This window comes from Choloepus didactylus, chromosome 4, assembly GCF_015220235.1.
Source record: "Choloepus didactylus isolate mChoDid1 chromosome 4, mChoDid1.pri, whole genome shotgun sequence".
Taxonomy (NCBI): Eukaryota; Metazoa; Chordata; class Mammalia; order Pilosa; family Megalonychidae; genus Choloepus; species Choloepus didactylus.
Genome location: NC_051310.1, coordinates 186,814,058 through 186,935,953, shown reverse-complemented (window position 1 = coordinate 186,935,953; position 121,896 = coordinate 186,814,058). Strand labels below are relative to the sequence as shown.

At 36.6% G+C, this 121,896-nt stretch overlaps 2 protein-coding genes and 1 pseudogene across 5 annotated transcripts; 2 read left to right on the top strand and 1 right to left on the bottom strand.

Moving 5' to 3' along the window:
• The first annotated feature begins 2,811 nt into the window (after nucleotides 1-2,811).
• On the top strand, nucleotides 2,812-17,611 carry KLHDC2 (kelch domain containing 2). Of its 3 annotated transcripts, none has more exons than XM_037834938.1 (13): nucleotides 2,812-3,360; nucleotides 6,080-6,159; nucleotides 7,525-7,642; nucleotides 9,494-9,609; nucleotides 13,039-13,120; nucleotides 13,297-13,380; nucleotides 13,898-14,017; nucleotides 14,631-14,689; nucleotides 15,111-15,220; nucleotides 15,585-15,657; nucleotides 16,782-16,869; nucleotides 16,976-17,028; nucleotides 17,275-17,611. In XM_037834938.1, the coding sequence occupies exons 1-13, from the start codon at nucleotides 3,208-3,210 to the stop codon at nucleotides 17,396-17,398; spliced, it is 1,260 nt and encodes a 419-aa protein (XP_037690866.1). In that variant the 5' UTR covers nucleotides 2,812-3,207; the 3' UTR covers nucleotides 17,399-17,611. The 3 variants fall into 3 exon arrangements, with proteins under 3 accessions (XP_037690866.1, XP_037690867.1, XP_037690868.1); XM_037834939.1 differs by having other exon boundaries at nucleotides 2,814-3,360; nucleotides 13,937-14,017; XM_037834940.1 differs by lacking the exon at nucleotides 2,812-3,360 and adding an exon at nucleotides 3,385-5,603.
• On the bottom strand, nucleotides 14,380-94,358 carry NEMF (nuclear export mediator factor). 2 transcript variants are annotated; one of them, XM_037834936.1, is made up of 33 exons: nucleotides 94,234-94,358; nucleotides 93,334-93,402; nucleotides 93,082-93,184; nucleotides 87,368-87,493; nucleotides 53,245-53,393; nucleotides 52,200-52,267; nucleotides 50,313-50,399; nucleotides 49,078-49,151; nucleotides 48,224-48,294; nucleotides 48,068-48,143; nucleotides 47,626-47,688; nucleotides 46,104-46,181; nucleotides 45,810-46,018; nucleotides 45,364-45,552; nucleotides 45,032-45,095; nucleotides 43,200-43,288; nucleotides 38,044-38,147; nucleotides 37,656-37,718; nucleotides 35,735-35,847; nucleotides 34,427-34,484; nucleotides 33,894-33,952; nucleotides 33,686-33,806; nucleotides 32,183-32,462; nucleotides 30,571-30,610; nucleotides 30,377-30,426; nucleotides 28,674-28,827; nucleotides 22,065-22,142; nucleotides 21,767-21,967; nucleotides 20,602-20,634; nucleotides 19,451-19,551; nucleotides 19,313-19,356; nucleotides 19,147-19,226; nucleotides 14,380-18,861 (listed from the first exon to the last, which is right to left on the bottom strand). In XM_037834936.1, the coding sequence occupies exons 1-33, from the start codon at nucleotides 94,290-94,292 to the stop codon at nucleotides 18,784-18,786; spliced, it is 3,231 nt and encodes a 1,076-aa protein (XP_037690864.1). In that variant the 5' UTR covers nucleotides 94,293-94,358; the 3' UTR covers nucleotides 14,380-18,783. The 2 variants fall into 2 exon arrangements, with proteins under 2 accessions (XP_037690864.1, XP_037690865.1); XM_037834937.1 differs by having other exon boundaries at nucleotides 94,220-94,333.
• Nucleotides 63,545-64,394, top strand: LOC119532477 (annotated as a pseudogene).
• Nucleotides 94,359-121,896: the final 27,538 nt, after the last annotated feature.

Genomic DNA, 121,896 nt, shown 5'->3' with positions numbered 1-121,896 from the left:
TTCCAGTCTGGTCTTCAAAGAAAAAGAATTTCTAGCCATCCTTATTATATTTTCAGGATCTTCTTCAGTTGTGAGGAAGGATTCTTTTGAGGTATTGTCATTTTTAATATAATAGCACATTAAAATTGGTATAAAAATTTTCCCAAATAGTATCTTTGTACACACATACAGTTTTTAAAAATAATTAGCCTCTTACATCTAGAAAATTTAAAGTATTATATAGAATTTAGTACTGTCAGTCCAGGCACAAAGTGATATGTGTATATGTGGGTAAGAGAAAGAATATATGGTAAACTCACTAAGACAGAATAAGTTACAGTAGTGTAAATGCTGTCTGACAAATTATAATTTTGATTTCAGAACATTTATAAGGAAAAGAAGCATTTTTAAGAGACAAATGTGCCCCCTGCTTACCCTTTTTTTGGTGCCTATCTTTCCATTGTATTAATGTGAGTCTGTGGGAATTTCCCATTTGATGACATTACCATACAGTCCAGCATTTGGGTACAGCAAGAGGACTTGTTTAGAAGAGATTTTTGTGCAGACATTCTTTGATGGAAAAAGTTTTGTAGCACTCCTGTCGTTTAAATTTCAAATGACCTATAGTGAATATTTTTTTATTTTGATTATCTTCATGAAAAGAATCTTACTATTAAATTAATTTCAATTTTACTCCTTTATTTTTGTTGGCTATAAGGTCAGCAACTTATAAGCATTGATTAAAAGTTTTGAGGTCTTTTATGTTCAGATAATAGAGATTAAATAAGGGCATTATACAGAGTAGGATAAAAAAAAGTGTAATATTTTACACTCCATGAGTGTAAAAGACCAGGGAATTTTTGGATTCTGTACCATTTAGTTCCAAAGAAAATGAAAAGATGTCTCTCAAAAGAAAGTGGTTAATCTAAAAATAAAGCTTTATTTTTTGAAGTTGCTGATTGTATGACAACCATTATCAGAGATTCTCTGTCAGAGATTAGAGACCTATAGCAGGAAGCTTTTAACTCTCAGGAACCTTTTACACTCTTACAAACTAAGTTTCTTAAAGAGCTTTTGTTTATGTGACTGTATCTATTGGTAGGTGCTGTATTATAAATTAAAACAGAAATTTAGAAATGTTTAATTCACTGAAAAATAATAATAAACCCATTAAGTGTTAACATAAATAATATTATTAATGAACAATATCTGTACTCCCCCCCCCCCCACCAAATACAAACAGGAGTGACACTGATTTGTATCTTTGCAAATCTCTTTAATCACTGGCTTAATGCAAGACAACTAGATTCTCACATCTGCTTTTGCATTAAATTTGTTGCTATATATTATTCTGATTGATTAATGTGAAAAAATCTGGAATTACACTGATATGTAGTTAGAAAAGAGAGTTCCTTGAGGAACCCCTGAAAAGGTCTTGGGCTGTAACTGGGGCCCGGGACCACACTTTGAGAAAGTTTGTTTGTAGTACAACTAATTAATGTTTCCATTTTTTTCCCTCATAAGTAGAAAGGTATGGTTTGATACATGAAAAGTAAATTAACGTGAGTATTTGGCAAAGTGTTTTATCAAATGGCAGGACACTATATATAAATACAATTGGCTCCAAGTAAATATGTCTTGATTCATGGATCCAGAAGTTTTATGTTGCTGGGATTGAATCCTCTAGAAGCTGTGGCCCCTTATGTTCCTGGGGGAAAAACGTAGAAGGTAGAAGCAGGAGACATTAGTGATCTTTATTGTATCTGTAATGTCCATAGGAATCAAGCAATGACCTGGCTCAAAGAGGGACTCTCACAAGGATTTTATAAGTACAATATTAGAAAACATTCCTTCGTCTATTCCTGATTCCACTTTTCTCCCATTACCATAGCAACCCACTCACAGATATTTTCTGATTGCTTACTCTGTATCAGGCACTATGCCAGGTGGTGGGGATTCAGTGTTAAATGATAGATGAAGCCCCTCCCCTCTTGAAGCTTACAATCTAACAGTGGAGATTGACAACAGACAACCATTATAGGATGGTTTTATTAAGAACAATCGAGAAGTACAGAGTCTGCTAACAGTGTCTGACAAGGGACCTAAAAGTGGCCTAGGGGTCTAGAAAGGTTTCCCTGAGTCCTGAGGAAGTTCTAACTAAGCTGAGAGGTGAGGGATGAGTTAGACTTCCAGGCTGAGAGAACAGCAAGTTCAAAGGCCCTGGTGCTAAAAAGAACCTAGATGTGTTGGAAGAACAGAGAGAATGCATTAGGGGAGCAACCAAGAGACAGACAGAAATGGAAGCTGGAAAGCAAAGCTGGGGCCAGATTTGCTGAGCCTTGTACATCACTACGATAAGAATTTCGGACTCTATCCTGAGAGCAATGGAATCCTTGCTCAAGGTTTTTAAGTGACTTAATCAGATTTACATTCCAGGTTCAAACCCTGGTGTCCGCAAGAAAACAGACCATTTACTCTATATTCGAGAAGCTGAAACCAGAACCTTAGTAACTGGGCAATTTCGGTGTCCCTATGCAGGCTGTGAACTCTTGGAGGACGTCCCTCAATCAAGCAAGGAATAATTTTCGGGCAAAATATACTTTTTGCGAGAATCTGGCTAAAATTCATATCCTTGAAGTTCCCTCAATAAAAGGAGTGTGTTTTGAATTCCTTCGGTTACAGTTTCCGGTCCCAGGCCTTAAACTGAGAAGCGAGTGTCACGTAAGTTTCGGGACCTCCCGCTGCCCGGGACTCCAGCGACCGGGAGGACCCAACGCAGGGGGCGCTGAGCTCTCGCCGCGCCGGAAGAGCCAGGTGGGCGGTGTCAGCCGAGCAGGCGGCTTCCGGTTTCAGCGTAAACAAGGGCCGACGGCGGCGACAGGCAAGCTGGAGGCGGGGTAGAGGGGCTGGAAATCTGTGTCGGCTGGAGGCAGACTCCTTCACCCCCTGCTCCCTGGTCCTGGGCTCTGGTCCTCGCCGCCGCCCTCTGTCTTTGCCCACGACTACTGCCCGCAGATGTGCCCAGGCGACCGAGAGGCCGTTCCCGGCTGAGGGTCGGGAAGAAGTGAGCGCAGGCGGCGAAGGAGCGGTATTAGCACCGCCCCCTTTCGCCGCAGCCGCCTTTTCCTCTGGCCTAGCTCGGCTGTGCATTTCTTTTTTTCTTTTCCTTTGTCTTTTCCTCCCTTGTGGGTGTGGGGACTGTTGGTGAACGAAAAGTGCAGTCTCAAAATGGCTGATGGCAACGAGGATATGCGGGCGGACGACTTGCCAGGGCCAGCTTTCGAGAGCTATGAGTCCATGGAGCTCGCCTGCCCCGCGGAGCGCAGTGGCCACGTAGCCGTCAGTGACGGGCGTCACATGTTCGTCTGGGGAGGCTACAAGGTCAGTGGGTGGCCGGGCCGCTGGGGGCGTCGCGGTGGCTATCCGGGCTGGGTCCACCGCACAAGCTAAGGGTCCCGAGCGGGACGCGAAGGGCGATGCTGCGGACCCCGGCATCTCCCCGCGGCCACCGGGAGCGGACGCCGACCGCGTCCCCGACCCCGCGACTCATCCGTTGGTTCGTTTTCCTGCGAGTGGGATTCTTCCCCCGAGTTCCCTAGCCAGTCTCAAGTCACCAGGGTTGTGCTCACTCTTGGAGCCGGGTCATCACTCCAACCTTCCCCTTATCAAGACTGCTCTCCTGTCCACCCTGTTCGCGGCGGTTCTATGCGCGATTCTTGACACTGGAGTATTATTTGGAAGGCACTATGCTAATGTTGGTTGGGTGGTGCACAAATACGAAACTTTTTTAATTTAAGAGGGTTGGGGTGTGTGTAGGAGATGCGACAATGTGTGTGATGTCACGCTGTCCCTTTTTCGGGCCTAGTTCGAAAGACTTGACCCTTTGGAGCAGGGCCAGTTGGCCTCTATAGTTGACCTCTATGGGGTGGTCGTGGTGTAGCTTAAGTCCCCTGGAATTCCAAAAGGCCCTAGGAATCGCTTTACCCTGCTTTCCCTTTTTTGCAGGAGTCCCAGTCACCCCTGTGCAGATGGCCGTCAGACCACTGTTTGAACATTTCAGGGCCACTTGCCTTTCGGTTATAGCTAAGAAAGGGCTAAAAATTTTCAGAAGAAACCCATATTCAGGAAATTATTGGAAAAGCTCCATCAATAAGAAAACAACAAAAAAAGCAACCCAGCAGTAAACGTGATTGCAGTGTGCTCTTTGACCCCTAATTATAAGCAACGTGATCAGTTGCCAGTAGGATATAAACAATGTGATCAGTTTAGAACCAGTTGCATTTCTTCTCCTTACTCTTAACAGCTATTTCACATGTTCTTTTAGATTTTAGAGTTTCCCAATAACACTCTACATTCTAAAAGTGTCTCATTTTGTTTTCTGAGGTGGCTCTGATCCATTCCTACCTCAAGATATTTTCTTTAGTCCTTTTTGGTCTTAAAAATGATATCCCCTCCCCAATTTGCTTGAAATCTAGCCTACTACACTTGTGCTCTGGGTATCTTGCTTTGTTACTCTGTTAACAGGTTTATAGTTTGTGATGTAGTTGACCTGATCATAATTCACTATTTTTGAAATGGCCCTCAAAAGACAGATGTGATAAACTGTTACAGCTGTCTTTGATTTCTTCATTTGATGTAATCACAAAAGTATTTTTTTGGGAATTCTAATCTGTCAATGCTTTCTCCAGTCTCATATGAACAGGTGTTTAGAGGAGGCTATGGAACTGCAAGGAGGTAAGGACAGGTAGATGGTAGCTATTAAAATGTAGATCCCCTTTGAGAAAGACAAACCTGTGGGTCAATGGCAGTTCAGTCTGAACTCCATTAAAAATAATTCTGTTTCTAACAGTCAACAGCATTGAGAGTATGGAACTTTTCTTTTGAAGGAGGATGCAGGGAGACCTGTCAGGGTAGATTTCTGATGTAAGGTTTATGAGGGCCTGCAGGCCTGGATTGAAGCTGAGGGGAGAGGCATAATCACTGAAGGCTTTCCTTCACATTTCACCTAGGACTCTGAGACCCTGAGAATACGTACAAGAAGCCCGCTGAGATTGTTACAAATGTAGTAAACCTTGGCCTTCACAGTTGTCAATTTTCCTCCCCACGCCAAGCTGGTCCACTTCTGGTCAGCCCCCTGCCTAATTCACCTGGGCCTTTCCCTCCTTAAGGGTGGAATGGTGAGAGTGGAAAGAGATGTTTACATGCCAACCGCTCTATTTCTGTATGTATAATGCTCAAGGTTATTGGACTGTAACCCCATTCTCAGTTAATTATTGTTTACTGTAAGTTGCCATTCTTCAGAAAGGGACCCAAGAAGATCAAAGGATGCAAAGTTTAGGCACCTGTCAGAGTTGCAAATTGAGGGAAAGGGGGCTGGGATCTTGGCTCAACCGTTACTTGCTAAGTAACCTTGGACATATTAACCTCTCTAAAACTTCAGTTTTCTTGTCATATTAATGACTTTTTAGGACTGCTGTGAGGATTAAATAAAGCAATCTGTGGATAGCACTCAGTCAATTTTGGTATATGGTAAACTCAGTCTGTGTGTTAGGAATTATTACCAGAAGGGAAATGGTGCAGAACAAGGCAGATTTTGCATGCAGACTTCATACTTGCATTCTGAGGTAAGAAGTCAGTTTCACCCTTTCTCCTTCTTGGTAGAGAACAAATGGATGAAAGGAAAGTGGCTAGAAAACCTTATGTTGTCTATTAGCATGAGACGGACACTTTCTTTGCAGACTGTTCTTTTGTCTGTTGACCATGGCACAGATAATCTCCTGAAGTCAAGCAACTGAAGTTTGGTGCAGGGTCAATTCAGGATAAAGTGGCTTGGCCTTACAAATTTCCAGGAGATCGCTTAACTTCCTGCTCCACTGTACCTGCTGTACTAAAATGTGAATTAAGGGCTGTCTGTATTAAGCCTTACCTTGAATATGTGGCATGGGGTGGGGAGCATTTTGCACTGGATATAATCGTAAGACCTATTTAACTTTTCATAACTCTTATTAGTATCAAATAAGTTAGATATGAAAAATATACGATAGTGCTTCTTTAAAAATATCACTTTTTTTTACATTTGCAATTTTTTGGTTCTTCTTAGAGTAATCAAGTCAGAGGATTATATGACTTTTATCTGCCTAGAGAAGAAATATGGATCTACAACATGGAGACTGGAAGATGGTAACTCTAGATATTATGAAGGGGGAATAAAATATTCAAATAAGTTGGAAGAAAAAGAAACTTTGTAAATTCAATGAATAAAAATATTTTAATTAAGGACGCTAAGCTGTATATACATTACAAAAACAGTGTTCTGCCAGTGTATCTTAGCAGCCAAGGTTATATACTTTAGCATCCTTTATTTATTTAGGCCTCTTTCTTTAGAAATGGTTAATAATTACTAGATGCTTTTTTTTGAGCTTTGAAGAAATTTCTATTCAAGGGTCTATAACTAAAATATCAGAATAATACTGAACTAAGATAATGATATTGCAATGGAAATATAATAAAAAGTTCCACATATATATAATCAAGATGTTAAAACTCTTCTGTTTTATGGTTTCTTGAATGAGAAAGGAATTTCTAGCATCCTCTAGAAATAAAGCTGGCATCTTATTTTAATGAGCACGAAAATTAAAATTTTTATGCAAATCTCTTTAAAATAGAATGTTTTATTTAATAAACAAAACTAACTTAAAGGTGTCTTCTATACAAACTGGGAATATTCTGAAAGGATCTTTTGCCAGTTCTTAGTAACATTCAAGATCATGTCTTTGGTAGAATTAATATTTTCTCAAAATGCTGACTTAGCCATGGTTGGGGATTTACAAAGTTTTTCCCAAGGTTTGCTTTGTGAGAACTTTGTGCTTTGGATTATTTTGCTTATTATAGATCTCAGAACTAAGAGAATAGTAATCCCATTTGCATTTAAGACGAACTAAAAATGAGTCCGGATTATTTCTGTACATAGCACATAGAACTGTTTGCTAATCTTTTTCTAGAAAATTGGAAATTTATTACAGTATTCCCTGAAGAGGGGAATTCTGCTTAAGTTTTTAATTCAGCCCCATAAAGAATTTTTTAAAAATAAGCCTACCAGAACTTCAAGCTTAGCAAAGATAAAATGATAACGTATCTGACTGTGAGTCCTTATTGGTATTCTGAATATAAGACTTCTTGAGGTTTTGATTCAGATTCCTTTGTAGATTCATAATGAATTCATACATGCAAAGCACTCAGGAGTACCTGGCACACGTGTCTAGTAGTATGTAAGGGTCCGAATTAGAGTTATTTGTATGGCTAAAAGGTAGGTAACTGAATGAAAAACACCTATTAAGTTTAATCTGATAGAAGCAAGATGTTGAATAAACAAAAACAAAACCATTTATGGCCATATAAATAAAAAGCAGCTAGCATAGTTTCTAGTCAGCTCTCTTATTTTATTATTTTCCTTTATTGTGGGGATATATATGTAGAAGAAAAAATAGATTTTTGCATTTCTTCCTTTTGGGGAAATTGGTTTACATTCAGTTTTTTCACCCTCAGGAAGAAAATTAACACTGAAGGTGATGTTCCTCCTTCTATGTCTGGGAGCTGTGCTGTGTGTGTAGATAGAGTACTGTACTTGTTTGGAGGACACCATTCAAGAGGCAATACAAATAAGGTTAGTGTTTCTAAGGATTATGGTTCAAGGTCATTTTATTCTTATTCTTTTTCAAACAACCTCAGATTTCTAAGATTAGCCCCATACTTATTCTTGTTCCAGTTAAATATATGTACTTGATTATAATATGAATGTGCATTTTAGTGTTTTGTCTACCAGTCCATATGTAAATCAACTTTTGATTAACTCTGCAAAAACTCCCTAGGTTGTTTTTGTGCTCTTTGAAGCTACTTGTTCTTTGAGAACGCTGAGTGATAAACAAACCAAAAGGAAGACAAGATGTAATCATGAAGGGATGGGTAAAAATTAACAGAACACCACTCAGAAAGCCATCAGGATAAATTAAATTTATCCTGACAAAATTTCATACACTAACATTCCTATAAGGTGCCATAAGATACTGCTGTTCAGTCTTTGTCTATGCTGTTTTCTAAATAGGAAAAAAAAAGGTGTCAGTTCTGTCAGTAAGAGACAGATGAAGTCTGAAAGTTTCATGATATAGGCAAACTGTATTAATTTCATTTATTTCGCTGCACAGTAAGCATCTTATCTGCTAAGCACTTGGTTGGACATTGGAGACACAGAGACAAATAATGCAATCCCCACCTCTAAAAGCTCACAATCTAGAATGGACACAGATAAGCAGTTGCAGTAGCATATGATAGGGAGAACAGTCGGTCCTTAACATTGTATGTGGTAGGATAGGGAAATGGAATAAGGGGAAGTCTTTATCCAAAAAATGATGCTTGAATTGAATCATAAAATTGAAAGAGGTAGCCAAGATATGGGTACTGAGATGCAGAAGTATAAGCAAATTATGTCTTGTCCATGGAAATGCCAAGTGGTGTGGTGTAGATGGAACATACAGCTAAAATGATTTCAAACTGTGCTCCTAGGAACTCTAGGGATTTCTTTGAGCTGCCTTGGGACACCGATGGGAAAGGAACATATGTTGTTACGTGGTCTTTGGACAGCTCCTTCCACTCCACTTTAACAAGTGTTGATCCATGTTTGTTTTTGTATTGGGCTTCTCCTTGAGAATTTGTTAGAAGAAAGAGTTTTGTGCCTAAAGATTTTGTGAGGCGCTGCTACAGGCTGTAGTTGAGCCATGTATTTTTCAGAGCCAAGGATGAGAAAAATAAGATTTGACACAATGCGAGGAAGCTTGAGAAGAAGAGAAACTGTGATCTTAGGTAAACTTAGGTAAATCTTAGGGGGGGGGTCAGAGAGATTGTAGTAGCAGTATGTGATGTGGCTAGTATTGAGTGTTTTAGTTTAACTGGAATGAAGATTGAGTGGCTTAGAAAAATTAAAAAAAAAAAAAAGTTTCAGTTATCAGGATGTAAACTCTTTGAAGGATAGATCCAACACTTAACCTTTTAAATAATTATCTTTAGCTCTTGGAGTTAAGTAGGCACTTAAGACATAGTTTCTAAATTGAATTTGAAGGTAAAATTGGTAAATCTGATTTTTTTGATAATTCCATCCTGACACCCATAAATTAGATTATTACAACTTAAAGTGCCTGTCTAAGACAAGATAAGGAGCTTGTGCTAGAATGTAAATCAACACACTGCTGCATCCTTCATCAAAAAGTCTTGCTATGGAAAAAAAATGATCTGAACTAAACATTGAGCTTAGTGACTTAGATAATTTACATTCTGGCACAATTTCGTTATCTAGACTCAGACCAGTAACAGTTTGCAGAGTGGCAGCCAGTCTCAAGTCCATACTTACAGGAGCACTGAATTAGATGACATTCTTATTATAAATCACAGTAAAATGAAATGACAAAGTTGAATATGTTTTTTGCATATAACCAAATCTAACTGAAATCATTGCTTCTGACAGTTCTACATGCTGGATTCAAGGTCTACAGACAGAGTGTTACAATGGGAAAGAATTGATTGCCAAGGAATTCCTCCATCATCAAAGGACAAACTTGGTGTCTGGGTATATAAAAACAAGTGAGTTGGCAGCACTATAGGTTTGAGTTTTTATGTAGAAGTGATTTAGCCAATAATTGTTGTAATCAGAGAACATACCTTACAGGGCTGTTATGAGGATTAAGCAGCTTAATACATGAAAGTACTTAACATAGTACCTAAGACATAGTTAAGTGTTTAACAAATGTTAGCCATTTTTTTTCCTTTGAACTTTGCAGAGCCCCCTTAGGCTCTTTTTTTTTTTTTTTTAAATTTTTATTGTGAAAATGTATACAACATAAAATTTCCCATTTTAATCACTTTCAAATATATAATTCTTTGGTATTAATTACATTCACAATATTATGCAACCATCACCACCATCCATTACCCAAACTTTTTCAATACCCCAAAGTGAAATTCTGTACCAATTAAGCAATAACTCCCTGTCCACCCTCCAACTCCCTGCCACAACCTGAACTCCCTGCTGCAACCTGTAATCTTTCTACATCTGTGAATTTGTATATTCTGGTATTTCATAAAAGTGGAATCAACAATATTTGTCCTTTTGTATCTGGCTTTTTTCACTCAACAGTGATGTCTACAAGGCTTATCCATGTTGTAGCATGTATCAGGGCTCCATTCCTTTTTATGGCATATATACACCACATTTTGTTTATCCATTCATCTGTTAATGCACTCAGGTTGTTTCTACCTTTTGGCTATTGTTAACAATGATGCTATGAATGTTGGTGTACAAGGATCTGTTTGAGTCTTTGCTTTCAGCTTTTTGGGGTATATATCTAGAAGTGGATATGCCACAGCAATATGGTAATTCTATATTTAACTTTCTAAGGAACTGCCAAACTGTTTTCCACAGAGGCACCATTTTACATTCCCACCAGAATTACCTGAGGGTTCCTATTTTTCCGCATCCTTGTCATCACTTATTTTCCTTCTTTTTTTTTTAATAGCTATTCCATGCTTGTGGACGTAGTATATATCTCATTGTGATTTGCATTTCCTAATGGCTAATGATGTTGAGCATCTTTTGTGTGGTTATCTTCTTTGGAAAAATGTCTTTCCATTCTGTAGGCTGTCTTTTCACTTTCATGATAATGTCCTTCGATGCCCAAGTTTTTTTTTTTTTTTTTTTTTTTTTTTTTTTTTCAGGGAAGATAATATTTTTAATTAGTTTCAGAGGCAGTTCCTTACTCCCATCTATGATCTGACCGTAGCTGGGTAAGAGGTTCACACAGAAGGAAAGTTAATATTTTCCTTGAAATTCCTAATAATGTCAAAGTGTGTAGGTACTGAGTGAACACTAAGGTACTGATGTTTTTTACATAGATGCCTTTCCCGATACACACACACATAAGAAATGCCACTTTTAGTATAGGTTTTTGGGGATCTATACACTGATAGATCTTTCAAGCAATAGAATGGGAAAATATGTTCAGGCTTTCATAAGATAGACACTAATAAATCTAACATCAAATTTAAAATTTCCATCATCAAGAGACTTGTAGGATACATCGATGCCCAAGTTTTAAATTTGGATAAGTCAAATTTAACTAATTTTGTTGTTGTTACTAGTACTTTTATCTAAGAATCCATTGCCAAATACAAGGTCCTGAAGAGTTTTCTTATGTTTTCTTCTAAGAGTTTATTGTTTTAGTTCTTATATTTTGGTTATTGATCCATTATGTAATTTTTTATGTTTGAGATAAGAGTCACTTTCATTTTCCTGCATATGGATATACAGTTTTCCCAGCATCATTTGTTGGAGACTATTCTTTCCCTGTTTTCCACTTGGCACCCTTGTCAAAAATGTCAGCCATAGATGAGTTTATTTCTGAACTCTAAATTATATTTCATTGTTCTATATGCCTGTCCTTATGCCAGCACCACACAGTTTTGGTTACTGTAGCTATGTAGTAAGTTTTGAAATTGAGAAGTGTGAGTCCTCCAACTTTGTTCTTTTTCAAGATGAATTTCGCTATTTGGGGCCCCTTGTAATTACTTACGAATTTGATAATTGACTTTTCCATTTCTGCAAAAAAGGCTACTGGGGTTTTGATTGGGATTATGTTGAATCTGTAAGTCACTTTGAGTACTATTGACATCTTAATAATATTAAGTTCTCTGATCCTTGAGCATGGGATTTCTTTCCATTTATTTAAGTCTTAATTTCTTTCAGTAATATTTTACAGTTTTCCATGTACAAGGTTTTACATTCTTGGTTAAATTTATTCCTAGCTATTACTACTTTTCTTGCTATTGTAAATGGGATTGTTTTCCTGAATTCATTTTCAGATTGTTCATTGGTGGTGTACAGAAAAAAAGACTGATTTTTTGTGTGTGTTGATCTTGTAGCCTTTCACTTTGTTGAATTCATTTATTACCTCTAGTAGCTTTCAGACTCTGGGATTTTCTATAAATAGGATCATGTTACCTTCAAATAGAGATAGTTTAACTTCTTTTGCAATTTGGATGCCTTTTCTTTCTTTTTCTTGTCTAATCACTCTGGCTAGAACTCTAGTACAGTGGCAACAGCAGACATCTTTGTCTTGTACCTCATGTTAGGGGAAAAGGTTTCAGACTTTCACTGAAGTTGTGGGTTTTTCATATATACCCTTTGTCATACTGAGGAAGTTCCCTTCTAGTTTTCTGTATCATGAAAGGATGTTAGATTTTTGTTAAATCCCTTTTCTCTATCAGTGGAGATGATCATGTTTTCTTCCTTTTCATTCTGTTAATGTGGTGTATTACATTACTTTTCTTATGATGAACCACTCTCGCATTCCTAGGATAAATCCCACTTGGCCATATTGTATAATCCTTTTAATGTGCTGTTGGAATTGGTTTGCTGGCATTTCATAAGTATGCTATTAGATTTGGTTTGCTATTATTTCATTGAGGATTTCTGCATCTATATACATGAAGGACAGTGTTCTGTAATTTTCTTTTTTTGTGATATCTTTGGCTTTGGAATTAGTATGAGGGTGATGCTGGCTTCACAGAATGAGTTAGGAAGTTCTCTCCTCTTCAGTATTTTGGAAGAATTGAGAAGGATTGGTGTTCATTTTTCTTTAAATGTTTGCTAAAATTTACCAGGAAAGCCATTTGGTCCTGGCCTTTTTTCTGTTGGGAAGTTTTGGTTATAAAGTCAATCTTTTTACTTCTTATTGGTTTGTTGAGAGCTTTTATTTCTTCCTGAGTCAGTTCAGGTAATCTGTGTGTTTCTAGTAATTTGCCCATTTACTCTAGATTATCTAGTATTTATGGCTTTTTAAAGGGTAAATGTTATCTAATTTGTTGGCACAGTCATTATTATTTTAATAAGTATTTTCATGTGTTAAACTATATCTTCTCAACTCACAGCATATGGCAAGGAGAGAAGAAAAATATCTTGTATCCTAGCCTGTGGATGTTTGAAATTTTATGTTGTCTTGGTTTTCTTTCAAATAGGTTAATATTTTTTGGAGGGTATGGATATTTACCTGAAGATAAAGTACTGGGAACTTTTGAATTTGATGAAACATCATTTTGGGTAAGTAAAATTTCATAATTACATTTGGTCTATATTTAGTTTGTTGAAATAATACATTTAACATTTGCTAGTAGTTTTGTTCATTTTGCTTTGTTAATAAATCAGACAAGGAGCTACATAATTTCACAAGCATTAGTAAAATAACTCAAAGGCATTCTTAATTTTATCTTCTATAGAATTCAAGTCATCCAAGAGGATGGAATGATCATGTACATATTTTAGACACTGAAACATATACCTGGAGCCAGCCTATTACTACCGTGAGTTAATGAAGACTTAACGAATCATTAAGGCAAGGATACTCAGGAAAGGGAGCAACACCAGAATGGAAGATGGTGTGAAACTGACAGTACATTTTTCTTTCTTGGAGAGAGAAGATCTATAATTCACTATTCTCCAAAGAGTCCAGAACCCCAAAAATTTAATTTATAAAGAGAATAACCAAGCATCTATTATCTAATAGATTTTAAGTGCTAGTAATTGTTTGTAATTAAATGACCCAGTTACTCATATGTAACTTAATATCTGATGCAAATATTATATAATATGCTAGTCTTTATTTTAAGGAATAAAAAATAAAGCATTTGATTATATTATTCAGTAATACATCTCAAAAATATAAAATTAAAATCCTCAGTTTTGATAGTCAAGTGTTTAATACCACTGTTGATTAGAAGTCTGTGCTTCAACTTAAAAGCTCAAGTGCCTTGCATATATTCTTACCCCACATCCAGAAAAGACCATTTCTTTCTGGTATTTTCTCTCTTTTATAAAAAGGTCACTTACTTATTAAATTGGATTTGTGGCTTTTTAAAGGGTAAAGCACCCTCACCTCGTGCTGCCCACGCCTGTGCAACTGTTGGAAACAAAGGCTTTGTGTTTGGAGGCAGGTATCGAGTAAGTATATACAGTTTCCATGACTTGCTTTTGATTTACTCAGAACAATAACCTTTTAAGGTAGCTGTACATCGGTGTTTCATAGCAGCATTATTCACTGTAGCCAAAAGGTGTAAACAACCCAAGTGTACAACAACAGATGAACAGATGAATAAATTGTGGTATATCCATACAACGGAATATTATTCATAAAGCCATAAAAAGGAATGAAGTTCTGATGCATGCTGCAACATGAATGAACCTTGAAGACATCAGTTTGAATGAAACAAGCTAGACACAAAAGGACAAATATTATGATTCTCCTTATATGAAATATCTAAAATAAGCAAATACATAGAGACAGAAAGTAGATTAGAGGTTGTTAGGGGTGGGGCTGAGGTGGATAAAGGGGAGTTATTGCTTAATAAGTATAGAGTTTCTGTTTGGGATCATGAAAAAGTCTTGGTAATGGAGGTAGCACAGTACTGTAAATGTAATAAATACCACTGATGTGTACATTTAAAAATGGTAAAAATGGGAACTTTTCTGGTTCCCACACATACATACAAAATCCCACAGGTAAGGGTGGTGACATACCAAAAAGGGGGAAAAAATTATTTATCCTTTTTTTTAGGATGCTCGAATGAATGACCTTCACCATCTTAATCTGGATACGTGGGAATGGAATGAATTGTAGGTATTGCTTTAGATTTATTTTAGAAACACTTTTAAAAAGAAAACTCAGATTTTTACCTATTTCTATGATTAGGACTTACATTTTCTTAAGGTAATTTAAATATGATCACTAGATCAGTAAGGAAGAAATTTTATCTTTATTTTTGTATTTCCAGTTCCCATAAGTATGTGCCTGGCACAGAGAACATGTTCAATGTTTACTGAAAAGATCTCAAGTTGACTCTGCTTTCAAAGAAAATAATTCAGTACAAAGCACTGTAGTTGTTAATACCAAGAAGCCTTTTTAAAGACCTAAAGGGTGTTTTGTCATAACAATTCCATATAAATTTTAAAAGAAAATTTCTTAGACCAGTGTTTCTCTGCATCGAATACAGTAGTTGCTTTTAAATGTAAATATTGTAACAACTATTATTTTCAGAATTCCACAAGGCATATGCCCAGTTGGCCGTTCTTGGCACTCGCTAACACCAGTTTCTTCAGATCATCTTTTTCTCTTTGGAGGATTTACCACTGATAAACAGCCACTAAGTAAGTCCTTTTAAAATATGATAATAAAATCATAATATTATACAGCTGAAAAAAATCTATTGTAGATGTATCAGAGGGTTAGAGTTAGTAGGAAGGTTTGCTATTAGCTTTGATCCTATGAAATGACATACATTCATTCTGTCCAGTAAAGAAATGACCCAGCACACTTAAAAGCACCCCTGAGAGGCTGTAACATGCAGAGGGCTTAGTTAATTATAGAGGGAAAAAAAAGGAAATATACTTCCTGTAGTTACTCACAATGTGATTTATTACCTTCCTTGCTAAAGCAGTGCTCTTTAAATGCCAACATCACCTTGACAGAATAACATACTTCATAGCTCTTTTTTTCCTTTGCTTCAATCAGGTGATGCCTGGACTTACTGCATCAGTAAAAATGAATGGATCAAGTTTAATCATCCCTATACTGAAAAACCAAGGTATGAACTATTTAAAAGGTAATTCTTATTGTGAATTTAATGAGGTCCTTAGAACTGCAAGACTGGTAAAAATTTGGATGTTTGACTGCATTAAGTCCACTGTTCTTATAAAATCCCCTTACATCCATTCTTCTATAAAATTCTAGCATTCACTAAGGGTCGAGATCATACATTTCAAAGAAAAGAAAACCAGTGTTATCTTAGTATCACATGCTTTCCTTTCCATTATCTGTGTATGGATAGATAGGACTGAAGATTTGATTTTTGCTTCTTCCTTCTCCATAAAATTATTGATACAGTTACAATTTATAATCAAGCTCTTTTCCCAATTAAGTTAAACTTCATCTAGGTTTGTCATTAGGAACAAAAAATGGAACTGGAGAAGGAAGGATTTCAAAACCATGAAGAATGTACATGGAAAAAACAAACCAAGAACTTCTATTAGATTTGCAATAATGCTTTCTTAGAAAAAAATTAAGAATTCAAATCACCCCAAAAGAGCCTATTAAGAAATATTTCATCCTAATTGATAATTATTTTTCTTTTTAATTATAATGAAACAGATTTGTTATAAAGTCTGCCAAAGAAGGTGACATAGTCAAAATTGGTGTTCAAATCACATTAGGTATGTCATCGTGCATTTTTTCCAAACCTTAAGTAACCTAAGTACAATCATGCCATTAAGTCTTCATCTGACACAACTATTCTTTCCATAGAATTTTCAGATACTTTCATAGCTTTAGTTAAGCAGGGCTTTCAGCCTCCCTCAGATGTTTTGTTTAAGGCCAGTTGGCCTGCCTATGGGAAGGGGACAGAGAGGAAGATAGCTTATGTGATTCCTCTCCATAAGGAACACCTAAAAAACAGACCATTCAGTTCAAACCCCTCACTGCATAAATAAGGATTAGACCAGAAAGATAAAATAACATCCAAATAAAATACACATTCATTTTTTTAGCTTTAGTTACTTGGCTTGAAGATTTTACTTTTTACCATTATGTTTTGATCTGAACTACCTTGAGAAAGGTCTCTAGTCTTATTTCATCACCTTTATTCTATATTGTAAACTGTCAATTTGGTGTTTTGGATGACTTTTCAAACTGTAGTTTTTGTTTTAAATGTAGGTTATGGCATACAGCTTGTGCCAGTGATGAAGGAGAAGTAATTGTTTTCGGTGGATGTGCCAACAACCTACTTGTCCATCACAGAGCTGTAAGTATAGTGCCTATGTTAAAGGACACTTTGTAATGTTGTCTGTTATTCAAGCTTATTTGGAAAGCACTTGCTTTTTAATGTGTTTTTCAAATCTGTTATTCAGGCACACAGCAATGAAATACTGATATTTTCAGTTCAACCAAAATCTCTTGTACGGTGAGTAACTTTTTACTTGGTGTTTAGACTACTTGAAATGGCATGTCTTAACATTTTAAATGAGCACTACTGAAAACCCAGGTGTATGGATTATTTAAGAGCAATAATGAGTCTTTAATGATATAATTAGCCAGTTCCTATAAAAATTTTTTAGGAAAGAGAGTTTGTTTTGTTTTAAGAGTTCTTCAAATGAATGTACTTCCAAATTTAAAATGAAATTTTTTCTCTTTCCTTGTCCACTTTCAGGCTAAGTTTAGAAGCGGTCATTTGCTTTAAAGAAATGTTAGCCAATTCATGGAACTGCCTTCCAAAACACTTACTTCACAGTGTTAATCAGAGGTTTGGTAGTAACAATACTTCTGGATCTTAAGGCTTCATAGATAATACCTTTGATCACATTGCATGGACAGCAATTCTGTAAACATCACAGATCGGGCAGAACGGGACCGTTTGTATTATTATATGCGTTGTTGTAATCCCTAACTTTTTAATTTTAATGTGCATATTTTAATTTTAATGTGAATAGCCTAGAGAACCTATTTTTGTGTCTGAAGATGCTTGCAATAAATGTATTTACCAGTAACTGACCTCTAGTAAAGACAAAGAAAAAAAAAATTTAACACGGGCTTTTTACCCCAAGTAATGGTTAATTATATTTCCTTTTTGGTAACTTCAGGATATGTATCTTTGGAAAATTATGGTAAATATTATTGCCACTATGAAATAGTGACATTATTTTTCAAAAAATTAGCATTTTAGAAACTTTACAAAAATGGCAAGAATAGACTATAATTATGTGTTGTAAACACAACAAAATAAAGTTGTTGTTTACATTAATTTCAAATGGAGAAACAGTCTCAACCAGACTAAGTTGATAAAAGAAATTGTAGAATGACAACAGTTAGTTAGTACTTAGACCTTATGCTTTGATGTAGGGGCTGGGGAAAGTGATCATGTGAACTCTCCACACTGCTGTTCAATGAATTAAAAGGAAAGTTCTGAGTTTTGTAGCTCATGAAACAATGGAAATAATGTGAGACTGTTTTTCATGAGTCTTCTTAGAAGGCAGAAGAAACAAGCTGGGTCAGGAGTCTTCAATGGTAAGCCGAATATGCACTTTTGATATTATAGGTTAAGATAAATCTGTGACATGCTACTGATAATAACTACAGGTTGAAAATATGGATGATCAACACCAATTTCTTCTAGGTGTTAATTCTTAAGCTGGAATTATTCTTTGTATTATAAATCTGGTCTAATATATTTTTTGACTGGTGTAGGTGAAGACAGAAGGAAATCTACTCCTTCAATAATTAGTGTTTTCAAGACAGTAATCCTAAATTTAATTGCATACCTCCACAACACCACTATCTAAAAACCACACTGTTATTGATAATCTTGTAATATATATTAAGACTTCATATACAGTAGAATAGCAAGTAAATAAGCCTAAGCAACTGAGCCACTTCACTAGTCAGCATGAAAGGAATACTTAGTATTAACCTCCCAAATTTCAAGAAATGAAGGAGAATAACTACAGATTATAGCATTTACCTGTCCACAAATATTTTAGGAAATCCTACCATAGACAGTGTTTCCTCTATATAAAACTGGAAAAAACAAGTCCTTTTGGCAAATACAACAAGGCAATGTTTAGTGAAATATGGAAGTCTTGTCACATGGTCTTTTCACCTTTTTAACTTCCCAAAAGCTATAAAATTGGCTCTTCTCAAATACTTTACAATTGCATTTCAGCTATTTCCTTTTTACGTTCAGAAGATTGGGTGCAGACACTTTCACTTTGCCAGGAATGTTTCTTGATAAATCTGTGTCCTACAAAAAGAAAATTGCTGAGTATCTTCACATTCTATGTGGTCAAGCATTTTCTTTTTATGACAGCTATGTATAATCTGCTCTCAAAGGCAAGTCACTTCCAAAATCTTTAGCTGAAATGATTTTCAGACTTATTTTACCAGTTTTAGAAAGGCAGCATTTTCTACCAAAACAATAGCTGAAGCTTATATCTACTACATGAAGAGCAAAAAACAGAAAACAATTAATTGTTAACATTTTTCATTGTACTACCAACCTTCACAGAGTTGTAGAGAAAAATCTTACCTTTACACTGCGGAATAAGTCTTTTTCTCGTGCTGTTGCATCTTTGGAATGCATGAAACTGTTCAAGGCTGTTTTTGCAGCTGTGCATAGAAAACAGAAGAATCTATTATTTCTGTTCAGTCACTGGACAGTTTAAAACTATAATTCAAAAAAAATTTTTAAATACCTTTTCCCTTTTTCTGAACTCCAGGAGTAAGTTTCACTTTATACCTTAAAAAAAATTATGTGTTACTAAATAGAGATTATGAAAAGATTCATAAAAGTCATTGTATTAACTGATTTGTGTAAACTAATGATGACTTACTTATAGTTTGTCATGGTGGTGTAAGGGGCACATATTGGAATGGCAAACAGTAGTACATCTTCAGGATGTGGCTGCCCTGTCAAAGAATCAAACAGATTTTCCTAAAAAAGGAAAATAAAAACATTATAAAAGTAATTTGTACCAGTCCTAAAAAAAAATTAGAAAACTCTAAACCACTGTCAAATTAATACCTCAACATATTTTGTCCTTTTATGTTGGACACAGAATTTAAGTAGGAACAGCAGTAATTAAATTCTGCTTTATATCTCCAAAGAGTTGAAGATTAAAGATGTTTAAATGTATATTTTACTACTTTAAACTTTTGCCTAGTATAAGAACTAATGAAAACAACAATTTTCAAAATACTATGTAGACATGAATTTAAATGAAATGGAGAAAAACTTGTTCAGTATACTCAAGTTGCAGAAAACCACTGTGGATTAAAACAGTACACTACAATGATCACAACTAAATTTAAGTCCATTCCATGGAACTGGAACTGATACTTCAACTGGACCAGTGGTTCTCCACTAGGAAGAATACTGTCCCCCCAGGAGACATCTAGCAGTTTCTGGAGGCATTTCTGGTTGTCATATTTGAGAGCAGGGTTGCTACTGGCTAGAGGGGCCAAGGATGTTGCTAAGCATCCTACAAGGCATGCAATATCCCCCCCGGTCCCAAAATGGCAGTAGTACTGAAGCTGAGAAACCCTAGGCCTACAGCAACCTTCTCTCTGCCTGTTCTTAGGGAGAAATCCTACAGGTTCTTAAATTCTTGTAGGCAGCCTGCAAGATTGCTCATGTTTATCTAACAACACTAAGAATACACTTAGATGTAGGAAATTAATAAGAGTGTTTACTATGTACTAAGAGCTGTTCTAAATGCTTTATATGTTAGTTTTCAAAACAACTCTTTTCTAGTAGGTCTAATTAAAATCCCCCATTTTTTAGATGAAGAAACTGAAGCACAAAGAATGTTTCTAAGGTTGCATAGTTACATGTAGTGGAATTAGGTTTCAAACTCATAAAGTTTGACTTCAGAGCCCACAGTCTTAGCCTTTTAAGTTGCACAAGTTTTGTGTAAAATACTCTGGGAACTTATTGCAATGAGAGTGTTAGAGTAGGAACACCCAACACAGTAGAAAATCATACCTCATTTCCCTGTTGATCCAGATCTTGTTCTTCCTGCTCCAAACATATAAAAACAAAAAAAGTCAGCTGTAACTTAAGTTTTAACATTCAAAAGAGAAAAAGGATAGTTCTCTGTAGTTTAAAGAAGCAGGTGCTAAAGCAGAGGATGTTACAAAGAAGAGTTTAAAATGACATCTAAGCTGGATATGTTTGCCAGGGGAAAAGAAACTGGATAATCCTTATGCAAGAAAAAACTTTTTATTAAATCTTGGTTCAACAGATTTAGGAGAAATTTTTCATTACTAAAATAAGCTTAATATTGTTTGCTTACTGCATAAGAAAAATACACCTACAGATAACCTACCCTTGAAAGAACATTCAGTCAATACCTCATGAATATTTATGATCTAGCATTTACAAAATAAATTTTCTAATATAGGAATGAAGTAAGAATTCAAGAGCCAAAATGAGTTTTACTATTAATGAACAACAACCCTTCCCCAGGGAAAAGGGAAACCAGTTAATACAAAATCGTAAGCATTACCTTAATTATAACTCAACGTTTCACTCCCCTAACTAAAAAAACAATGCTGGTCAAAAAACTAAAAATTTTTTTCAGCCTGTATTTTAAACAAATTTTTTTTATATATATATTATTTGAAAAAATTCCCTTTGCTCCGAAAAAACATAAGACAAGATTCAATCAAGATACCCTCAAGGCTTATTGAATTCAGTTGACAAAACAATCAGGAAATCATCTGAACTGGGAAAATATTAACATCTCACTGATTTTTCACCCAAGGTACTTGGCACTTAACTGTGTCACTTTCAACATTATGAAACAATATAGCATATATTCCTAAAGAAAAATCTAAAGAAATGAAAATTTATATTTCACTCTTCAACCCTTAATTTTGTATTGCCTTATTTAAATCACTTGCCACCAGAATGAAAGCCTCTCCATAAAATTTATTATTTTCTAAAAGCATGTGATTAACTTTTTATCAGTTATCAAAACTGTCTTTTTTATGCCTAGATACTACAATTTTAGTCTTACTGAAGGTATTTCTATGACTTTCTGTTGAGAATATGGTTACAAACTCATCCTGGTCTCATGTCTTGAGAAAACTGGGATGATTGGTCACCATAATTAAGAAGCAAAAGGCCACACATGAGGTAGCCTTACCTTGTCATCATGTGGCTCATCTACACCCAAGTCTTGCAAGTCATGAGTTATAACCTCAACGGAGGGAGTTTCTTTCTTAATATTCTCAGAAACCCTTGGTTCCCCTTTAGGTTTCTGGGGCTGTTTCTTCACAGGTTCATCTTTTGTTTTTCCTTTCTTTCCTTTCTTCCCTTTTTCTTCTTTGTTTGATGAACCTGCAGACTTTAATTCATATAGAGAGAAAAACAGTTAAGATATTTTAACAAATATGGAGTCCACTGAAAAGTGAAAGAAGAAAATGTTTTTAGCTATTACTTACACCCAGCAATTTCATGATAAGTTCACGTTCTTCTTCATCCTGATCTTTGTATTTTTCCTTCATTTTTTTCATTTTACTCTACAAAAATTAGATTTGGGTTAGAAAAATTAAGCAGTAAAAAATGTCCATGACTATGTCTGTAATGAAAAGGTACATTAATTCTGTCAAAATACTTACTGAGCAAGGCATCATTCTAACAAACAATATGGATGCTACAAAGATGGATGAACCATAGTCCTTACCTAACTCAAGGCATTTACTTTCAGGTGAAAAGAGAAGATACATATAAAGATAAGGGTAAATTAATGCCATGTACTTCAAATATTATAGAAGAGGTATAAAAAATTATTTCTAAGAGAATTTAGAGTAGGAGATAGTCCTTTCAGCTTGGGCAAGAACTGTGAGGAAGAAATAAAGCAAAACTTAGTAAAATTTACTTCTTTTTAAAGACTAACTAATAACTGGGAATACAAAACAAAACAAAACAAAAAAACCGCTAACCATAAAAGAAAGCATTGATAAAGCAGTCTTTATTAAAATGAATTTTTAATGCTCATAAAAGCACCATTAAGAAAATGAAAAGAGTATGAAAAGACATCTGCAATGCCTATATATCCAAGGAAGGACTAGTCATCAAAATTACAAAGAGCTCCTCCTATACATCAATGAGAAAGAAAGACAACCCAGTTTAAAAAATGGGCACTTCAAAAAGAGGACATTCAAAGGTCTCATAAACCTATGAAAAGTTACTCAACAACATTGCTCATCAGGGATATGTAAATTAAAGTTAAAATCATATCAAGATATAAACACCTGAATGGCTTAAAATAAAAAAAAGCCACTGCCAAATGTTGGTGAGGATGTGGAAACTGAAATTATTATAAACTCCTTGTTGGGAAACTGGTGCAAGTACTCCGGAATACAGTTTTACAGTATCCACTAAAGCTGAACACAAAACGTATGCTAAAACCCAGCAGTTCCACTCATAGGTATACCCAAGAGAAATGCAGACGTGTGGGCCCCAAAGTCATGTGTAAAAATGTTCATCAACAGTATAGTGGGTGAATTGTGTTAGAGTGATACCAATGGAATGCTATTCAGCATTGTGAACAAACCACTGTAACATACACAACATGGATGACTCAGTCCAATATTGAGTGAAAGAAGCTAGATGCAAAAGCATATATACCATGTGATTCCTTTCAAGTTCAAAAACAGGCAAAATATTCTACAGTGGTTAAAGTTGGAAAAATGGTTATTTACGGAGGGAATACTATTTGGGAAGGGGCAAGAGTGAGCCTTCTGAGGTGCTGAAAATGTTCAACTATCTTGATCTGGGTGTTGATATCACAGATATGTAATGTGAGTATATAAAAATTAACTGAGCTGTTTAAAAACATTTAATATTTGGGTATATATAATATTATACCTCAAAAAATATTAAGAGAATAATATGACCAATGTTACCAATAAACTGAACCAAAAAATGGAAAACCTGATGAACAGAGTTCCCTGAAAAACATAACATATGAAAACCAACTTTGAAAAAACAATACCTAAATGGACCATAATCTCTAAAGAAACTGAATTAGTACTTAAATCTACCCACAAAATCCAAAATATCAGGAACAGTTTTAAAAGTGAATGCTATCAAACTACAAGGAAAAAGTAATTTCCATTTTACACAAAGTTCCAGAAAGCAAAGAAAAAGGAAAAGGTTTCAAACTTATTTTACGAAGCTGGTACGACCTAGTTGATAGCAAAACAAGGCACGAGTAAAATTATAGACCAATTAGTACATTTTCTCGAGTAATCTGCCACATCAACAGACTAAAGGAGAAAAACAGTCATCAACAGATGCTGAAAAAGGATTCAATAAAATCCCGTTATTTTAAAAATTAACTTCATAAAGAGTGTCCACTACCAACTCACAGGAAACATCTACAATGATAAAAATCTTATAGTGTCTTTTAATGTAATTAACATGACAAAGAAGCATTGTTACTACTTCTAAGCAAATAGTAAGTAATTATACTGACCTATGAGCCAGTGCCCCCCAAAATGGGAAAAATAAAGATATATGGATTAAAAGGAAAGCAACCAAGGCCATATATGCAAGCACTACAACTACCTACATATGAAGTATTAATGTGTTTAATAAATTGTCTTCCCACACACCAGAAACTAAGTTAGAAAATGAAAGTTAAAAAAATATGCCATTTACAAAATGCAATAAAAACTGCATGAAAAATTACAAGGTTCCTAGGAATAGAAAAGATACTTCTATGAGAAAATACATCTTTATCAAAGAAGGAAAATATGACCATGAAGATGCATGTGGTTAAGAGAACAATTACTCCACAAAAAAATCTAAAAATCGAAGCATTTTAATAAAAACTCCATCAGGATTTGTCTTGGAACTTAAACTATTGCAGAATATTCTGCTGCATAAATGCACCATATTATTTATTTGAGCAATTCCATATTGGGCATTTATGTTATTTTCAGGGTTTTTTGCTATTACAAATATCAACTTGATGTACATCCTTTATACATACCATGACCTTTTTTTTTTTAGGATAAATTCTTATAAGTGGAATTGCTGATTCCCAGGGTAGATGCACTGTTAAGACTTTTGACAGGAATTCCCCTGGGGTGCCCTCAAACATTTACTGAACACATAGTTATCTACTTTTTTTTTCAGATTTGCCATTTGCCTTTCAATTTTATTTATGGTTCTTTCATACATCTGCAATCTTTTTTGTAGTGTTTTTCACACGATCAGCCACTAATTTCCAAATATGTCACATGATATTTTATCCCATACTAAATTTTTAATTATATAGTTTGTGGTCCTGTATAGAGATTTTACTGTTTCACTTTTCTATCTGATTATTCCAGTGTTAATGCTAATTTTGTTTTAATATAATTCTAACATTAAATGTTTTACTACCTGGTAGGGAAATCCTTCCACTAATCTTTTTCAAGATTTCCTTGGCAATTCTCTAGTGTTTACTCTTTCAAATGAACTTTTGAATTATTTATCACGTTAATGAAAACCTCACTTAATTCTGATTTAAGTCATATTGAATTTACAGATTAATATGGAAGAGCTGAACTTCTATTACATTGAGTCTTCCTTTCCATATGCGTAATATGTCCCTATTTGCGTAATATGTCCCTGTTTACTTGAGGCTCACTGGAAAAAGCATTTAAGAAATTCTGACCACGATGGATGGAGGAAAGATGATAAAAGCTAATCTTTGTAAGACTTCAGAAAAACTTAATTTAAAAAGATGCACTGATGTATTAGCCCACAATCCCTTCTTTTTTACACTACATTTTAAAAAGTATATTCTATATCCACTACCTAGTCTTTTATAACCCACCTTTAATAAAATCCAGAAGAACTCTGACCAAAGTCATGTCAATTGAAAAAGAAACTTCTAGGCTAAGTTATCAATAAAGACTTAGGAATACTCCACCTCAGTCACTCACCAGCTGGATGACTCTGGCAAGTCACAATTTCCTATTCCTCTTCTACATAAAATGAGTGCTTCTTTCTATATGATCTTAAAGGTATAATGAACATATAACATCAATCTCCATGTTCCCTAAATGCTGTTATCTTTCAACTAAATTTCAAAGGAAGTCACACGAGTCTTTTTTGCCTGTACCTCCTGTATCACTATCACTTCAACTTTAAAAAATTAAGAGGAACCGAAGATTGCAGCTAGGTGAGACAGGGCAAAAAAACACCTCCGTGAAAAATACTAGATAGAAAACAGAAGGTGACCCAGAACACCAATTCCAGCGATGCACCAGCTGGACAAGGTCTGCTAAAACCACAGGGACTGTGCACTTGGTGAAACCGGGAGTCTGCATTCTGAAATGAGTAAGCCGGCTGAAAGTCCTGAGGCCATGCTGTGGTGTGGGGAAACTGTGGGTTGGCATTTGGAGACTGACTAGTTCATTTAACAAAAAAATACAAAAAAAACCCGAGAGCAGCTGCAGATACGGCAGTGAGAACTGCGCAGTGAAGCACTGCAGGAGTGGGCTGTAGCCAATGCCTCGGTGTCTGGCATGGAGGACAGCCCTCCCCACACCTGCTGCTGATTGTCCCGGGGCCAGAGGGACAGAGGGGAGAGCCAAAAGGAGAAAGAAACTGCGCCCCCTGCAGCTGGCTTCCTGGTGTGCTGGCGACACTCCTGCCCGGGGCCAGACCCACAGCCCAGAGCCACACCAGGAAACTCAGTCTGACAGGGAGTGTATCCCACGGCACCCCACACACGTGACATTATTGGCCATGGACAGTGGCCTTGCGTGCAACCACAGCTAGTTGTCTCAGAGTGGGAAGGCGAAGCTGTGCGAAGGGGGGTGGGGCAGTTGAGACGCCCCATTCAGCCATTTTTGCATCAGGCTGGGCGCGCCCCTGCACAGCCAAGAAGCCAAAAACAACAGAAAATCTTAAAGCATTTGATAAAACCAGACAATATGGAGAACCCAATCCCAAACACCCAAATCAAACGATCAGAAGAGACACAGTACTTGGCGTAGTTAATCAAAGGACTACAGTCAAAGAATGAGAGCATGGCACAGGATATAAAGGACAAAGAAGAAATAGCAAGAGTAAATAAAAAAATAGAAGATCTTATGGAAATAAACTGTTGGCCAAATTAAAAAGACTGGATATTCACAATACAAGATTAGAGGAAGTTGAACAATGACTCAGTGTCCTAAAGGACCACAGAAAGAAAATGAAAGAACAAAAGAAAGAATGGAGAAAAGAAATCAAAAAAATCAAAATGGATCTCAGGGATATGACCGATAAAATAAAACGTCCAAATTTAAGACTCACTGGTGTCCTAGAAGGGGAAGAGAAGGGTAAAGGTCTAGAAAAGTATTCAAAGAAATTGTTGGGGAAAACTTCCCAAATCTTCTACACAATATAAATACACAAAGCATAAATGCCCAGTGAACTCCAAATAGAATAAATCCAAATAAACCCACTCCAAGACATATTCTGATCAGACTCTCAAATACTGAAGAGAAGGAGCAAGTTCTGAAAGCAGCAAGAGAAAAGCAATTCACCACATACAAAGGAAACAACATAAGACTAAGTAGTGACTACTCAGCGGCCACCATGGAGGCGAGAAAGCAGTGGCATGACATATTTAAAATTCTCAGAGAGAAAAATTTCCAACCAAGAATACTTTATCCAGCAAAACTCTCCTTCAAATTTGAGGGAGAGCTTAAATTTTTCACAAACAAATGCTGAGAGATTTTGCCAATAAAAGACCTGCCCTACTTCAGATACTAAAGTGAGCCCTACTGACAGAGAAACAAAGAAAGGAGAGAGAGAGAGAGAATTTTAACAGACATATATAGAGCCTTACATCCCAAATCACTAGGACACACATTTTTCTCTAGTGATCACGGATCTTTCTCCAGAATTGACCATATGCTGAGACATAAAACAAGCCTCTATAAATTTAAAAAAAAAACAAACAATTGAATATATTCAAAGTACATTCTCTGACCACAATGGAATACAAATAGAAGTCAATAATTTTTGATTTGTTAACTCCACTATTTACTTCCTATGGGATATAAAATACATAAACTAATGACAAATCAGTGGTTTTGGACTCAATGTAAAATATGTAATTTTTGACAAGAACTATATAAAGGCGGGGGAATGGAGGAGTATAGGAACATAGTTTATGGGTCCTATTGAAGTTAAGTTGGTATCAAAGAAAATCAAGATTGTTATGGAATTAAGAGGTTAAATTTAAGCCCCACAGTAAACACAAAGAAATTATCAGAGAATATGACCATAGAGATGAAAAGTAGAGTATGGGTTATGAGAAGTGGGGGAAGGGGCAATGGGGAGTTAAGAAATGAGTGTAGGGTTGCTGTTTGAGGTGAAGGGAAATTGCTAGTAATGGATGGTGGGAAGGTGATAGCATTACAACATTCTAAATGTGATTAATCCCACTAACGGAATGCTAGGGAGGAGGTGGAATGGGAAGATTTAGGCTGTATATCTGTTTCCACAATTGGAAAAAAAAAAAAAAAAGTCTAAATAGATGACAATTGAATGCCAAGGATGAGGATGGGATCTGAGGATGGAGGACAGGAGGCTCAAAGGGACACAGTTGGGACATTAAAAAAAAAGGAAATATAGAATGTAAGCTTTGTATCAATGTTGAATTTCTTGAACTTCTTAGCTGTGCTTAATGGGATTGCATAAAAGAATGTTCTTGTTCATGGGAATTGTATATGTGAATTATAGTGTTTATTCAAGGATGTGTGCTGCTTGCTCTCATATGTTCAGAAGACAGAGCAACAGATGATGGATGATAGGGAGGGAGGGAGGGAGGGAAAGAAAGAAATGGTGGTGTGACAGCATGTTAAAGTTGATGGATTGGGGTATCGGGGGAGGGGGGTCAGGGTATACTATGTATGGGTTTTGTATTGTTTTTGCAACTCTTCCTGTAGCTTTGAATTTATTTCAAAATAAAATTAAGAGGAACCTTGCAGTTTCACTTGTGAATCATACTGTACTAGCTTTAACAGTCCAACCTAAAGTTTATTAAATCTTATTACCTTTTGTCCTCGTTTCACTGGTTGCACGTTTGGAACATTTCTGCTTGTGTTCTGAGAAGTCTCAATGTGTAGAGCACTTTCTTTTTCTTTGTCCTTTCCCTCTATCATATCTAAATCTTCTAAGTCATTTGGAAGCTTTTTCTTCTTCATTTCCCTATAAATAAATGAAATGGGAAACATCTGCTTCTTAGAATTTCAAATTTTTTGTGCCCTAAAAAATTACATGGGGAGGGGAACATGTACAATAAACAAAATCATGGTTTCTGATTAACTTGACAAGCACCAAACTACAGTATACAAAGAGGCTCAAATCACACACAAAAAAGCTGAAAAAATTTCATCTATTGTGGGTTTTTTCATTTCTATCATCCAGGCTCAACACACAGTTAGCTTTCATTTATCCTTATTCACTAGCCTCATTCAGTCCTTGAATGCCTTTATGACCAGCCACTGGGATCTATGACCTTATAGATCTTAGGCATTCAACAAAATATTTGTTGATTGGCTGGTTGAATGAATAAATGATTGAAAAAAAGATTTAAAAATTTTACTGATTTTATTTATGTGATATTTTTCAGGTACTACAGTCTTCTTCCTATGCCCAGTTCCATTGTTCTCATCCACGTCCTCATCACTTCCCACCCAGAGTTCCTCCAGTGCTTCCCTATAATCCATTCTGCATATAATCTTCCTTAATTGTTCACCTATGTCACATTTCCATTCAAAATCTTCCAAAGGTCCTTCTCATACCACTTTTAGGGTAATGTCCAAAATCCTTAGCTTGTCATTCAGAGTTTTCCACTTCTGGTCCAATTTCATTTCTTCAATCTTATCTACCAGTTCATAAACATAAGTTTTCTCTTCCTTTTACCTCAGTCCATTTATCATCTTCTCAAAGCACTATGCTTATTACTTCCAAACCTCATTTTGTTCATGCTAATTCTCCTAGGAGTCCTTGTCCTTATCTTTATTTATACCGTTTCTAATGGTATTTCCCAAAACACCTGAACTCAGAGCAACCTGTCACCCCTTCAACTACTTTATCGCTTTTAGAAAACACTATATATTTATGGTTGTTTCCTGAATCCAGGACTTAAATAAAAGCTTCTTGAAAGCACAAACTTTTTATTTTACCTCTTTGTATACTCAGTGTCTAGCATGGTGTCACATATCCAGAGAGTGTTCTATAACTGTAAAATGATTATCTTCCTCAAACAAAAAAGCCTCATTGTCCATTCCAATCTAGAGCCTCTTCCTGGAATCCTTTACTATTCCTAGTCTTTCCTGCCCTACAGCAATTGTCCTAGTTGTCCCCCGCTTTCTGTCACTGCGTTTCTACTTGCCTCTCACGACTTGCTATACCAAAAAAAAAAAAAAAAAGAAAAAGAAAAATCAAGTCTCTTACATAAAAGTTCCCTAATTAATTTCAAGCATCCCTGTTTATTCTTGTCAACATTATTCCTAAAATTAGTTTGTCTAGTCTATAGCCATCATTATTGTACATGTTTTTGTAATAAACGGTTTACTTTGTATTACTTGGCCTGTCTCAATAATTATATAAGGTCCTACAACAAAAATGCTAAATCCTGGTGGTTTTAATAAAGGAGGTCTTTAGACTAGCCAAGTGATCTGTCACAGCTGGGTTGTCAATAAAAAAAAATTAACATGCTGTATAGTTATTTAGACAATACAAATATGTTTACCTTCTTTCCTTGGCTGACAAATGTCTCCGGCTCTGTAATTTACTGTCATTCTATTAAAATTAAAACAAAACATAAGCAGATACAAACAATAACACTGCTACTATTCATTTTCAGAAAGTCAAATTAAAAAGTAGAAAATGAGTCTCTTCATTGAGAAGGACATGATGTTTTTCATAAAACTGAAAATAGCTTACCAAACTAGATTCTTCTTTTGAAGCCAGTTTCTGGAGAGACCTATGAAAACAAGAGAGAGAGGAAGGAATCCACAAACCATTAAAAAAAAGCACTCAAAGTGCCAAACATGCTACCCTATTGGCTACTCTACAATTTTTCAAATCTGATACAATTAGAAATATTTAATCAAATTGCACATTTTCCTACATTTATATATATATTCTCAAATAGCTGACATGTATTGACTACTTTACATGCATTTAATCTTCAGCAAAATCCTATCGAAAGGGATACCACTCCATTTTCACTAAGAAGGAAACTGAAGCTTAGATGGTAGAGTAACTTGCCCAAGGACATATCCTAGAATGCAATTCTGGTCTGCCTGATGCCTAAGCCATTCCTTTCCCCCCTTTGTATTTTTTTTTTCAATTTTATTGTGGTAACACATAAAACTTGCCAATTTAACCATTTTTAAATGTACAATTCAGTGGCATTAACATTTACATTGTTGTGCTACCATCACTTTCATCCATCACCAAAACTTTTTCATCAACTTAAACAAAAACTCTGTACCCATTAAGTAGTAACTTCCCGTTCCCTCTTCCCCTCCAGTCTCTGGTAACCTCTCATCTACTTTCTGTCTCTATGAGTTTGCTTATTCTAGATATTTCTTATTAATGGAGTCATAAAATACTTGTCCTTTCGTATCTAACTTATTTCACTTAAAATCATGTTTTCAAGGTTTATCTATGCTGTAGCAAGTATCAGAACGGCATTTTTTTTTTTTTTTTTTTGCACTTTCAGGATGTTTTTATTGATAAGGGAAGCTTAAAAGGAAAAAATTCATTCCTTTTTATGACTGAATAATATCTCCTTGTATGTATGTAGCACATTTTGTTTATCCATTCACCTGTTGACACACACAGATTGGTTCCACCTTTTGGCTTTGTAAACAATGCCGCTATAAACATTGGTGTAAAGGATGTGTTAAGAGTCCCTGTTTTCAATTCTTTTGTATATATACCTAGGAGTAGAATTACCGGGTTATAAGTTTAATGTTTTGAGGAACAAACAAACTGTTTTCCACATGGTTACACCATTTTCCATCCCCATCAGCAATGCACAAGGGTTTTGATTTCTCCACATTCTTGCCAACATTTCATTTTCCTTTTTTAAATAACTATTTTAGTGGGTATGAAGTGTTATCTCATTGTGGTTTTGATTTGCCTTTTCCTAATCACTACTACACCATTCTTAACTACCCCAATAAAAATGCTTTGATAACTATGGTATTTTTTCACTTGACAATCATTAAGATATTAATTTCACTTGAAATTTCCTTTGTGCTATATTCTTAGCACTTACAACCAGTTATTTGTTTCTAACTTTGACCTAGTTTGGTCACTTTTATATTTACTGTATTTTTCTAACCTGGGTCCTGGGATTTTCTACCCTGGGTCCTGAGAATTTCTTTAGAGAAATTTAAGCACCCTCAATCCCCAACCCCTTCCCAGCCAAATGGTGAGAAAATAAGACTGTAGGACAATGGAAGATAAAAGTACTGAAGTCAATGTTGGTATTGTATTTGTCAGAATTAACTCATCATCATTCCCAGTATGGCTTTTTAATTACCTTTGGGATTGAAGGTGGGACAAGTCAATTGTAGTATCAGGATAATGTAATGTCTCTTCCCCTTCATCCTTCATTTCACCAGTAGGCTCCTGATCTTTTACCACCTCTTCAGATTCTCCTTCATCTTCAGAGCTTTCTTCCTGAATTAGTTCCTCATTTAGTTCGTTTCTACCACTCTGAATAGTAATATCCTCTTGGTCAACCTGAGTCATGAGTGCCACTTCTGTAGGAGTTTCATGTAATTCCTCTTTATCCTCCTCACTGCTACTATCACCTCCATCTGGAGAATCACCATAAGCAATGTCAATGTGGGACTACCAAGACAAAGATAGATAGATGATGTCCTTGAAAACTTCAAAAAATATTCTACTGATTCCCTGTTTCCCCACAAGATCAGCAAGAGAAATGCCTGATCATCTTCATCTACTGAAGTCATCAAGTAAAGAATAATGTGTATTGTGAATAGGTCAGACTCAATGATCTCCAAGATCCTCTTTCACAATGAATTTCTTGGACATCGCAATCATTTCTGCAATGTAAACTGTAACTTGCCTTCATTGGGTATTTCCAAAAAGTGGGACGGGACAATAAAAGTAGTTCTATAAATCCTGCTGCTGCATTTACTACAATTTGCACATGAGAAATGAAATGAAATAATAGATGTTATACAATAGGCACCTAGCAGATACACATACTTTTACAGAAGGGAGACTGTCTGGTATTAATAATATCATCCTTGGAACCATGGATACTTGGAGCTGAACTAAACCATTAACCACCTTGATGACCCTGAACAAGTTACTTCTCTGACGTTCAGTTGCCTCCCCTGTAAAATGACATGCCACTGCCCATCTGACAAGGATAGTTGTGAGAATTAAATAAAAAATAATATAAACATGACAATTCATACAGTGTCAGGGACACGACGGACATTCAATAAACGAAATGTTGAAGTACTAATCATAGATATAAATGAAAACACTGCAATATTACCCCTAAAAAGCAATAACCCTAAGAGAGAAAATAACTGAAAAATAAGTTTAGAGGGCATAAGATCCCTAGTTCCCTTAGATACGTAGGTAAATCTTTTCAGCATCTGTAGCTGCTCTCTGTTTGAGGCAAATGTATTATTAAATCAAGCCAAATTCTCACATCTGAGAAACTGCACTTGATATAAATTCATTTTTGTATCACTTCTAATTTATAAACCTAAAAGTAGTGTTAATCCAAATACACCTGACTCTATATGTGTTAAACACATTTATGCATTATCCATTACTCATAGAAACAATACACCCAAGTATATCATCATATCTCCAATTATATATTTTATAATTTACTAGGAATATATTTGACATTTCCAAAAACAAAATTCAGTCAAGACAGCCAGTGTTGTTTTGAAATTTCAATGATCTCAACTGAGATATCTTCTAAGTTAGAACTTAGAAGCACAACTAGACAATAGAAAACATGTAAGCTAATTCATTAAAATCCATAAAATACCTAGTTGTTCCATTTCTTCTGATATGAGTTCACTTGTGCAACTCGCCAGTGTCTCCATGTCTTCATCCTGCACTCTGACTTTTCGTTCACCTCGGTGTCTCCAAACACAAAACTCATCTACCTAAAGAAATAGTTCTTTTTCACTAATGAAGCTTTTTGTAAGATTAATGAAAACCAGAAGAAAAGTAACCAAGAAGCTGAAGAGTACCTTAAAAAGGAAGCTAAATCCCATCATTAGGTATGATGGAGGAAGGAAATTCTTTTTTCCTATAAAAGATAACACACATAAATGTTTTTAAAATAAGTTTCCTCCAGTTTTTGCTTGCACAGTATCTGACATCATTGGTCAAATCTGTTTGTCCTTTACTCTGTCATGAAAGAACATTTCCCATTTACAGAATTTTGCATTATATATAAGAACAGTAACTGAGAAGAAAAAAACATGCATGCTTGCTCTTTGAGTTGGTCAGACCCTGAATAATCTATTTTTAGAAAAAGGTCAGGGTACTTTTTTTACCCTTGAATTTTTAAACTATGTGAAACTACAATGTCATTAATAAGATTATATATGAAAATAATAAATTTGCTACACTCAAGCAAAAATGTCCATATTTCCTAAGAGACTTCATATATGCAATCAGAGTAATCAGTTTCTATTCTGACAATATAGTAAATGGTCTTCAAACCTGTCTCCAAAATCTACTGACAAGTTTAGAGAAAATCTGCCTATCAAGCCATTACCTCTTATCATGAAGCTTCCTGTGGTCAAATATTCTCCAGTTGGTGCTGTTTTAGATACCTGAAGTATACAGAATATGTTAGACCCCTGTCTTAAGGAGTACTTAGTTTGTTTTTTTTTTTTTTCACTCAAAAAGAAAAAATAAATTCAAGTAAGCAGCACTGTATCCTGAAACGTTTGTATAACGTAGCAAAAATTTTCAATACTGAAGGGACAGAAAATCACTTCAACAACAAATTACCTCTGATAGTAACAAAGAATCCACTATATTAATAATTTGCAAATGCTATAGACTAGAGCTAGAGCTAGTCCACATATTTCCTCCAGTGTGAGATGTAATAAGAAAAATAACAATAATTTAAAAGCCTATCACAAAGCTATATTTATTAAATACAATCCTTTCCTGGGATACTTTTTTTGGTATTAAAACATTATTTTAGGAAGCAATGAATGGTGTTAGCAGACTTTAAAAAATATATTCTAATTTTGCAAAAAAGAAAGTGAGAGCAGTTATTCTACAATTCTCTTTTATATAACTGTGGAACCCCCAAATCTGAGAACATCTTTATTAGTCATAGACAGTTGTTATAAAAGTGAAGGATAAAAAGTACTCTCTTTATAAGAGAATTAAAACCACTTTTATAACAGTACTGAGGCAGAAAATATTATAATCCTAGAAGTAATATTAATTCCCAAAAAACACAATTATCAGAGCACAGAAGGTAATAATGAATATAAACAGATAGAAAATGCAACTAAATATAGGGGAGGGTAATGGTATTGAACTCTTATCCTTCTGCATAGCTTTAGAACCTTGTAAAAGCAGTTACATTGTTATCAATTTTAATCCTTAAAATCATGAAATCAGTAGAAATGTGAAGTCATATATAGAATGAGCTATCCAATAAAAATAGCATTAACCACAAAGGGAGGCAATTACCAAAACCAAATGAATTTAAAAACCACTGGATATACCTACTTTTCTGGGAGGGCCACAGAGATTTCAGAGAACTCCAACAAAAATGAACAGGAGAAAGACCTTTTAGGTCAGTATGCTAGTGATACTTGGTGTACTCTTTATCCAGCATATTCTGCATGATCGCTATCTCCCTTCAGTTAGGCCTTCCTTAAAACTTCAATAAAAATGGTAGCCCCTAACATTCTCTATCTCCTTACTCCACTTTTCTTTATCTTTATAGCACGTGTAACCTAACATTAAATATGTTGTTGTGTTACCATCAGGACAGGTACCTTGTCTGCCTTCTATACCCTGAACACAACAGCTTTTAAAGGACAACAGTCCTTATTACCTGATGATGGTACACCCACCAAGCACTAGTGATAACTCGTGCATCCCAAGCAGCACTGTAGCAAAGAGCCATTGTGCCAGCTTCAGTCAAAGTCCGAGGGGGGATTGGTTCTCCTGCAATTAACAATGCTGTTATTATTCAGATAACAAAGTACAGAAACTTTCTATAGAATAAAATATGAAAATGACAGGCGCTGCCATGACAGGTTCAATCCTTGTCTATATTAAATACTAATATCACATTTTTATTTCAACATTACAAAAACTTACTATTTTTACAAAATGCCATTGCATGTTATATTTATGATTCCAACTATATGACATTCTGGAAAGCAAAACTATGGAAACAGTAAAAAGATCAGAGGCTGTCAGGGGTTGGGAGAAAGATGGCTGAATAGGTGGAGCACAAGGCAATTTTAGGATAGTGAAACTATTCTGTATGATACCTTAAAGGATACGTGACATTATACATTTGCCAAAACCCACAGGACTGTATGATACAAAGAATGAAGCCCAAGGTAAACTACAGACTTTGTTAATAATAAACGTATCAGTATTGGTTCATCAACTGTAATAAATGAACCACACTAATGCAAGATGCTAATCTTCTATGTTTTCCAAGAGTTTGTGAAAAACTGCTGTTAATTCTTCTTTAAAACTTTGGGAGAATTTGCCAGTGAAGCCATCTGAGCTTGAGCTTCTCTTTGTGGGTAGTTTTTTGATTATTAATTCAATCTCTTTATTTGTTATAGGTCTTTTTAGATTTTCCATTTCTTCTTGAGTTAGTTTTGGTAGTTTCTGTCTCTAGGAATCTGTCCATATCATCTAGGTTACCTAATTTGATAACATGGAATTGTTCATAATATTCCCCTACAATCTTTTTTATTTCTGTAAAGTAAGTAGTAACACCCTCTTTTATTCTGATTTTTGGAATCGGAATCTTTTATTTTCTTGGTAAGTCTAATTAAAGTTTTGTCAATCTTGTTGATCTTTTCAAAGAACCAACTTTTTGATTTGTTTATTACTCTCTATTCTCTGTTTCATTTATGTCCACTCTAATTGTTGTAGCTTTGGGTTGTTTGCTCTTCTTTTTTGAATTCTTAAAGTAGAAGATGAGGTTAGTGTTTTGAGATCTTCCTTCTTTTTTTCTCCCCATTCAGCCTTCCTGTTATGCATCCCTTTCTTTCAGACTCTTTCTTCTTTTTTAACATAAGCATGTACAGATAAAAATCTTCTTCTAAGTAGTGTTTAGCTGCATCTCCTAAGTTTTGTTATATTGTATTTTTTTAATTCATCTTAAATGTATTTTCTAATACCTTATGTTATTTCTTCTCTGATCCATTCATTATTTATGAGTGTCTTCTTTAAATTCCACATATTTATGAATTTCCCAAATTTCCTTCTGTTCTTATTTTCTAGTTTCATTCCATTATGGTCAAAGAACATACTCTGTATGATTTCAATTGTTTTAAATTTGAGACCTGTTTTGTTGACTAACGTATGGTCTACCCTGGAGAATATTCCATGAACACTTGAGAAGAATGTGTATTTTGCTATTGTTAGGTGGAGTGTTCTACAGATGTCTATTAGGTTTAATTAATTTATAGTATTGTTCAAGTTTTCTGTTTCCTTATTAATCTTCTGTCTAGTTGTTCTCATTATTGAAAGTGGGGTATTAAAATCTCCAAATATTATAGATAAATTGTCTATTACTCCCTTCAATTCTGTCATTTTTTGTATATAATATTTCATATGTTTGGGGGTGCTACTGTTAGGCACACATGTGTTTGTAATTGTGGTATCTTCTTCATGGATTGATTCTTTTATCATTGTTAAATGTCCTTAACAATTTTTGTCCTATAGTTAGTCTAAAAATATTTTTAAAGAAAGAACTAAAGCTCTGAATAATAGAAATATGTTACCTGTTGGATTCTTAATTACACAGCTAGTTGCACCATGAAGATCAGCATGTACATAAATGTCCCCTTAAAAAAAGACAAATAAGATATGATATTTTAAGTCCTATACCTAAATGTGAAGAAACGGTTTCAAATTTTAGCACTGATATACAGTGACTTTGGAGGATTGAGAGTATGTACATTAGCAAAATTGGCTCAGCATTATTGCTTTAGGAATATTCACTTAAAATAGCAATTAAGTGTCAAAATATATAAATCATCAAGCACCAAACTTTTTCTACCAATTACATCTATCATACAAAAGAGTATAAAATGAAAATCAGGACCTATTTTTGAAATAATTGATTCAATCATTTAAGAAAAAATTCTTCAGAACTTTAATCTTACTTACCTGGTGTCAAGTATCTTTTCACAATTATTTCATTCTGTTGCTGATCTCGTCCACCAATAATTAGATAATTCTCTGAGCTAATGAACCACAGAAATTTCTCAAACCTACCAATCAAAAGGAAAAAAGTCAACATTTCTTTTCCTTTCAAAGAAAAAACCAGGAAGCTTTTCTGCTTTGTAGGTTAAAGCAACCTAACAGTTTAATTTCTATTCTTAAGGCATCAAGCTGAATTTTTTTTTTTTAATTTTTTAACTTCACTTATTGAAAAATTTAAAAAAAACCAAACAACAAAAAAACCCACAACATTTCAAACAAAACAAAGGATTAAGAAAAACAAATAACCTAAAATAACTACTTTGCTTCCAACATGTTCCTACCACACCCCAAGAAAATTAATAAACCATATCCAAACAAAGGAATAAGAAGAACAAATAATCTAAAATAACTGCATTGCTTCCAACATGATCCTACCAAACCCAATAAAGTTTACAAACCATAGTCATTCCTGACACGCTGAATATTATCACTAAAACTCTGTAACACAAATTGCCCTAGAATACGCTCAGTTTTAGAAGCAATTAAATTTTTTTTTTTAAACAATGTTACTGTCTTACCCCACATATACAGACTTGTGTTATCAAAGAATTACACAGAGGAAAAGAATAAAATGTCACACAGTCCCTAGGATTAGCTTTCTTTTAGTGAGACACCGACAAGCTCTGGCCTACTGGTAACAGAGAAAAATTGCTACTTCTCTCTGTTCTCAGTAAATCAACTAAATGTTCACATATATATTCTCTACACTTTTTTTTTTTTATGCAGAAGATGAAAAATTGCCTTTGGTGGTTAAAACTTTAACTTTTCTTAAGGGACAAAGTAAGTGGGGTTTTCATGATTAAAACATACTTCTCAGATAAAAAGTAGAGGGTATATGTTTTATAATATTTAGAATACAAAAACATGCAAATAGATGAATATACATATTTCTTTTGGTACATATGAGTAAAGAGATAATCTTTATGATTTAATCTACAAATAAAAAACTTCTGGTTAAAGATGGTACATTGAGCACAGGCATTAAACTATACTCCCTCAAATCCTCAATAAATAATTAACAAGAGTTTTATTGCTATTAATTAATTTGAATGTTGACTGGGTAATATATGTACATGGTTCAAAACTTTAGAAAAAATTTTAAAAGGTATTCTGAAAGATCTCCCTCCTACCCCTGTCCCACATCCCTTCAGTTCTTCCCTTCACTACCAAATGGGGAGCTATTTTCATTAGATTCTGGCATATCCCTCTCCTGGATTTCTTTATGCATATGAAAGCTAAAATAAAATGTTTATTCTTACCCTTCATTCTATTCTGAGACACAACAAACACTGTTCTGAACATTGCTTTTCCTTTCCCTGAAAAACAGATCTTCCTCATTGCTGACTGGATATACTATAATTATTTATTTCCCTACTGCTAGTAAAGAGGTTCATTAAAAGACAGAAACTCACAAAGAAAATAGGAAAGATACACCTAGGATGTTATGTTGTAATCCTAGTAAAGGAATGTATAATTAGCCAGCTTTTGAAAAACAACCAACTAAAAGCAAGCAAAAAGGAAAACAAGAACAAATAAGACAAATAGAAAACAAATACGAAGATGGGATGTAAACCCAAATATATCAGAAATTACATTAAATGTGAATGTACTACAGATTCTGGGTAAAGAGCAACGACTGTCAAATTGGCAAACAGTAACGATATGCTCTTTTAAAATATGAGAATATAGAAAGGCTGAAATACAATGATGGAAAAAGATGTGCCATGAAAACACGAACCAAAAGAAAGCTGATTTAGTTATAATATTTGACAAAGCACACTTTAGGGTAAAAATTGTTACAAGTTAGGAGGATATTTCATTTAAAAAGTTGATAAAAGGCTCAAATCAACAGGAAGATATAACAATTCTATATTTTTATCAACTAATTACATGGCCTCAAAATATATAAAGCAAAAATGTGTCAAAGTTAACGGAGAAACAGACAATTCAACAATCATGATGTGATGTTTAACACACCTAAGTAACTGAGAAAAAATCATGAAAATAAAAATTAGTAAACATGACAAAAATTTTGATGATTAATAAATTTGACCTTATTGGCATAGTTAGAAAAAGGCACCCAAAAATGATAAAATAGTCACTCATGTCAATTACACATGGAATTGTTTATAAATAAAACTGACCATAAATCTGTTGGGCCATAAAGCAAGTCTCAACAACAAATGTGAAAGAATTGAGGTGATTCAGAATAACACCTAACCATTATTCAAATTAAGCTAGAAATCAAGAACAAAAAGATAACCAAAAAAGCCCCAAATATTTAGAAATTAATACATACACTTTTAATAATGTATGGGTGAAAGAAGAAATCACAATGTAAATCAGAAGATATTTCAAAATGAATGACAATAAAAATGCTACCTAACAAAACTTTGGGATGCAGTTTAAAAGCCACGCTTAGAAAGAAATATATTGCCTTAAATATATATTAGAAAAGAAAAAAAGCTGGGTAAAAAATCAGTGAATTAAGCATCCTTCTCAGAAAACTGGAGAGGGAACCCAAAGAAAAGTAGAAGGATGAAACTAATAAAGAATAGAAACTAATGAATAGAGGAGATCGAAGTCAAAAAGTGGTTCTTTACAGATATTAATAAAACTGAAAAACCTCTGGTCAAGAAAAATCGAGGACACAATTAACAAATAGCAGGAATGAAAGAGGGGACATCACATGATCACAGGGATATTAAAAAGTTCATAAGCACAATATTATAAATAACTTTTTGTGAATATATTTCACAATTTAGACAAAAATAGATAAAGTCTTAGAAAAATACTACATACCCAAACTAGAAAATCTGAGTAGTCCTTATTAAAGAATTTTAATCTGTAATCAAAGACTTTCCCACAGAGAAAACTCCAGGACCACTCAGCTTCACAGGTGAATTCCATCAAATATTTAAGGATAATTTTAAAACGCATACTTCCCAACTTGTTTTATAAGGCAGCATGACCTTGATATGAATACCTGACAAGAACATTACAAGAAACGAATATTACAGGCCAATCCTATTCGAGAATAGAGCTATCAAAAATTAAAAAAAAAAATTTTTTTTAAAGATAGAGGGAGAGTAAACAAAAGCAACAAAATTTTGAAAGCTAGAAAATAAATGGACAAGTAATCAAACTTAAGAAGCTAAATCTTAATCTGACCAATTCAATTTACGCTGTAAAACCCATTAAAAAACTCAAAACTTAAGATACTTCTGGAAACAGCTGTTAAGTGGGGGCACCATAGGTAAAATACATGTAAAACACGGCAATTAAATAAATGTATGTATTACTGGATATTAAAAAACCCAGCCTTTTATTGCCACTGGGCTCCCAAAAGGCTGGCAGTCAGATATTCATGTTCCAAGCATGAGTGACCAGCTCAAGAGTAAAGATCTAAAGAAAATGACACCAAAGTTTTCACACAAAATGGCACACACAGATCATCTTACAAGCCTACCCACATACAGAGAACTTCCAATCAGTATTTTAATGCCCTACTATAAAATGTAAGCAGACAATCAAGGATCACTAGACATTAATGAATATCTCAAACATTAAAGTTGGAGGCAAAACCAACAAGTAGAAAAAACTTGAAGGAAACAGAGACCTGAGAAAGAAGAGACTAATAAAATTTTAATACATTGTAACTATTCTCAGAGATTTAAGAGGAACTAGAACAGGAAATTATAAAAAGGGAACAAAGAAACAAAAGAGAGCTTTTAAAATTAAAAACATGATAGAAAGAAAAAAATTTCAGTAGCAGAATTGAAAGAAAGTTGAGGAAATCTCTCAGAATGTAGAACAGAAGTCAGAGTTGAAAAATAGAAAATACAAGAAAACTAGGAGACTAGTCAGGAGGTCCCATATCTAAACAATAAGACTTTCTGGAAAAAGATAATTGAGGGCATGAAATTTTCCAAGAAATATTTTAAAATATTTAGATATTTTCTAAATTAAGAGACCATAAAGTATCCAGCATAATGGATGAAAACCTTCTCACCAACCCACATCATTGTAGAATCTCAGAAAATTGAAAGGACAAAAAAACAGAAGAGTCTATAAGCTCACAGAAAGGCAAAAATAAGTTTCTCAAAACATCAAAAATCAAAATGGCATCAAACATTTCAAGATCAACTTTGGAAGCTATGACAACAGAATAATGCCTTTCAAAGTCTGAAGAACACATATTTTTAAACTAGAATTCTACACCCAGCCAAACATAGGAGAGAAAAATAATTTTTTGCACATTCAAAATCTTAAGAATTGTACCTCCTGTGCTCCTCTTTTCATGAAGCTTTTGGATGAGACACTCCTTCAATCAAGAAAGAAGTAAGAGATCTAGGACAGGTAATACAACAGAGAGAGTACGTAAACAGCATCCATGACAATAAAGTGAGATCTTAAGATGTGAAGAAAGCAACCATTCTAGAATAAAGTAGGTCAAAAAGCTACAACAGAGACTCCTGAATGATGTCCAGATGAAACTGACAGATTTCCAATGTATTTGAACACCTTCAGAGAAGAATTTGAAGATGAATTAGTGATAAGAACACAAATAAAAACAAACAATAATTAACACCAGGGAAGACAAAACAATGAGCAGGAAAGAAAACACAGAATATACCACATGGTTCAGCTATGACTAGAATTTTAATATTCATAAAAATTTTAATGCTGAATACTGAGCTTGACAAAATTATACTATAACTGAAGTGGGAGTCTGGGCAGTTGTGTGTGTATGTAATGGAGTACAGGTGAAGTGAGAGTGAAATCCTCATCTTCCATAGTGGGATGTCAATAGATGGGGTCTAAAATAGAAAAATCAAGAAGCAGCAATACAAGCATAATAGTAAGAAAAATGGAAGTAAACACCAAAAGAGTCAGCTAAAAAGTTAAAGCCGTTTCCTTAGGAGAGCAGGCAACAGGAGTGGGGATGCAGGTTGATGGTTTTGGTAACAGGCTTTATAGAACTGCTTGATGTTTTAAATAACATGCATGTATAATTCTGATAAAATAAAAACTAAATATAAAAAAAGTAGAACACTTACCAATATACTTTTCTTGCTTTCTGAATAGAGGTAACCGTTTGGACTTCTTTTAGGGTTTGCTTTGTTTTCTTTTCTGCTGATTTGAATGCCTATTTATAAGAAATAAGTTTTTAAAATAATATCTTTCATTGAGAATTTATTTACATAACACCAAAGTAAATCATAGGGCAAAACACAGTTTTTATAATGTTACAAAATGGCACTATCTACAAACACAAACATACATACACACACACACGTGAAAAAAATGAAGAAATGAAAAAATGAAAAATGAAGAAAAAAATGATTTTTTATTAAAATATTTAAAATAACTTAAGCCTAAGATTTACTGTATGCAACTATTTGATGAAGACCTGCAAATTAAGAAGAGCTTTGTTCATTTGCCAGATATGTACTGAGTGCCTTCCTTGTACCATGCTCTGGGCTAGATGTCACAGATACAATAATGAACAAGATGTCATCCCCACCCCACTGAGATCATACTCTAGGAGAAAAGACAAATACTAAACACCTAATAATTCAAATAAACTTATGGCAAGTGCTTCGAAGGATGCTGAGAATATTAACAAGGGAACCTAATTTATACTGGATTTTATGGTCAAAGAAGGTATCTCTGAGGATATGGCTTTCAACTAAAGACTGAAGAATTAATGGAGTCATCAAGGCAAACAACAGGAAGAAGAGATAAGAAGAAAGAAAAGGCCAGCTTGACCAGCACTTAGTGATTACAGAGAAAAATGTCAAGAAATGAGGTTGGAGAGGTAGATAAAAGCCAAATCATGAAGCCCACTCATTTAACATATATTAACATATATTAGTATTACTCTGTTCCAGGCAATATTCTAGGGCTGGGCCAATGCACTGAACAAAACAGACAAAGAGTCTACTTTCTACTTTCACGCAACTACATTCTGGAGGGAAGACAGACAAATATTTGAATAAATAGATTTGGCAGGGGTAGGGGCTGTGTTTAAGAAGAAACACAAAGCAAAGAGAGAGTGATTAAGGGTATTCCTATTTCAGAAAGAGTGATCAAGAAAGGCCTCTCTGGTAAGGTCTCATTTGCATAGACATGTGAATAAAGGGAGGGACCAGACTGTAAAACTTTCTACTGGAAGAGGATTTCAGGTAGAAAGAGCAGTGCAAAGGCTCTGAGAGGACAGCATGCTTCACTGTTTCAGGAACAGCTAAAATCCTAGTACAGCAGGAAAAGAGTACGCAAGAGGAGGAGCCTAGACAATGAGATCAGAGCAGAACAAATCATGTAAGACACCTTGTAATCCAGGGGAAGGGCTATGAATTTTATTGGTAAGATGGGAAGCTACCAGAAGATTTCGAGCAGAGGAGTAAAATGACTTTGCTTTGACTTAAACAGATAACATAGCTACTGTGTGAAGAACAAACTGTAATGGGAAAAGGGTAGAAGAAGAGAGACCTAATAATAGGCTATTGTTATAGACTGTGTGAAGGCAGAGATGATAGCAAACACAACCAGTGGAAAAAATGAGACTGGCCAGATTCTGGATATATATTAAAAGAGCCAAAAGAATTTGCTGATGATTTGGATATGGTTTATAAAGAAGAGTCCAGAATGACGCCAATGTTTTCAGTATAAGCAAGAAGAATGAAGGTACTATTTACAAAGAGTGGGGAACACTGGGGAGCAGGTTTGAGAAAGGAAAGAAATATTGGAAATACACACATTTTACGTAAAATTAAGTTTCAAAGTAATTTCTGGATTAGAAAACGTATCTTAGTAGCAAAAATACTTAAGCCCGTTAAATTAAAACAGTGAAAAACAACTAACATTTGTTCTAAGAAATATTAAGTACCTTCTCGGCAGCTTCAACAGTCTTTTGTGTTTTCTTAGCAGCATATCTCTTGTGATCATAATACCTAGAAAAACATTTCTCTTAAATTTTAAGTAATATCTTTATTCTTTGGTTCTCTATTTAGGTTATTTCAAATTTTATAGGCTCTTAAAATCACCATACACTTTATTCTGTATGAAAACAGAGTTGTATAATGCACAAAACTAGATAAAAAAATGTTTCACCCAAAAGAAGTATATACAGGCAAAATACAGATTTTCTTAACATCCTTTATATCTTAACTGATTGATTGCAGATAACATTTTACCTAAAGTTTGAACTTATTTACTTACTTTTTAGCATTAGCATATGCTGACAAGCTGAGATCAACATCAACAAGTAATGGCTTATTTTTCTGAGGTTTCTGCAACTGTTTGTTCTTTTGCTTTTTCTTTTTTCCTTTTGGAGGTTCAGTTTTATTTTTTTCAACACTGATGCCACCATCAACATCATCTTCCTCCTCTGATAACAAGTATGGATTTCTATTAAAAATATTCAATAGTATTTCACTAACGTCAATGACGTCACTTTTATATTTTCAATTTTTCCTCTATAAAATTATAAATGGTTTACAGTACTTAAGGAGTTTCAATATTTATTTTAATGTAAATTAAGTTAATTTTTTTCTTTATCTTCAAGGATAAGTTTCCAAGTATAAGGCAAGAAAAAAGTGAACAGAGAACAATTAAACAGCAAAATAAATACAAGCATTAACTACTTAACTAGAAGTGCAACGTACCTTAGCAGCATTGTAACATGATTTGTTTGTAGCTTTAATTCTTTGATTGCATTTGCGACGGGGTCTCCTTGAGCTTGGGCTTCTTTCACAATTAACCCAATTTCTGTCCAATCTATTTGGTTGGCTAAAGCACTTCGAACTACCTGAATTGCTCTGTCAACTATCTGTAGGTTAATTTCTATGAGCTCTCCTTTAAGTTTATCTATTTCCTTAAGAAATAAACAAAAACATTTTTACCACAATGCCAGTTAAAGTTATTTTTGAAAAAGCATGTGAAAAATCAAAACATAATACCTGAGCCTGCTGAAGAGCTTCTAATCTGTTTTCATGATCCTTTCGGACATTATCTAACTTCTTCAATGCTTGTTTTTCCTTTTATTGACAGAACAGATTTTTAAAAAATTAGATTTCTACTTCCTGGCACTACTTTCTCTTCTCTCCTGAAACTCAGTATCCCACACTCACCTCTACTCCCTCGATGTTATCTACTTAATTAAAGTTCCCCATAAATTTCCCCAAAGCCTATCTAATCCCAAAGTATTTCATGCTCCAAAATTACCTCTCCTGTCTACCTATCTTCCATTCTTTATACAGAAAGGACCTTAAATACAGGCAACATTTTCTGTAAGATATGCATCCCTAAAGCCCTTGTATTATTGAAACAAGTAGAATTCAGGATATTTTTCTATAGCAGCATAAATGCTAAAGTTTGGGGGAATGCATTCTTGGAGTGCGTAAATTACCAAAACAGCTTCTTATCTCACGCTTTTTATTTTCTCAGCAGTATTTTTAGTGTTTTACAAGGTACTCTTTTTTCCCTAAATTAACAGCACATGATAGTTATTTGACCTTCCACATAACATTTTATCATACATAATTTACATTTCAAAGTTATTGATTTTGGGGGAAATTTTGTAATACAAGTAACAGCATCACCAATTACTCAGTGTTTGAATGATGAGTGAAATTACTATCAAATATTAGAAAGATTTAAATCATAAGAACAGTAACTATTAAAAGAACCCAAAATAAGTGCCAAAATAATTCAAAGATATGCCAATGCACATAAAAACATGGGGCTCAAATTTTACTGCAAAATGTTTGTTTAACAGCTTAAGTGCTGCCACCATGTGGCAATCACAATATGCAATTCATTCAAACCATATGCTCTGAAATGATGTTACTATTTACTTTTTAAAATGGGGAGGAGAAGGCAACTCATATGATTTCAAATTTTTGCATACAAATTTTTAAGACTTTATTACTACTTTTGAAAAATCAAACCCCCTTCAAATTAAGAGCAAAAGCTCTAAAAACATGGTTAAATGTGCTTAAAAAAACACTGCATATTAAACTCTCCTGATAAAACGTAAAACACATTAAATGACTAGTTCAAAAACCTAGTTTAAAAAAATACAAATATACCTATTAAAAACCTAGTTAAAAAAATACAAATATACCAATTTGTAAAGGAAAAAAGCTTCTTCCCCCTCTCTGGAATATCTAAAATAAGAACAGTATTCCCTTAACAGTAGTTTGAGAAATAGTGGGTTGTTTTATTAAAGCAAATAATACTAGGATATAAGCAGGTAATAGGCCTCACATTGTAATTTCCTTTTTAGAGAATATCTGATATACTGATGGAATAAATAAGGACATATTTGTCAACAATGAGACCTCCCCTGGACCTTTATCCAAAGAGATTAGGGAGTTTCTATGCTACTGAAAGGTTGCTCATTCCTACATGAAAACATCATCCACCCTCTGAACTACACAAAGGCTAGTTGGTATAATATAAGTGTTTTTAATACCATACCTGTTGTAAAGCTTTTAAGTCTATTTTCTGACCTTCTATCTTGGAATAAAATTCATCCACAGCCTTATTAAAAAAAGACAAACAAAAACTAGTTGAAAAAAGTATGGTGCCTATTTCTCCTTACATACTCAGATTTTTTATATTTATTTTGTTTCATAACACCACTCAAAACACTTGAACAGATTTCCAGTAAATGTATTACACAGTTAACAGTATAAAGAATCAACTTAACTTCAAATCTTTAATCTTTCATCTTAAAACAAATGGCAACAAGGATGTTTCTAACAGCTATATCTGTGACTGCATTGATTTTTAATTCTAGATTCATAGCTAATTGTGAAGCAAGACTATTTTCAATTTCTCATTCAAAGTAAGTTTAAATTAATTTAGAAACTTGTATCATGCTATTTAACTGGTCAAAGAAAAGAAATGGAAAACCTACCTTGTCAAATGATTCAAATTCTATATATGGACATTGTGAATGTTGTGAAAACAAGAAAGGATGAAATTCCTCATACCTGTAAAACACATTTATTATCTCACATTCAAGAATATTCATAATCATCCATAGCAAATTGATCCATTTCTACAAGCTTACGTGAGTATGTCTTCAGTTGGTTTATCAACCTCCAGGCTTGGTTTTATTTCTCTCTTCTGAATGATATATCCCTACAAAAATCCAACAATAAAATTTATTTCTATCCAAAAATTGGTGAAGATTTACTTTCCACTATTTATAAAACTACCTTAGTTATGAATAATTGGTTCTATCTATCAATCGTATCACTTTTCATCATAATGTAAAATTTTTTAGGCTTGATGAGTATTGTTCGAAAATACTGTTTTAATTACATGGACAAGAAAAAACAGGAAAGGAATAAGGAAAATGAAAACTAATCACCATTTGAAAAAGTGGTGGGATAAATATATGTGCTTTTCACTTTTTTCTTTCTTTTTAGATGCTCTGCAATAAATAAAGGCAAAAGGACTCTTTAAGCAAATTAGCAGAGAAAGTGTACCTTAAGTTCATTTTGTTGGTAGGAAATTTGAATCCATTTATAAATGACTTTGGACTGAATTTAGCTATAACGACTTGGAAACCTTTACCCCTCAGACTGTAAGTAAAGTTATACCTTGAAATAAGGAACATGCACATAAGGTATGAGGTAATTCAAAGGATGTTACCTATTGGAGAAATGTAAAGCACCAAAGCTTTGAAAAGTGCTAGTAAATTAAAATGTGCCTCTCTATCTAAAATCAACCTGACATAGTACTTCCTATAAAAGACAAAGAATAAAAATTACAAAGCAACAGCAATTGTTTAAAAAGGCATAATAGACATCAATTTTCCAAATTGTAACAAAAAATTTACATATATTGACCCTCTAATGAGATTTTAAATTTTGAAGATCCGAAAAAAAAATCACAACCAATAGGTATATATGGTGCTACCTTTCCACTGAAATTGGATGTTGTTTTCATATAGTCTTCTGCTTTCTGGAGACAAACAAGTACTTTCTTAATGTCTAATGGGAGAACAAAAAGGGAAAGAGGAATAGCAATCACAAGTGTCAATTAACCATCATTAACAAATGTAGAAAAGCAGAAATGTGAAGTACAGAAATTATGAAATAATGTAAAGTATTAAGAAAATTACATAGAATTATTTCATGTGTGTGATCAATACACATAAACAGGGGCATGTTCTGACTAGTGTATTATTTCAATGGCTTTTTTTGAATCCATCTTTCCCCTGATGATCTCAAAGGCACCTTGTTCATAACTAAATACCTATATATATATGTTTCTAGATTCTTTATTCTATCTATAACTTATCCCAAAACTTACTGTTTTAATTACTGTAGCTTCATAATCCATTTTAACCTGTGAAAGGGTTATTCCCCATTATTACTACTGTTTTTCAATTTTCCCAAACATTTTTCACATGCTTTTGTTCCAGATGATATCAGATACATTTTATAAAAAACAATACTAACACAAAAACAACACTTGTTGGCATTTTGATTGGGATTGCACTAAATTAGTATACTTCAGAAATTAAAACATTCACTTTTAATTCATATTTTTAAACAAAATCTACAGTATGAAAAATATTACCCTTATATCTTAAGAAATGATATATAATCCAAAATATAAACACCAAGAATGATTTTTAAAAACTCTTACAAGAAAATCTGCAAGTCAAACTTTGCCAAAATTAAAATCTTCCATTTTCCTTATATTTCCTCTAATTTTTTAATTATCCTAATCTGACAGTTAAGTTCCCAAAGTAGTTACAAAAGCCTAATTAATTCATCACATAAGCTACACTACAGTACAACTGTACTGTATTCATGAATAATGAATAATTTGTGAGTAACACTATTTCTAGAAGCATTCGAGGTTCTGGTTTGAAGGTTAATAATTCAACTCCCTCAAGCCTTGTATCAGTGTGACTGCTGAAGGGGAGAGAAGGATATTCTAAAGTTGAAAGATAATAAAGTAGATCAAGAAATTAACTGTATGTTGCTAGGGATCAAGCACCACATTAGAGTATGAAACCAGTAATACCCAAATTATAGGATACTCATAAGTCAAATGCTTACTCATTACTTTTCCAGAAATAATTTTTATAGTTTTTCAGAAAGGAAATAAATATAGATCAAACTTCTCCCATTCAGATATACCTTTAGTTTCAAATTTTTCATCCACTTTGACATTGCCAGACAATCCATTTTCTATAAGACAGTGTTCAATGAGAGCTGGTCCATAGGCTATAAAATCAAAGAGCATTATTTTTAGTATTTTCCTATAAAATTTAACTTTCCAACTACAGTATAACTTATATCCCAGTATAAACAATTACTCAATAATAGTAGTCAGTGAAAATAACAATTAGTTTTTATTTATTTTGAAATGTCATTAGAAATGACAGTTCAAGTATTTGGAGAAATTTGAGACTACAATAACTTAATAGAAGTCACTACAAAAGTTACAGAAATTTAATGGAATTCAGCCACATGTAACAGAGACTACAAACCATGACCAGGCAGCATTTATCCCAGGAATGCAAGCTTGGCTTAACATCCAAAAACTGATTAACACAATACGCTCTATTAATAGAATAAAGGACAAAAACCAAATGACGATCTCAATAGATGCAGAAAAACTTTTGAAAAAAATTCAACACTGATTCCTAATAAAAATTCTCAACAAAACAGGAAGAGAAAGGTACCTCCTCAACCTGATAAAGCACCCCTACCTATTTAATGTGGAAAGACTGAATTCCCCCTAAGATCTTAAACAAGGCAAAAATGTCCACTCTCACCACTGCTATTCAACACTGTACTGGAGGTTCTAGCTAGTGCAATAAGGTAAAAATAAATAAATACACTAATTAAACTAAGTCAACCAGATTTGAAAGGAAGTAGTAAAAAATCTTTATGCACAGGTGACATGATCCTAAATGTTGGAAACCTGAAGGAATCCATAAAAAAAAAAACTAGAACCAATAATTGAGTTTAGCAAATTTCTAGGATTCAAAACCAATATACAAAAAAATCAATTGTATTTCTATCCAAAAATGAAATAAGAGAACAATTTCACTCACAAAAAGAACAGAATATTTAGAAATAAGTTTCCACAAAAGAAGTATAAGATTTATACACTGAAAACTACAAATCATTGTTAAGAGAAACTAAAGAAGATCTAAAGAAATGGGTGGATTGGAAGACTCAATATAGTTAAGATGGTTATCTTCCCCAAATTGATCTACAGATTCAACATAATCCCTATCAAAATCCCAGCAGGCTTTTTTTGTAAAAAGTTAACAGGATAGTCCTAAAATTTATAAGGAAATGCAAAGAACCTGGACTAGCCAAAACAACTTTGAAAAAGAACAAAGTTGAGGATTTACACTACCTTATTTAAAAAATTATAGGAATTTGCCAGGGTGACACCTTGGCTTAATCTGAATTTACTAATTTTACCCATACTAAACTAACAATTGGAAAATTCTAAAGATAACTTTCTAAAGCATTCTAATTTCATAGAAGAGGAAGAGTAACCCCTAAAGCTCAGTTATCAAGGGTATCTAACTACTCCAATGTCTTTTCCACATTCCCTACCACATGGATAAATGATGATCTTCTCAAATGTAACAGTTTATTGGATTATCTTCACTGAGTATCAAAGAAGCCTGGTAGATGCTGGGTGTCCTGAGACCCACCAATAAAAAAAATAAGCAAGGTGATTATTAAACTGAAACTCATATTGAAAATATCAGAAATACTGATTTCTTAGAATACTATACCTAGCACTAAAGTGCTAGATAACACACTATTAATTTACACAACTGTATTGCTTTTAAATAAAACCTAACAGATAAAGTTTCCAACTCTTGGGTATAATAAATGTTTCCACTGAAATACTCAATATACAAAAAATCATTTTAAACTCCTTTCTACATTTATCAAAGTTACTCTAATTTTCTATCAGAAATATAAAAAGATCTAAATATATTCTTGAAAACTGTATCTTGCAAACATTTCATTGCCATATGTATGATTACTCACAAAGTAATGGGTTAAGAACTCTCTTCAGCAGCTCACCCTTAGGTGCACTGGATATTCTTTCAGTCAGTCTATGAAACAGAATTGACACCCCTCTTATAATTTTATATTTAATAAACCTATGGCAATGTTCATATTCACAATATTTTCATATATATCAATTTACCTGATCTTTACAATAAAACCCTGAAATATAATGGAAATTAGTTCATTTTGTAGGTGGGAAATGGTCACAGAAGTAATTTATCCAAGATTAACAGATTCCTGAACAGCAGAATTAGGATTGGAATCCAGGTTTTGAGATAAATCAGTATTCTTTCAATTATGTCATACTGCTTATCTTCAATTTGCCCATATATAAGTGACATGAAAGAGATATTGTTATATAAAAGTTGAATGCTGTTTGTGGATTCTGGTGACATATCTTAACGCCTGAAATAGCTTTACCTATTTAAGCATTTAATGACAACTCCTAAGGAGGCCATAGACTAGTGATCCTCAAAGTGTGGTCCCCCAACATTACCTGGGAATTTCCTAGAATTGGGCCCTACTCCAGATCTACTGAAACAGGGGGCAGGGTGAGGGGCCCAGCAATCCATGTTTTAACAAGCCCTCCAAGTGATTCTGATACATGCTAAACTTAGAGAACCTCTGATGTACCTTTCAGCCAGAAAAGTACAGCTACAATCATTACCTTATCCCACCCCACTCCCCTTTCTTAGCTAAACCAGAATTTCTATCTCCCTTGCACTCTGCCCAGGATATCATTCTGTCTTCTCACAGAATAGCTAATAATTCCCCTCACTGTACAAGGAAATCGTAATTAACATATGAAGTGACCCCAAACTCACTTTAAAAAGGCATACATTTCCAATTCTCAAATGTTTAATTGCTTACTTGCACATTTGTATAGTTCAAGCAATCTAGATTTAGTATTTCATTCAAGTAAACAAAATTTTCTCATCTTACAATTGTTTCCTATTCTGACATATGACCTATTTTAACTCTTAATACAATATGAAATCAATTTGGAAACAAAACAAGTTACCTTTCTAAGGTAAGCAAAGGTTCAGCAGCTTTAGCATGATCAACTGGATAGCGTTCTCGAACAGCAAATTTAACATCATCTGCCTCATCAGTTCGAAATCTTAGGATATTTAAAATTAGGTACTCATAATCTGTAAGAACAATGTTCCCCTGCAACATAATGAAATTCAATTTAATGCTTTTCCAAATCATTCTTGAAACTTCTTAAAAATGGGGAAAGAAAATGCAATCTCTTAAAAACCTAACCACTGTTTACAGAAATGAAGTTACAAAACAAAAAAGAGAACCTGAGTCAAACATCTCAACAGCACTCCCTGCACTTGTCCAGTGTATGTTGTTATCTTCCTACTGTGAAATAAGATAAATTCTAAAGACCCAAAGTTTGAAATATAGTGAAGGACTAAAGAAACTTATAATTTATTATCTAGTAGCTCTGCTTAAGTCACTAATAAAAGCACAACCAACAGCATGATGACCCCCAACTGAGCTCACTGTTAAACTATAAGGCAGTTCTACAAACATGGTGGCTTATTAGGAGAAATAGAACAGACATACATTTCAGAAGTCAAGCAAGTGTATTATGTGTGAAGTAAACTTCAAAGAGCTACTACACTTTCACTGCAATTTATCTTTTAGTTAGCAATAGCTATGTGGCAAGAGTAATAAAGATAAGTTATACCCTTTGCTTGGTAATGCAGCCCAATGAAATAATAACACCAAAAGCTATGTGCTTAAAGATGTGTGCTGCAGTTTATTAGCAGCAGAAAAAAGAGTGGAAGCAACTTAAATGTAAAAATTAGGGAACTTATTAAATAAGTTATGATATATCAACATAACAAAATATTAAGAAGTTGTTAACTTATGAAGACTATGTAACAAAAAGGAAAATGTTTATAACGTTAAGTAAAAAAAATAGCAAGACACAAAAAATTATGTATTCTAGGAAGTGGAAGGCAAATGTAGGTAAAAATGAAACTATTTGTTAAGGATTTAGGAGTAAAAGCTTTTTAAAATGTAATACTGATAAATTATCTTTTTGATTAAAAAAAAAAAGACAGAAAACACAATGAAAATAAAACTATCCATAGAATACAACATTCTAAATTGACTGGCAGGCAGTTAAGATACAGCTGTTGTATAATTAAAACACACAGAAAATAAAAAGTCACAAATGGCTCAGGAATGGCTTAGAAATCACAGAAGATGAGAGTAGACTCAATCTCATGGGGGAATGACAGGTTGCAAGAGAAGTGGCTTCAGTAAAGGGACTCACCATTCACTTTGATGAGACAGAAATGAGCAGAAGTTACTAAGTGTTGAAAGAGTAATTATCTACTTCTAAAGGTTATGATTTTAGAGTAACCAAGGATTTCAAATGTAATCATTCATTTAAGTTAAGGAGCAGAAAAGTTACCTGGAAAAAGAGAGTAGGGGGCTTGGAAAGAAGTCTGTATAGAGTCTCTTGCACTGGTTCATGAAATGTGTCTTGAAGGAGAGAGGAATGGACCACACAAAGAGCCTGGCACATAAAAGTGCTTAATAAATGTTTATTGAATCAAACTGTTCATTTATCAGGAACATCTAGATAATCCAGTAAGGCAGAGACTTCCCTGACAGGCCACTCTTAAATAAAGGTTTTCAAAAAAGTATAAAGAAAGAATCAAAAAAAAAAGAAAAAAAAATCTGTGATTTTGTGAGGCAAGCAACTAGGTGAATGGACCTTGAGGACAGTAAATACATGAAATAAGCCAGAAATGAGAAGACACAAATTATAATGCCTCACTAATATGGACCAACTACAATGTGCAAACTCTGAGAATAGAATCTGTAAGCATAGGTTAGCAGAGGAAGGCTTATTATTGTAAAGGCTTCTAGACTGTAAGCTCTTACAGCAGTCACATCTATTCCTAAATTGTAATGGTTATTTCTAAATTCTGAGATGATGAATTATTTATGTATAACTTGGTCAGTCAGTCCCTGGAACTTCAGATATCTGTGTGACACCTGAGACTCAGAACCAGAGTTCAGCAGCTATGAATGTCAGCATTACTCCACACAGCAACTGTTTAAGAAGCTGCAAAAGAGATCAGACTTCAATTAGAGATATGAACAAAATGGACTTTGTTAGGACTAAGGTAAATCAGACTAAAGGATAAAGGATGATATTGACTGTGTTTTAAAACTTCAGCTTCTGTTTGAGATCAAAGGAAAACATTTATTTGGTACAAAATCTATACTTTCTGTAGTGCACTATATAATTTAACTTGTATGGACAGTTTTTCAAACACCATAATTTCATGGTAACTTGAATAGTGTGTGAGGCCTGGTTGGTTTGCACAGGTTGGTGTGAAAACCCAATATATCCCAGAGTAATTTGGGCAGAGAATAAACATATGTTTGCAAAGTCTTCTTGAGGGACTGGGGGAAAATGTAGAAATATTAACCCCCCCCCCCTGGGGAATTTCTGATACTCTCGCAAGTATTGGGGATTACCAATGTAGAAGGCTGAGCCCTCGATCTTGGGACTTACCCTTATGAAGCTTTTACTGCAAAGGAGAAGCTAAGCCTACAAATAACTGTGCCCCAAAGAACCTCTTTTGTTGCTCAGATGTGGCTTCTCTCTCTAAGGCAACTCAACAGGTGGACTCACTGCCCTCCCCTCTATGTGGGACAGGACTCCCAGGGGTGTAAATCTCCATGGCAATATAGGACATGACTCTCAGGGATGAGCCTGAACCTGGCATCATGGGATTGAGAAAGACTTCTTGACCAACAGGGGGAAAAGAAATGAAACAAAATAAAGTTTCAACGGCTGAGAGATCTCAAATGGAGTCAAGAGGTGATTCTGGAGGTTATTCTTATGCATTACACAGATATCTCTTTTTAGTTTCTACTGTATTAGAATAGCTAGAAAGAAATACCTGAAACTGCTGAACTGCAATCCAGTAGCCTGGATTCTTGAAGATGACTGTATAACTAAATAATTTATACGGTGTGAATGTGTGATTATGAAAACCTTGTGGCTCACACTCCTTTATCCAGTGTATGGACAGATGAGTAGAAAAATGGGGACAAAAGTAAATGAATAATAGGGGTGATGGTGGGTAGGGGATGTTTTGGGGGTTCCTTTTCATTTTTATTTTTATTGTTTTCTGGAATAATGAAAATGTTCAAAAATTGATGGTGGTGATGAATGCACAACTATATGATAATACTGTGAACAACTGACTGTACACTTTGGATGACTGTGTGGTCTGTAAATATATCTCAATAAAATTGCATTTGGCTGCTCTTATCGGAAACTCATTCTACTGATTCAAACTCCAACCATAGATAGACTGAGACCAGACACCAGAGACTCTGAGAGCAGCCAGCCCAGCAGAGAGGAGACAGGCATAGAAAAAAAACAACACGAAAAACTCCAAAATAAAAGCAGAGGATTTTTGGAGTTCTGGTGAACACAGAAAGGGGAAGGGCAGAGATCAGGCCTTGAGGCGCATATGCAAATCCCGAAGCAAGGCTGATCTCTCTGCCCTGTGCACCTTTCCTTAATGGCCCTGGTTGCTTTGTCTATTAGCATTTCAATAACCCATTAGATCTCTGAGGAGGGCCGTTTTGTTTTTTTTTTTTTTAAATCCTTTTTGCTTTTTCTAAAACAATTACTCTAAGAAGCTCAATACAGAAAGCTTCAAAGAATTGCAATTTGGGCACGTCAAGTCAAGAGCAGAACTAAGAGAGCTCTGAGACAAAAGGCAATAATCCAGTGGCTGAGAAAATTCACTAAACAACACAACTTCCCAAGAAAAGGGGGGTGTCCGCTCACAGCCACCATCCTGGTGGACAGGAAACACTCCTGCCCATCGCCAGCCCCATAGCCCAGAGCTGCCCCAGACAACCCAGTGTGACGGAAGTGCTTCAAATAACAGGCACACACCACAAAACTGGGCGTGGACACTGGCCTTCCCTGCAACCTCAGCTGAATGTCCCAGAGCTGGGAAGGGGGAGCAGTGTGAATTAACAGAGCCCCATTCAGCCATCATTTGAGCAGACTGGGAGCCTCCCAACACAGCCCAGCAGCCCAGAACTGCCCTGGGGGGACGGCACTCACCTGTGACATAGCACAGTCATCCCTCAACAGAGGACCCGGGGTGCACAGCCTGGAAGAGGGGCCCACTTGCAAGTCTCAGGAGCCATACGCCAATACCAAAGACTTGTGGGTCAGTGGCAGAGACAAACTGTGGCAGGACTGAACCGAAGGATTAGACTATTGCAGTAGCTTTAAAACTCTAGGATCACCAGGGAGATTTGATTGTTAGGGCCACCCCCCCCTCCCCGACTGCCCAGAAACACGCCCCACATACAGGGCAGGCAACACCAACTACACACGCAAGCTTGGTACACCAATTGGGCCCCACAAGACTCACTCCCCCACTCACCAAAAAGGCTAAGCAGGGGAGATCTGGCTTGTGGAGAACAGGTGGCTCGTGGACGCCACCTGCTGGTTAGTTAGAGAAAGTGTACTCCACGAAGCTGTAGATCTGATAAATTAGAGATAAGGACTTCAACTGGTCTACAAACCCTAAAAGGACCCTATCAAGTTCAGCAAATGCCACGAGGCCAAAAACAACAGAAAATTATAAAGCATATGAAAAAACCAGACGATATGGATAACCCAAGCCCAAGCACCCAAATCAAAAGACCAGAAGAGACACACCTAGAGCAGCTACTCAAAGAACTAAAGATGAACAATGAGACCATAGTACGGGATATGAAGGAAATCAAGAAGACCCTAGAAGAGCATAAAGACGACATTGCAAGACTAAATAAAAAAATGGATGATCTTATGGAAATTAAAGAAACTGTTGACCAAATTAAAAAGATTCTGGACACTCATAGTACAAGACTAGAGGAAGTTGAACAACGAATCAGTGACCTCGAAGATGACAGAATGGAAAATGAAAGCATAAAAGAAAGAATGGGGAAAAAAAATTGAAAAACTCGAAATGGACCTCAGGGATATGATAGATAATATGAAACGTCCGAATATAAGACTCATTGGTGTCCCAGAAGGGGAAGAAAAGGGTAAAGGTCTAGGAAGAGTATTCAAAGAAATTGTTGGGGAAAACTTCCCAAATCTTCTAAACAACATAAATACACAAATCATAAATGCTCAGCGAACTCCAAATAGAATAAATCCAAAAAAACCCACTCCGAGACATATACTGATCACACTGTCAAACATAGAAGAGAAGGAGCAAGTTCTGAAAGCAGCAAGAGAAAAGCAATTCACCACATACAAAGGAAACAGCATAAGACTAAGTAGTGACTACTCAGCAGCCACCATGGAGGCAAGAAGGCAGTGGCACGATATATTTAAAATTCTGAGTGAGAGGAATTTCCAGCCAAGAATACTTTATCCAGCAAAGCTCTCCTTCAAATTTGAGGGAGAGCTTAAATTTTTCACAGACAAACAAATGCTGAGAGAATTTGCTAACAAGAGACCTGCCCTACTGGAGATACTAAAGGGAGCCCTACAGACAGAGAAACAAAGACAGGACAGAGAGACTTGGAGAAAGGTTCAGTACTAAAGAGATTCGGTATGGGTACAATAAAGGATATTAATAGAGAGAGGGAAAAATATGGCAAACATAATCCAAAGGATAAGATGGCCGATTCAAGAAATGCCTTCACGGTTTTAACGTTGAATGTAAATGGATTAAACTCCCCAATTAAAAGATATAGATTCGCAGAATGGATCAAAAAAAATGAACCATCAATATGTTGCATACAAGAGACTCATCTTAGACACAGGGACACAAAGAAACTGAAAGTGAAAGGATGGAAAAAAATATTTCATGCAAGCTACAGCCAAAAGAAAGCAGGTGTGTAGCAATATTAATCTCAGATAAAATAGACTTCAAATGCAGGGATGTTTTGAGAGACAAAGAAGGCCACTACATACTAATAAAAGGGGCAATTCAGCAAGAAGAAATAACAATCGTAAATGTCTATGCACCCAATCAAGGTGCCACAAAATACATGAGAGAAACATTGGCAAAACTAAAGGAAGCAATTGATGTTTCCACAATAATTGTGGGAGACTTCAACACATCACTCTCTCCTATAGATAGATCAACCAGACAGAAGACCAATAAGGAAATTGAAAACCTAAACAATCTGATAAATGAATTAGATTTAACAGACATCTAGAGGACATTACATCCCAAATCACCAGGATACACATACTTTTCTAGTGCTCACGGAACTTTCTCCAGAATAGATCATATGCTGGGACATAAAACAAGCCTCAATAAATTTAAAAAGATTGAAATTATTCAAAGCACATTCTCTGACCACAATGGAATACAATTACAAGTCAATAACCATCAGAGACTTAGAAAATTCACAAATACCTGGAGGTTAAACAACACACTCCTAAACAATCAGTGGGTTAACGAAGAAATAGCAAGAGAAATTGCTAAATATATAGAGACGAATGAAAATGAGAACACAACATACCAAAACCTATGGGATGCAGCAAAAGCAGTGCTAAGGGGGAAATTTATAGCACTAAACGCATATATTAAAAAGGAAGAAAGAGCCAAAATCAAAGAACTAATGGATCAACTGAAGAAGCTAGAAAATGAACAGCAAACCAATCCTAAACCAAGTACAAGAAAAGAAATAACAAGGATTAAAGCAGAAATAAATGACATAGAGAACAAAAAAACAATAGAAAGGATAAATATCACCAAAAGTTGGTTCTTTGAGAAGATCAACAAGATTGACAAGCCCCTAGATAGACTGACAAAATCAAAAAGAGAGAAGACCCATATAAACAAAATAATGAATGAAAAAGGTGACATAACTGCAGATCCTGAAGAAATTAAAAAAATTATAAGAGGATATTATGAACAACTGTATGGCAACAAACTGGATAATGTAGAAGAAATGGACAATTTCCTGGAAACATATGAACAACCTAGACTGACCAGAGAAGAAATAGAAGACCTCAACCAACCCATCACAAGCAAAGAGATCCAATCAGTCATCAAAAATCTTCCCACAAATAAATGCCCAGGGCCAGATGGCTTCACAGGGGAATTCTACCAAACTTTCCAGAAAGAACTGACACCAATCTTACTCAAACTCTTTCAAACATTGAAAAAAATGGAACACTACCTAACTCATTTTATGAAGCTAACATCAATCTAATACCAAAACCAGGCAAAGATGCTACAAAAAAGGAAAACTACCAGCCAATCTCCCTAATGAATATAGATGCAAAAATCCTCAACAAAATACTTGCAAATCGAATCCAAAGACACATTAAAAAAATCATACACCATGACCAAGTGGGGTTCATTCCAGGCATGCAAGGATGGTTCAACATAAGAAAAACAATCAATGTATTACAACACATTAAAAACTCGAAAGGGAAAAATCAATTGATCATCTCAATAGATGCTGAAAAAGCATTTGACAAAATCCAACATCCCTTTTTGATAAAAACACTTCAAAAGGTAGGAATTGAAGGAAACTTCCTCAACATGATAAAGAGCATATATGAAAAACCCACAGCCAGCATAGTACTCAATGGTGAGAGACTGAAAGCCTTCCCTCTAAGATCAGGAACAAGACAAGGATGCCCGCTGTCACCACTGTTATTCAACATTGTGCTGGAAGTGCTAGCCAGGGCAATCCGGCAAGACAAAGAAATAAAAGGCATCCAAATTGGAAAAGAAGAAGTAAAACTGTCATTGTTTGCAGATGATATGATCTTATATCTAGAAAACCCTGAGAAATCAACGACACACCTACTAGAGCTAATAAACAAATTTAGCAAAGTAGCGGGATACAAGATTAATGCACATAAGTCAGTAATGTTTCTATATGCTAGAAATGAACAAACTGAAGAGACATTCAAGAAAAAGATACCATTTTCAATAGCAACTAAAAAATCAAGTACCTAGGAATAAACTTAACCAAAGATGTAAAAGACCTATACAAAGAAAACTACATAACTCTACTAAAAGAAATAGAAGGGGACCTTAAAAGATGGAAAAATATTCCATGTTCATGGATAGGAAGGCTAAATGTCATTAAGATGTCAATTCTACCCAAACTCATCTACAGATTCAATGCAATCCCAATCAAAATTCCAACAACCTACTTTGCAGACTTGGAAAAGCTAGTTATCAAATTTATTGGAAAGGGAAGATGCCTCGAATTGCTAAAGACACTCTAAAAAGAAAAACGAAGTGGGAGGACTTACACTCCCTGACTTTGAAGCTTATTATAAAGCCACAGTTGCCAAAACAGCATGGTACTGGCACAAAGATAGACATATAGATCAATGGAATCGAATTGAGAATTCAGAGATAGACCCTCAGATCTATGGCCGACTGATCTTTGATAAGGCCCCTAAAGTCACCGAACTGAGCCATAATGGTCTTTTCAACAAATGGGGCTGGGAGAGTTGGATATCCATATCCAAAAGAATGAAAGAGGACCCCTACCTCACCCCCTACACAAAAATTAACTCAAAATGGACCAAAGATCTCAATATAAAAGAAAGTACCATAAAACTCCTAGAAGATAATGTAGGAAAACATCTTCAAGACCTTGTATTAGGAGGCCACTTCCTAGACTTTACACCCAAAGCACAAGCAACAAAAGAGAAAATAGATAAATGGGAACTCCTCAAGCTTAGAAGTTTCTGCACCTCAAAGGAATTTCTCAAAAAGGTAAAGAGGCAGCCAACTCAATGGGAAAAAATTTTTGGAAACCATGTATCTGACAAAAGACTGATATCTTGCATATACAAAGAAATCCTACAACTCAATGACAATAGTACAGACAGCCCAATTATAAAATAGGCAAAAGATATGAAAAGACAGTTCTCTGAAGAGGAAATACAAATGGCCAAGAAACACATGAAAAAATGTTCAGCTTCACTAGCTATTAGAGAGATGCAAATTAAGACCACAATGAGATACCATCTAACACCAGTTAGAATGGCTGCCATTAAACAAACAGGAAACTACAAATGCTGGAGGGGATGTGGAGAAATTGGAACTCTTATTCATTGTTGGTGGGACTGTATAATGGTTCAGCCACTCTGGAAGTCAGTCTGGCAGTTCCTTAGAAAACTAGATATAGAGCTACCATTCGATCCAGCGATTGCACTTCTCGGTATATACCCGGAAGATCGGAAAGCAGTGACACGAACAGATATCTGCACGCCAATGTTCATAGCAGCATTATTCATAATTGCCAAGAGATGGAAACAACCCAAATGTCCTTCAACAGATGAATGGATAAATAAAATGTGGTATATACACACGATGGAATACTACGCGGCAGTAAGAAGGAACGATCTGGTGAAACATATGACAACATGGATGAACCTTGAAGACATAATGCTGAGCGAAATAAGCCAGGCACAAAAAGAGAAATATTATATGCTACCACTAATGTGAACTTTGAAAAATGTAAAACAAATGGTTTATAATGTAGAATGTAGGGGAACTAGCAGTAGAGAGCAATTAAGGAAGGGGGAACAATAATCCAAGAAGAACAGATAAGCTATTTAACGTTCTGGGGATGCCCAGAAATGACTATGGTCTGTTAATTTCTGATGGATGTAGTAGGAACAAGTTCACTGAAATGTTGCTATATTATGTAACTTTCTTGGGGTAAAGTAGGAACATGTTGGAAGTTAAGCAGTTATCTTAGGTTAGTTGTCTTTTTCTTACTCCCTTGCTATGGTCTCTTTGAAATGTTTTTTTTATTGTATGTTTGTTTTCTTTTTAACTTTTTTTTCCATACAGTTGATTTGAAAAAAGAAGGGAAAGTTAAAAAAAAAAAAAAAGAAAAGAAAAAAGACAAACAAGGAAAAAAAAAAAAAAAAGATGTAGTGCCCCCTTGAGGAGCCTGTGGAGAATGCAGGGGTATTCGCCTGCCCCACCTCCATGGTTGCTGGCATGACCGCAGACATGGGGGACTGGTGGTTTGATGGGTTGAGCCCTCTACCATAAATTTTACCCTTGGGAAGACGGTTGCTGCAAAGGAGAAGCTAGGCCTCCCTGTATTTGTGCCTAAGAGTCTCCTCCTGAATGCCTCTTTGTTGGTCAGATGTGGCCCTCTCTCTCTGGCTAAGCCAACTTGAAAGGTGAAATCACTGCCCTCCCCCCTACGTGGGATCAGACACCCAGGGAGGTGAATCTCCCTGGCAACGTGGAATATGACTCCCGGGGAGGAATGTAGACCCGGCATCGTGGAAAAAAAGAATCTGTGTTTCTATCTCCTCGTGTGACGCTGGCAACAACATGCTTCTTCTGGTTCATTCCCTCCACTTGCCATAAAAATACATGAATCAGAACTGCCTGGCATCTTCCTGAACATGACTTTCAATAGGGTCCAGTATGCTTCATTTCATCCAGAAATTTTCTCGAGCCTCTTCACAGATGCTGAAGTACTCTTTCCCAATGGGACTAGGAGCCAGGAGAATAGATAACACTTTCTTTCAAGACATCTCTCCAGCAAAACATTTCCCCTTTGTTTCCAAGGCTTTGGCTCCTCTCATCATATCCACTGTATATGAGCAAGAAACAATGCTATCATACTTCTCCATGCTGCTTTAAGAAGCAGCAGAAGCAGCCAGGTCACCAAGCACCATCACTTACCTGCCTGACAGCCCAAAGCCAGCACTATACATAACTCTGGCAGGACTAATCCCCTTTGTTGCTCCACCTCTGGTCATGGTGATGACAAAGACTTACATCCCTGTATTAGCTTTCAGATGGCTTATGGAGCCAGTTTCCTATCCTTCATGAGAAGAGTCAGATGAGGTTTTGCTCTGCCAGAAAGTAGCCCAGCCAAACCAGACTTGCTTAATTTAGCTAACAGTACAGCTCCTGTTTTATTTTCATGGTTTGCCTTTCTTATTTGTGAAAGACTCAGTGAAGCTGTAGTCACGGTAATAATAGGTTTAGGGATAGCACTACACATTGAACTTTTTCTCTTCCCACATTACCCCAACTGGTTCAAAGCTTGAGGATAGTAGTCACTTAGGTAGTCTTTTCTTTTAATTTACAATCACTTTACTAGTTAAAAATATATATCCAGGGAGATGGAAGAAGATGGTGGCATATAGAGCAGCGGACGCTGGTTTGTCCCCCTGGAACAACTAATAAACAACCAGGAACAACAAGTAAATAATCTGGAATAACTGCAGGGGGGACAAATGTGACTGTCCACTCATCATACACCAACCTGAATTGGGAGGAATGCCCAAGATCGCAGCATAAAATCTGTTAAGCAAAAACTGCGGATCCAGGCTGGAAGCCCCCTCTCCCCATGGCCTGAACTGCAAAGCCTCACAGTGCTAGAGAGCAGCACTCTCCCAGCAAGCAAATATAGCTCAGCTGACCTCCAACTGGGGTTTTAATTAACAAGCATGGACTGCTCAATACAAGCTATGAATCCCCAATAAGCAGACAGCAGCTTTGGGTGACGACTGACCTTGGAGAGTTGGAGGGTAGTCACGGACTAGGCCTGAAGGGGGCTTTCTGTCCCTTTTTCAGCTCAGTGGAGAGAGCCTCAGCCATTTTCAGTTCCCAGTGCTCTGACCCAGACAAGGGTGGAGACAGCACAGGCAGAGTCTATTCAAATGCTAACGACCTCCCGCTAGGGGAGGTATCTTCCCTAAGAGGAAAGGGATAGGGCCCAGCTCTACTACCCACCCTCCATTCAGAACCAGACCCCAGAGCCTGGGGGAAAACAGTCACAGGCCACACCTCCTTACACCGGTCTGGATCTACAGGCTGACAGGCGGCACCTGCTGGGCAGAAAAGCAAAGTGATTTGAGGCCTCACAGGGTGCACCAATCTTCTAAGACACACCCTCAGAGAGAAGTGATATTATTGCCTTCTTCTAAGACCTGAGCCTGTTCTGGTCTGGAAAAACCTGACTGGGGTAACCAAGGAAACCATGCCTAGATAACAGAAAACTACAACCTACACTAAGAAAAACAAAGTTATGGCCCAGTCAAAGGAACAAACTTACACTTCAACTGAGATACAGGAATTTAAACAACTGATACTAAATCAATTCAAAAAGTTTAGGGAAGATATGGCAAAAGAGATGAACCATATAATGAAAACACTGGGCATACATAAGGTAGAAATCGAAAGTTTGAAAAACCAATGGGCAGAAACTATGGAAATGAAAGGCACAACACAAGAGATGAAAGTCACAATGGAAACATACAACAGCAGATCTCAAGAGGCAGAAGAAAACACTCAGGAACTGGAGAACAAGGCACCTGAAAGCCTACACACTAAAGAACAGATAGAGAAAAGAATGGGAAAATATGAGCAACGTCTCCAGGAATTTAAGGACAAAACAAAATGCAGTAATGTACGTGTCATTGGTATCCCAGAAGGAGAAGAGAAGGGAAAAGGGGCAGAAGCAATAATAAAGGAAATAATCAATGAAAATTTCCCATCTTTAATGAAAGACATAAAATTACAGATCAAAGAAGCACAGCATTCCCCACACAGAATAGATCTGAACAGGCCTACGCCAAGAAACTTAATAATCAGATTATAAAATGTCAAGGACAAAGAGAGAATCCTGAAAGCAGCAAGAGAAAAGTGATCCATCACATACAAAGGAAGCTTGATAAAACTATGTGCAGATTTCTCAATAGAAACCATGGAGGCAAGAAGGAAGTGGGGTAATATATTTAAGATACTGAAAGAGAAAAAGCACCAACCAAGAATCCTATATCTGGCAAACCTGTCCTTCAAATATGAGGAAGAGCTTAAAATAGTTTCTGACAAACAGACAATGACAGAGTTTGTGAACAAGATATCTGCTTTACAGGCAACACTAAGGGAAGCACAGCAGACAGAAAGGAAAAGACATGAGTGAGAGGTTTGGAAAAGAATTTTGGGAGATAGTAGCACAACAATGACTCAATTCAAATTTCATCTCTTCCAAGAGGCCTTTCAGACCAGCCTAACTTAAAGAAGATACCTCCAAAACAAGTCACACCTTCCAACATTCTTTCGCGATTTTATGTTTTTCAAAGGACTCATCAGTAAGAAAATTATCTTATACATGGATGGATGGATGGATAGATGGATGAGTTCATTACTTTCTCCCCACTAGAATGTAACCTCCATGGGCGAAGGGACTCTATTTTGTTCATTGGTGTGGCCCTAACACATAAAACATTTTCTTGTACACAGTCAGTCCTCAATAACAATACTAACTATGTGTCCAAGTGGAGGGATATGGAAGGAGGAAATCTCAGGAAGAATATCAGAAATCAACTGACCACAGATGGTCATGCTCTTTTAAAGACTTCCTCCTTTTTACTACCTGAGACCCAATGTAAACTAAATAAAGCTGCTCACTCTTATGCAGAAAATTCCTCCAGTTGATCTTCAGCCTTCTATAGTCAATGAGTGAGCTACATACCACTCTATGCTAGACCTGATTCTCAGTATACCTTTTGGACCAGGGTATCAGTGTGCCCAGGCCTCCTGATACAAGAGAACATGAAGTGAGCAGAGATCCTGGGATCTGTCATTGTCCCTAGTCCTCGCACAATGGCCAAAATAAGGGCTATACTCCACCCCAAGTTTTCCTTTCCATATCTGGGCCCCATCCTCTTGTTGCAGGTACTTCTTAAATGATTTGAGCTTTCTGTGCACAGAAGACCACACCTCACTAAACTACCATATTCTTCTTTGAGGAGGCATTTTCCAGCTCATGTTTCTAGAAATATAACTTTGAGAAATAAGGATGAAGTCCAGAGATCTTAAGTAGCATCCTTGGTTCTGGCCTCTCATCACAGCTGAGAAGATGTGGGAACCTTTGCTAAAGCCACTCATACCATTCACTGTTACCTCCAATAGTTTCTGCCCAGACTGAATGAGGGTGGGCCTTAATCTAGTATGGCTGAAGTCCTTAGAAACAAAGGAAACTGGGCACAAAAGAAGCAGCCATGGGGAGCAGCCGAAAGCTAAAAGTCTATGGAACCCAGAAAAGAAAGGAAAAGAAACTGCCCTATGAGTTGCCATGTGACAGAAAAATCAAGGAACCCCAAAGATTGTCAGCCAGCCAGAGATTACCAACCCCAAGAGGAAGCAAGCCTTCTAACCTCTGAAATTGTGAGCCAATAAATTATTCTTATACCGAAAAAAAAAAAAAAAAAAAAAAAATATTCAAAGAAAGGACCCAAGACACCTGGACAAGTAGAGTAAATATAAAACCACTCTGTAGATATTAGTATGTGTGTTTATAAGCCTTGTAAGGGGCAATTTTTCCATCACCCTTCTCTTGTTTGGCTCTTTCCCTGATCCGTGATAATTTATTCTTCACAGATTATTTTTCATTTTTAGAAATCATTACTTCATAGTAATTACTTGAGTAAGAGCTTGAAAATCCATGACAACTCCTATTCGTGTTACACTGGGTTACAGTTCTCATTCAGTCTTTTTATGAATTATAAAGCCATTTACTTAGACATTTCAATATTTTAATTATCTTGAAAATGTAAAATTTAAAAAAGATGAAAAAAAAAGAATCTGTGATCAAATAAGTTCTGGAAAATATTATGAAACATATCCCCCTCTGGGATATTTATAAATCCTATTATCATATAAAAGGCACTGATAAGTCCTAGAGTTTAAAAGATTTTTTTAATTAACTTTATTCCCAGGGTTCCTCAAGCTTTTTTGACTAGCAGACTCATTTTTCCTACTATCCATGGAAATGGCATCTAAGGAACTTATTTGGGAAATGCTGTGCTTCATTCTTATGTATTCAATAAGCTACCTTCTGATTTTAACTTCCTTTCCCCATAGCCTTTCTTCCTAGAACGTTCTGGTTAAAATTATTAAGCCTACTTTCATAAATGAATTTGAGTAGCAATAAGCCTTTTCTGATCAATTCTATACACACAATCCATTAAAATTCCAAATATAAAGACTAGAAGATCAAACCCTGGTATACAGAAAGGAAAAGAGCAATCTTCAAGAACTATTCTGAAAAGCTAGAAGGAAACACCTGAAGCTGTTAAACTGCAATCCAGTAGCCCTGATCCTTGAAGACGACTATATAACTATATATAGCTTATATGGTGTGACCATGTGATTGTGAAAACTTTGTGGCTCATACTTCCTCTATCCAGTGTATAGACAAAAAAAGTAATGGAAGTCAGTAATATTCCCATACACTAGAAATGACCTAACTGAAGAGACACTGAAGGAAAAGATACCATTCTCAATAGCAACTAAAAAAATCAAGTACCTAGGAATAAACTTAACCAAGGATGTAAGAGACCTATACATAGAAAACTACATAACTTTACTAAAAGAAATAGGAGAACCAAAAAAGATGGAAAAACATTCCTTATTCATGGATAAGAAGGCTAAATGTCATTAAGACGTCAATTCTACCCAAACATCTACAGATTCAATGCAATCCCAATCAAAATTCCAACAACCTACTTTGCAGACTTGGAAAAGCTAGTTATCAAATTTATTTGGAAGAGGAAGATGCCTCAAATTGCTAAAAACATTCTAAAAATGAAAACGGAAGTGAGAGGACTTAACACTTCTGACTTTGAATCTTATTATAAAGCCACAGTAGTCAAAACAGCATGTTACTGGCACAGAGATAGACATATTGATCAATGGAATCAAATTGAGAATTTGGAGATAGACCCCAAGATCTATGGTCAACTGATCTTTGATAAGGCCCCCAAAACCACTGAACTGGGACGTAACAGTCTATTCAACAAATGGAGCTGAGAGAGCTAGATATCCATATCCAAAAGAAGGAAAGAGGACCCCTACCTCACACCCTACACAAAAATTAACTCAAAATGGATTAAAGACCTCAATATAAGAGACTGCACCATAAAACTCCTAGAAGATAATGTAGGAAAACATCTTCAAGACCTTGTATTAGGAGGTCACTTCCCAGACCTTACACCCAAAGCACAAGCAACAAAAGAAAAAATAGATAAATGGGAACTCCTCAAAATTAAAAGCTCTGTACCTCAAAGGAATTTTTCAAAAAGGTGAAGAGGCAGCCAACTCAATGGGAAAAAATTTTTGGAAAACAAGTCTCTGACAAAAGACTGATATTTTGCATATATAAAGAAATCCTACAACTCAATGACAATAGTACAGACAGCCCAATTATAAAGTGGGTAGAAGATATGAAGAGACAGGTGAAGGGGAAATACAAATGGCCAAGAAACACATGAAAAAATGTTCAGCTTCACTAGCTATTAGAGAGATGCAAATTAAGACCACAACAAGATATCATCTCACACCAATTAGAATAGCTGCCATTAAACAAATAGGAAACTACAAATGCTGGAGAGGATGTGGAGAAATTGGAGCTCTTATTCATTGTTGGTGGGACTGTATAATGATACAACCACTCTGGAAGACAGTCTGACGGTCCCTTAGAAAACTAAATAGAGAGTTACCCTTCAATCCAGCAATTGCACTTCTCGGTACATACCCAGAAGACAGGAAAGCAGTGTCACGAACAGACACCTGGAAGCCAATATTCATAGCAGTATTATTCACAATTGCCAAGAGATGGAAACAACCCAAATGTCCTTCAACAGATTAATGGATAAACAAAATGTGGTATATACACATGATGGAATACTACATGGTAGTAAGAAGGAACGATGTCGTGAAACATGACAACATGGATGAACCCTGAAGACATAATGCTGAGCAAAATAAGCCAGGCACAAAAATAGAAATACTGTATGTTACCACCAATGTGAACCCTGTGAAAAATGTAAAATAAATGGTTTATATTTTTTAAAAAAAGTAATGTAACTAAAAATCTTTATCTTCTCCCAAATAATATGTGGAACTTAGAATGCATTATCAGGAATAAATCCTTTTTGAATTAAAAAAAAATTAAATGAATAATAAGGAGGATGGGATGTTTTGGGTGTTCTTTTATACTTTTATATTTATTTATTTTTGGAGTAATGAAAATGTTCAAAAATTGAATGCACAACTATATGATGATATTGTGAACTGACTGTACACTTTGGATGACTGTATGGTATGTGACTATATCTCAATAAAGTTGCAGAGGAAAAAAAAACAAACCATTTGGGCATTGACACTCCTGCCTCTCACACATACCACAATGCTAATGAAAATTCCCAAGCATATAATTCTCATATATAACTCCTTTACACCTACTCCAAACTCATCACTACAACTAGACCTCTAGAATCTAGACAATATTATGCCTGCCGCTCAGAGCCATCAAAATGGAAAGGCCCTAAATGAAATGTACTATCTGGAATGGATCCTGGAATAGGAAAAGGGCTAAGTGGAAAAACTGGTGAAATCCAAATAAAGTCTGTAGTTTAGTAAATAGCAATGTACCCAATGTTATTTTCGTAGTTTTGACAAATATACTGTAGTTATGAAAGACATTAACATTAGGGGAAACTGGGTGAAAGGTATATAGAAATTTTCTGTGCTATCTTAGCAACTTTTTGATACATCTAAAGATATTCCACAAAACAAAAGAAAAACAAAAATGGCTACTTAAAATTTTAAAAAATAACGAATATTACACAAATTTATGCTATGGAAAATTTTTTACATATCATTAAGTGCTAAGTTTAAATAGAAAAAAAAAGGAAAGTCTCATACTTAGTATATAAGCTTAAATTATGAATCTAAGCATACTGACTGAAATGAGTTCAATTCAGGAGATCTATTTCACCCAAATGAAAATCTATTTTTTTTCTGAATACAGAAGCATACACTCAGAAAAAAAAGGTTTAACAGGGCACCAAGATAACACTGTCACCCCTAGAGGAGGAATGGGCTCAGAATAGGAGTGATAAGACCTTCAATTTTAATTCCATGTACTTCTCTACTTCATATACTATGTACTATTTGTATAAACATGTTTAAGTTCAAACATGTTTAAATTAGAAAAGCATGTGCAGTACAAAAGGAACTGAATGAGAGTTTCATTTCTAATAATGAATCTAGATAATTCAATAACTCTCTTGAGGAGAAATAGAAAAACTGGATGGAATACATAAAGTATGTCTTTGAAGAAATAAAAAATGCTAGCAAGGTAGTAAAAATTTACAGAGCAAAAATTTAGGAGGAGAAGAAAACTCAAAGAGAGCCCCACACTTGGGATACTTTTTCCTTAGGATCATATCTCTCATAGAGAAGGAACTGAGATGTTGAGAAGTTGAGCATAAATTCTGATAGACTCAAAGGACTAAAGGGAATAAAAATTGGAGTTTAAAGACCAGCTAAAGAGGAGAGGAAGTCCCTGTAAACTCAGGTTTGGATAGTGACTCCAAAAGGCTGCACCCTGGGGCAAGAGGTGAAATTAAAATATACCAGCCTTCCAGGCCCACCTTCTAGTCAATTCAATTCCTGACTGGAGTAAGGTAATCTGGGATTATTTGAGCCCTTAGCTACCTACCAGAAGCAAACAGTTATCTGATTACCCTCTCTAGAGGAAGATGACAGCATTTCATGTCTCACAGCATTTGTATAATTTTTCATACTTAATGTCTGAAACACAATAAAATAACCAAGCATGTGAGAAGAGAAGACAATATAATTACGACCAAGTAAAACAACAGACAATGAAAGCACTCTTAGAGGAGCCAAACAGAACAATTCCAAACAATTCCAGATAGCAAAATTAGTGAATTGGAATATAGGTCAAAAGAAAGTATGGCCAAATTTCTCAAAACTGATGAAAAGCACCAAGCCACAGACTCCAGATGCACTATGAACCCCACTAGAACAAATACAAAGAAACTTCCTTTAGGCACATCAAAGAAAAACGACTGAAAGAAAAATCTTAAAAAGCATCTGGATAAAGGAGCCAAATGATGTTCAAAGCAGCAACAATATGACTGACACTTATTTCAATAAAAACAGTGTTCTTCAAAAGACAATATACTATTCTTCTGTCAAAATTTATTTAGTTAATTAATGAGGGAACCAGCTAAATGATAAATTTGGTTCTAAGAGAAATGGAGTGAGTGAAGCACATACACTGGCTGAAAAAAAAAAGCTATCTTTTCTCTGGACAGAAATAATTTGCAACTCTACTAGATAAAATTCATTTTCATTCCTATGAGGCAAACATCAGTTGCATTGTTATCAGTTTTCTATAAGTTAAAGTCTACCCTTATAGGTTTGTAAAAAAGTTTAATCAATATTAAATAGCAAGTTGTTCAAAGGTACATAACCCCAGAGAATCAGATAATCCCCATGAGGGAGCTAGATAACACCCAGAATACTAAAACGACATTTTATCTGTTTTGTCTCTTTCAAATTTTGGATAATTTTTAACTCTTCTCATATGATCACTATCTCTAAAAATTATTCTTAATCTCACACACAAAAGGTAATCTCATTTTGGGGGGTGGGGTGATTATTTACTTATATACAGCAAGAAATGTTTATCAACTTATATAAACCTCCTTGCGCAATGGTCAGCAAATCTAGAGCCATATGATATTAAGCAATTACTAAGGCTATAAAAATTACTGCTACCTGAGTACATTATTGTGAGAATAATCAACAGTGCTGAATGTTGTGTGTGTGTGGTAGAAAGGGGAAGTTTAGAGTCATGTATGTCACCAGGAGAAAAGCTGGAGGCTAAAACATGGGAATGTAGAACAGTGAATCTTGTGGTGGACAATGTCTGACATTAACTGTACAAATATAAAAAGTTCTTTCATGAATGAGAGCAAATGTACAACACTATTACAAGGAGTTAATAATAGAGGGGTATCTGGGGAAAAAATATACATACTGTAAACTATGGACTATGGTTAACAGTAATACTTTAATACCCTTTCATCAACAGTAACAAATATACCACACCAATACTATGGGCCAAAAATAAGGGAGGATAAAGAGTATGGGAGGATAAGAGTTTTCTTTTTTATTTTTATTTCTTCTCTAGAGTAATGAAAATGTTCTAAATTTGATCATGGGGATGTATGCACAACCATGTGATGATATTATGAGCCAGTGATTATATATTTCAGATGTATTTTATGGTATGTGAATACATCTTAATAAAATTGCATTAAAAAATTACTACTACCTGGATAATTCATAAAGAATTTAAGATTTTATTTCAAAAATCTCTATTATTCCAGATGGTTTCTTATTACTCGTTTGCTCTTAATGCCAAGGCTACGAAACCAAACCAAAGAAACTTAACACTACTGATTTTGTCTGTGGTACCTATAAAGTGGATAAATTCCTCTCCTCTTAAAGTCCCCCAAATCTGTAGGAAGTGACCTGTGGTGATCGTCTGGAGCTATGTACCTCAGAAAAAACATATTCTTAAATTTAATCCATTCCTGTGGGTGTGAACCCATTCTAAGTAAGACCTGTTAATGACCTTCACTTTAGGTGTGGCCCAACTCAATCAGGATGGATCTTAATCTTATTATTGGAGTCCTTTATAAGCAAAATGAAACTCAGACAGATAGCCACAGAAAGCAGAAAGCAGAAGGTTAACAGATCCCGGAAGAGAACACAGAGACCAGAAGAAGCCCCTATGTGCACTGCTATGTGACAGATGAGCCAAGAGCCAGGAATCACGAGCAGCCAGCCCCAGAATGCCAGTCTTCAGAAAGAAAGCATCACCTTGATGATGCCTGATTTAGGACTTCTCCTAGCATCAAAACCATGAGCCCATAAATTCCCAATGTGTAAGCCAACCCACTGCATGGTATCTACTTTAGCATCGAGGAAACTAAAGCACCTTCCTTACTATCTGTAAGGCTGGGATCCTATATGCCATGCAATAGGTACCAGGTCAGTCTCTCAGGAGGGCTCTGTGGACAGTGGTTCTACATATGAAATACAACCCTTTTTCCTTAATGATGGGCTTATTACACCTAATTAAATGAGATTTATTCTCAAATATGACCCTGGTTGCACAATCAATTTGTCTAATTGTATCTGATAAAAAGGAGGAAAAATTATTATGGACTCTATATAAATACATACCTTGACATTTAATAGTAAAGAGATTCAATAAAAAGTATTTCTTCCTAAATTCTAAGGGGCAGTGAGAATGACATATCATTTAGTGGATCTTTCACTTCAGTTTGCAAAAGTATAATCTACTAAATGAAAGGCCAGAGAAAGGGCTTCATTATATAATGTTTGTAAAATACCCATCCTAAAAATAATATGAAAATATTCCAAAAAAATACACACAATTAGGGAGCCCTCATACAGGCCTATGTAGTTAAATCTTAGTGTGTGAGATCATAGGTTAGCAGTATGGTTTCACGAAGAAGTATGCTTCTAGACTAAAAGAATCTTATAAATCCTAACACAGTTCCCTGGTACAGTCTTGCATCTGTGTGAGTAAGCAATGTCTCAGTGTGTTAGATCATAGGTTAGCAGTATGGTTTCATGAAGATGTACGCTTCCAGACTAAAAGAATCTTACAAATCCTAACACAGTCCCCTGGTACAGTCCTGCATCTGTGTAAGTAAGCAATGTCAGCTCAGATAGTATGAGTCTATTACTTGCGGTATCAATATTTAAGAGCAGGGGTCTGGCAAACATCTTCTCTAAAGGGCCAGAGAGTAAACATTTCAGACTTTGTGGGCCATGCATAGTCTCTGTCACATATTCTTCTTTAAAAAAAAAAAAATCCTTTAAAGATGTAAAAATCATTCTTAGCTTGCAGATCTTACAAAAAGGGGACAGAACATAGTTTATCCACTCCTGGTTAAGAGTATCTGGGGCAATCTTTCCACCAATGTTCTGAGACTGCCTTCTTTGTTGAAGATCCAATTTCTAATGGCAAAATCATAGAAAATGAAAAACAGATCACTAGTTGCCAAGGGTAAGGAATGGTGGGAGGGAGAGTATCACAAGGAGGATTGTCCTGATAGGGGAATAGCTCTTTATCTTGATGGCAGCGATGGTTACATGAACCTGCATATATGATAAAATGCATAGAACCATTTGTACACACTGTACCAATGTCAATTTCCTGGTTTTGATATTGTACTATAATTATATAAGATGTAACAATTGGGGGAAACTGGGTGAAGGATACACAGGCTCTCTCTACACTACCTTTGCAACTTCCTATGAATCTATAATTATTTCAAAATAAAGTTAAAAAATTTTTCAAAAAAAAAGTATCATACAACTTAAAAAATCCCTATCTCACATCATATACAAAAATCAATTCCAGGTGAACAGCAGGTAGAGCAGAAAGATGGTCAAAGAAATCACTGGTAAAGAGAAGGGCAGATAAAGAGAAGCATAGGGATAACCTGATAGTCTCACTGCCTCTGTTCCACATCCAGATCATTACAAAAGGCTCTCCTGGGATGACCAGTGTGCCAGTTTGAATGTATTATGTCCCCCAGAAAGCCATATTCTTTGATGCAATCTTGTGGGGCAGACACATTAGTGGGGATTAAGTTGGAACATTTGGATTAGGTTGTTTGCATGGAAATGCACCCCACCCAACTGTAGGTGATAACTCTGATGAGATAATTTCTATGGAGGCATGGCCCCACCCATTTGAGCTGACAAACAGAAGGAACTCAGTGCAGCTGAGAGTGACATTTTGAAGAGGAGCTACAGCCAAGAGGGACACTTTGAAGAATGCCCGGCAGCTGAGAGAGGAGCTGCAGATGAGAGACAGTTTGAAAACAGCCGTTGAAAGCAGACTCTTGCTCCAGAGAAGCTAAGAGAGGACAAATGCCCCAAGAGCAACTAAGAGTGACATTTTTGAGGAACTACAGCCTAGAGAGGAGCATCCTGGGAGAAAGCCATTTTAAAGCCAGAACTTTGGAGCAGACATCAGCCATGTGCCTTCCCAGCTAATAGAGGTTTTCTGGATGCATTGGCCATCCTCCAGTGAAGGTACCTGACTGCTGATGCATTACCTTGGACACCTTATGGCCTTAAGACTGCAACTGTGAAACCAAATAAACTCCCTTTTATAAAAGCCAATCCATTTCTGGTGTTTTGCGTTCTGGCAGCCTTAGCAAACAGGAACAACCAGTATTACTGAGAAGATGCTTACACTTAAGGCTTCAGAAGTCTTTGTTCAATAACTAGCTACCTGATTTACAAACAAGGAAGCAGAAAAGTTAAGAAAGGAAGAAAGGAAGAAAGGACAGGAAAGGAAAGGAAGGAATTGATTTACAATGATTTATAAATCCTCTAAAAGAATCAGAAACATTGGTTTCTTGTATAAACAATACCAAAGAACTTTTAAAATAATTTAATACCTAAAATGTTTTATATAGAGTAGGGGAAAGAAACAGAGAGGAGGAAAATGACGACAATGATAATGGTGACAATAAGAATAAGGATGAAGAAGCTGAATTCTAAGTCTAATTAGCTTAATTATGACCTTTCTGAATCAGCCCACTGCTTCTGTATAAGAACAGCGCTGTGGGATGTTAACCCAACTTTTCAGAAATTCCAATTAGATCCTCTTCTTTCCTGGCTACAGTATAGCATCCAATGCCCCTACCCCATAAACAAATAAAATATGGAGTAACTACTGGAAGACAATTCTTCATGGATTTTCCATGTTTTTTCATGGCCTGAGTATTCTGAACAAAGGAGATGTCTGAACAGCAAACATGCCTTAGAAACTAGAAACAGAGTATCCTTTCAGAAAGATTTAGAGATGTACCTCTCTAGAGACATCCCATAGTAGAAGCAACAATAAAGCCCTCTCTTTCTCTTTCCTGGATATATTTGTTTATATTCCAAGATAATGAGTACTCTCTTTCTCTGGAGAAGAGAATGGGCTGGTCACCACCAGCTCTGATAAAAGAACAGTCTCCTAATTTTGGAATTCCTCTCTTGTGGTATATACCACTACATGTACAAGTAACATCTGGCCCTCACTATGTCACTGTGTGGGGACTGAGGTGTAGGAAACCAATGCAAGGTACTGCTCTGGCTGCTGTTTTGCTATAATAAATGGCCTGTTTCTCTGACACAGGAGTCTTGTGTTCTTCTGTTAGTGTGTGTGTATGTATGTGTATGTGTGTGTGTGTGTGTGTGTGTGTGTTCAATAACTATGGCACAGAACCTTGCAAGAAGTTTAAAACCTCAGATCCATTACAGTTTCTAGGTTAAAGTAACTCACGCAGGAACCTCAATCACTTGCCCTACAGTAACAGTTGAATATCATCATACACTTAGAACACTATATTGTGAGCTTCTACAATTGTGAGTTGCTGTGGAAATGACTCAAATTTATATTTACCAAGATTTTTAACTTGTTTTGAAGTATTAGAGCATAAATTTACATATGTGTATTAGCTCAGTTCTTAGAGACCACTATCTTTAGTTTCAATTAAATATTAGATTGAACTATATAAAATTACTGATACTCAACCATTTCTAGCTTATAAAAATGGTGGTTTCATATGGTTCAATCTAATATGTAGCTTATAAGTAATATATTAGATATGAATTTCTATATGGCAAGAAAATATGGCTATTCTATTTGTAAAAAGATTGACTTTTAATGTAAATTAGTATAATTTTCCTTTTCTGTATTTAGACTGTATACCATTATTGCCCATAAAATGTTTACAAATTTAAAAAAAAAATCAATTCCAGGTAGACTGTGGATCTAAATATGAAAGGTAAATAAAAAGACTTCTAAAAGACAAAATTGTTAACTGTCTTCATGACCTTGGAGAAGGAAAAGATTTTGTAAACAGGATACAAAAAACACAAAGTATAAAGAAAACGATTGATAAACTAAACTAATTTAAAATTAAGAATCATTAAGAAAATCACTCTAATACCAAAACCAAGTAAAGATGCTACAAGAAAGGAAAACTACAGGCCAATTTCCCTCATGAATACAGATGCAAAAATTCTCAATAAAGTACTTGCAAATTGAATCCAAAGACACATTAAAAAAATCAAACACTAAGGAGGGGCAAGATGGAGGCATAGAGAGGAGTGGAATTTAGTTAGTCCCTTGGAGCACTAATAAACCACCAGGAACAGATAGTAAATACCCTAGAATAACTGCTGGGGGACAGTGACTGTCCACACACTGTACACCAATCTGGACTGGGTGGAATGGCTGAGAATGCAGCACAAAATCTGTAAATAAAAACTGTGGAACAGTGCTGGGAGCCCCCTCCCCCCACAGCAGGGTGAGCTGCAAAACCTGGCTGTGGGAGAAACCAGCAGTCCCAAAGTAAGCAAATATAGCTCAGCCCAGCTCCAACTGGAGTTTTAATTAACAAATGTGGACTGTTAAATACAAGCTACAAACCTAGACAAACCCCTAACAAGCAGACACAGGCTTTTAGTGACGACTGACCTTAAAGAGCCAAAAAACTCCTGTGTCCCAGGAAAGGGAGCCCAGAAAACCAGCATGCTCTCTCTGGCCAATGGGCGAAACTGGGGCACCATGGACTGGCTCTGAAAAGGGGTTTTCTTTCCCTTTTTCTCTGTCTCTACCTGAGTGGCTCAGTGGACAGAGCCTCAGCTATTTTCAGTTCAAAGCTTTGACCCAAAAAGGGGTGGAGATAACAGAGTCAGAGAGACAAAGGAGCTATTCAAATGCTGCAGAAGATAACGCCCTAGGGGGTATATCCTCCCTAAGAGGAAGGAGGTGGGGCCCAGCTATAGGGCCAGCCCTCCCTTCAGAACTCAGATCCCAGGGCCAGGGGAAAAGCAGCTAAAAAAGAAACTAAAGGGGCCACACCTCCTTACAACAGTCAAAAGCCAAAGGCTGACAGGCACTACCTGCCGGGCAGGTTAGGAAAATCACAGCGGCTACAGACCTCAAAGGAAAGTCTGCCAATCTTCTAAGACCTACCCTCAGGGAAACTTGCCACTGAATATAACCCCATTCTGAGATCTGAACCCATTCTGGTCTGGAAAAATATGAATGGGGTAACCAAGGAAACAAGATGCCTAGACAATACAAAACTACAACCTACACTAGGAAAAATGAAGATATGGCCCAGTCAAAGGAATAAACTTATACTTCAATTAAGATACAGTTAAGATATTGTTTCACTTCAATGAAACAATCAATTAAAGATTTTCAAAGAAATATGCTAAATCAAATCAAAAACCAAATCAATGAGTTCAGGGAAGAGATGGTAAAAGAGATGAAGGATATAAAGAAAACATTGGGTGGACATAAGGTAGAAATCGAAAGTTTGAAAAAACAACTGGCAGAATCTATGGAAATGAAAGGCACAACACAAGAGATGAAAAACACAATGGAGACATACAACAGCAGATCTCAAGAGGCAGAAGAAACATTCAGGAACTGGAGAACAAGAAATCTGAAATCCTACACATAAAAGAATAGACAGGGAAAAGAATAGAAAAACATGAGCAACGTCTCAGGGAATTGAACGACAACATGAAGTACATGAAAACACTTGTCATGGGTGTCCCAGAAGGAAAAGAGAAGGGAAAAGGGGCAGAAGGAATAACAGAGGAAATAATCAACGAAAATTTCACATCTCTTATGAAAGACATAAAATTACAGATCAAAGAAGCACAGCATACCTCAAACAGAATAGATCTGAACAGACCTACACCAAGACACTTAATAATCATATTATTAAGCATCAAAGACAAAGAGAGAATCTTGAAAGCAGCAAGAGAAAAGCAATCCATCATATACGAAGGAAGCTTGATAAGACTATGTGCGGATTTCTCAGTAGAAACCATGGAGGCAAGAAGGAAGTGGGGTGATATACTTAAGATACTGAAAGAGAAAACCGCCAAGAATCCTATATCTTGCAAAACTGTCCTTCAAATATGAGGGAGAGCTTAAAATATTCTCTGACAAACAGACAACAAGAGAGTTTGTGAACAAGATACCTGTGCTACAGGAAATACTAAAGGAAGGACTACAGACAAATATGAAAAGACAGGAGTGAGAGGTTTGGAACACAATTTTGGGTGACAGTAGCACAATAATGTAAGTACACTGAACAAAGATAACTGTGAGTATGGCTGAAAGACGAAGGTGAGGAGCATGTGGGACACCAGAAGGAAAGAGGAAAGATAAAGACTGGGACTGCATAACTCACTAAAACCTAGAGTACTCAACAATTATGATAAAATATACAGATATGTTTTTAAATGAAGGAGAATAAATGAATGTCAACCTTGAAAGGTGTTAAAAAATAAGGTGGTATCAGGGGAAAAAAATACAATCAATGCAAACTAGAGAGTATAGTTAACAGAAACATTGTATCATGCTTCCTTTAATGTAACAAAGGCAATATACCAAAGCTAAATGCCTATGAAAGATGGACGTAAGGGAGGGGTATGGGACTCTTGGCATTGGTGATGTTACCTGACTCTTTTATTCTACTTTAGTTTAATTCTACATTTCCTTTTGTTGCTTTTTAGCTGCCGTTTTTTTTCTTTCTTTTTCTTTTGTCCCTCTACCTTCTTTGATTCTTCCTCCTTCTTGGTGGAAGAAATGGAGATGTCCGTATATAGATAGTGGTGATGGTGGTGAACACATAAATACGTGACTATACAGGGAACCAATGATTATTTACGTAGGATGGAATGTATAGTAGGTGAACCAAACCATCTTAAAAAAAAAAAAACAGGTTGATGAAGAAACCTTGAGGGCATTATATTCAGTGAAATCAGTCAGACACAAAAGGGCAAATATTGTTTAGTCTCACTGACAAGAACTAATTATAATATGTAAACTCACAGACATGAAATATAAGTCACCAGGATATAGTGTGAGGCTAAAGAACAGGGAGCAGTTGCTGATTATCAGCAGAATGTTTGGAAATGGACAGAGGTGAATGGTAGCACACTACTGTGAGAATAACTAACAGTGCTGAATGGTGTATGAATGTGGTGGAAAGGAGAAGCTCAGAGTCACGTATGTCACCAGAAGGAAAGTTAGAGGTTAAAAAGTGGGAATGTATAAAACAGTAAATCTTGTGGTGGACAATATCTGTGATCAACTGTACAAATATTAGAAATCTCTTTCATGAACTAGAACAAATGTATGACAATATAACTAGAAGTTAATAATATAGGGGTATATAGGAAAAAAATATACCTACTGCAAACTATGAACTACAGTTAGTAGTGTTTTAACATTGTTTCATCAACAGTTACAAATGTACTAAGCCAATACTATGGGTCAATAATGGGGGAGGCTTAGGGGTATGGGAGGATTTGAGTTTTCTTTTTTTGTCTTTATTTCTTTTCTGGAGTAACGAAAATATTTTAAAATTGAAAAAAAAAATGAATTGTGGTGATCAATGCACAGCTTTATGACAGTACCGTGGGCAAATGATTGTGCACTTTGGATCTTTGGATGATTGTATGGTATGTGAATGTTCTAGTTTGCTAATGCTGCTGGAATGCAGAACACCAGAGATGGACTGACTTTTATAAAAGGGGGATTATTTGGTTACACAGTTACAGTCTTAAGGCCATAAAAGTGTCCAAGGTAACACATCAGCAATCGGGTACCTTCACTGGAGGATGGCCAATGGTATCTGGAAAACCTCTGTTAGCTGGGAAGGCATGTGGCTGGTGTCTGCTCCAAAGTACTGGTTTCAAAATGGCTTTCTCCCCAGACGTTCCTCTCTAGGCTGCAGTTCCTCAAAAATATCACTCTTAGTTGCACTTGGGGTATTTGTCCTCTCTTAGCTTCTCCGGAGCAAGAGTCTGCTTTCAACGGCCATCTTCAAACTGTCTCTCATCTGCAGCTCCTGTGCTTTCTTCAGAGTGTCCCTCTTGGCTGTAGCTCCTCTTCAAACGTTCACTCTCAGCTGCACTGAGTTATCTCTGCCTGTCACCTTATTTACATGGCTCCACTTATCAAGGCCCACCCTGAATGGGTGGGGCCATGCCTCCATGGAAATATCTCATCAGAATTATCACCTACATTTGGGTGGGGCGCATTTCCCTACAAACAACCTAATCCAAATGTTCCAACTTAATCCCCAATAATATGTCTGCCCCACAAGATTGCATCAAAGAATATGGCTTTTTCTGGGGGACATAATACATTCAAACCAGCACAGTGAACAATCTCAATAAAATTAAATTAAAAAAAAAAAATCATACACCATGACCAAGTGGGGTTCATTCCAGGCATGCAAGGATGGTTCAACATAAGAAAATCAATCAATGTAATACAACACATTAACAAATCAAAAGGGAAAAATCAAACGATCATCTCAGTAGATGCTAAAAAGGCATTCGACAAAATCCAGCATCCTTTTTTTGATAAAAACACTTCAAAACATAGGAATTGAAGGAAACTTCCTCAACGTAATAAAGGGAATATATGAAAAACCCACAGCCAGCATAGTACTCAACGGCGAGAGACTGAAAGCCTTCCCTCTGAGATCAGGAATGAGACAAGGATGCCCACTGTCACCACTGTTATTTAACATTGTGCTAGAAGTTCTAGCCAGAGCAATCCGGCAACACAAAGAAATAAAAGGCATCCAAATTGGGAAGGAAGAAGTAAAACTGTCATTATTTGCAGATGATATGATCTTATATTTGGAAAACCCTGAGAAATCAATGACACAGCTACTTGAGCTAATAAACAAATTCAGCAAAGTGGTGGGATACAAGATTAATGCACATAAGTCAGTAATGTTCCTATACACTAGATATCACCTAACTAAAGAAACACTCAAGAAAAAGATTCCATTTTCAATAGCAACTAAAAAATCAAGTACCTAGGAATAAACTTAACCAAGGATGTAAAAGACCTATACATAGAAAATTACATAACTTTTACTAAAAGAAACAGAAGGGGACCTAAAAATGTAGAAAAATATTCCTTGTTCCTGGATAGGAAAGCTAAACGTCATTAAGATGTCAATTTTACCCAAACTCATCTACAGATTCAATGCAATTCCTATCAAAATTCCAACAACGTACTTTGCAGACTTGGAAAAGCTAGTTATCAAATTTATTTGGAAGGAAAAGATGCCTTGAATTGCTAAAAACATTCTAAAAAAGAAAAACGAAGTGGGAAGACTTATACTTCCTGACTTTGAAGCTTATTATAAAGCCACAGTAGTCAAAACAGCATGTTACTGGCACAAAGATAGACATATTGATCAATGGAATCAAACTGAGAATTTGGAGATAGACCCCAAAATCTATCAAAGATCTATAAAAGACTGATCTTTCTTAAGGCTACCAAAACCACTGAACTGGGACATTAACAGTCTATTCAACAAATGGGGATGGGAGAACTCGAAATCCATATCTGAAAGAAGGAAAGAGGACCCGTACCTCACAACCTACACAAAAATTAACTCAAAGTGGATTAAAGACCTCAGTATAAGAGACAGCACCATAAAACTCCTAGAAGATAATGTAGGGAATCATTTTCAAGATCTTGTATTAGGAATTCACTTCCTAGACTTTACACCCAAAGCACAAGCAACAAAAGAAAAATAGATAAATGGGAACTCCTCAAAATTAAAAGCTCTGTACTTCAAAGGAATTTGTCTAAAAAGTGAAGAGGCAGCCAACTCAATGGGAAAAAATATTTGGAAACCATGTATCTGACAAAAGACTGGTATCTTGCATATATAAAGAAATCCTACAACTCAAAGACAATAGGACCATGACCACCCAATTATAAAATGGGCAAAAGATATGAAAAGACATTTCAGGGAAGAAGAAATACAAACGGCTAAAAAACACATGAAAAATGTTCATCTTCACTAGCTATCAGGGAGATGCAAATTAAGATCACAACGAGATATCATCTCACACCAATTAGAATGGCTGCCATTAAACAAACAGGAAACTACAAATACTAGAGATGATGTGGAGAAATTGGAACTCTTATTCATTGCTAGTGGGACTAAATAATGACACAGCCACTCTGAAAGAGAGCCTGGCAGTTCCTTTGAAAACCAGATATCGAGTTACCCTTTGATCCAGCAATTTCACTTCTCAGTATATACCCAAAAGATCTGAAAGCCGTGACACAAACAGATAAGTGCACATCAATGTTCATAGCGGCATTATTCACAATTGCCAAGAGATGGAAACAATCCAAATGTCCTTCAACAGATGAGTAGATAAACAAAATGTGGTACATACACACAATGGAAAACTATGAGGTGATAAGAAGGAACGACATCCTGAAACATAGGACAACATGGATGAACCTTGAAGACATAGTGCTGAGTGAAACAAACCAGACACAAAAACAGAGCTATTGCATGTTACCTCTAATGGGAACTCTGTGAAGAATGTAAAATAAATATTTTATATTGTACAATGTAGGGGACCTAGAGATAGACAGCAAATAGTGAAGGGGGAACGATAATCTAATAAGAACAGATAAGCTATGGAAGGTAATTTCAATGTTATGGGAATGTTCAGGAATGATTATAGTTTGCAAACTTTCTTGGGTATGGCAGGATCATGTTGAAAGCAATGCAGTTATTTTAGGTTATTTGTTTTTCTTATTCCTTTGTTTTGTTAGAGTTTGTTAATTTTCTTGGGGTATGGTAGGAACATGTTGGAAGCAATGTCATTATTTTAGAGTATTTGTTTTTCTTATTCCTTTGTCTGGATATAGTTTATTAATTTTCTTGGGGTAAGGTAGGAACATGTTGGAAGTAAAGTACCTATTTTAGGTTATTTGTTTTTCTTAATCCTTTGCTTTGTTTTGCTTGAAATGTTGTGAGTTTTTTGTTGTTTTTTTAATTTTTCGATAAAGTTACAAAATTTAAAAAAAATCACTAAGAGAGTGAAAACTCAAGTCAGAATAGAAAAGAACATTTCTAACACAAATAACCAGCAAAGGGCTCATACTCACTATAAAAAGAGCACCTATGAATCAAAAGACAGACAATGCCAAGTGATAACAAGGATTTAGATATAAGGGAACTCAACGTGGATGAATCTCATAAACATAATATTGAATGAAAGAAGGCAGACACAAAAGTGAGCATACTATGATTCTATTCATTCAAAATCAGGAAAAACTAATCTGTGGTGCTCAAAGACAGGAAAGTAGTTTCCTATGAAGAGGACCAAGAGTCTACCATTTTAGAGGGGCTACAACGTTAGTAACGATCTGTTATGTTAGTAATGATCTATTTCTTATCCTGATGGTGAGTACCTGGGTATTATGTTAGGTAACCTCTAAGATGGTCCCCAATGATCCTTGTCAATCCTCTCTCCTTTACTGTTGGCTAGACTTACTGACTCGAATATGGCAGAAGACACAGGATGTCATTTCTGAATTTAGATTATAAAAAACCTGTGGCTTCCTTCTTGGATGGCTCTCTCAGACCACTCACCCTGAGGCAAGTCAGCTGCCATGCTGTAAGACAGCCCTATGGATAGGCCAATGTGATGAGGGACCTAGGCCTGCCATCAACCATGTGAGCAAGCGTGGAGATGATTCCCTTAGCTGAATCTTCAGAAGAGACCACAGACCCAAATGACAGCTTGAATGCAAACTCATGAGAAAACTGAGCCAAACGTACCCAGCTAAGTTGAGCCCAGATTCCTGACACATAGAAACTGTAAGACAATGAATTTTGGTTGTTTAAATCCACTAATTTTTAGTGTAATTTCTTCCACAGCCATCAATAATTAATACAGATATGTTCACTTTGTAATTCATTACAATGTACACTTATGATGTATATGTCATACCTCTAATAAAAAACTTAAAACCATTACAAGTGCATTATGAAGAAATTAATAATTTAGCTCATTATCATTTTGTAAAATTGTACAGCATTCTAGTACATAGGTTTACCTTCATTATTTAACCAATCTCTTATTTAAAGAGATTTAGGTTCTTTCCAAGTTTTACCTATAATTAACCCTGTGATAAATACCCTTGGTATAGTCCTTCTTGAGCACTTATTTGCTTCTAATGATTTCCTAGACATGGAATTCCTGGGCCAAAGGTTATACATATACACTTTAAAAATGTTACACACCATCAAACTACCTGCAAAAATAATGTTCTAATTTGCTGTTTCTCTACATTCTGCTAATACTGGTTACTGTTAAACTTCGCAATCTCTTATATATTGATAAAGAAAGGAAAGAAGGAAGGGAAGGAGGGAGGGAACAAGAAAAATATTCTGTTGTTTTTATTTCTTCAGAAATTGGTGATTCTATGTAGTCATGCTTTTATAGCCATTTGTGTATATTCTTTTTTGAACCATCTAATCAAGTGCTTTGCCTTTTTTTCCACTTGAGTGCTCTGTGAGAACTGCATATTAGGGATATGGACATTTTATCCACTACAGAGGTTACAAGTACTTCTTGCCAGTTTTTCATCTTCCAATCTAGTTCATAGTGTTTTTTGACTTTACACAAGTCTTAAAATTAAATTTTAAGTAGTCGTATCTACCAATATTTGTTTCCACTACTAGGCTTAAAGGCCTTTTTTTCCCAAGCTTATCAATAATAATCGTGTTTTCATCTAGCATTTCTATGGGTTCATTATTTAAATATTTGACACATGTAGTATTTATTTTGCTCTAAGGAACAAATGAAACATTCCCAAGATAGAATTTGGAGACCAACAGAGAGAATAAGAGGCAGAAAACAAGGATGGTGAGGCCAGAAGTAGTCTTACTCTCCAGACTGACAGCACTCAAGACAGTACAAAAACATGTCAACGTCCCTGAGTAGTAACCACTGTCTTATTTATAACACAACTATTTGTCTAGTTTCTGGTTGCACTACATTTCTGAAATGTAAAGTATCAGCTAATTTCTTCAATTCTCAGATCTTTGTCTCCTACATTCATAATGCTATTCTAAATGGTTAGAGTCTGCCTATATTCTGACCTCCACATAAAGCGGAAGGTTATTACTGGAAAATAATATTTTACTTGTGTGGCGCCTGATTATTTTCCTAGTTTGTCAACAGCCTTTGCCACAGAAAAAATGCCCTCCACTTATATTTACAAGTTTACACCATTACATGAATGATTTACAATATAATGATGAATTTTTCTTCACCCCATCTATCCCAAATTTAACTTACCCTGTCATAGAGTTCAATGATTAAGTGATAAGCAGCTTCATCACTTCCAAATTGAAAATCTACAATTCTATCGACACCAAGCTGTTTTGCACTGACTAATCTCCGACTCTTCAAATGTTTTCGGCACTAACAAGAAAAAAGAAGAAAGAGGCATTTGTATAGTAAAATTGAATTTCTAATCATTTGGTATTGTTTTAAAAATAAGTTTATTTTCATTACGATCAAGAATAATATCTTTAAAGTAGTAAATAAGACATTTTAACTATAAAATAAAAGTTTGCAGATAATAATCAAAGGAGAAATTTTACTTTGGACAACTAGCAGCTAATTTTGAAATTCTTTCACATTCAATTTTTAAATAGAAAGTAAGACTAAAAGCTAAATTTGCTTGTTGTTTGAAACCACTAATAATTCCCTTGTTCAAAAACTGATAACCTCACTCAGGGCCATAAATTTTTTTTTAAACTATTTATTCTGAAATACTTTCAAACTTTCAAGACAATTACAAAAATAATACAAACTCCATAAAGACAACTCAAATATACCCCTACCCTCCCAAACACCCAGACCTACCAATTTTTACATTTTGCATATTTGCCATATGATTCTATCTATCCATCAATCTACCAATTCATCTATCTATCCATCTGTCTATTTAACAATTCAATTTCTGAACACCTGAATGTAGGTTGTATATGTCTTGCTTTTTGAACACTTAAGACTGCCATGTACATTTCCAAATCACCAGGATACACATTCTTCTCTAGTGATCACGGATCTTTCTCCAGAATAGACCATATACTGGGACATAAAACAAGCCTCAATAAATTTTAAAAAATTGAATTTATTCAAAACACATTCTCTGACCACAATGGAATACAAATAGAAGTCAATAACCATCAGAGACTTAGAAAATTCACAAACACCTGGAGGTTAAAAAAGAGGGGGAGATGAAAACATCCTGGATAATCAAAAGCTGAGGGACTTCATCACCAGTAGATCAGTCCTATAAGAAATGCTAAAGGGAATTGTGCAGGCTGAAAGGAAGGGACACTAAACAACTGACTGAAATCACATGAAGAAATAAAGATTTCCAGTAAAGATCACATGGTAAATATAAATACCAATACTACTGTATTTTTGATTTGTAACTCCACTGTTTACTTCCTGCAGGATCTAAAATACATAAACTGTAATGATAAATCAGTGGTTTTGGACTCAATGTAAAATATGTAATTTTTGACAAGAATTACATAAAGGTGGGGGAATGGAGGACTATAGGAACATAGTTTACATGTCCTATTGAAATTAAGTTGGTATCAAAGAAAAACAAGATTGTTATAGACTTAAGCTTTTAAATTTAAGCCCCACGGTAAACACAAAGAAAGTATCAGAGAACATGACCATAGAGGTGAAAAGTAGAGTATGGGTTACAAGAAGTGGGGGAATGGGCAATGAGGAGTTAAGAAATGAGTGTAGGGTTTCTGTTTGGGGTAAAGGGAAATTTCTAGTAATGGATGGTGGGATGGTGATGGCATTGCAACATTCTAAATGTGATTAATCCCACTAATGGAATGCTAGGGAGGGGTTAGAATGGGAAGATTTAGGCTGTATATGTGTTTCCACAATTGGAAAAAAAAAAAAAAAGACAGTCTAAATAGATATTGACAATTAAATGCCAAGAATGATCCTGAATGGGATCTGAGGATGGAGGAGAGGAGGCTCAAAGGCACACAGTTGTGACATAAGGAAAAAAAAGGAAATATAGAATGTAAGCTTTGTATCAATGTTGAATTTCTTGAACTTCCTAACTGCACTTAATGGGACTGTATAAAAGAATATTCTTGTTCATGGGGAATGTATATGTGAATTCCATTGTTTGTTCAAGGATGTGTGCAGCTTGCTCTCATATGTTCAGAAGACAGAGCAATAGATGATGGATGATAGATAGGGAGGGAGGAGGAAGGGAAAGAAAGAAATGGTGGTGTGACAGGATGTTAAAGTTAGTGGATCGGGGTATCGGGGGAGAGGGGTCAGGGTATGTGAGAGTTCTGTGTATGGGGTTTGTATTGTTTTTGCAACTGTTCCTGTAAATTTGAATTAATTTCAAAATAAAATTAAAAAAAAAAAAAGGAACAGAGTGGTATAGAGAAACTACCCATCATGTGTTAAAGACTATACTTAATAGGAATATTTTACCATTACTACACTAATACTAGGGATGAATAATTGGCAGCTGATAAGAGCTCTGGGATGTGTTATAATTGTTTAAAGTTGAGTGATGATGATTATACAACTAAATGAAGATAATGTAAGAAACTGACAGTTTATCTTGGGATAGAATATATATTAAGTGAATTTAGGAACTCACTACTTAATAAATCAAGCCCTCAACTTGAGGCTTGCTCTTGTGAAATTTAGGATTGTAAATAGGAGGCTGAGCCCTCCTATAATTATGCCTAAGAGGCACCTCCAGGGAACCTCTTTTGTTGCTCAGATGTGGCCTTTCTCTCTCTAAGCCCAACTCTGCAAATAAATTCATTAACCTCCCCTCCATGAGGAACATGACTCCCAGGGGAACGAATCTCCCTGGCAGCTTCGTACATGACTCCTGGGAGTGAGCATGGCCCTGGCAGCAAGGGACTGAAAATGCCTACTTGACCAAAAGGGGGAAAAAAGAAAGGTAACAAGCTTAAGTCACAGTGGCTGCGAGATCCCAAATAGAGTCAAGAGACTATCCTGGAGGACTCTCTTATGCAAGCTACATTTAGAAATCCCAAATAGCCACAGTATGCCATGCCCTTACCAAAAGGAGCTCCCAAATACCTAGGTCCCTACCTGAGATTCTATAAAAGATTCACTCACTAACTTTAATCATTCAGAAACTTAAATCCACTAGAGTGTCCCTATATCAGACAAGTCCTAAAAGCCAGAGACAACAGCCCCTTTAAGATCAACAATTAGATGCAGCCCTCTTCCCCATACCGTCAACAACCCCTTTAATATGAACAAGTTAGGGTGCTCACTGCCTAGACACCCCTGAAGATGAAGAAAGAGATTAAGTGAGAGGAAGGGTAGCAACAAACAATAAAAGATTTAACAGAGGTCTATGAATACTGAAACTTTATATAATTATATATATTTTTTGGGATGCTGGGGTGTTGGAATAGCTGGAAGGAGGTAAATGACATGGTGATACTGCAGCCTACAGCACCCTTTGGGATTTCTCTATAGCTGCTCATTGGATTGTGCCTTGAAGGTCTTCATCTTTCTGTATATACCTTGTATTGCATAACATGGAGAGGACTGAGACTGTGGAACTGTAGACCAAAACAGTTTTTGAAATTACCTAAGTAACTGCTTGTTGAGCTGTAAATTGAGAGTTTACACCTTTCTGTATGCATGTCATATTTTACAATAATGGAAATGGCTGAAGTTGTGGAACTGTGTCCCATGACATTCTTTGAGATTTGCTCTCTGACAACTTGTGAAATCACATTTTGAAAGTTATCACTGTTATGTATATATGTTGAAGCTCACAATAAAAACAACACAAAACTTGAAGACTTAAATTTCACAGAGAAGTTAAACTAAAACCATCTTTAAATAAAACAAACAAGAAATATGTATTCATTCTTGAAATTAATGCCAACCCTTCCATAACTAGGAAGAGTTCTTCTCCAGACTTTACAATCTGAACTAACTAAAATTCTCATTTTATGTACTTATGCATTCAGGGAACATATAAGAAAAAACAGACCATCTCCCCATCTTGTTTCAATAGCTCTGATTTAAGAGTGACCTATACTGATACTACTTTAAGCAGTGACCTACACCTAGAGCTATCTATAAAAGCCCAGGGGAAAATCATAATCAATCCTTTCAGAGCCCTCTCCCTCCTTTCCCATAATATTTTTATTCAAGAAAACAAAGTTAAAATGAAGATAAAAGTCATCCTTGGAAAGAACAGTAGTCTATACCATGCAAATTGAGGGGGTAGGGAAGTGTTGAAAAGGAATAATTATCATGGTAAGTATAGACATATAGTACATAGGTAAAGCTTGTTTTGTTTATTTCTCTAAGGACAGCTTGGTGAAAACAACCTTCTGCTCAGTGCCAAAGCTATAGATGGCATCCCCAAATCTGAGCTCTAGGAAAAATAACTGTGATGTACCCCCAGTAGACATGACTCTGCCTGTGCCAGACAACAATAACAAGTCTTTGTTTTTAAGTAACTTTTAAAATGCTTATCATCTGAGAAACATCTGCTCTATTAGAAGGAATATTTCTAAATATTTAGAATGGCATGTATGCCTAACACAAAGAATTCAAACATTTTTTTAAATCAGCCTGATTCGGGGATATTAGACAATCTCAGTATAAAATACACATAGACAGAAAGAGGCAGGCAGGTAGGCAGATACATATCTTCTTGGTCTGTTATCTCATCTATAAAACTGAAATAATATATGGTCTTCTTAATTTGTTCTTAAACAATTTATATGAAATATACATCATTCACATATTCTGCAAAGTGCTACATAAATGTAAAGTGTTTTTATTAAGAACAATTCCCCCCGAAAATTTTTGGTTACTATAAAGTGAATCAAACTTTTAAGAAGAATTTGATAGTTTTGTGACAGCCCTTGTGATTTTGGAAACACTTACATAAACTGTAATCCAAGAATAGATTTTAAGTTGCTAGGGGCAAGGCTGTTCTCTGTAAAGCCCCTAATGAAATAACACAATGTCTATAACAAATTGATTTCTGAAGGAAAGTTAGGACACGAAAAAGGAAATTAACACATATGGAGCCCTAATATGTGGCAGGTATCATGCTAGGTGCTTTAAGTGTTATTTTGATTAGTCCTTACCAATAACTCCATGAGGGACGTATTATCCACAGTTTACATTTAAAGAAAACTAAGTTTAAAGAGTTTAAGCAACTTGTTCCAGGTTATAAAATCATTTAGTTACAAAGCCTTAATTTAAAGATAGATATCTCTAACTCTAAAATCTTCGCTCTATGCCACATGAACTTTCAGTCTACATGCCATGTCAATAGAAGAATGGATCTTCTATTGACATGGCATATAAATGAAGGATCTCAGTTTTAACAGTAAAAACAAAAGCAAACAGAGAAATGAAAAGTAAAAAGAGATAATGGCTTAGTAACATATTAATGTCACTGAGTATTCCAACAAAATACAGATTGGGTAGAGGTATGCAGTTCACAAAAGTGAGTGGTGGAAGGTAAGCCTCAAGTTAAAAAAAGGGGGGAGGGGAGCAGATCACAGAAAGCCAAGAACACCAAGATACAGAATATGGATTTTAACAAATGGGGAACTATGAAATGTAAGCTAACTTAAATGTAAGCTAATGAAAATGATGCTGTGAAAATATTAATGTTCATCTAATACAGTGTTGTTTTGATGGGGAGAAGTGGATTACAGCTAAGAGACAGTACGGTCCAGAGTGCAAAATGCTTGAACTAGAATGAACAAAAAGAAGATCTGGAGCACAATAAGTTATGAAGGAAGAAGTCAATTAATAAATATCTACTTTATTCATCCTATTATCCATTAGACACTCCCTCTACCTTTATTTTATCTCTATTCATAACAGCAAAGAAAACCAAACCGTTTAAAAGCTCAACTGTTAGTGACAAATCTCAGGGCCTTAAAATTTAGCTTCAAGAGTAGTTTACAATTTACCTTCATGGCAAAACTAGATGGCATCAAATTCTTGGGCCACTCAAATTCTGTTGTATGAATTCGTATGCCAGATTCAAGTAAAAGTGTAGCTTTAAAGTCTGGTCTGTAGAAGAAAAAAGAATCAATTATTTTCTTTAGGATATTTGCCAAAGCGGCATCAGTGAAACAAACTAAAGTGCAGGTAAAAAAAAAAAAATCAGTAATTTCATACTTAATTACCAAAGATAAAATAAGACCGTAAAATGCTCTTACTTATGAAGACGAATAAGGTATGTCTTATTATCCACATCATAAACATTGTTTACTCTCATTCCTAGTAAGCTGCAAAGAGAAAGCAAACATGTAATAGACCATACAAGCATTTGAAACATAAAACTACACACTAAACACAATTTAATTAACACGTAGACGTGAGCAGAACCCGCTAAAGAGGAGAACTCGGAGAAAGACACGGAGTCAACCAGGGGGCAGTCAGAAGGCCATCAAACATAACGTAACTAAGAACAAAAGTGGTCGATCAGCCCTAGGAACACTATACAATGCCTTGCATCTTTAAAATGACCCAATATTTTGGGGGGATATATGGTGAAACCAATTAATTTATATTTTTAAAAAAGGCAAACGAGGCCCCATGGAGATGAAATTACCAAGGTCACACAGCTGAATAACAGAAATCAGACTATAATCTAGATTTCAGTCAAGATAAAAAGTCGACCTTTCCTCTCTTTCGGGTATGGAGGGGGGTTGGGAAAACCTGGCCTCCAGACTGAAAACTTCTGGAGCAAATGACCATCATGGTAGTCATTTACTAGCTTTGCTAGTAAAACTAGTATTCTACTAAGGGTCTGCTGCCACAAGGCTCCTAGATCGGTCATACCGGCGCCACAAGAACCCAGGCGACCCAGGCCGACAAAGCGGAACACAAAACCTGGCAAGACTAACACCGCAAGGTGGAAGGTGGTGGGGCACGCGGTCCCTGGGGTCCTCTGGGGGTCCCGAGGGCCAAGGGCTGAACACGCCCGCCCACCCTGGCCTAGCCAGGTCCACAGAAAAGTACTAGAAGAGAATAAGGAGAAACATCAGGCTAGACTTGTTTTCACCGTGAGACCCAGGCCGCTGCCGGCTGCACGCCCCGCACCTGTCGGACGGTACCTGGCATTCAGCTCTGCGAGTACTGCCCGGAGGTCAATAGTGCTAAAGCGAGTCTTCATCTTGAGGGCTCAGAGTGGCTAGCACAGTTTTCTCCCGTGACTGCCCGACCCCGACGCCGCTACTCATCCGCGCATGCGCAATTGGCGGAGCTCTACGGCCGCGCATAAGATCCAAAATTCCTTAAAACTAAATGTTTGCGTCATATTACTGAGGAATTCTGTATCATATCGCCGTCTGTCCTCTTTTCGTTACATCAAAACATTTCGAAGTGAATCCAAACTGCTGTCCCAGACTCACTTCTTCCTTAAACGCTTAGGACTAATCTTGCCCCATTGTGTTTCTGGACTCAAGCTAGCCGTCAGTCGCCATAGCGACCCCTCCTGGTGACAGCAATCTTCGCGGACAGTACGCGGAGGATTTCCCCAGGTAGGCGGCAGGGATCAGTGTGGTAGAGTAACGGAACCCGTTCCACTCAGTTACTTGGACACGTAGGAATTTGAAATGTAACAAACGGAATTTGAAATGAACTGTTTCATTTGCCCTTTGATTACCCTCAACGATCAAAGCGAACTCTCAAAAAGGAGTTGTTATTTTGATGAGTCTTGCTCTCCAAAGGAGCATTCTGAGGAGCATTGTAGGGTTCTTATTCAACCTCGATTTTCGTGTCCCCGAGACTTTACATCGTACCTAGTACACAGTTGGTGCTACAAAAATGCTTGGCAACCTGCATATGTGTTTTTCTAGATTAGGGAGAAAGAAAGGTAGAAATAAAAATAAAACACGATTACCCACCATGAGGGGAAAACAGCTATGTAAGAAGGTAAAGAACTGCAGGTACAGATGCATAGGAAGAAAGGATACTTTGAGAGCTCAAAAGAGACAGGGTCTCACTGTGTTGCCCAGGCTGGAGTGCAGTGGCTACTCACAGGCGCGATCCCACTACTGATCAGCACGGGAGTTTTGACCTGCTCCGTTTCCGACCTGGGCCGGTTCACCCCTCTTTAGGCAACCTGGTGGTCCCCCGCTCCCGGGAGGTCACCATATTGATGCCAAACTTAGTGCGGACGCCCGATCGGCATAGCGCACTACAGCCCAGAACTCCCGGGCTCAAGCGATCCTCCTGCCTCAGCCTCCCGGGTAGCTGGGACTACAGGCGCGCGCCACCGCACCCGGCAGCGAGTTGCAGTCCAGATGGTTTCTTGAGCCTACGGACTGCTCGTCCTGTGAATCAGATGTCTCGCCAGGAGAAGACGACTCAAAGCAGAAAGGAAGCTGTTGCCGTTTCAAAACAAAACAAAACAAACAAAACAAAACAAAAGTATAGAGGCAAAGGAGCTGTAAGAAAAAACTGCACAGCTTTACTGCAAATAAGGCATGATAAACCATACAGAATAGGAAAGAAAGAACGAGAGAGAGAGAGAGAAAGAAAAATTGGAGGTAGATTAGAAAAGACTGGGAGCAGAGATGATTCTAGTCTAAATTGTAAAAGTAAGAGACCTAACTGTACATAAACAATAGGGTACTAAGGTTCTCATGTTGACTCCCAAGGCATTCCCAAAAGAATGCCTAGATATTTTGCCTGACTTAGTCCATGTAAAGCTGCCACATGGAGTGAGACAACACTCAGGTGAATGGTGCTTGTTTAAAAAAATAATGAACTGAAGTACTTTATAGCAAAATTCCTACCTTAGGATCTCTAAACTTATAAGATATGAGCTAGATGTTAAGGTTAACATTGGACAGTGAGCCCATCTCCTAACTCATACTTAGCTTCTGCCTTGTCTGTCAAGGAAAACGGGCATCAAAAGTAAAGGAAAGAACCACCCTTTAATTTTGTAACTTGTAAAAATGTTTATTCATTATAGTGGGTCATTATTTAGGGTTGCTGTTCTATTGGCCATTGTTTTTACTGTAAGCATATTGCCAAGGGATAATTTCAATATTTCAAAGAGAGAAAAGTTACACTTTGCACAATGGAATCTTGATCTTTTACTATTAGTCTAGTAGTTCCTGTTGTTTTAGCTGTCTTATAATAAATTCCACACAATATGCTGATTAATAAATAGTAAAAAAAGGATCCTGGCTTATTTAATATGTACATCTTTGGGGAAAAGAGGGGTTATAATTTTACAATAGTTTTTTATTTTATTTGCTGAAAATGGTTTGCTTTTAACAAGTGGGAAGAAAACTTGTAAAATTCATGTGATTTGGGGCTTTTGAGATATTATCATAATAAACTGCTACTTCTACAAAAAGAAAAAGTAAAGGCAAGAACATATATAAGGAAGAAGGATAGATGAAGAGAAGTGTAAAGATTACCAAGGATCTTCATTTACTACTGAATTTTATCGTTTCTATTTTTTTTTTTTTTTTTTTTTAGATCATTTCTCTATTTTGAGAAAATCCTGAACTAGGGATACTTGAGGACTTCTGAAAAAGAAATAAGAGGTACTGAAAGGTGGGCAAATAATCTTCTCATTTTCAAGGAAAAGACAAAAGTGAATATCTTAAAGCATAGACAGATGCTATTGATATTTGTCCCAAGCAAAAATGTAATAGAGATCATTAATGGGTGATTTATAGGCGCCTGGAGCTGTGGTTCTCAAACCTTAATGTGCATAACAACTGCTGGGGACCTAATTAAAAGCAAATTCTGGCAACACCTCTGGAGACCAATTCATTCATTGATTTGGCTCAGGGTATCTGCATTTTTAACAAGGCGAGATGAAAGAGGCCCATGGCCACAGTTGGAGGCTCACTGGTATCTAGCAGATAAATTGGTGATGACCTAGATTCATTCAAAACAAGATATTATTTATTAATCTGACTTGGCACACAACTCATGGAAAATGATTTATGAATAGTCTGCCAGAATTATTTTTAGGTTGAGGTAAAATTCATTTAACATAAAACTCACCATTTTAACCATTGTAAAGTGTACAATTCAGTGGCTTTTGGTATATTCACAATGTTGTGCAACTATCTCCATTATCTAAGTTCCATAACATTTTCATCTCAGCTAAAGGAAACCAAGTACCCATTAAGCAATCACATGCCATTTTCTCCTTCACTCAGCCCATGGCAAAAACCAATCTGTCCTCCGTCTCTATGGATTTACCCATTCTGGATATTTCATATAAATGCAGTCATACAATATGTGATTTTTTGGATCTGGCTTCCTTCAATTAGCATAATGTTTTCAAGGTTTGTTCATGTTGTAGCATGTATTAGTACTTCATTACTTTTTTATGGATGAATAATATTCCATTGTGTGGATATACTACATTTGTTTAGCCATTCATCAGATGACAGGCATTTGGATTGTTTCCATATTTGGCCTATTGTGAATAGCGATCCTATGAACATGCATGTTTTTCTTTGAACATTTGTTTTCAGTTTTTTGGGTGTACCTAGGAGAGGAATTACTGAGCCGTATGTGTATTAGTGAGGTTTCTCTAGGGAAAGAGAACCAACAAAAGATATCTGTAAATATTATGAGATTTTATAAAATTGTCTCACGCAGCTGTGGAAATGGATGAGTTCAAATTCCAAACAGCAGGCTGCAAGTTGGGAACTCGGATGAAGGTTTTCAGTGAATTCCCCAGGGGAAACTGGCTGGCTAAAGTAGAGATGAAAAGTCTCTCTTCTGGTTGCTGAAGTCATCGCTTCTCCTTTTAAAGCCTTCAACTCATTGGATGAAACATCTCTCTTTGCTGAAGGCAATCTTCTCAGTTGATTGTAGATGTAATCAGCCATATTAGCATAGTTTGCTAATGCTGCAGAATGCAAAACACCAGAGATGGACTGGCTTTTATAAAAAGGGGATTTATTTGGTTACACAGTTACAGTCTTAAGGCCATAAAGTGTCCAAGGTAACACATCAGTAATTGGGTACCTTCACTGGAGGATGGCCAATGGCGTCCGGAAAACCTCTGTTAGCTGGGAAGGCCGGTGGCTGGCATCTGCTCCAAAGTTCTGGTGTCAAAATGGCTTTCTCCCAGGACGTTCCTCTCTAGCAAGCTTACTCCTCTTCAAAACATCACTCACAGCTGCACTGAGTTCCTTTTCTTTGAGTCAGCTCATTTATAAGGCTCCACTGACCAAGGCCCACCCTGAATGGGTGGGGCCATGCCTCCCCCGGAATATCCCATCAGAGTCATCACCCACAACTGGGTGGGGCACATTCCAAGCAAATCTAATCAGCACCAAAACGTCTGCCCCACAAGACTACATCAAAGATAATGGCATTTGGGGGACACAATACATTCAAACTGGCACACCATAGATAGAATCAACTTACTGATGATTTTAAGTCCATGAAATATCTTCACAGTAACAGGTCAGTGCTTGTTTTACCAAACAGCTGGGCACCATTACCAGGCCAAGTTGACACATGAGCCTAACCACCACAATATGTTAACTCTATGTTTAACCATTTGAAGAACTACATACTGTTTTCTGAAGAACTGCACCATTTTAAATTCCCACCAGCAATATATGAGGATTCCAGTTCCTCTACATCTTGACAACACTTATTTTCTTTTTTAAAAATTATTACTTTAGCCATCCTAGTGAGAATAGTTTATCATTGTGCTTTTGATTTGCATTTCCCAAATGACTAATAGTATTGAACAAATTTTAATATGCTTATTGGCCATTTGTATATATTCCTGGAGAAATGTCTACCCCAGTTCTTTACCCATTTTATAATTGGGTTGTTTGTCTGTTGGTTGTTGAGTTGTAAGATAATTGAGTTGTAAATAACAACTATATAAATATAATTATTTATATTTTCTGGATACTAGACCTTTATCTGATATATGACTGCAAATAGTTTCTTCCATTCTGTGGGTTATCTTTTCACTTTCTTGATAGTTTATTGGGGATTGAATCATGTCCCCCACAGAAAGTGTGTTCTAGTACCAGCCCGTGGTGCTCTGGGCACGAACACATCTGTAAATGGACGTTTGGAGATGTTATTAGTTAAGTTGTGCCAAGCTGATGAATGGGCCTTTCCAATAAGGCTGAAGTCCTTATGAGCAAGATAGATTGGACACAGAAGGAGAAGCCACTGGGAGTGGCCAGAAGCTGGAAGTCAACTGAACCTGGAAGAGAAAGAAGATGCTTCTGTCTGCATTGCCATGTGGCAGAAAAGCCAAAGACCAAGGATCACTAACAGCCAGGCCCAGAATGCCACAGTCTTTGGGGAGAATGGAACCCCTGCTGACACCTCAATTTTGGACTTCTCTTAGCCTCAAAACTGGGAACCAATAAATTCCTGTTGTTTAAGCCAACCCATTGTAAGGTATTTGTTTTAGCAGCTGGGAAACTAAAAGACTATGTGACAGAAAAGCCAAGGAACCCCAAAGATTGCCAGCCAACCAGAAGATACCAATCCCAGGAGGAAGCAAACCTTCCAGCCTCTGAAACCATGAGCCAATCAATTCTGGTTGTTAAGCCAACCCACTGTATGGTATTTGTTTTAGAAGCCAGGAAACTAAGACACTGTCCTTTGATGCAAGAAAAACTTTAATTTTTATGAAGTCCAATTTATATATTGTTTCTTTCATTGCTTATGCTTTTGGTGTCAGATAAGAAACCATTGCCAAATCCAAGGTCATGGAAATTAACCGCTATGGTTTTGTCTAAGATTTTTATAGTTTTAAGTCATATATTCAGTTCTTTGATTCATTTTGAGTTCATTTATATATGTCGTGTGAGATAAGAGTCCAACTTCATGTTTTCGTGTGTATATCCAGTTGTCTCAGCACCATTTGTTAAAGAGATTATTATTTTCCCCATGGAATTGTTGTAGAATGATTATTGTAAATGAATTGACCATAAATGTGAGGATTTATGTCTGGACTCTCAATTCTGTTCCAATGATCTATATGTCTATTCTTATAGGGATACCACAGTTTTGTTTTTTTGTTAAATCACTGTAGCTTTGTGGGAAGTTTTGAAATTGGGAAGGGTGAGGACTTCAACTTTGTTCTTCTTCAACATTGTTTCGGCTATTCAGGGTTCCTTGAAGTTTCATATGAATTTGAGGATTGACTTTTTTATTACTAAAAAAAAAATGCAGTTGGAATTTTGATACAGATTGTGTTGAATCTATAGATCACCTTGGAGAGTTTTGCCATCTTAACAAGATTAATTCTTCCAATCCATGAACATGGCATGTCTTGTCATTTTTAGGTCTTTAATTTTTTCAGCATTGTTTTGTAATTTTCAGTATTCATGTCTTACACCTCCTTGGATAATTTAATTCTTTTTGTTGCTATTGTAAATGGAATTGTACTCTTAATTTTCTTTTCAGATTGTTCATTTCTAGTGTATAGACATACAACTGTTTTTTGTATGTTGATTTGTATCTGCAACTTAAGTGAATTCATTTATTAGCTCTAATAGGTACTTTTGTGGATTCTTAGGGTTTTCTATATATAATAGCTTATTGTCCACAAACAAAAAAAATTTACTTCTTCCTTTCTTCTTGGATACCTTTTATTTCTTTTTCTTGCCTAATTGCTCTAGGACTAGAATGTCAGTAAAATATTGAATAGCAGTGGCGAAAGCAGGATTTTAGGAAGAATGCTTTCAGTTTTTCACCCTTAAGTATGATGTTAGCTGTGGGTTTTTCATAAGTGCCTTTTAGCCTATTGTGGAGCTTTCCTTCTCTTCATAGTATGTTGAGTGTTTTTGTCATAAAAGCTGTTGGATTTTGTCAAATGATTCTTCTACATCAGTTGAGATGATCATCTGTTTTTTTCCTTTCATTTTATTAATGTGGTGTATAACACTATTTGATTTTTGTATGCTGAAACATCCCTACATTCTTGGGATAAATACACTTGGTCATGGTGTATAATCCTTTTAATATGTTGTTGGATTCAGTTTGCAAATATTTTGTTGCAGATTTTTGCATCTGTTCTCATAAGGAATACTTGTCTGCAGTTTTCTTTTCTTGTGTTATCTTTGTCTGGCTGGTATCCACTACACATTCCATGTTCCCTTTATCCTCAGCAAAAGTGTGTTTATGATGTTTAATTTCCACAAATTTGTGAATTTTCTATGTTTTCTTATGTTATCAATTCCTAGTTTCATGCCACTGTGGTTAGAGATGATACTTTGTGTGATCTCAGTCTTTTTAACCTTATTGAGACTTGTTTTATTGCCTACCATATTATCTGTATTGGAGAACATTCCATGTCCACTTGAGAAGAATATGTTTTCTGCTGTTGTTGGGTGGAGTGTTCTATAAATGTCTGTTAGGCCTGACTGGTTTCTAGTGTCGTTCAAGTTTTCTATTTCCTTGTTGCTCTTCTGTCTAGTCATTCTATCCATTATAGAAAGTGGGGTATTGAAGTTTCCAACTATTATTGCAGAACTGTCTGTTTTTCCATTCAATTCTGTCAGTTTTTGCTTCACATGTTTTGGGGCTCTGTTGATAGTTGTATATACGTTAAAATTTTTATAGCTTTTTGATGGATTCACCCTTTATGAATATATAATGTCCGTCTTTGTCTCTTGTAACAATTTTCCCTTAAAGTCTGATTTATCTGATATTAGTATAGCCACTGCATCTGTCTTTCGGTTACTATTTTCATGGACTACCTTCTTCTATTCTTTCACTTTCAATTATTTGTTTCTTTGGATCTAAACTGAGACTTTTGTAGCCAGCATTTAGGAGACAGCTTTTAATCCATTCTGCCAATTTCTGCCTTTTAATTGGAGAGTTTAATCCATTTACATTAATGTAATTATTGATAAGGAAGGACTTACATCTGCCATTTGCTATTTGTTTTCTATATGTCATATCTTTTTTTCCCTCAATTCCTCTATCACTGCCTTCTTTTTTTATTTTTTTCTATTGTGATTTTTATTTCCTTCTTACGTCTTTTACTGTATTTTTAAGTTAATTTCTTACTGGTTACCCTGGGAATTACAATTAACATCCTAATGTATAACAAACTAGTTTGAAATGATACCAACTTAATTTCAATAGTGTATTAGTTTGCTAAGACTGCTGTAACAAAGAACCATGACTAGTTGGCTTAAACAAAAGAACTATTGCCCCACAATTCTGGAGGCTGTAATTCCAAAATCAAGGTGTTGTCAAAGCCTTGCTTCATCTTAAAGGGGAGAATCCATTCCATTCTTCTTCCCTGGTTTCTGACACATGGGCAGCAATCCATGGCATCCTTAGCTTGTAGCAGCATAACTTAGTCTCTGCCTCCATCTAATGACTGTCTTTCTCTGTCTCTATTTACCCAACCAAATTTATTCTCTTTTTAAATAGACCAGTTGTATTGGATTAGGGCCCATCCTACTCAAGTTTGGCCTCATCTTAATTAAAACATCTTCAGGAGACGGAAGAAGATGCTGGCATAGAGAGGAGTGGAAGCTAGTTTTTCCCCCTGGAACAACTAATAAATAACCAGGAACAACTAGAAAATAATCAGGAACAACTGAGGGGGACAAATGTGACTGTCCATACACCAACCTGAATTGGGAGAAATGTCCAAGATCGCAGCATAAAATGTGTAAGTAAAAACTGCAGATCCAAGGTGGGAGCCCCCTCCCCCAGAGCCTGAACTGCAAAGCCTTATGGTGCTAGAGAGCAACACTCTCCCAGCAAGTGAATATAGCTCAGCTGAGCTCCAACTGGGTTTTAATTACAAAGGTGGACTGCTCAATACAAGATACGAATCCCCAACAAGGAGACAGAGGCTTTTGGTGACAACTGACCTTGGAGAGCCGGAGGGTGGCTATGGACTGGCCCTGAAGAGGGCTTTCTGTCCCCTTTTCTGCTCAGTGGAGAAAGCCTCAGCCATTTTCAGCTCCCAGCACTCTGACGCAGAAGAGGGTGGAGATAGCACAGGCAGAGAAACCTTTCAAATATAAATGACCTCTCCCAAGGGGGTGTAGTTTCTCTAAGATGAAGAAGGTGGTGCCAAGCTCTACTACCCACCTTCCATTCAGAACCAGACCCCAAGCCTGGGGGAAAACAGCCACGGGCCACACCTCCTTACACCAGTCTGGAGCTACAGGCTGAGTTGTGCCACCTGCTGGGTGGAAAAGCACAGTGACTTGGGGCCTCACAGGATGTAGCAATCTTCTAAGAAACATACTCAGGGAGATGTAATACTATTGCCTCCTTCTGAGACCTGAGCCTGTTCTGGTCCGGGAAAACCTGATTGGGGTAAGCAAGGAAACCAGATGCCTAGACAACAGAAAACTACAACCTACATTAGGAGGGGTGAAGTTATGGCCCAGTCAAAGGAACAAACTTACACGTCAGCTGAGATACAGGAATTGAAACAAATAGTGCTGGATCAATTCAGAAAGTTTAGGGAAGATATGGCAAAAGAGATGAAGTATATAATGAAAACACTGGACGAACATAAGGTAGAAATCAAAAGTTCAAAAAATAACTGGCAGAATCTATGGAAATGAAAGACACAACATAGAGATGAAAGACACAATGGAGACATACAACAGGAGATCTCAAGGGGCAGAAGAAAACACTCAGGAACTGGAGAACAAGATGCCTGAAATCCTACACACAAAAGAACAGATAGGGAAAAGAATGGAAAAATATGAGCAGTGTCACAGGGAATTGAATGACAACACAAAATGCATGAATGAACATGTCATGGGTGTCCCAGAAAGAGAAGAGAAGGGAAAAGGGGCAGAAGCAATAATAAAGGAAATAATCAATGAAAATTTCCCATCGCTTATGAAAGACGTAAAATCTCAGATCCAGGAAGTGCAGTATACCCCAAACAGAATAGATCTGAATAGGCCTATGCCAAGACACTTAATAATCAGATTATCAAACATCAAAGATAAAGAGAGAATCCAGAAAGCAACAAGAGAAAAGCAATCCATCGCATACAAAGGAAGCTTGATAAGACTATGTGTGGATTTCTCAATAGGAACCATGGAGACAAGAAGGAAGTGGGGTGATATATTTAAAATACTGAAAGAGAAAAACCACCAACCAAGAGTACTATATTTGGCAAAATTGTCCTTCAAATATGAAGGAGAGCTTAAAATATTCTCTGACAAACAGACAATGACAGAGTTTATGAACAAGATACCTGCTCTACAGAAATGCTAAAGGAAGCACTGCAGACCAAAAGGAAAAGACAGGAGTGAGAGGTTTGGAACACAGTTTTGGGAGATAGTAAAACAGCAATGTAAGTACACTGAACAAAGATGACTGTGAATATGGTTGAAAGAGGAAGGTTAGGAGCATGTAGGGCACCAGAATGAAAGATGAAAGATAAATACCAGGACTGTATAACTCAGCGAAACTTAGGGTGCTCAATGTTTGTGACAAAAGGTACAAATATGTTTTTACATGTGGTAGAACAAATGAATGTCAGCATTGCAAGGTGTTAAAAATAGGGTGGGTATTGCTGACAGGGCGATGCAGGAATGAGACACGGACACAAAGTTAAGAATTAAGGGAGCAGGGGGCCCACTTGCATCTCATGCTAAGTGGACGACAGTGCAGCCTTGCTCCAGCTATTTATTTCAGAAGATCAGATGTATATGCTAAAGGTGCTTAGGTGGGGGAGAGCCCACCAAATACTTATGTTTACATCAGGTGCATACAATCTAGGTTTAAGACAATGGTAGTCACAAGACACACATCTTTACAGGGCGGGCCTGCATGGCATTCTATGCAGGCCTGCAGCTCAGCATTCTAAGCCACCACCCCAGATATGCCTCAGGCAACATGGAAGACTCAGTTCCCCACATATCCCCCTTTTTATTTTATTTTAGCCGCTGGTCAGATCTCTGCCACTGGGGCTCCGATCTGAGTGGGGTGTGGGAAATAAAGTAGCCACGGGGGCAGGAGACCTCCCCTAAAAGGGGGTGAGGGTTGAGACCCTCACAAAGCTGGGGGGGTGAGGTTCTGTGCCCCACCTCTGTTGGCCCCCAAGTTTTCTCCTGATGGCCCCTCTGCGACTGTGCCTTAGGTTGTTCCTTCCCTGAGGAATCTTACCCGTCTTTGGCTAACCAGCCATCCTCCAGGGCCATACAGGGTGATGTAAGGGAGGGGCAATGCCCCCCAAGAGGGTTAGTTTTGTCTCCTTGACAACCTATGCCCCGTGGCCTCCATGCCCAACAATGGTTTGGACCCAGGCAGCCAAAATAAGAAGGAGGGAAAACTGAACGAACTGTTGCCTTGTTGCAGCAATGGGGGGTTAGGAATATAAGCCCAACAGGTATCATTTTCAGAATGAGCACATGCCGGAGATATAATTTCTTTATCTGCCCCCAAGTTGGATATCGGGCTTCCCTAGTTCGGGGTGTTGGCCCAATCACTGTTGTCTTCAGTGTCAGACCCTGGAACTGCATCACTGGTGGCTCGATGTCCCACAGGAATTTTCTTTTCTTTGTTGGGTTCATGGTATGGCTTCAGTCGTCGTGCCGGTATCCAAAGTGGTGCTCGTCCGTCACCTGGGGAAACACAAGCATAACCTCTTCCCCATGTTAATAAAGTACCCATTGTCCATTCATTAGTTAGCATGTCCTTCCACCATATAGGAGGTGCTTTATGGAAATAATGTTTCAGTGTTGTTTTTTCAGCTGGAAAATGTTGTTCTGCAGCAGTGCCACCCAGTTTTTCATAAAAATTTAGAAAATTTAAAGTAAATAAAGCTTTTGACAATCGTTCATGGGGAGTTCCATCATCTCCCCCTTTTTGTTTTGTTAACATAGTTTTTAAAGTATGATGGGCACGCTCAACAATAGCTTGTCCTTGAGGATTATAAGGAATACCAGTGGTATGATGAATGCCCCAAGTCGTAGTAAAAGTGGCAAATTTCGCACATGTATAGGCTGGGCCATTATCGGTTTTTAAAGCATGGGGCAAGCCCATAGAGGCAAAACAGGCAAAAAGGTGAGTACGCACATGTCGAAATGTTTCACCGGTTTGTGCTGTGGCCCAAAGAAAGCCAGAGTATGTGTCAATGCTGACATGAACAGTGGCTAAGCGGCCAAAGGAAGGGATATGAGTAACATCCATTTGCCATAAATCATTAGGGGCTAGACCACGAGGGTTAACACCAGGATCCTGCAAAGGTGGAGCAGTAAGCAGTTGACAATTAGGACAAGAAGAACCAATATCTTTAGCTTGTTTTCTAGTAAGGGAAATTCGAGTAAGCGAGTGAAAATGAGAAGCTTCTGAAATAACAGGCAGTAATAATTTATCCACAGCAGCATTGCCAGCTGCTAAAGGGCCTGGGAGGTTGGTATGGGAATGAATATGGGTAATATAAAAAGGAGATACACGAGCACAAATAGCTGATTGTAGCTCAAGAAAAAGGTTAAATAAACAAGGAGGCAACTGTTGCTTAATGGATGCTGTTTCAATTTTACTAACTACATGAACAACATAGGCAGAATCAGATAAAATATTAACAGCCTCAGAAAAATCTGTTAAGACGGCTATTACAGAAGCCAGTTCAGCTTGCTGGGCAGAGAAATGAGGAAGATCTAAAACTTTGGACTTAGGGCCAGTATAGGCAGCTCGACCTTTAGATGACCCATCGGTAAAAACAATGGGAACATTGATTAAAGGCTTACAAGAAGCATACTTAGGCAGTATTTATTGTGTACGTCGAATGAACTGGAAAAGATCATTTTTTGGATAATGATTATCCACCTGGCCAACATAGTCAGCTAGAGCAATTTGCCAGGCTAGATGTTGTTGCAAAATAACTGAGAGTTCTTTAGCAATTATAGGGAGCACAATTAAACGAAGGTCAAAACCATTGAGTTGTTTTGCCTTTTTTCTGGCTTGAGCAACTAAAGTAGCCAAGAGATCTAGATAAGGGGAAATGGATTTTACAGAAGAATTGGGCAAGAAGATCCATTCTACAAGCTTATCATTTTGCAAAAGCTAGCCTGTGGGGGATTTGGGAGTGGAAAAGATAAGTAGAGATAAAGGTTGTGTAGGATCAACACAGGATATCTGAGCTTGGTGAACTTTAGCTTCCACTAATTGTAATTCCTTCTCTGCAGCTGAAGTTAAAGATTTAGGGCTGTTTAATTTAGAATCTCCACAAAGGAGAGAAAATAGGTTGGAAAGCTCATAGTTAGCTATACCTACTTTGGGGCGAAGCCAATTAATATCCCCTAGTAGTTTTTATAAATCATTTAAGGTGGTAACAGCATCTCTGCGGAGTTGTACTTTTTGGGGTTGAATTGTAAGTCTATTAATACTAGAACCCAAATACTGTACAGGTAAAGTACGTTGCACTTTGTCAGTAGCAATATGCAATCCTACATTCTGTAAAGCTTTTTGAACAGCATAGAACAAAGCTTCTACTTCAGTCTCCTGAGGTGCAGAGCACAAAATATCATCCATATAATGGATTATATAAACTTTAGGAAAATTTAAATAGGCTGTAAAGCACGGTTGACATAATATTGACATATTGTAGGACTATTTAGCATACCTTGTGGTAAGACCTTCCACTGATATCATTTAGTAGGGGTTTTATTGTTAAGGGAGAAAATAGTAAAAGCAAATTTTTCCTTGTCTTGATCAGCTAAAGGGATGGAAAAGAAACAGTCTTTAATATCAATGACCACTAAAGCCCAGTTTTCAGGAATCATGCTAGGATTGGGAAGCCCAGGTTGTAAAGGTCCCATGGGCTGAATGACAGCATTAACACCTCTTAGGTCAGTTAACATTCTCCATTTTCCTGATTTTTTCTTTATTGGGAACACAGGAGAATTCCAAGGACTAAAAGACTCTTCGATATGCTGCAAGGACAATTGTTCTTGAACCAACTCATGTAAAGCCTCTAATTTTTCTTTTGTAAGCAGCCACTGCTCTACCCATACTGGCTTTGTTGTAGTCCATACTAATGGGACAGGTTGGGGAGGTGAATGAACAGCAGCCACCACTAAAATGGTTTATATCCTAAACCAAATTGGTCACATTTTGGTGAGACTTGGGTGGGTGAAGGGGTACCTTGCAAACGTATGCCAAGCCCACAGCTAGGGGCATACCCCATATTTGCCATCATTTTGTGGCTTTGAATACTGTACACTCCACTAGGAGGAGGGATATGTACAGTAGCACCCCATTGTTCAAGTAGGTCTCTGCCCCAAAGATTAAGAGGCAGAGCAGCTACATAAGGTTGTAAAGTGGCCTTCTGTCCCTCAGGGCCAAGGCAAGGCAAAATAGGAACACTTTGCATAAGTCCCTGAGGGGAGCCTAGGCCCACAACAGTAATTCGTGCCTCTTGCAAAGGCCAATGTCGGGGCCAATGTTGCTGACTAATAATAGAGACATCTGCACCCGTATCTATAAGCCCAGTAAAGCTATGCCCATGAATTGTAAGAGTGCACATAGGGCGCGGCTCCTGCAGAGCCTCTGTGAGAAAAATTCCTGCCTTTCCTGTGCTACCAAAACTTCCATTTTCCCAATTTTTAGAGGAGGAACCAACAGGTACATAAGGTAATAATAAGAGTTGAGCAATTTTTTCACCTTTATGGGCAGTCCATGGAATAGAAGAAGACATGACCACCTGAATTTCCCCAGTATAGAGTCAATGACTCCAATGTGTACACAAACACCCTTAAGATTGAGAGAACTGCATCCAAGCAAAAGACCTACCGTCCCTTTAGGTAAGGGGCCATAATAGCTAGTGGGGACCTTAACAGGATTATTGGGGAGAAGACATACCTCAGCATTGGCAGCGAGGTCTACTGCTGCGCTCCCTTTCTGTGAGGGGCTGGGAGCCCGCCCCGATTGCCGTTTCCCGAAAGGGAGGTGCCATCCTTATGAAAAGCAGATCGGCACTGGTTAGCCCAGTGTCGACCTTTTTGGCATTTTGGGCACATACCAGGCTGCTTTTGTGGAGATTTATTTTTAAAGTGACCACACTCTTTTCTGGTATGACCCACTTTTCCACAGGAAAAGCATTTTCTTGGGAAACGAGAGCCAACTCTTAAATTAGCCATGGCTTGAGCCATCATTTCTGCTTTATAACCTTCAGTCCCAATATCTTGGCATAAACGAATATAGCCAGTAAGATCAGCTTTACCTTTAAATGGGGCAATGGCTCGTTGACAATCTTTATTAGCATTTCCATATGCTAGCAGCTGCAAAATAGTATCGGCAGCCTCTGAATTAGTAATCTGCCGGTGTATCGCCTCTTGGAGCCGGGCAATGAAATCTGGATACGATTCTTTTGGCCCTTGTAAAACCTTTTGAAAGGATTGTGCAGCTTTACCCTTAGTTTCAATTTTGTTCCAAGTTTGCAAACAACAACAGTGAATCTGCTCAATTGCCTGATCATTATAAACAGACTGATTTTCAACAGTGGAATAAGCTCCTTGGCCCAGTAATTGATCTAAATTTATATTTACTTTCTGTTGCCCATTATGTGCAGCCTGTCGTTCTGCATGCTCAGTCCACCAAGTCCTAAATTGTAGATATTCTCCTGGGCTAAGGACTGTACGGGCTAATGTGGTCCAATCTATGGGAATTAGATGAGAACCTTTAGCTAAACTGCAATATGCCAACTGAAAAAGGGGAATGAACCCCATATGTTTGTACAGCTTTTTTCAATTCTTTAAGAACTGCAAATGGGACATGCTCATGGAAGTAAGTATAAACTCCATCAGGATAATTAGCGTCTCGTCCAGGAGGCACTTCCTCACGAACCGTAACAGGGAAGGCAACAGGACAACATATGGCCTCTAAATCTCCTTGCCGCCTGGCTTCTGCCAGACCCTGCTGTATGCCAGAGAGGCGGGCAGGTTTAACTGCCGGGGTACAGCTATGTGCAGGAAGAGGCAGCGGAGGAGGCGGGGGCCATTCCTCCCAGCAAGGCGCAGAAGGAGGTTTGGGGCATTGACAAGAATAAAAAACTTGAGATTTTACTGGATCTTTTTTACCCTTATCATCATCAGAAAGAGGATTGGGACCAGTGTTGTCATCAGATGCATGCTCTTCCTCATCATCATCAGTTTTTAGAGTCACAAGAACAGACTTAATTAAAGACCATGTAGACCAAATAGTAACAGGTAAATCAACCCGTTGCATACGTTTTTGTTTCAATTCCTTACCTACCCGCTCCCAGTCATGCAATTCAAGGGAGCCAAGGGTACGGAACCAAGAGCAGTATTTTTCAATAACCTGTAACAATTCTAAGATTTGTGACTCCCCCACCTTGACACTGCTGGCCTGCAGCAGCTGCCGTAAGAGGGAAATATAGGAAACATATTTATTGTGTCCTTCAACATTACCCATTACCCTGCTTATAATGCTCGGGAGTCGTTCTACAATGGAACGCATACAAACACGGCCGTTACCTCCACCCGAGTTCCAGCGCTGCTGTACCTCCTTCGTTCAAGCGATTCTTCTGTCAGGAACCAGATCCGGTTCTTAAGTCCCTGTTCGGGCACCACTTATTGCTGACAGGGCGACGCAGGAATGAGACACGGACACAAAGTTAAGAATTAAGGGAGCAGGCGGCCCACTTGCATCTCATGCTAAGTGGATGACAACGCAGCCTTGCTCCAGCTATTTATTTCAGAAGATCAGATATATATGCTAAAGGTGCTCAGGTGGGGGAGAGCCCACCAAATACTATGTTTACATCAGGTGCATACAATCTAGGTTTAAGACAATGGTAGTCACAAGACACACATCTTTACAGGGCGGGCCTGCATGGCATTCTTTGCAGGCCTGCGGCTCAGCATTCTAAGCCACCACCCCAGATATGCCTCAGGCAACATGGAAGACTCAGTTCCCCACAGGTGGGGTTGGGGGAAAATACAATCAATGCAAACTAGAGACTATAACAGAAACATTGTGTTATGCTTTCTTTAATATAACATAGACAATATACCAAAGCTAAATGCATATGGGGGGGACACAGGGGAAGGGAATGGGACTCTTGGCATTAGTGATGTTCGCTTTCTCTTTACTCCAACTTTAGTTAATGCTATCTTTCCTTTTGTTGCTTTCTAGCTGTCATGGTTTTCTTTCTCTCTCTGTTTCTTTTTTATTTCTCTTTCGTCTCTCTACCTTCTTTGACTCTTCCTCCTTTTCTGTGGAACAAATGCAGATGTCCTTATGTAGATAGTGGCGGTGGTGCTGAATATGTAAATACATGACTATACAGGGAACCAATGATTGTTTACTTAGGACGGAATATATGGTGTGTGAACAAACCATCTTTAAAAAAATGGGTTGATGAAGAAATTTTGAGGGCACTATATGAGTGAAATAAGACAGACACATAAGGACAAATATTGCAGGGTCTCACTGATATGAACTAATTATAATGTGTAAACTCATAGACATGAAATATAAGTTACTGGATATAGAACAAGGCTAAAGAATGGGGAGTGGTTGCTTATTATGAGCAGAATGTTCAACTAGGGTGAGCTTAAACATTTGGAAATGGGCAGAGGTGATGGTAGCACATTGTGAGAATAACTAACAGTGCTGAATAGTATGTGAAGATGGTGGAAAGGGTAAGCTCAGAGTCACATATGTCACCAGAAAGAAAGTTAGAAGTTAAAGGATGGGAATGTATAAAACAGTGAATCTTATGGTGGACGATGTCTCTGATTAACTGTACAAATATTAGATATCTCTCTCATGATCTAAAACAAATGTATGACACTATAACTAGAAGTTAATAATAGAGAGGCACACAGGAAAAAATATATACCTATTGCAAACTATATACTACAGTTAGTAGTATTTTAACATTCTTTCATCAACAGTAACAAATGTACTATACAAAAACTATGAATCAATAATGGAGGGGTGTATGGGAGGACTGGGGCTTGCCTTTTTGTCTTCTTTTCTAGAGTAAGGAAAATGTTCTAAACATTGAAAAAAAATTAATTGTGATGGATGCACAACTGTACGATGGTACCATGGGCAATTGATTGTACACTTTGGATCTTTGGATAGTTGTATGGTATGTGAACAATCTTAATAAAAATAAAAAGATTAAAATTTTTTTTAAAAAGTATATATGTAAAAAAAAAATCTTCAAAGATCATATTGACAGGCAAGTTCACATGCTCATTACTGGGGGTTAAGGATTTGAAAATGTCTTTTGGGGGGATACCATTCAATCCATAACAAATAGTATACAAAAACTTTGCTCCTAGATAGCTCCATACTTCCTCTTTATGTTGTGATTGTCACAAATTATATTTTTATATATTGTGTGCCAATTAGCATAGTACATTTGTCTTTTAAATCACATAGGAAAAAGAAAGAAAGGAGTTACAAACTAAAATTACAATAGTACCAGTTTTATATATACCTTATGTAGCTATCTATACTGGTGTTCTTTATTTCTTTGTATGGCTTCAAATTACTGTCTAGTGTCCTTCCTTTTCACCCTGAAAGATTCCCTTCAGTATTTCTTGTGCTGCAGGTCTGCTAGCAACAAACTCTTTCAGCTTTTGTTCACCTGGAAATGTCTTGATTTCCTCTGAATTTTTGAAGAAAAGATTCGTGGGGTATAGAATTCTTTGTTGACAGTTTTTTCTTCTTTCAGCAATTTAAATATGTCATCCCACTGCCTTCTTGCCTTCATGATTCCTGATGAGACATTGGCACTTAATCTTTTTCAGGCTCCTTTGTACATGACATATTGCCTCTTGTGTGTGGCTTTCAGAATTCTCTTTTTATCTTTAAAAAACTACTAACTGTAGTATATAGTTTGCAATAAGTATATATATGTTTTCTATATGCCTCTCTATTATTAATTTCTAGTTATAGTGTCATACATTTGTTCTAGTTCATGAGAGAGATATCTAATATTTGTATAGTTAATCACGGACATTGTCCACCACAAGATTCACTGTTTTATACCTTCCCATTTTTAACCTCCAGCTTTCCTTCTGGTGACATACATGACTGTGAGCTTCCCCCTTCCACCACCTTCACACACTATTCAGCACTGTTAGTTATTCTCACAATGTGCTACCATCACCTCTGTCCATTTCCAAATGTTTAAGTTCACTCTAGTTGAACATTCCACTCATAATAAGCAACCACTCCCCATTCTTTAGCCTTGTTCTACATTCTGATAACTTACATTTCATGTCTATGGGTTTACACATTATAATTAGTTCATATCAGTGAGACCCTGCAATATTTGTCCTTATGTGTCTGTCTTATGTAACTCTATATAGTGCCCTTAAGGCTTCTTCATCAACTGATTTTTTTAAGATGGTCTTGTTCACACACCATACATTCCGTCCTAAGTAAACAATCAATGGTTCCCAGTATAGTCACGTATTTATGTATTCACCACCATCACCACTATCTGTATAAGGACATCTCCGTTTCTTCCACAAAAGAGGAGGAAGAGTCAAAGAAAGTAGAGAGGAGAAAAAGAAAAGAAGAAAGAGAGAAAAAAGAAAAAAAAACATGACAGCTAGGAAGCAACAAAAAAGAAAGATAGCATTAAACTAAAGTAGAATAAAGAGACAGACAACATCACCAATGCCAAGAGTCCCATACCCTTCCTCTATATCCCCCCATATGCATTTAGCTTTGGTATATTGCCTATGTTATATTAAAGGAAGCATAATACAATGTTTCTGATAACTGTAGTCTCTAGTTTGCATTGATTGTATTTTTCCCCCAATCCCACCCCATTTTTAACACCTTGCAATTTTGACATTCATTTGTTCTACCACATGTAAAAACATATTTGTACCTTTTATCACAGTCATTGAGCACCCTAGGTTTCACTGAGTTATACAGTCCCAGTCTTTATCTTTCATCTTTCATTCTTGTGTCCCACATGCTCCTAACCTTCCTCTTCAACCATACTCACAGTCATCTTTGTTCAGTGTACTTACATTGCTGTACTACTATCTCCCAAAATTGTTTTCCAAACCTCTTACTCCTGTTTTTTCTTCTCTGTCTGTAGTGCTCCCTTTAGTGTTTCCTGTAGAGCAGGTATCTTGTTCACAAACTCTGTCATTGTCTGTTTGTCAGAGAATATTTTAAGCTCTCCCTCATATTTGAAGGACAGTTTTGCCGAATATAGTATTTTTGGTTGGTGGTTTTTCTCTTTCAGTATTTTAAATATATCACCCCACTTCCTTCTTGTCTCCATGGTTCCTATTGAGAAATCCACACATAGTCTTATCAAGCTTCCTTTGTATGTGATGGATCTCTTTTCTCTTGCTGTTTTCAGGATTCTCTTTTTATCTTTGACATTTGATAATCTGATTATTAAGTATCTTGGCATAGGCCCATTCAGATCTATTCTGTTTGGGGTATGCTGCACTTCTTGGATCTGTAATTTTGTCTTTCATGAGAGATGGGAAATTTTCATTGATTATTTCCTCTATTATTACTTCTGCCCCTTTTCCCTTCTCTTCTCCTCCTGGGGCACCAATGACACATACATTCTTGCATTTCATTTTGTCCTTAAGTTCCTGGAGACATTGCCCATATTTTTCCATTCTTTTCTCTATCTGTACTTTTGTGTGTAGGCTTTCAGGTGCCTTGTTCTCCAGTTCATGAGTGTTTTCCTCTGACCCTTGAGATCTGCTGTTGTGTGTTTCCATGTGTCCTTCATCTCTGTGTTGTGCCTTTCATTTCCTCAGATTCTGTCAGTTGTTTTTTGAACTTTTGATTTCTACCTTATGTACAACATGTGTTCTCATTATACCCTTCATCTCTTTTGTCATATATTCCCTAAACTTTCTGAATTGATCCAGCACCATTTGTTTCAATTCCTGTATCTCAGTTGAAGTGTTTCTTCCTTTGACTGGGCCATAACTTCACCCCTCCTAGTATAGGTTGTACTTTTCTGTTGTCTAGGCATCTGGCCTCCTTAGTTACCCTAATCAGGTTTTCCTAGACCTGGAAGGAGGCAATGGTTTCAGGGCTCCCTGAGGGTGTCTTAGAAGATTGGTACAACCTGTGAGGCCTCAAGTCACTGTGCTTTTCTGCCCAGCAGGTGGTGTCTGTCAGCCTGTAGCTTCAGACAGGTATAAGGAGGTGTGGCCCATGGCTGTTTTCCTCCAGGCTCTGGGGTCTGGGTCATAATGGAGGGCAGGCAGTGGCACTTGGCACCGCCTCTTTCCTCTTAGGGAAGATATACCCCCTGGGGAGAGGTCATTTCCATTTGAATTGTCTCTGACTCTGCTATCTACACCCTTGTCTGGGTCTGAGCACTGGAAATTTAAAATAGCTTAGGCTTTCTCCACTGAGTTGGAAAAGGGACAGAAAGACCCCCTTTAGGGTCAGTCTACAGCCCTCCTCAGTTTCACCTGTTGGCCAGAGACAGCACCCAGTCCTCTGGGCTCCCCTCCCTCCCAGAGAGGTCCTCCAGCTCTCCAAGGTTGGTTGTCACCAAAAGCCTGTGTCTGCTTGTTAGGGATTTGTAGCTTGAATTGAGCAGTCCACGTGTGCCAATTAAAACCCCAATTGGAGAGGAGGCGGGCAAGATGGCGGACTGGTGAGCTGTATGTTTTAGTTACTCCTCCAGGAAAGTAGGTAGAAAGCCACGAACTGCGTGGACTGGACACCACAGAGCAATCTGATTTTCGGCATAATTCATACAACACTCATGAAAACATGGAACTGCTGAGATCAGTGAAATCTGTAAGTTTTTGTGGCCAGGGGACCTGCACCTCTCCCTGCCAGGCTCAGTCCTGTGGGAGGAGGGGCTGTCAGCTCTGGGAAGGAGAAGGGAGAACTGCAGTGGCAGCTCTTATCAGAAACTCATTCTACTGATCCAAACTCCAACCATAGATAGACTGAGACCAGACACCAGAGAATCTGAGAGCAGCCAGCCCAGCAGAGAGGAGACAGGCATAGAAAAAAACAACACGAAAAACTCCAAAATAAAAGCGGAGGATTTTTGGAGTTCTGGTGAACATAGAAAGGGGAAGGGCAGAGCTCAGGCCCTGAGGCTCATATGCAAATCCTGAAGAAAAGCTGATCTCTCTGCCCTGTGGACCTATCCTTAATGGCCCTAATTGCTTTGTCTCTTAGCATTTCAATAACCCATTATATCTGTGAGGAGGGCCCCCCCCCTTTTTTTAATCCTTTTTTCTTTTTCTAAAACAATTACTCTAAGAAGCCCAATACAGAAAGCTTCAAAGACTTGCAATTTGGGCAGGTCAAGACAAGAGCAGAACTAAGAGAGCTCTGAGACAAAAGACAATAATCCAGTGGCTGAGAAGATTCACTAAACACCACAACTTCCCAAGAAAAGGGGGGGGGGTGTCTGCTCACAGCCATCATCCTGGTTGACAGGAAACACTCTTGCCCATTGCCAGCCCCATAGCCCAGAGCTGCCCCAGACAACCCAGTGTGACAGAAGTGCTGCAAATAACAGGCACACACCACAAAACTTGGCGTGGACATTAGCCTTCCCTGCAACCTCAGTTGATTGTCCCAGAGTTGGGAAGATGGAGCAGTGTGAATTAACAAAGCCCTATTCAGCCATCATTTCAGCGGACTGGGAGCCTCCCTACACAGCCCAGCAGCCCAGAACCACCCTTGGGGGACGGCACTCACCTGTGACATAGCACAGTCATCCCTCAACAGAGGACCAGGGGGTGCACGGCCTGGAAGAGGGACCCACTCGCAAGTCTCAGGAGCCATACGCCAATACCAAGGACTTGTGGGTCAGTGGCAGAGACAAACTGTGGCAGGACTGAACTGAAGGATTAGACTATTGCAGCAGCTTTAAAACTCCAGGATCACCAGGGAGATTTGATTGTTAGAGCCACCCCCCCTCCCTGACTGCCCAGAAACACGCCCCATATACACGGCGGGCAACACCAACTACACACGCAAGCTTTGTACACCAACTGGACACCACAAGACTCACTCCCCCACTCACCACAAAGGCAAAGCAGGGGAGAACTGGCTTGTGGAAAACAGGTGGCTCGTGGATGCCACCTACTGGTTAGTTAGAGAAAGTATACTCCACGAAGCTGTAGATCTGATAAATTACAGATAAGGACTTCAATTGGTCTACAAATCCTAAAAGAACCCTATCAAGTTCAGCAAATGCCAAGAGGCCAAAAACAACAGAAAATTATAAAGCATATGAAAAAAACAGATGATATGGATAACCCAAGCCCAAGCACCCAAATCAAAAGATCAGAACAGACACAGCACCTAGAGCAGCTACTCAAAGAACTAAAGATGAACAATGAGACCATAGTACAGGATGCAAAAGATATCAAGAAGACCCTAGAAGAGCATAAAGAAGACATTGCAAGACTAAATAAAAAATAGATGATCTTATGGAAATTAAAGAAACTGTTGACCAAATTAAAAAGTTTCTGGACACTCATAGTACAAGACTAGAGGAAGTTGAACAATGAATCAGTGACCTGGAAGATGACAGAATGGAAAATGAAAGCAAAAAAGAAAGAATGGGGAAAAAAATTGAAAAAATTGAAACGGACCTCAGGGATATGATAGATAATATAAAACATCTGAATATAAGACTCACTGGTGTTCCAAAAGGGGAAGAAAAGGGTAAAGGTCTAGGAAGAGTATTCAAAGAAATTGTTCGGGAAAACTTCCCAAATCTTCTAAACAACATAAATACACAAATCATAAATGCTCAGAGAACTCCAAATAGAATAAATCCAAATAAACCCACTCCGAGACATATTCTGATCACACTGTCAAGCACAGAAGAGAAGGAGCAAGTTCTGAAAGCAGCAAGAGAAAAGCAATTCACCACATACAAAGGAAACAGCATAAGACTAAGTGGTGACTACTCAGCAGCCACCATGGAGGCAAGAAGGCAGTGGCACGATATATTTAAAATTCTGAGTGAGAAAAATTTCCAACCAAGAATACTTTATCCAGCAAAGCTCTCCTTCAAATTTGAGGGAGAGCTTAAATTTTTCACAGACAAACAAATGCTGAGAGAATTTGCTAACAAGAGCCCTGCCCTACTGAAGATACTAAAGGGAGCCCTATAGACAGAGAAACAAAGAAAGGACAGAGAGACTTGGAGAAAGGTTCAGTACTAAACAGATTCAGTATGGGTACAATAAAGGATATTAATAGAGAGAGGGGAAAAATATATATGACAAACATAAACCAAAGGATAAGATGGCTGATTCAAGAAATGCCTTCACGGTTATAACGTTGAATGTAAATGGATTAAACTCCCCAATTAAAAGATATAGATTCGCAGAATGGATCAAAAAAAATGAACCATCAGTATGTTGCATACAAGAGACTCATCTTAGACACAGGGACACAAAGAAATTGAAAGGGAAAGGATGGAAAAAAATATTTCATGCAAGCTACAGCCAAAAGAAAGCAGGTGTAGCAATATTAATCTCAGATAAAATAGACTTTAAATGCAGGGATGTTTTGAGAGACAAAGAAGGCCACTACATACTAATAAAAGGGGCAATTCAACAAGAAGAAATAACAATCATAAATGTCTATGCACCCAATCAAGGTGCCACAAAATACATGAGAGAAACACTGGCAAAACTAAAGGAAGCAATTGATGTTTCCACAATAATTGTGGGAGACTTCAACACATCACTCTCTCCTATAGATAGATCAACCAGACAGAAGACCAATAACAAAATTGAAAACCTAAACAATCTGATAAATGAATTAGATTTAACACACATATACAGAACATTACATCCCAAATCACCAGGATACACACACTTTTCTAGTGCTCACGGAACTTTCTCCAGAATAGATCATATGCTGGGACATAAAACAAGCCTCAATAAATTTAAAGAGATTGAAATTATTCAAAGCACATTCTCTGACCACAATGGAATAGAATTAGAAGTCAATAACCATCAGAGTCTTAGAAAATTCACAAATACCTGGAGGTTAAACAACACACTCCTAAACAATCAGTGGGTTAAAGAAGAAATAGCAAGAGAAATTGCTAAATATATAGAGACGAATGAAAATGAGAACACAACATTCCAAAACCTATGGGACGCAGCAAAAGCAGTACTGAGGGGGAAATTTATAGCTCTAAACACATATATTAAAATGGAAGAAAGAGCCAAAATCAAAGAACTAATGGATCAACTGAAGAAGCTAGAAAATGAACAGCAAACCAATCCTAAACCAAGTAGAAGAAAAGAAATAACAAGGATTAAAGCAGAAATAAATGACGTAGAGGAAAAAAAAAAATAGAGAGGATAAATATCACCAAAAGTTGGTTCTTTGAGAAGATCAACAAGATTGACAAGCCCCTAGCTAGACTGACAAAATGAAAAAGAAAGAAGACCCATATAAACAAAATAATGAATGAAAAAGATGACATAACTGCAGATCCTGAAGAAATTAAAAATATTATAAGAGGATACTATGAACAACTGTATGGCAACAAAGTGGATAATGTAGAGGAAATGGACAATTTCCTGGAAACATATGAACAACCTAGACTGACCAGAGAAGAAATAGAAGACCTCAACCAACCAATCATGAGCAAAGAGATCCAATCAGTCATCAAAAAGCTTCCCACAAATAAATGCCCAGGGCCAGATGGCTTCACAGGGGAATTCTACCAAACTTTCCAGAAAGAACTGACACCAATCTTACTCAAACTCTTTCAAAACATTGAAGAAAATGGAATACTACCTAACTCATTTTATGAAGCTAACATCAATCTAATACCAAAACCAGGCAAAGATGCTACAAAAAAAGAAAACTACTGGCCAATCTCCCTAATGAATATAGATGCAAAAATCCTCAACAAAATACTTGCAAATCGAATCCAAAGACACATTAAGAGAATCATACACCATGACCAAGTGGGGTTCATTCCAGGCATGCAAGGATGGTTCAACATAAGAAAATCAATCAATGTATTATGACACATTAAAAATTCAAAAGGGAAAAATCAAATGATCATCTCAATAGATGCTGAAAAAGCATTTGACAAAATCCAACATCCGTTTTTGATAAAAACACTTCAAAAGGTAGAATTGAAGGAAACTTCCTCAACATGATAAAGAGCGTATATGAAAAACCCACAGCCAGCATAGTACTCAATGGTGAGAGACTGAAAGCCTTCCCTCTAAGATCAGGAACAAGACAAGGATGTCCGCTGTCACCACTGTTATTCAACATTGTGCTGGAAGTGCTAGCCAGGGCAATCCATCAAGACAAAGAAATAAAAGGCATCCAAATTGGAAAAGAAGAAGTAAAACTGTCATTGTTCGCAGATGATATGATCTTATATCTGGAAACCCTGAGAAATCGACGATACAGCTACTAGAGCTAATAAACAAATTTAGCAAAGTAGCGGGATACAAGATTAACGCACATAAGTCAGTAATGTTTCTATATGCTAGAAATGAACAAACTGAAGAGACACTCAAGAAAAAGATACCATTTTCAATAGCAACTAAAAAAATCAAGTACCTAGGAATAAACTTAACCAAAGATGTAAAAGACCTATACAAAGAAAACTACATAACTTTACTAAAAGAAATAGAAGGGGAACTTAAAAGATGGAAAAATATTCCATGTTCATGGACAGGAAGGCTAAATGTCATTAAGATGTCAATTCTACCCAAACTCATCTATGGATTCAATGCAATCCCAATCAAAATTCCAACAACCTACTTTGCAGACTTGGAAAAGCTAGTTATCAAATTTATTTGGAAAGGGAAGATGCCTCGAATTGCTAAAGACACTCTAAAAAAGAAAAATGAAGTGGGAGGACTTACACTCCCTGACTTTGAAGCTTATTATAAAGCCACAGTTGTCCAAACAGCATGGTACTGGCACAAAGATAGACATATAGATCAATGGAATCGAATTGAGAATTCAGAGATAGACCCTCAGATCTATGGCCGACTGATCTTTGATAAGGCCCCCCAAAGTCACTGAACTGAGTCATAATGGTCTTTTCAACAAATGGGGCTGGGAGAGTTGGATATCCATATCCAAAAGAATGAAAGAGGATTCCTACCTCACCCCCTACACAAAAATTAACTCAAAATGGATGAAAGATCTCAATATAAAAGAAAGTACCATAAAACTCCTAGAAGATAATGTAGGAAAACATCTTCAAGACCTTGTATTAGGCGGCCACTTCCTAGACTTTACACCCAAAGCACAAGCAACAAAAGAAAAAATAGATAAATGGGAACTCCTCAAGCTTAGAAGTTTCTGCACCTCAAAGGAATTTCTCAAAAAGGTAAAGAGGCAGCCAACTCAATGGGAAAAAATTTTTGGAAACCATGTATCTGACAAAAGACTGGTATCTTGCATATACAAAGAAATCCTACAACTCAATGACAATAGTACAGACAGCCCAATTATAAAATGGGCAAAAGATATGAAAAGACAGTTCTCTGAAGAGGAAATACAAATGGCCAAGAAACACATGAAAAAATGTTCAGCTTCACTAGCTATTAGAGAGATGCAAATTAAGACCACAATGAGATACCATCTAACACCAATTAGAATGGCTGCCATTAAACAAACAGGAAACTACAAATGCTGGAGGGGATGTGGAGAAATTGGATCTCTCATTCATTGTTGTTGGGACTGTATAATGGTTCAGCCACTCTGGAAGTCAGTCTGGCAGTTCCTTAGAAAACTAGATATAGAGTTACCATTCGATCCAGCGATTGCACTTCTCGGTATATACC

Excerpts from the sequence above, each read along its gene's own strand:
- NEMF (XM_037834936.1), bottom strand. The coding sequence starts at position 94,292 with ATGAAGACTCGCTTTAGCACTATTGACCTCCGGGCAGTACTCGCAGAG. Across the intron at positions 43,289-45,031 it reads CTGTTGAAGCTGCCGAGAAG|GCATTCAAATCAGCAGAAAA; the intron begins GTACTTAATATT and ends TCTTATAAATAG. Across the intron at positions 20,635-21,766 it reads ATGAGCCACATGATGACAAG|GAAGAACAAGATCTGGATCA; the intron begins GTAAGGCTACCT and ends TGTTTGGAGCAG.
- KLHDC2 (XM_037834938.1), top strand. The coding sequence starts at position 3,208 with ATGGCTGATGGCAACGAGGATATGCGGGCGGACGACTTGCCAGGGCCA. Across the intron at positions 3,361-6,079 it reads TCGTCTGGGGAGGCTACAAG|AGTAATCAAGTCAGAGGATT; the intron begins GTCAGTGGGTGG and ends GGTTCTTCTTAG. Across the intron at positions 16,870-16,975 it reads TACTTGTCCATCACAGAGCT|GCACACAGCAATGAAATACT; the intron begins GTAAGTATAGTG and ends TCTGTTATTCAG.